The sequence below is a fragment of the Equus caballus genome, chromosome 6 (genome assembly GCF_041296265.1).
Source record: "Equus caballus isolate H_3958 breed thoroughbred chromosome 6, TB-T2T, whole genome shotgun sequence".
Classification (NCBI taxonomy): Eukaryota; Metazoa; Chordata; class Mammalia; order Perissodactyla; family Equidae; genus Equus; species Equus caballus.
Window position 1 is genome coordinate 87,465,501 of NC_091689.1, and position 111,686 is coordinate 87,577,186.

General features: G+C 41.7%; 4 protein-coding genes across 9 annotated transcripts; 3 read left to right on the forward strand and 1 right to left on the reverse strand.

The window, feature by feature from the left end:
* Positions 1-3,756: 3,756 nt before the first annotated feature.
* Positions 3,757-43,912, reverse strand: LOC106783298 (DNA primase small subunit). Of its 6 annotated transcripts, XR_011440139.1 has the most exons (9): positions 43,715-43,912; positions 42,902-43,059; positions 38,461-38,567; positions 38,316-38,389; positions 35,504-35,573; positions 26,620-26,786; positions 15,515-15,564; positions 6,970-7,200; positions 3,757-4,893 (listed from the first exon to the last, which is right to left on the reverse strand). XR_011440139.1 is itself a non-coding variant. In XM_023643818.2 (8 exons), the coding sequence occupies exons 1-8, from the start codon at positions 43,815-43,817 to the stop codon at positions 7,177-7,179; spliced, it is 753 nt and encodes a 250-aa protein (XP_023499586.1). In that variant the 5' UTR covers positions 43,818-43,912; the 3' UTR covers positions 3,757-7,176. The 6 variants fall into 6 exon arrangements, 5 of the variants coding, with proteins under 5 accessions (XP_023499586.1, XP_070127828.1, XP_023499587.1 ...); XM_023643818.2 differs by having other exon boundaries at positions 3,757-7,200; XM_070271727.1 differs by lacking the exons at positions 3,757-4,893; positions 6,970-7,200 and adding an exon at positions 11,115-12,486.
* LOC100146471 (retinol dehydrogenase 7) lies at positions 6,958-13,922 on the forward strand. The gene is made up of 4 exons (XM_023643815.2): positions 6,958-7,270; positions 10,687-10,945; positions 11,970-12,130; positions 13,184-13,922. Exons 1-4 carry the CDS (start codon positions 6,958-6,960, stop codon positions 13,405-13,407), a joined length of 957 nt encoding a protein of 318 aa, XP_023499583.1. The 3' UTR covers positions 13,408-13,922.
* Positions 43,872-77,226, forward strand: LOC100052892 (17-beta-hydroxysteroid dehydrogenase type 6-like). Its single transcript, XM_070271725.1, is given in 5 exon segments — positions 43,872-44,073; positions 68,377-68,709; positions 72,050-72,308; positions 73,667-73,830; positions 76,571-77,226. Coding segments are annotated over 4 exon segments (954 nt in total). The 5' UTR covers positions 43,872-44,073; positions 68,377-68,396; the 3' UTR covers positions 76,789-77,226.
* A 28,967-nt stretch (positions 77,227-106,193) lies between these two features.
* Positions 106,194-107,373, forward strand: LOC100147454 (small ribosomal subunit protein uS3-like). Its single transcript, XM_070270290.1, has one exon. It carries the CDS (start codon positions 106,210-106,212, stop codon positions 106,939-106,941), a length of 732 nt encoding a protein of 243 aa, XP_070126391.1. The 5' UTR covers positions 106,194-106,209; the 3' UTR covers positions 106,942-107,373.
* Positions 107,374-111,686: the final 4,313 nt, after the last annotated feature.

Here is a 111,686-nt window from a genome sequence, read left to right on the forward strand (position 1 = left end):
ATGCTCAACATCAATAGTCATTATGGAAATGTTAATTAAAATTACAATGAGATACCACCACTCACTACTAAAATGGTTAAAATTTAAAAGGCTGACCAAAGCAAGTGCTGATGAGAATATGGAGCAAGTGCAACACTCATACAGTGCTGCTGGAAATGGGAAATGGTCAAACCAGTTTGAAGAACAATTTGGAATTTATTAAAATTTAAACATATACTTATTATATGACTCAGCCATTCCATTCTTAGATATTTACCCAAGAAACATGAAAGCATATGACCACACAAAGACTAGTACATGAATAGTCATAGCAGCCTCATTTGGATTGGTCCCAAACTGCAGACAACCCAAATATCCACCAGCAGTTGAATGAATAAATAAATTGTGGTACATACCCATAAAATGAGATACTGCTCAACTACAAAAAGGACTGAACCATTGTTTGGTACATGCAACAAAATGAATACATTTCAAAATTATGCTCAGTGAAACAAGGCGGAATAAAGTGTACGTTCTGCAATCATTCAATTTATATGAAGTTTTAAAAGTGGTAAACTAATCTCTAGTCATAGAGGGGAGACCAGTAACTGTCTGAAGATGGAACATGGGAGAGAGGAATGGATGCAATGGGCTCAAACAAATTTTGAGAGTGATAGAAACTTTTATTATCTTGGCTGTGGTGATGGTTACATATCATACATAGGTCAAAACTCGTCAAATTGTATTCTTTTTTTTTTTTTTTTGCTGAGGAAGATACTCCTTGAGCTAACATCTGTGCCAGTTTTCCTCTATTTTGTATGTGAGTTGACACTACAGCATGGCTGACAAGTGGTGTAGATCTGTGCTCGGGATCTGAACCTACAAACCTGGGCTGCCAAAGTCGAGTGTGCCAAACTTAACCACTACACCACAGAGCTGGCCCCAAATGATACAATTAATATGTGTAGCTTAATGTGTATTGATTATACTTCAATAAATCTTTTCTAAAAGTAATACCTTCCAGGGGCTGCCCTGGTGGTGCAGTGAGTGGTTAAGTTTGCGCACTCACCTTTGGCGGGCCTGGGTTCGCCAGTTCGGATCCTGGGTGCAGACCTATACACCGCTTATCAAAGCCATGCTGGGGCAGGCGTCCCACATATAAAGTAGAGGAAGATAGACACAGATTTTACCTCAGGGCCAATCTTCCTTAGCAAAAAGAGGATGTGGCAGTGGATGTTAGGTCAGAACTAATCTTCCTCAAAAAAAAAAGAAAGAAATTAAACAAAAATACCTTCCACATTGAAATTCCTAAATTAAAAAAAAAATACTCCTTAGAAATCATTAGTTAACACTTCTGTTACTTCCTGTTCTCAGAATTTATTCACATGGCCGCATCTAATTCCAAGGGAAACTGTTTATTGAAGAGTTTATTTCATTGGTCAAGTCAGAACTATACATTTTTAATGCATTCCCATTTAACGTTATTATTCATGGATTTACATCTGCCATTTTACTTTCGGTTTTCTATGTCTCATCTACTTTCCATTTCTCTATTCCTCCTTACCGCTTTCTTTTGCACTAAGTAAACATATTCTAAGTGTAAGTTTTAAATCCTTTAATAATTTTTACCATATTTTAAAAGATATTTTCTTAGTGGTTGCTTCTGAGCTTACTATAAACATCTTATCAGAATATACTTCAGATTTATACTAACTTTCTTCCAGTGACATATAGAAGCTTTACTCTTATATAGCTCTGTTCCCTCTTCCTCTATTTGGTGCTATTATTGTTATACATCGTACATCTTTACATGCGACAAATCCAACAATGTATTGTTACAGTCTTTCCTTTACACAATTTTTACGTCTATTAAAGAATCTGAAAAAAAAAGAAGAGCAAGTACACATTTATGCAGTTTGTCATATTTGTCTTCTATTTACCATTTCTTGTTCTTTTCTCTTGTTCCTATGGGTGCAAATTGCCATCTGGGGTCATTTCCTTATTCCAGTACAATCGTGTTCTCATTCACCTCCTTTGTGCTGTTATGCAGATATGTTACCTTTCTATACCTTATAGGCTCAACAATACAATTACATATGTATTGTTTTATATAATTACTTATAAAATCAGGAGAAGAAAGAAGAAAAATATGCATTTATACTACCTTTTATAATTACATAATTACCTTTATTCTCTTTATGTTTTCACGTGGATTTGAATTTCCATCCGGGTTTTCTTGCTTTCATCGTCAAGAACTTCCTTTAGGATTGCTTTTATGGTGTGTTTACTAGCAAAGAATTGTCTGTTTTTGTTTACCTGGAAATGCCTTTATTTCACCTTCATTTTTGAAAGATAGCTTTGCTGAATATAACATGGTCGACAGATTTTCTTTCAGCACTTGAAATATCTCATCCCACTGCCTTCTGGTCTCTATCGTTTCTGATGAGGATTCAGCTGTTAATATGAGTGGTGGTCCCTAACTGCACCTGTTGAGTCATTTTCTCTTCCTGCTTTTAAGACTTTCATCCTCCAGCACTTTTGCTATGATATGTCTGGATGTGTACCCTTTTGCACTTATTCTTATTGGAATTTGCTATGCTTCTTTGATGTGTAGATAAACATTTTTCAGCTAATTTGGGAAGTTTTCAGTCATTATTTTTTTGAATGTTTTTCTGCTCTTTTTCTCCTTTCCTTCTGGCACTCCAATTGTGTATGTGTTTGTTGGTGCACTTAAAGATGTAGCACATTTCTCTGAAGCACTATTCACTTTATTTCATTCTATGTTTTCCTCTGTTCTTCAGATTGCATAACGTCTATCAATCTATTCTAAAGTTCACTGATCCTTTCTTGTGCCAGTTCCACTCTACTGTGGAATTCCTGTAATAAACTTTTCATTTTGGTTATTGTGCTTTTCAACTCCAGAGTTTCCATTTGGTTCTTTTTTTTATATATAACTTCTGTCTCTTTATTTATATTCTCTATTTGAGTAGACATGGTCTTCATACCTTCCTTTACTTCTTTGAGCATGGTTTCTTGTAGGTCTCTGAACATATATGTAATGGCTACCTTGAAGTCATTGTGAAATCACATTGAGGGTTGGTCACTAGTCCAAACCCAAGCTGTGCAGGAATTCTTCATGTCCGTAATCAACCTACTCTCAGATTCCTCAACTCTTGTTGACTCCCCTCAATACTTTGTCCCACTCGTCTCCCTTTTTCTTGCAGAGGAAGTATATTCTTTTTCACCAAGAAATTCTCGTCCTGAAGGCTGGCATTCCCTCAGGTTCCTGACTTATGCCTCCTCATTCATTCTAAATAGCTTCTTTTCCAAGATTATGGATTTCTCCCCTTCTGGTCCTCTCAGTGTGTTAGTCTCATCAATGATGTCCTTTCTTCTAAGTCTTTCTGCTAGCCCATTAGCTCCTTCCCACTCCTCCCTGCCACCAACCCCCCCCCCCCCCCAACCCCATCCTCTGCTTACTCTACAAATGCTTTCTCCCTTCCTCCCTTCTTCTTCCATCCCTTCCCATTCCAGGCCTTTAAGCTTCCCCATTGAAGCTTTCCTTTCTATTCCCTCTTCTTTGCGCCCATTCTCTGTCCATTGTTCAATAATATTTCTACTTTGTTGACACAATACATTAACTTGTAATTTCTATAAAGTAATCTGGCAAGATACATCCCAAAGCTAAAAATTACCCATACTTTTGACACGGTAATTTTGTGGTTGTGAGTTTTTGCATCAGTTTGCACAGTAACACAATTTATAATAAGAAACAGAATGGAAACAATGAAGGTTTATTCGACTCATTATCTCCCTTTTTCTTTTATTCTTTTAGTCAACAATTTTTTCAACTCCTATTTAAGAGTTAGGTTCTGGGGATAGAGTTGGAGACAAAATAGACACTGCCCTTGCCCTCACTGAGTTTACAGTCTTCAGGGGAGACACGCATTAAATAGCTAAAGACACAACTAGATATATAATTGCAGACTGTGATAACTACCATGCAGACAAAGGACAAGGGCCACCACAATGATCAACAAAATGTGGGTAGTGGAACACATGGCAGCACAGAAATTCAGTAGGAGCCTCACAAAAGAGAGAAGTGAGATATCTTTATGTGCTGAAAGGAGGAGTTCATTGTGCTTATGCACCCTAAGGATTGAAACCTGTGCCCTGGTGAAACCAGCTCAACACAAGGTTGACATAAGGGAAGCCATATTGTAGAAAAGAAACCATATTGTAACTTTGAATGACCTGATTAACTAACCCAGCTGGAGATGCACTCTCCGGGAGGTATACATGCTCTGTAGATTTTATGGCCCCTCCCAGCTGTGATAAGTTATAAACTTTGTTCTTCTGAGTTCCTTAGGAATGTGATGACCCCCTGGGCACAGAGTCTATGCTGATATCCATCACCAATGACAACTGAAACTTCAGGGTATAGAGCATTGCTCCGGTCTCTGATGCATATCCAGTAAAACAAACGATTACCAGGAACTAAACCAGATGCCTCCCCTACCCGGAGACCAGCTCCCTACATAACTGGCCTGTAGTCTTTGTTCTCAAAGATGATTCTCTTGGATGTTAGTCGGCCATTTTCCCCTTGCTAGCAAGCCGTAATAAAATCCCTTTCTCTCCTACCACCTTGCCCCTTGACTACTGGCGTGTCTTGTGGCAGGCAGATGACTCCCCTTGGGTGGTAACCCTGGTTTGAGCAGAATGGCTGCTCAAGCCCATATGTGTTTGGTTAAATCACGTTCTGCTGTTCTTTGGTCAGTAGAGAGTCTTCATTCAGGTCCAATGGGGATGTAACACACCTCATTTGCTCAAAGTTCACTGATCTGTAACAGTTTTGGCTGGTTGGAACCAGTCAGGGTGAAACAGAATGTCCAGTGTGGATATCCCGTTTATTAGCTGGAAGGATAAATAAAAAGAATGGTGAGAAGGTATTCTGGCAGATCTGCTCAACTTGTATTGGTGGGTCAGAAGAGCAGCTCAGACGTATTGATATTTAAACTGAGAACTGAAAAATGAGTAAGAGTTTAGCCAGATGAAGAATGGGGAAAACAGGGGCCAGGCACAGGGAAATGTATGGGGTCGTGGGTTAGGAAAGAGCTTGGCATGTTCCATACTCTGGAAGTGGTGAGCAATGGAGAAAAGAGCGTGAGTTGAGCCTGGAAAGCTAGGCAGAGACTTGTCCTATAGGCCTTTCAGTCATGTGAGATTGGAGGGTTCGTGTTAAGGACACAGGGAAGCCACACAAGGGGCATCGTGACCTGAGTCATAGCTTTGTGAGGCCACTCTAACTCTTGGGAAAGGACTGGAGGAAGTCACATGGGATTCAGAGAGCACTTGACAGACAATGGCAAGGGTCAGCCAAGAAGTGAGAGAGACTCTAGACAGAGAGATGACTGGAGACGGAAAGAAGTTGCTGGATTCCAGATTTATTTTAGAAACAGAATCAATAGGACACAACTAATCAACATATGGATTACATATAGGGCCTGAGGGAGCAAGAGGGGTTAGGAATGACTCCAAGTTTTCTGGTTTGCATAACTGGGTGGAGAGGTGCTATTTATTAAAATAAGAAAGACTTAGGAAGAAACTAACTTGGGGTAGGAGAATGAATAATGGTTCTCTTTGAAGTTGTTAAACTTGATATATTATTTCTATTTGAGTGTTGTATTTCATACCCCATAGAAGGTTAAAATTTTTTATGAACCTGTGATATTGGGTAGTGATGATGTCAAGAACACAGTGGGGCACATGAATCTGAATTCCAAACGAAAGAGTCTGAATTAAAGTTACCCTAGGAGAGTCTTAGGCCTATGGAAGTTATTCATAGCCTTCATTTTCCCGGTCAGATATAATCTTTCTCTCTTTTGCTCTTGGTACATCTCATGGCTCTTACCTTTCTCTCACTCTCTCTTATGACGTTATATTTAGAGAAGTTGCAGGTTCATAGCAGAATTGCACAGAAAGTACAGAGTTCTCATATACCCTCTGACTCCAAACACCCATAGCCTCCCCTACTATCATCACCCCCACCAGTGTGGTACATTTGTTACAAGTGATGAACCTATGCTGACACATCATTATGATGCAAAAACCATAATTTACATTAGCGTTCACTCTTGGTGTCGTACATTCTATGAGTTTTGAGAAATGTATGACAACATGTATCCACTATTATAGTACCACATGGAATAGTTTCACTGCCCTAAAAATCTTCAATGGTCTGCCTATTCATCATGCTCTCCTCCCAACACCTGGAGACTGCTTCTTACTCTCTCTTTGTAATAGTTTTTGTATATTTCTCTAGGTTCCCCTCTTGATTCTAAAGATGTATATTTAGCTTATTTACCTTAGGATTCCACTGCCTTTATGTAATGGGGATGTTAACATAAATTAATATATATTGAATTCAACATTAAATTTCAGATAAAAATTAAGATTAAATGAACTGCAAATTATGCTTTTTATTCCAGAAAGTTGCTTAAATGTATTTTTTGATAAAAAGAGAGAAAACCAATTCGTAGCCTGGAAATCTTGAATAGTAACACTTTTAATTTTGATGAATTCAGTTTTGAAGAATTAAGATGCATCTATTTCCAAATGCTTAAAGCTGCCAGTACTGGCTATCTCCTTTCTTTACCTAATACACCTAAACTTTTGGCAAACACTCCCTTTTAAAGATACAAGACCAGAACAGGGAGTTCCATATTCATTCCTAAGCCTGTTAGAATCATCCTGCTCCCCTATGTTTCAAATACACTCCTCAAAGGCCTCTGGCCTCTGAAATAACCAACCTACAGAATTACAGTGAAAGCTGGTTAATGATTGCAGATGTCACTATAACTAAATTCAGTAGATCTAAGGTAAAGCAGAGAACAATCAACGAGTAGGCAAACATAAGCTGGATCTGCGTGAGTCTGAAAGAGTTTTCTTCTTTCTTGAAGGGAAGGACAGATCTCTGCCATGTGGCTGTACCTGGCGGCCCTTGTGGGCCTGTGCTACCTCCTGCGCTGGTACCGGGAGAGGCAGGTGGTGAGCAACCTCCGAGACAAGTACGTCTTCATCACAGGCTGTGACTCGGGCTTTGGGAATCAGCTGGCCAGGCAGCTGGACCTGCGAGGCTTGAGGGTGCTGGCCGCGTGTCTGACGGAGAAGGGGGCCAAGCAGTTGAGGGACCAGACGTCAGACAGGCTGGAGACGGTGATCCTGGATGTGACCAAGACAGAGAGCATTGCTGCAGCCACCCAGTGGGTGAAGGAGCGCACAGGGGACAGAGGTATGGCCAGGGCGTCTGTCCGTTTGATAGACTGCTTTGTCCTCAGTGTTGTAGAAGTAACACATAACATGCCAGGTGAAAAGTCTCGGGGATCAAGTCGGGGCTATAAATTGGGGTGCTGTCTTCATTACACGAAGACTCCCAAATACATTAGTATTCATGGAGTAAGTGAACAAATATTTATATTTGGCACTGCCCTGAAAAAATCAGGTTGTGTGGAACTATGTATCTCAGGGGGGAAGGTAGAAGGAAGTGAGGAAATAGGTTTAAAAGGTGCATGTATGTACCTGGAGGGAAGGTAGAATGAAAGATAGGAAGGCAATGAGGGGAAGAGAGAGGTGATGGTGGTGTGGCAACTCTAATTTGCAGGTGTTTTGGGTAATGAGAGTGGGTATGAAATGATGAATGTATGACTCATAAGCTACACTTGTGAATTACAATCTATTTTCCCAGAGACTTTTCTCTGAGTCACTGCCCAGAGTTGCCAGGACCCTGTCACCTGGACCCGTTCACCCTACACGTTGCCCTACATCATCAATTCTAGTCACGGTGTGTGAAAGCACCAGGAAGTGTCAAAGGTCATGGGGAGAGTGCAGCAAGGTATTGGTTAATAAGTCATATCTGAGTGACAAAGTTTGTGCAGAGTTCCCTCCCAGTAAAACGTTGGCAGGGAGTTGAGATTACCTCTGACCTCACTCTCTGTGGGTCACTCACATTCCAGTGCAGTTTTTCTTTTTTAAAGATTTTATTTTTCCTTTTTCTCCCCAAAGCCCCCCAGTACATAGTTGTGTATTCTTTGTTGTGGGTCCTTCTAGTTGTGGCATGTGGGACGCTGCCTCAGCGTGGCTTGATGAGCAGTGCCATGTCCGCACCCGGGATTCGAACCAATGAAACACTGGGCCACCTCCAGCAGAGCCCACAAACTTAACCACTCGGCCACAGGGCCAGCCCCTCCAGTGCAGTTTTAAATGGGAAGGAAGGAAAGGGGCCACAGTCAACGCTGCCAGGCATCACACACTCATGGTACTATCATTCATCAGGTATGGGAGGGTGCAACAGTTAACATGTGAGGCACGATACCATACTGCTTCAGGATATTGCACCAAAGCTTAGGGATTTTAAAACAAATAATATTTGGTCCTGTTGTTCACTGAGCTCTGTAGGTTTTTCAAAGCAAAGACAGGGGCAATGGGGTTGAGGCCTGCCGATCTCATTAATTTCCTAGAAGCATGAGGCATCTCAGCTGCATGCATCGCATTCTTGCAACAGCCACCTCTACTCCTTCCAGCTCTCTCGCTCTCTTCCCCAGATCCCAAATATTCTTGGGCCCACCAGGACCTCCAATCCATTGATCCAACCACCTTTTCACCAACCCTCACCCCTTGATTTTCTCTCTTCCTTCATTACCCACCTACATCCCACGATCTGTTACTATGATCACCCCACTGCAAAGGCCTGAGATTCTCTTGCCTCTCTCTCACCCTTAGTTGTCCTCACTTGGCAAAAATCACCAGCCTGGGTAATACCATCTCTCACTGCCCCATGCCTGCCCTTATGGAGTTGAGCATAGGTGGAAAAAACTGAACTCACAGATGAGTTCAGTTGGTCTCATGACAAATTCATGAACACAAACCTCTAGTGGGCTTTTATGCTGTTGTATATACAGTCATACTCCATTCATTCTCCCAATTTCCAGACAACCATTTCAAACCTTTCCTTTCTCCTTATACCTCCAGCTTTTCTCTGCTATCCTCACTCTGAGCTGATACCAACTTGACTGAGGAAAACTGAAGCAATTAGAAAAGAATTTCCTCAGACTTCTCCAGCTCCCCTACCCACTTACCATCGTCTGCACCAGCACAGCCTGCCTGGCCTTCCTCCCCGTATAAATCCAGTCCATTCATGTGTGCAATAGAGCATATCCTCCTTGGCCTATTCAGAACCTCCCAGCAATTCTACCCTCTTCCTGTTCTCCTAAATCATTGGTTTTTTCTCTCCACTACTATCTTGCCATCCTCTCACCACTACCACCATCACCACCCCCAAACCTTTTTCTTGTTGCCACAAAATTCCTCTATGGATATATCTGTACTCATTGCCTCCAGTCTCTCTTCCCATTTTCTATTAAAGCATTTCTAATCATGCACCCACACCCATCCCAAATTGCTTTTATCAAGATGTCCATTGACCTTCACCGTCTACATCCAAGGGTTGATTCTTAGTCCTCACTCTACCTGACCTAGCAGCATTTGACCACTTTTTCTCCTTCTTGATACACCCTCCTCCCTTGGCTTCCAGGACACCAATCTCTTAGAACTTATTTCCTCTCATCTCAATGCTGATTCAGTTTCCTTTGCTTGTTCTTCCACTTTTCCCAGATCCTTAATGTAGAGTGCCTTCAGGGCTCAATTCTTGGACATGGATGGTGTCCATACTTATATGTCCAACTCATACTTCTCTCCTGAGCTCCAGATTCAAATTTCCAATTGCCTCCTCCACATTTCTACTTGAGTGTCTGGGAGAATCTCAAGTTTAACCTTAGTGAACTGAACTCATGATCATTGCCCATCTCTAAAACTTCCCCATCCTAGTAAATGGTATCTCCATTCTGTTTTTCATTCCAACAAAGTCATTCTTGATGATGCTTTTCCTTTCCCTCACCATATTGAAAACGTCAGAAAATTATACTGTATCTGTAAAATTTGTTCAGAGTTTGACTTCTGACTAGTGCTGTTACTACCAATCTGGCTGTAGCCATCATCATTTCACGCCAGGATCACTGCAATAATCTCCTACCAGCTACCCTGCATCTGCCCTTTTCTACCCTCAGTCAGTTCTCAACAGCGCACAGAGTACATTTCAAAAATAAGACAGATCTTGTCATTACTGTACTCAAGACCCTGCAGAGGTTTCCCATTTCACCTGAAGTAAATGTAAAGCTTTTTAAAATGGCCTAGACTGCACCGGGTGATCTGGCATCCCATTACTTCCCTGACCAGTTCTCTCCCATTCCCTAACTCTTGCCATCTGCCCCAGGTACACTGGGCTTCTTGCTGTTCCTCCAACAGGTCAGGCATCCAGACAAACACCTGGTGATATTTATTGAAGCGTTTTTTCACCCAGAACTATCCGCTCCAGATGTCCCTTTGACTGTCCCATTCTTCTGTAAGTTTTGCTCAGTTCTCAACTTTTCAAATCTTGTCCTGACTACCCGACTCAATACGGTGAATGAACACTCCTCACCTGCCACTCAACCCTGCTCACCTGCTCTTTTGCCATTGAAATCCTTCTGACACACTATGTAATTTGACAGTTTATTAGGTTTATGGTTTATCTCCCTTAAGAGAATGTAATTTGAACACTGAAATGATTCTTAAGTGTGTTTCCCATTTCTAGTTTCTCTTTGTTTCTACTAGGCCTGTGGGGTTTGGTGAACAATGCTGGCATTGGTGTGCCAGCTGCACCGAATGAATGGCTGACCAAAGATGATTTCTTGAAAATATTGAACGTGAACTTGATCGGCCTCATCGAGGTGACCCTGAGCTTGCTTCCCCTGATCAGAAAGACCAGGGGAAGAGTAGTCAATGTTTCTAGCCCAGCTGGGAGACTATCTGTGCTTGGTGGTGGCTACTGCATTTCCAAGTTCGGTGTAGAAGCTTTTTCTGACAGCCTGAGGTAAGGACCAGCCCACTGAGGCAGTCTTGCCTGTGGCTGGAGTGTATTCATGAATGATGGGCCTGGGTTCCGATTATGCTGGTGTGGACCAAAATGAGGGACTTTGAAAACGGAATGTCCAAATCTTACAATCATATTAGACAATCCATCAAGAAAAGTGAAAAATACATTAGGATTTATTCTGTCTTTATTGCCATTTCTATAAAACGTCTACGTGTACCAAACATATTTAATATATTTCTTCACAAATATATATAAATATAAATGAATGTTATACATAATGCATTTTCAATATGTGAATGATAATAGTCTGCTGTTACAGAATTATTTGCCTTATTAATTAAGTGCCACAAGTCACTAAGCCTGACAGATGGTTCCCCCTGAGGAAAGGGTGACTATTGGTGGGCTAGTCTGAAGGCAAAGTGCTGTGCCCAGTGCTCTATCTACCCCTCACAGAAGCCCCGTGAGTTAGATGTGATTCTCTATGGTCAAGCGTGAGGCTGAGCCAGAATCTGAACCCAGTTCCGTGTGTGAAAAACTTCTGTAGTGGGTGTGCAATGAATACATTAAAATGAATAGGAGTATGTACCAGGTGTGCGGAGGCACCAAGGATGGGGTGACTCACCTTTCCTCAGGGCAGAGGCCAAGGAAGGCTTCACAGAGGAAAGGAGTTCTACCTGGGCAGGGGCAGGAAGGGGCTCTGGTGTTCAGAGAGCTGTCGCAGAGGGCAGGGCCTGGAGAGACAGGTGTGGGAGGGGCAGGAAGAGGCAGCACTAGCGCCTTGGCCCTTGGAGCTTTCCAGATCTGGGAAAGAAGCTATCTGTGGGCATTGACCCTGGGACTGTCTCTCGGACATCTTCCCCTGGTATGATGCCTGGGTCTTCTCATTCACATTCTTCCTCGAACTAAATGCCTTCCTTGAACATTTGGCCTTGGGCCTTATTTCTTTAAGAAGGAACAGGATTGACCAGGTCACAGATGGAGGCTGTTTCCTTGGTTCACTCTCTCTTGTCTTGTGTTTCAGAAGAGAGCTTTGTCCCTTTGGTGTTCGTGTTGCTATCATAGTACCCGGGAACTTTAAAACATCCATTTGCCCTGACAATGTACAGGATCTACTCAAGGGGCTCTGGAGCCAAGCGTCCCCAGAGGTGAAGAAGAGCTATGGAGACAAGTACTTCGAAGGCTGTAAGTTCTTCCTGGACCCCCACAGAGCAAGGCTGGCAAAGTCATTAACTTCAAAAACCTTGAGTGCTTGCTATGTGCCGGCTGGATTCCAATCTCTCTTGCTGCGCCTCCTGCCTTGCTCAGGCCATGGCTTTCCTTTGAGCCCCACACCCACTCAATACACATGAGCTCTGTGCCAGGCCCTGTGGAAGAATTAACTCAGCCAATCCTCACCGCCCGAGAGGGAAAGTGCCTTTGTTATTCCTCATTTACAGATAAAGAAACTGAGGCCTGAAATGGCGAGTGATTTCCCAAGATCACTCAGCTAGTCAGTGGAGAAGTGATGAAGTGAACCCTGGCAATGTGGTTCCAGGCAACTGTAGACCGAAAGAAATATAAAGCGAGCTGCAAATGCAAGCCACATACGTCATTTTAATTTTTCAATTTGCCATAAAAAAGGCAACGAACAAGTGAATTTAATCCAGAATAGACTCTATGCAGAACACCATCATTTCAACAAATAATCAACATAAAACATTGTGACTGGGGGCCGCCCAGGTGGCCTAGCGGTTAACTTTGCGAGCTCTGCTTCAGTGGCCTGGGGTGGCCCAGCTGGCATCCCCGGCCCTGCTTATCAAGCCATGTGGTAGCAGGTGTCCCACATATAAAACAGAGGAAGATGAGAATGGATATTAGCTCAGGGCCAATCTTCCTCAAAAAAGAAAAATTGTGATTGAGATATTCCACAGTTTTTCTTCATACTGTCTTTGAAACCCAGTGTGAATTTTTACATTTATTGCACATCTCTATCAGACTGATCACATTTCTTGTGCTCAATTGCCACATGTGGCTCGCGGCTGCAGTACTGGACAGCACAGCTACAGGGCCTGCGCTCCGAGCCTGGCACCCTGCCTCCTCTCACCCTGTGACCACCCAGTATCAGACCCGGAACACAAGGCCATCCTCTTCCTGGCCTGCCCTCTCCCACTCCTCCAATACTGTTTGTACCCGTATTTTCTCCTGCTTTTCATATCAACTTGTTACTACAGTTCTAACGGTTTTTCTCTATAACAGATTGCCAGTATTACAATAAACTCACATCTCTAGGACAGAAGGATCTGAGCCTGGTCACCAACTGCATGGAGCACGCCCTGACCGCCGTCCACCCTCGTATCCACTACTCTGCTGGCTGGGACGCCGTATGCTTCACTCTCCCTCTGTCTTATTTACCAACATCTGTGGCGGACTTTATTCTTAGTCTTTTTGCAAATGCGGTCAGGCCCGCTGATGCTGTGTAGTCTGCGAGTTTGGCCTACACAGCTGATTCTAGATGGGGGGGCAAAAGGTCAGGTTTCCTCCTGGGAGGAGAAAGAACCAGGGGAACACGCAGCTGTCTACTTCAGCTGGTTCCTAGAGGCCCTGTCACATTTTAGTTCACAAATTCCCAGATAACTTCTCTCAAAAACTACTTGGTGAGCACCTCCCACGTTCCAGGCACAGTTCCAGGTGCTGAAGATTCACGCACACCCAAAACAAAGATTCCTGCCTCGTAGTACTCAGATTCTGGCCAGATCATCCCAGTGCAGGATGACTCTGCTGAGAGAATTATTAAAACTCAAAGGGCCATGGGGTCTCTTAACTGCTGTAAAAGATATGTGCAAGGTCATAGCTCCTAACTAGAAAATCATACATGATTGGTGACATTGTATTTCAGATATAAATTCTTTTCTTTCTTTAGCAGTTTTTTTTTTGTACCTTGGCTTTCTGAAAATTAATCATTAAATTATTTTCTCAAATAAAGTAATAAGTTAAATAACTTAGTCCTTTTCTTCTAAACTCTTAATACTGAGACTTAAGTACCCCTGCCCGGATTCTCTGGCAGTGACCATCTCCTGACTCTCCTGTGAAAGCCTTCCCACGTCCTTGCCTTGTTTTTGACCCCTGCTCTGCCACTGACCGACCTCACTCTCCTGCCCCCACCCACTCCTCTCAGTTCTGCCCCTCCCTCCCTAGCTTTGGGGGAGTAAGCTGGGTGTCAGGAGCTTTGGGAGTCAAAAGGGCTGAGGTGAGGCCCCAGCTCTGCTGCCTCCAACTGTGTAGCTCTGGGCAAAGGAACTGCTCCTGCCTCTTCCCTCATCTCTTAAATGAGAAGAATATTGCCCCACAGGTTTGTTTCAAGAGTTCAAATAGAAGATAAACTGACGTGCTCATAAATGGGTCCTTCCTTAGCCCTCTGGAGGATGTTCAGGGGAGTTACGCTTCAAATATTCTAAAACACTCATTTATCCTGGTGTCTCTTGTGGCAATTTCTAATTGGATGATGTTTTGTGCCTGTCACACTAGGTCCACTTCTTAACATATCTAGGTCATACGATAATACTATGAGGTAGGTGTCCTCTTATTATCCCGACTTGATGATGTGAAAACTGAAACTGAGAGAGGCTCAGTTCTCAGAATTCTGAGAATCCCCAGCTCAGAGCAGGGACTGTCTCAGGTCTCCTGACCTCAGATCCCAAGGCTGCCTAAATGGATGAGTAGAGCTCTGGTGCTGTGCCAACCTTTCTGTTCCTACAGTGATAGAACTATGCTTTTCTCATATTGAAAACTTTTGCATTTGATGTCTCATGCAGACTGTCCTTAGGGATTTCAAAGAGAAAATAACGTCTCTACTGGAATTATTGCTATGTTTGGAGACATGGGAGTTTGCTGTTTCAGATAATACACTCATTCTACCGGGATTATCTCACTTCACAAATTAGAGCATCATGATTTCTTGCTATCTTTGATTCCAAAGGCCTGGGCCTCATTAACTAGATGGTTACAGATGAAACTTGTCACTGCTGTTGTGCATTTATTTGCAATAAATATAGTTCTAAAATGGGGCATGCAACAAATCAAGCCATCATAAATAGATGATCACATGTCAGGGTCCTCCTAAGTTGCAGATTTGCTATACACTTGAATATCACTACCATACAAATAGTGAGTGAAAAGAGTGAAATAAGTGAGGTACATGATTTCACAGATAAGTGATTTCATGGCCCTGAAGAGCAGGGCATTGAACTTCAAAGTTCTGATGGCAGAATAAAGACTACCTCATTTCTTCCGACAATTTGGCAGCTGTAAAAAACCCTTTGAATAAATAATTTCACTTGTGGGAATCTAGCTTAAGAAACACAATGACAGCAATGTTTTATTGAGTAACTACTATGTCCTAAGCACTGTGCCAGATGCTGAAGGTACAAAGAAAAGTAAAATACATCTCTGGTTTCAAGATGGCAGCAGACAGACCATGCTGTATTCTTAACCTCTACATTTAATCCTAGAAGAGGAAGAGAGGGAGAAAGACCATATAAGATGTCCAATATGCTTTCTTCAAGAACATGTACGTTAATGTAAACTTACCTGAAAAACATTTAGAAGGATAAACATTAAACTAATGGCAGGAGTAGGCACTAGAAAAAAGAAAACAGACCAAAATTGAAGCTGACTGCCAAAGGAGACTTTAGTATTATCTGTAATGTTCCAATTCTTAAAAAATAAAGATGTAGATGTTATTACAATTTAAATTGTGATAACAAAATAACACTTAGAAAAATCAAGGTGCACTCTCTCTTCCCCTTCCATTTTGAAAATTCAGTCCTAAAGCCATTATGTCAGGTTACATATGGCAGGCATTGGCATTGGGTGGAGGTGGTGTCATGGAGAGTCTAAGTGTGAGCTGGGGGAGGGGACAGTACGTGGAGGTGGGCTGTGTAGTGCAGGTGTCCAAGCCCATGTTGGGTGAGAACTGTGGCCACGCAGGAGGGCTGCCCAGTAAGGCTTGTTGGAGCCCAGCAGAAGTAAATACGTGTTCACACATGGAAGCGAAGTGCTAGACTGATGGGCAATTGACTGCTTACAAGCGGACAGATGGAACAAACAAATATATTAAGAACAGGACCAAGATTTCTCACTTTCAAAGAATGAGTTACAAATGTAGAAAGGTGGAAACTCTAATGAACTTTGTGATTTTGGATTGGAATTGGAGGTATTGTTGTGAACTCATGGTTTTCATATAGAGAGATAAAACATGTACAAATACATATATATGCACACACATACATGCATACACACATGTATACACATATACGTGCATAAATATATTCCCTATGCACTGTTTACCAAAAGGGCCTGGGAAGAGCAACACAACAGCAATAGCAATTAGAACACCTAGCACCCAGATCTTCTAAATACCATTCTTCACTAAAAGGAAGCAGATTAATTGGAGAAATGGTTGATTCCAGGACAAGTGCAAGGAACACACAAGATGAACTTGGAACATCTTGTTGACGCAGAAAGAAAAAGTCCTCAAAGAATACAGAAATATGTCAAAAGGACACAGAAGCTAGATTGCAGGGGTTCCCACCAGACAAATCTATTTTGTGACTATTTGAGCATTAAAAATAAATACTGAAAATAACAGGTAGCGAATTAATCAAAACAGGAAACCATGAGCCATAGTGACATGAAGAATCTGTTTCACTCATCACAAAACTGCACATCCGTGACCACAGTCTTTGGTTTAGGGGTTAGCAGAAGACCCATATCAGGTCAACCAGATCATTACTAGGGACTGACATGTATGTAAAGTTCATTTTCTTCTGGGGTTCTTCAACTGGAGGGTATAAGAATGCACTGCTGGTGGCCATCCTGCCTATCACATGGAAAGAGCCAAGTCCTTTCTGAAGAATAAAGTCAAGGAGAGATAAGCAGAACTGAGAGGTGGAATAAGAAATCTTAAAGACTTTGATCCTCTGGATCCGACTGGGCCAGAAGCTAGTTACCTCCTTGGGTTCCCCTGCCCTGGTTGTATGGGGGATATTTTCTTTTTGCTTTAGTTCAGGCCGGATTTCTATCACTTGTATCCAAGAGTTCTATTACAGAGAGATATACACTTAAAAAGATAATTCCAGTAACATAGGTAAGTGGATAGAGAGAAGCAAGACATGGAACAGAGAGAGGGGTATGTAGTCGAAGCTAGAACTTCAGGGTAGGTTTTCTGAAGAGCCCTAGTGGGGCCCGTCTTGCCCTCTTGAGTCTTTCAGGCAGAGGAGTCTTCAAGATCCCTCAGGGATCTAGAAATCTCTGACAGAACATCATCAATCAGATTACATCTCCAACTTCTGCCTTTTGGAAGACATGGAGACAAGGCAGCTTCCAGCTGTGAAGCCAGAAAGGTGTCTCTGGGAAACTGGCCTCGCTCAGGAAGCAGTCCCGCCCCCAGAGTTTGGCTTCTCTCCCTGGTACGCTTCCTTGAGGCACTCATTATCCCAGGAGATTGAGTACCAACTGGAGGTTAAGCGCCAGATGCTGGAGACAGAGCCCTGGGAAAGACAGATGGGGTCTCCAGTCTCAGGACAGATAGATAATTAAGCCACAAGTTACAACAGCGTGAAACATGTGACAGGGGAAGTAAGGCCACCAATTCTAGCTTGGAAAACAGGAAGCCAGGAGAAAAGGATGGATGACATCCAAGTATTATTTTGTAAGATTTTTAAATGAAAAATGCCCTTCAGATGACTTCTAGTTCCTCTGTGAAGTGGGAACCCAGCACCTTTGCTATGAGGGTTGGGGTGGTAGGTTGAAGAAAGGGATGAAGGTTTGAGACAGTTTTGGATATGATGGGAGAGGAAGTTAACCAAATGAGAGTTGCTGTTTTAAGCTACATGAGGCAGAGGGCTTTGTCTGTTTGGTTCACTGATGTATCTCATGTGCTTAAGAGTGTGTGGGGGGCCAGCCCCGTGGCTGAGTGATTAAGTTAGCGCGCTCTGCTTCAGCGCCCAGGGTTTCACCGCTTCACATCCTGGGTGTGGACATGGCACCATTCATCAGGCCATGCTGAGGTGGCATCCTGCATGCCACAACTAGAAGGACCTACAACTAAAATATGCTACAATGTAACGGGGGGATTTGGGGAGGAAAAATAACCGGGGGCGGGGGGGGCGGGGAGAGAAGATTGGCAACAGTTGTTAGCTCAGGTGTCAATCTTTAAAAAAAAGTGTGTGGCACATGACAGTCACTTAATAAATTAGTTCCAGGTGTTGCTGGGGCTGACCATTAGTTGTAGAACAGGAGGTTATGGCAGCACCAATATACTCAATATATACATCAGTGCCCGAGGAGGGAAAAGAGGACTGAGGAAGGGGTCAGGACTGGGTTTCTTTCAACTGAAACAGATTTATGGATTCAAGGAGCTTGAGAGGTAAACTCCGCCTCTGCCACACCGAAGCCAAATAATATGGGCTCCTAGCACTTACCATGTGCCTGGATCAAAGGAAAAACTCTCTGTATATGTTCAGGCCAAGCTCTCATCCAGCGAGGTTACTAAATCTCTGGTTTGGAAGTGGCTATGGGACTGCCTGGGGAGAGGAAAGTATAGCTGGCAGCCAGCCATTACTGGCACACACCTGTAAGGCTCCTACTTGACTGATGTGCCCCAGCTTCTTGCCCACAGCATAGGATTGAGATGTTTTCCAGTTGCTTCTGCTCTAGGTCTCCTTTGATGCTCTGATAAGTCACTCTCTGAGTGACTCCTTCAGGTACTCACCAAATCCATTTGTGCTTCCTTTCAGAGTCAGCCCCCAAATCCCCCATGGCATAGCTTTCTGAGCCCCGTGACAGGTGATCTTTTCAATCTCTCCCCAGACTTGCTCTAGAACCTTCCCCAGGTCATTTCCTTGTTGGAGATTTCCTGGTTTCTTTTGCTTCAGGAAGTTTCCTGAGTGCCTCAACACAGCTACCCCCGGGTTTTTGCTTCTTTGGTTCTTAACCAAGAAGCCATGAAGGCATGAATCCATTTTTGCTTTTTTTTTTAAGTTCATTTTTCTATTGAGGTCATAATAGTTTGTAACATTGTGAAATTTCAGTTGTACATTATTATTTGTCAGACACCATAGAAGTGTGCCCCTTCACCCCTTGTCCCTACCTCCCATCCCCCTTCCCCCCGTAACCATTAAACTATTCTCTTTGTCCAAAGTTTGTTTATATTCCACAAATCAGTGAAATTATATGGTGTTTGTCTTTGTCTGGCTTATTTCACTTAACATAATACCATCAAGGTCTATCCATGTGGTTCTGAATGGAATGATGTCATTTTTTATGGCTGAGTAGTATTCCATTGTATGTGTATGTATATACATATACACACATGTACACACACACCACGTCTTCTTTATCCAATCATCAGCTGATGGGCACTTGGGTTGCTTACATGTCTTGGCTACTGTGAATAATGCTGCAGTGAACATAGGGGTGCATAAGCCTCTTGGAATTGTTGATTTCAAGTTCTCTGGATAAATACCCAGTAGTGGGATAGCTGGGTGATATGGTATTTCTATTTCTAATTTTCCGAGGAAACTCCATATTGTTTTCCATAGTGGCTGCATCAGTTTGCATTCCCACCAGCAGTGTATGAGGGTTCACTTTTCTCCACAACCTCTCCAACATTTTTAGTGACTACAGGCATTCCAACGGGCATAGAGCTGATATCTAAGTGCACTTTTGATTTGCATTTCCCTGATGATTAGTGATATTGAGCATCTTTTCATGTGCCTATTGGCCATCTGTATATCTTGTTGGGAAAAATGTCTGTTCATATCCTCTGCTCAGTGTTTGATTGGGTTGGTTTTTTGTAGTTCAGTTGTGTGAGTTCTTTATATATTATGGAAATTAACCCTTTGTTAGATATATGATTTGCAAATATTTTTTCCCAGTTGCTGGGATTTTTCTTTTTGATCCTGGTTTGCTTTCCAGCTCTTTAGTTTGATGAGCTCCCACTTGTTTATCTTTTGTTTCCCTTGTCTGAGAAGACATGATACTCAAAAAGATCCTTTTAAGGCTGACATCAAAGTGTACTGCCTATATTTTCTTCCAGAAGTTTCCTGGTTTCATGTTTTACCTTTAATTCTTTGATCCATTTTGAGTTTATTATGGAGAAAGATAGTGGTCTACTTTCATTCTTTCACATGTGGCTGTGCAGTTTTCCCAGCATCGTTTATTGAAGAGGCTTTCTTTTCTCCCTTGCATGTTCCTGGCTCCTTTGTCAAAGATTAGCTGTCCACAGATGTGTGGTTTTATTTCTAGGCTTTCAATTCTCTTCCATTAATCTGTGTGCCTGTTTGTGTACCAGTGCCACAGTTTTGATCACTATAGCTTTGTAATATGTCTTGAAGTCCGGGATTGTGATGGCACCAGCTTTGTTCTTGTTTCTCAGGATTGCTTTGGCTGTTTGGGGTCTTCTATCGCCCCACGTGAATTTAGGATTCTTTCAGTCCCACTCCCTGATGTCTGGGGAGAGGAGAGGGACTAGCTGGAGGTTGAATCAATCAGCAAAGGCCAACGATTTAATCAACCATGACTACGGAATGAAGCCTCCACAAAAATCCGAAAGGAGGGGGTTTGGAGAGATCTCACTCCCAGGCTGGGGAACCAGAATGCTTCCATGAGCCACTATGCTGGGCCCCAAGCTCCACGAGGACAGAAGCTCTTTTGTTCAGGACCAAGCCCTACGAAGCTCTTTATCTGGCTGTTGATTCATATCCTTTAATAACCTTTGTAATAAATTGGTAATCTCGTGAATAAATGAGTTTTCCTGAGTTCTGTGAGCTGTTGTAGCAATTTTATCGAACCTAAGGAGGGGGTCATGGGAACCTCTGATTTACAGCCAATCAGTCAGAAGTACAGGTAATAACCTGGACTTGCTATTAGCATCCTGAGTTGGAGGGGGTCGCTGGAGCCTCCAATCTGTAGCCGGTGGGTCAGAAGCACAGGTACCAACTTGGCCTTGCGATTGACGTCTGAAGAGGAGGGAGGTCTTGTGGGACTGAGCCCTTTACCTGCGGCACCCAACTCTATGTCCAAGTAAGCGTGTCAGAATTGAGTTGAATTCTTGAACACCTCGCTAGTGTCCGAGACTGCTTGTTGCTGTATGTAGGGAAACCTCCACACCCCCACACAGACACGTGCACACATTGGAATTGGGTCCAGGAACACTATTTTGGTGCCTATTGGTGAGCAGGAAATAAAGGTAAGGGGGGGGGTAGGGTTTGGTGGCCAAAGGATTGAGAGGAAATTAGGGGCATCTTGGGGTACATATGGTCCCAAGACAGGGGATGGCTTTGACCTGAGAGGAAGTGATGGTTAGGGGAGTGGGAGGTGGGGTCTGAGGACATGAGGCTACTCCAGATTGAACAGAGGCCAATGGAGTTATAAAATGGGACGGAACAGCACCGACCACACCTGGAGGGATGGGAGTACCTTTTGGACCAGGGACTACTTCAGAGGGAGCTTGAATAGGAGAGGTCTGTGGTTCTGGGGAGGCAATGGGAGCTGGCAGAGATCTCACTGACCCTGACTGAGCCTCAGCAACTGAAGGAGGTGCACTAAGAGGATTAGGTGGATAACTCTTCTGCACTGAGTGGGGAGCCAAGGCCACAAGAGCCAAGGGAGCTGAAGAGGAATGCGCACCTTTCAGAGTTGGAGTAATCATGGGAGAGGCCAGAGCTAAGGCAGCTGGGGAGATGGGAGGCCCCATTAGGTTTGGCAGGAAAGCTGGGGTGTCAGGGAGGGAAGGGGTAGATCCCAAAGGCAGGGCTATCCCAGAGGATGACTGGGGAAAAGGAGCTTCAAAAGGGGTGGAGGCAACAGCAGAGGGAGAAAGGAAGGGGGGAGGCTGGTTAGGGGTTGCCAGAGGGCAGTGTTGGGGGGCCAGGGAGGATGGAGGGGGAAGGGCAGGGTCAGACTGCCCTAAGGCAGCAGTGACACTCAAGGCTGAAGACAGAGAATGCACAGCTAGAGGAGAAAAGCAAAAGGGGATAAAAAATGAAAGGAAAAAAACAAACGTGAGTTATGCAGCCCAACTTGGTACAACATGCCTCACAGGAAACACTGGAATTTTTAATCTGAGAACGAAAGTCACCACACAGGATTAGACAACAGTGACAGGAAACAGCAACCTTCCCCAAACATCCTTCAGGGGTCAAGTAAGAATACATCCTTCTCCTCATCTCCCACATCTCCCGAGTTCTACCGAAATAAGCCAACGATTTTCGGGTGGAGAAAAGAGTGTCAGAGCAGCCTATCAGTCTAAAGGGGGAGCACAGGCCCAGGAGTGGGTTGGGAACAGCATGCTTTCCACCCTTTCCCAGCTGTGCCCTCCCCTCCCTCCTCAAATGAACCTCAAGTCCTTCTCACCGGCCAGAGAATCACCATTAGACAAACAGCTGTTCTATCCTGTTCACCCAAGGAGCATGAACTAATGGAAACAGATACTGCAAACTGGGACAAGGAAGGTAGGGGGTGGTGCTAATGATGGGCAATCAGAGCTGAAGGAGAAAAGAAGAGGTGTCACGTGCTCAGGCTGCCACTAGGGCCAGGAAAAATCCAACTCTTAGAATAAAGTTTTAGGAAGGGGTGTCTGGCACAACTCCATTCTTCCTCAAGTCGAAACTCTTCAGAATTTAATACTAAATAGGAAATACTAAGTCACTTAGCCTCCCTATGCCTCAGTTTACCTATTCACCCCAAACAAAAAACCAACCACAAACGGGCTGGACTCAGTGGTCTCTACAGACCTTCCCAGGCATGTTAGCTCTGCAGCCATCCATCTAAGATGACTGAGACTGCCCGGGAGAGAGCGTAGTCACAGGGCTAGGGACTGTGTCATGAAACTGTAACCCCACTTGTTAAACCAGACTGTGGCTCTATTTTGGAAGCAGGAAATTGGAGTGGAGAGAACACATTGGATCCCCACCCCTTAACCTGGACAAGTATGTCATTCTGCCAAAATAGACCAGTATTTGGCACTAGAGTAAAGCTAAGCAATTACGTTCTGAACAATGGAAAAATATCATGCTTACTACTCAGGAGATAACACAGGATTAGACCAACAAATGCTCAACACCTAGGCATATTAAGAAAACAAAACACAAAACCAAAAAACCATAGCATCCGAAGTTCTTCAGAGTATCCTCCTACAGACGAGACAGGTGGCTCAACCAGTTTTTCCTGGAGAGTTGGCAGCTCAAAGTCTTATGGTTACAGTGCAAATGCTTTCAAACATATTAAGCAGAACTCGAAACTTAGAATGTTTTCCTCTGACTGGACCTCAAGATGTGGTAAGGCCCCAAACCAGTTCCCTGAGCTACTTTTCTCATTCATTCTAGAAATTATTGAATTATAGGAAAAATTTCCAAGTGTTTATCACTGGTACTCCCTTAATATCATGATGAAACCTACTATGCAATGTCAAACTCTTCAGGAATCAGTTTAAAAGCACCATGTAAAGATTGCTTCCAGAGCAAATGGCATTAACTTGGAAGCTTGAAACGAGATTATTCTAAATGCACCTGAATTTCAGTGTCCACATTTGTAAAGTAAGTTTTTCAATGAGAATGTCTAAGGTTTTGTTTAGCACTGAAACCACAGGATCTTTAGAGACCAGTCTTATTTTTCCCTTTGCTTGAAGTCGCTGGCAGTTCGAGGTTTTCGCAGAGCTCATTCTCCAGCTCAGAGGCCCCCTGCTTTTTCTTTTCTAGCAGCTGTATTAATCCCTTCAGCTGCCACAATCAGACAGGTGGGGAGGGTGAACCTTAACGCTTTCAACGATAAACAACTCTATTTTAATTCCAGAAGAAGACAAAAATTGCCCTTAAGTGACAAGCGGAGTTTAAAAAAATTACTAAATTTACCATAAGAAAAATACGTGAGGGTGGAGGGTACAGCCTGAAGATGCCCTTCGTTTCCTTCTGCACAACTGACTCAGCAAGAAGACCATCATCCAAAATCTTCTCATTACCCCTCTCAAGTCTCATAGAGGAGTAGTTTAACCAGAATTCCAAACTTGCCTTAGCCTACGTTCTACATCCATTAATTTCAAAGCCGAGGAGCAGTCAATGGAAGGCTTCACTTCAGTCCTGGGTTCCAGACAAGCTGCTGATGCAGGCACTATTCCAGCACACAGAAACATCTCGGCACCAATCCAGAAAACAGGTTAACCAACCTCGCAGGGCCCTGGGGCCCAGCAGGACACATCTGCCACCAGCGCACAGCTCACTCTGACGTGTGATGTGGGCACAACGCCGAGCACTGCCATCTAAAACCAGGATGCAACCTGCTGGCGGGAACTCCACAAAAGCTCAGGTCTCCTTGGCCGCCAGTGTGTCATCCAGTTCCAACAGGTGAGCATCACCGGGCCCCTTCCCCGCTCACATTCCCACATGAGGTGAGCGTTCCACAGCAGAGCCCCTGGGAGGCAGCTGCCATACCCACAAAGCAGGCCGGGGAGCTGTCAATGTCAAACATACTGTTTTTACCCCACTCCCTAATGAAGTCCCTCCAGCGCAGCAGTTAATAGTACGGACGCTCCTCCCTCGTAAAGCCACAGCCCGATCTTCTTTAAGGAGCGTCAACTCCGAAGGACACAAGTCTCTTCCCATTGCCCCTTCACCCACCAAGTGGTCTTAGGGTCACCTTACGATCTTAACTAAGGGCCAGGGGGCTAGCGGAGCCTACTTGTCTCAGCCTGGGGCTGTGGCAACTCCTGCTCTGTAGCAGGGACGGTTTCTGTGGCTTCACCGGGCATTTCTGGAAGAAGGGAATAAAAGGAGGCCTGAATTCATAAAAAAAGACGAAATTGGCCCATTCACAACAATGTGGATGGACCTCGAGGGTATTATGTTAAGCGAAATAAGTCAGTCAGAGAAAGACGAACTCTATATGACTCCACTCATAGGTGGAAATTAGTATATTGAGAAGGAGATCTGATTGGTGGTTACCAGGGAAAAGGGGGGGTGGGGGGAGGGTACGGAGGGGGAAGTGGTGTACCCACAACATGACTAACAAAAATGTACAACTGAAATCTCACAAGGTTGTAATCTATCATAACATTAATAAAAAAAAAAAAAAATAAAAAAAATAAAAAAAAAAAGGAGGCCTGAATTGACTGGGATCCATTCTGCTGCCCAACCTAGAGCCGGGTATTCTTAAAAACTCTACGGAGACTGTTAAAAAACAAACTCATAAAGGTAATCGGGGACAACCCTCCCCAAAGCCGCGGGAAGGGACGAAAGTCTGACGAGAGCCCCAGGGCTGTCAAGTGAATGCCCTCCTTCCACCTCCTCTTCCCTCCGCAGAGAGGCCTCCACAGGCCCAGGGGCCGGTCTGCCCACAAGGCCGCGCTCGCCCGGTCCTCAGCGCGAGGGCAGCCTCCGCGCCTGGCTCCCGGCCGCTGCCCCGAACCACCTCCCCTCCCGGACCCACGCTGCCGGGGCTGGGGCCTCCAGTGATGGGGGGTCGGTGAGCCGAGGAGTTGAAAGAAAGATTTCTTGGACTCTCAAGATCTGGCAGTAGTGCTCTTTCATTTAGAGAATAGTGTGGAATAGCATGGGGACAGGACCCATGGGCAGGCAGAGCTGCTGCTGGCACGCTGCTGCTGCCGCTTCTGCTGCAAACATGAGTGGAGTGTAAGGCTAATTTTAAGGCATGGGTATATGAGTCATCTCTTTACAAGACAAAGGAAAGAACATGAAAAAAAAGTTAAAATGGTATCAGTGCAGGTGGGGTCTGGTCATTGGGTGATCCCATGACTTTTAGACAAGAATCAAATCGGATAAGGTAAAGGTCAGAAGCCACCACCCTAAATCAGTTACATGAGATTGCCAGACAGCAACCAACTTAAGTTCTTGCCTTCCCCATTAAGAGTTTCTAGGGACAAGGTCATCTCTCTTCTTCCTGGTACGGAAAGGGAGGCACCTTTTACAGATAGAGATTTACCTTACAAATGTAAATGTGTCCCAACAAGGGCAAGTTCCATTCCCCAGAGCCTCCCTCCCTGTCCCTATTATCAAAAGCAATCAGCCCCAAACAGTCCCGATGCCAAAGAGACATATCCTGTGGTGGCCAATTTCAGGTCCCTACAAGGTCATCCCCCCTTCCTTCACAAATGCAAATATCTGTCAAAGAGCAAGCAAATTCCACTCCTCGGAGCCTGCTTCTCATCTGCAGTTTTAAAAGTAACCAGCCTAAAATCCTCATCATCCAGGACCCCGGTCTGCCGCGTTTTGGGACCCAGGGGTCACAGGGAGGACCTGAGTCCCAACACTCGCTTGTCAGGATAAGGACGGTGTGGGGATCCCAAGGCTGGGACCCCTTCACCTCCCGTGGGTTCTCGTCAAGTCATTTCCGACAGCTGATGCACTCCGCTGCCGCCCCTGACACCACAGTGGCTCCCATCTCCCCACCCCCGGACCCCAGGCACGGCCCACAGCCCTCCTGCCTTGCTGTTGTCAGGACACCAACCTCAGACCCCACTTTGCCCAGAGGCCCCAAGGCCACACATCCCAGGGCCAAGTAGGAAGCCGGTGGCCCCGTAAAGCCTCCAACTCTCCTCAGCTCTCAGTCCTCAGGGCGCCTTAGCCCACAAGAAGGGCGGATGGCTGCGGATAGAGAGAAGCGGCGAGGATGGCACTTACTGTGCGGGGAACGTGGAACCAAGATGGCGGCAGAGAGAGAGCGCGAGAGCGTGACCCGCGCCTGTTGCAGAAGGCAGCCTGGCGGAGGGGGCGGAGCCGCGATGCGGTTCCGGGTCAGGAGCCGCCCGCAGCCACTTCCTTTACAGAGCAGGGCGTCCTGCTGTTCCCTGACAGGGAGGTAATGAGGCCTAAATAAGGGTAGGAATTCAGAACGGGATGCGCCGGCCTGGCCGGAACTGTGCCGGGAGCCTCGCATTCCTCAGAAAGCCGCCCCTTGCCATCCCCCTGGTGGAGGCATCTTTGATACCCGAAAGGAAACTGTGATGAGGGGCAACCTCTGCCCACTGGTCAGCCACGTAGCCACAGCGGTATTACTGTGACTTCCTGATTTCCTTTCTCAGATAATGCAGGAAAGTAAGAGGTACTAACGTCAAATACCGGGGGCCAGCCGTGGTGGCCTAGTGGTCAAGGTCGGCGCCCTCTCCTTTGGCAGACTAGGTTCAGTTCCCGGCGTGGACCTACACTGCTCTGTTGGTGGCCATGCTGTGCTGGCGACCTACATCCTAAAAAATAGAAGAAGATTGGCACAGATGTTAGCTTGGAATAGCGTTTGAGGTATTAATGCTATTGAATACTACCTGGTAACTGTTATTAGTATTATTATTAACAGAAATGCATTAAAATTTTCCTACTATAACTGCAGATTTTCAAATATGTCCTTGCAGTTCTATTTTTTTTATAATTGAAATTTATTAAGTTTATACCCCAAAAAAAATCAGTTCCTTAGTTATACTAACCACATTTTAAGTGCTTAAAAGCCCCATGTGGCTAGTGTATTAGACATTGCTGCTTTAAAACGGCCAAACCACATGCACGTATCTACCCTATACTAGTCAGGCTTTCTGATATTAAACTAATATAATATATTGCTACGTGTTAAGTCTCATCCAACATTCTTTTAAAAAATTGTGGCTTCAATGAAAGATAGTTTTGCCAACAGAGCAAAACATTAAAAATAAGAAGTCAGGGCCATGCCTTCTGAAGACAATTAGAAGTTTATCGCCACAGTGCATGAAGAACAGGTATTCTTTGATTTATATTCTAAAAATGTACATCAAATCTTGAATACAGAATCTTAATCATCCATTTAATTACATAATCTATAATTAAGAGCCAATAGGGGAAGAAAATATGATTGAGAACAGGATGAGATTTGGATTTTGGTATTTTGTTATGTCTGCATGGAATTAAGAGTCCTCATAATAGTTCACTGAAAAGAGTAAAGAAACTACTTTAAAAAAATTTTAGTAAATGTTATCTGACTTACTTGGGACTGGAAAAGGAATCTCCATGAGGGTATGAAGGATGAATATCTGAACTGTGGCAGCTATGAAGGTACATTATAACTTTGTCCTACATTTTCATATGTGAATTTTCTTATAATAAATAAACTCATACCAAAAAAAGTTTAGTTTGGGATCAACCATGTAGTACTTTGAACCTTTAATGCAAGATTGTAAACTCCTTGGATGTAGGTTTGTTTCATCATTGTGGAATATATAATAGGCACTCAATATTTAAACAGATATTTACTAACTGCTTATTATATGTTAAGTACTATGCTAAATTCTAAAAACGTCTAAGCCATATTACTTGGTCTCAAGAAGTTTTCAAATGAATTGGAAACACAAGTTCTTATGTAGTAATAGAAAATAATATATAATTAAAGGCCAAAAAGGCATATAGATAATTATGAGTCCAAAGAATTGCCCAATCAGTGTTGAGGTGGCTATTATCTGGGTCTTAGAAAAAAGATATAATCAGATAGAGAGGAGAGTGGAGAACATTCCAGGATTTGGGAAGTAGAAGGGAAGGAATAAATGGTACTAATGTGAAAAAGGGCAATGGCTTAAAATCAGAAAAACTAAAGAGATAATAAGGAACTTATATCACACCTATTCCAACCTCCCATTTCCTCTATAACATCCCTGACTGACCGAAGGTGATTAGCCTATTTATGAATACTTGAAATGACAGGCAGTTCAGTTTATTTTTTTTCCTCTTTTTTTTTTTTGAGGACGATTATCCCTAAGCTAATATCTGCCACCAATCCTCCTCTTTTTGCCAAGGAAAACTGGCCCTGAGCTAACATCCATGCCCATCTTCCTCTACTTTATATGTGGGATGCCTGCCACATCATGGCTCAACAAGTGGTGTGTTGGTCCCCACTCAGGATCTTAACCAGTGAACCCCCGGGCCACCAAAGTGGAACGTGCAAACTTAACTGCTGTGCCACTGGCCGGCCCCTGATAGGAAGTTCAGTTCATTTTTTTTTCTTTATTGAGTTAATGATAGCTTACAATCTTGTGAAATTTCAGTTGTACATTAATGTTTGTCATTTGTGTTGTAGGTGAACCACTTCACCCTTTGTGCCCACCCCCCACCCCACCTTTCCCCTGGTATCCACTAAACTGTTCTTAGTCCACATTTTTAAATTCCTCATATGAGTGGAGTCATACACAGATTATCCTTCTCTAGCTGGCTTATTTCATTTAACATAATTCCCTCAAGGTCCATCCATGTTATCACAAATGGAATGATTTTGTTCCGTTTTGCAGCTGAGTAGTATTCCATTGTATATATGTACCACATCTTCTTTATCCATTCGTCTGTTGCTGGGCACTTAGGTTGCTTCCATGTCTTGGCTATTGTAAATAATGCTGCAATGAACATTGGTGTGCATAGGACTTTTGGGATTGCTGACTTCAAGCTCTTTGAATAAATACCCAGTAGTGGGATGGCTAGATCGTATGGTAGTTCTATTTTTAATTTTTTGAGGAATCTCCATACTGCTTTCCATAGTGGCTGCACCAGTTTGCATTCCCACCAGCAGTGTATGAGGGTTCCTTTTTCTCCACAATCTCTCCAACATTTGTTACTATTAGTTTTAGATATTTTTGTCATTCTAATGGGTGCAAGGTGATATCTTTTCCCTGATGATCAGCGATGATGAGCATCTTTTCATGTGCCTATTGGCCATCCGTATATCTTCTTTGGAGAAATGTCTGTTCATGTCTCCAGCCCATTTTTTGATTGGATTGTTTGATTTTTTGTTGTTGAGTTGTGAGAGTTCTTTACATATCATGGATATTAAGCCTTTGTCAGATATATGACTTGAAAATATTTTTTCCCAGTTAGTGGGTTGTTTTTTTGTTTCAATCCTGTTTTCATTTGCCTTGAAGAAGCTCTTTAGTCTGATGAAGTCCCATTTGTTTATTCTTTCTATTGTTGCCCTTCTCTGAGAAGGCATGGTGTCCGAAAAGATCCTTTTAATACTGATGTCAAAGAGTGTACTGCCTACGTTTTCTTCCAGAAGCCTTATGGTTTCAGGTCTCACCTTTAGGTCTTTGATCCATTTTGAGTTTGTTTTGGTGAATGGTGAAAAAGAATGGTCAATTTTCATTCTTTTACATGTGGCTTTCCAGTTTTCCCAGCACCATTTGTTGAAAAGACTTTCTTTTCTCCATTGTATGCCCTCAGCTCCTTTGTCAAAGATAAGCTGTCCATAGATGTGTGGTTTTATTTCTGGGCTTTCAAATTCTGTTCCATTGATCTGTGCACCTGTTTTTGTACCAGTACCATGCTGTTTTGATTACTGTAACTTTGTAGTATGTTTTGAAGTCAGGGATTGTGATGCCTCCTGTTTTGTTCTTTTTTCTCAGGATTTCTTTAGAAATTCGGGGTCTTTTGTTGCCCCATATGAATTTTAGGATTCTTTGTTCTAATTCTGTAAAGAATGTCATTGGGATTCTGATTGGGATGGCGTTGAATCTGTAGATTGCTTCAGGTAGAACGGACATTTTAAGTATTATTCTTCCAATCCATGTACATGGAATGTCTTTCCATCTCCTTATGTCGTCATTCAATTCTCTCAGAAAGGCCTTGTAATTTTCATTATATAGGTCCTTCACTTCCTTAGTTAAATTTACCCCAAGGTATTTTATTCTTTTTGTTGCGATTGTGAATGGTATTATGTTCTTGAGTTCTTTTTCTGTTAGTTCGTTATTGGAGTATAGAAATGCTACTGATTTATGCAAATTGCTTTTGTACCCTGGAACTTTGCTGTAGTTGTTGATTACTTCTAAGAGTTTTCCAATGGATTCTTTGGGGTTTTCTATATATAAGATCATGTCGTCTGCAAACAGCGAGAGTTTCACTTCTTCCCTCCCTATTTGGATTCCTTTTATTCCTTCTTCTTGCCTGATTGCTCTGGCCAGAACCTCCAGTACTATGTTAAATAAGAGTGGTGATAGAGGGCATCCTTGTCTCGTTCCTGTTTTCGGGGGATGGTGTTCAGTTTTTGCCCATTGAGTATGATGTTGGCTATGGGTTTGTCATATATGGCCTTTATTATGTTGAGGTACTTTCCTTCTATGCCCATTTTGTTCCGAGTTTTTATCATAAATGGCTGTTGGATCTTGTCAAATGCTTTCTCTGCATCTATTGAGATGACCATGTGGTTTTTATTCCTCAGTTTGTTGATGTGGTGTATCACATTGATTGATTTGCGGATGTTGAACCATCCCTGTGTCCCTGGTATGAATCCCACCTTATCATGATGTATGATCCTTTTGATGAATTGCTGAATTCTGGTTGCCAAAATTTTGTTTAGAATTTTTGCATCTATGTTCATCAGTGATATTGGCTTGTAGTTCTCTTTTTTCGTGGTGTCCTTGTCAGGTTTTGGTATCAGCGTGATGTTGGCCTCATAGAATGTGTCAGGAAGTGTTCCATCTTTCCTAATTTTTTGGAATAGCTTGAAAAGGATAGGTATTAAATCCTCTCTGAAAGGTTGGTAGAATTCCCCAGGAAAGCCATCTGGTCCTGGGGTTTTATTCTTTGGGATGTTTTTGATTGCTGTTTCAATCTCTTTCCTTGTGACTGGTCTGTTCAAATTGTCTGCCTCTTCTTGAGTGAGCTTTGGGAGATTGTAGGAGTCCAAGAATTTATGCATTTCCTCTAGGTTATCCATTCTGTTGGCAGAGAGTTTTTCGTAGTATTCTCTTATAATCCGTTGTATTTCTGCAGAGTCTGTTGTTATTTCTCCTCTTTCATTTCTGATTTTGTTTATTTGAGCTTTCTCCCTTTTTTTCTTTGTAAGTCTGGCTAGTGGTTTGTCAATTTTATTTATCTTCTCAAAAAACCAGCTCTTTGTTTCATTGATCCTTTCTACTGCCTTTTTCGTTTCAATAGTATTTATTTCTGCTCTTTTATTATTTCTCTCCTTCTGCTGACTTTGGGCTTTATTTGTTCTTTTTTCTCTAGTTCAGTTAGGTGTACTTTAAGATTGCTTATTTGGGATTTTTCTTGTTTGATAAGATGTGTCTGTATTGTGATGAATTTTCCTCTTAATACAGCTTTTGCTGTATCCCATATGAGTTGGTATGGCATGCTATCATTTTCATTTGTTTCCAGGTATTTTTTGATTTCTTTTTTAATTTCTTCAATGATCCATTGCTTGTTCAGTAGTGTGTTGTTTAGTCTCCACATCTTTCTGCCTTTCTCAGCTTTTTTCTTGTAATTAATTTCTAGCCTTAGAGCATTATGATCAGAGAAGATGCTTGTTATTATTTCAATATTTTTAAATTTGTAGAGGCTTGCCTTGTTTCCCAACATATGGTCTTCCTTGATAATGTTCCATGTGCACTTGAGAAGAATGTGTATTCAGCTCTTTTACAGTGAAGTGATCTATATATGTTATTAAGTCCAATTGTTTTAGTTTTTCATTTAGCTCCACTATTTCCTTGTTGATTTTCTGTCTGGATGATTTGTCAATTGATGTGAGTGGGGTGTTGAGGTCCCCTACTATTCTGTTGTTTTTAACATCTTCCTTTAGGTCTGTTAATAGTTGCTTTATGAATCTTGGTGCTGCTGTGTTGGGTGCATAGATATTTATAAGCGTTATTTCTTCTTGAGGAAGCGTCCCTTTGATCATTATATATTGTCCCTCTGTGTCTCTCTTTACCTGTCTTATTTTGAAATCCACTTTGTCTGATATAAGAATTGCAACACCTTTTTTCCTTGCCATTAGCTTGAAGTATTGTCCTCCACCCCTTCACCCTGAGCCTGTGTTTGTCCTTGGGGCTGAGGTGTGTTTCTTGGAGGCAACAAATTGTTGGATCTCGTTCTTTAATCCATTTTGCCATTCTGTGTCTTTTTATTAGAGAGTTCAGTCCGTTTACATTGAGAGTGATTATTGATGCATGTGGACTTAATGCTGTCAATGTGTCGCTCATTATCTTGTTTTCCTGTGTTTCTTTTCCTGTGTGCTTTAGACTACCGATTTAATACTGCAATTTCTTATGCTGGGTTTCTTAGATTTTTCCTTATTTATGATTTGTGACTCTGTTCTGTATTTTATTTTAGTGTCTACCTTGAAGTTTGTATTTAGAATCTCATGTATAATATAGTCTATTCTCTGGTGGTCTCTTACTTACTTGACCAATACTGATTTAGACCCTTTGCTCTTCCCTTCCTAAATAATTATTTTCATTTCTTATTCCAACTCATGTTATTAATTTGTAGTTAGAGTGATAAGATCATCCTTGCTTTGGTAGTTTCCTTACCTTTACCCTAATGCTATAGTTGAATATTTGCTATCCTGTTCTGGTTCTATCCATCGGTCTCCCTAGTCTGTGGATTGTGACCCCTTCCTCCCTTTTTTCTTTTTTTCAAGTATGAGAGCCTTCTTGAGGATTTCTTGTAATGGAGGGCTTTTAGTTACAAATTCCCTTAACTTTTGTTTGTCTGGAAAAGATTTAATTTCTCCCTCATATCTGAAGGAAATTCTTGCTGGATAGAGTATTCTTGGCTGAAGATTTTTATCTTTTAAAGCGTTGAATATGTCACTCCATTCTCTCCTAGCTTGTAAGGTTTCTGTAGAGAAATCCACTGACAGTCTGATAGGGGCTCCTTTATAGGTTATTCTCTTCTTTTCTCTTACTTCCCTGAGTATTCTTTCCTTATCTTTCCTTCTTGCCAATTTTACTATGTGCCTTGCAGTAGGTCTTTTCAAATTGACAAATCTAGGAGATCTGAAGGCTTCCTCTACACACATTTCTCCATCAATCCCTAGATTTGGGAAGTTCTCTTCAATAATTTCGTTAAGAACACTTTCTGCTCCATTTTCCTTTTCCACATTCTCGGGAATTCCTATGACCCTTATGTTCTTACTCTTCATTGAATCCACTATCTCTTGGAGATTTTCCTCATTTTTTTTTAATTCTTAGTTCTCTTTCTTCCTCTCTCTGGAGCCATTCAGCCTGTCTATCTTCAATTATGTTAATTTGCTCTTCTATGGTGTCTACACAGGCATTCAGGGAATCCGTATTCTGTTTTATCTGGTCCATTGTGTTTTTCATCTCTAGTAATTCTATTTGATTCTTCTTTATGATTTCAATCTCTTTTGTGAAGTAACTCCAGAACTTGGCTTGTTTCTCTTTCTCTCTACCTCATTGAGTTTTTTGATTATAGCTGCTCTGAACTCATTATCACTTAGTTTACCTAATTCCAAGTCCTCAGGACTTAATTCCATGTTTTTATTGTTTTCCTTCTGGTCTGGGGCTTTTATAAAATGCTGGATGGTAGAGGAGTGGTTTTTTCGCATGGTGGTAGAATTCGGTTGCAGTTACAGCCTGTCACCACTAGATGGGGGTCAAGAGCCACGTGTTATGAGCTCTCCGCCTTCGGACTAGATGGCTGTGCCCAGTGACTTTGCTGGGAGGGAGGGGCTGCTATTCTCCGACGCTGATCTGGATTCAGATCGGTTCTGTTCTCTGGTCTCCCGAGGCCCTGGGTTTATGGGGTCCCCATGGACAGAAGCTTTCCCCCCGTCAGCGGGTTTCCACTGAACCAGCGATAGGAGTCCTAGATGATCCCCCAGTCGTGCGGCCCCTCCCCTGCTCCTTCCCGACCTATGCAGCAGCAATTGCAGACTCTAGGGGAGGGAGCGATGTTCTCTCTACCGTTCCAGTGCCTCCGAGGCCGTAAGTAAGGTTTATGATCTCCACCTTCTTGGTATTAATTCCACTGTTTCCTTATTGATTTTTGTGTGGATGACCTATCCATTGATGTGAGTGGGGCGTTGAGGTCCCCTACTATTATTGTGCTATTATTAATATCTCCTTTTAGGTTTGTTAATAGTTGCTTTATGAACTTTGGTGCTCCTGTGTTGGCTGCAGGGATATTTATAAGCATTACTTCTAATTGATGCAGTGTCCCTTTGACCATTATAAACTGCCCCTCTTTGTCTCTCTTTACCTGTCTTATCTTGAAGTCCACTTTATCTGATCTGAGTATTGCAACACCTGCTTTCTTTTGTTTGCCATTAGCTTGGAGTTTCGTGTTCCACCCCTTCATTGTGAGCCTGTGTTTGTCATTGGAGCTGAGATGTGTTTCCTAAAGGCAGCAGATTGTTGGGTCTTGTTCTTTAATGCATCACGCCACTCTGTGTCTTCTTATTGGAGAATTCAATCCATTTACGTTTAGGGTGATTTTGGATGTAGGAGGGCTTAATCCTGCCATTTTATCACTCGTTTTCTGGTTTTCCTGCATTTCCTTTCTTTCTCATCTTGTGTGTTTTGCTCTACCCATTGAATTATGAAGTTTTTTATGATATGTTTCCCTTATTCGTTTTTTGTCTTAAAATCTTTTTCTTGCATAACAGCAGCTGAAAAACTTGTGTTCTGTGGAACTCACTAGCAAATGTTCCCCTAGGGCATCATCAATAGCCTCAGGAGAGCTGGAAGGGATCTAATCCAATCTACTTCACATTCAGAACAACAGTTGCAAACAAGAAAGGAGTCAACAATGATCTGGAACATACCTTATGGTTGGAACAGCAAATGGACCAAACTGATCCACTTTCTGTAAATCAATAAGCACAGAAATGCAACCTGCAAGAACCAAAAGTTATAAACTGATGATTGTGGAATACAAATCATTATAGGCTGTCTCCTAGGAGTTATTTTGGCTAAAATTTTAATCTAAGATTTATCTGTTAAAAACAGTATTTAGAAATATAAATTAGAAATACTTTTACATTATGTGTGCCTTTCATTTCTCTTTAAAAAAAGACCAAAAAATAAGCATGAAAGACTTGAGCTATTACCTAGTTGCTCTTTACTACTTTTAGTAGTATGCAGAGAATATGCAGGCAGAAAACACTTGTAATATCGTAGATCAATATAAGTAGCTCACATAGAAATGGTCTTGAGAAAGGATATTTTCAGGAACAAGGGCTAAAATCTTATCCCAGCTTTCTTTATTTTCAAGAATATCTTGACCCACCAAGGCATAACCTTCAAACTATTTTTTTATTGTTTATAGATTTTCTGTAGGAATAACAATAACAAAGTCCCAACACTATTAGTAACACATACATCATGTAGCTTTTGTTGCCATTTGGGAGGCTAGGCTTATTTTCACTGAATTTCTAGAATGTAACTAAGTAAAATGGGAATAATACCCCTTCACAGTGGTATGAGTGTTAACTGATACATTGTAAGGGGAGAGAACCTAGCATAGTACCTGATTAGAACAGATATTCAAGAAATACTTATTTCTTAAACTCCACAACTTAAAAGGTTAATATCATAAATATGCAACAAGGGTAGAAAGCAACCAAATTAGGACAGCATCATAATGCATTAGTAGAATGAGGGATACAGCCTACATTTTTTACTCTGAATTGCTTGCTTTAACATCTCAAAAATTACATAATGCTTAGCAATTTGCAAATAGACTTCACATCTACTGTCTCATGTCATCTTTGCCACATTACTTTCCTCATCGGTAAGTGGAAATACCATCATGTCTCTCATGAAGCTGTTGTGAAGACCCAGGAGAACATGTGTAAAGAACCTGTCATGAACACAGCAGCCTAAAATAGACACTCAACTAACTCTAGCTATCATTACTGTAAACTGCTAGCCCAGCAGAGAAAACTGATGACAAGGTAATTCTAAAAGCACATAAAGGTAAATCAAACACAACTTAAACAGCATGGAGTCTTTCCCAACAGACCTGACAAAAGGGTGGACATTTTCACTTAGGTGAACTTTCTTTTTAACACCTTGACCACCCTGAGAAATAAACCATCGAAAAAGAACTTCATGTATGTTATGGAACATAAATTCAAATAATTAAAAAATTTCCTTAGTGCATTCTAAAGATACTGATTAAATTCTGTCGAAGTATAGAAGCTCGGATGCTATTTATTTAGTCTCAATACCTGTAACTTTCTGGGTTAACTCTACTTGACATGATTGAACTAGAAAACGAAACTAATCTTCCTTGTGCCACAAAGGGGGATACATTCAAAAATATGAAATATCTTAAAAAATGTAGCTACTATGATTTTAACTGATCTACTGGTAACATCATCTACCCTGGGATGTGGATGCTATAAAAGATAGTTTAATTTTGTTACTAAACACACCAGGCTTGCTAACATCTAGCAAACAAAGAAATGTAAATTATCATTAAGAAGATCTTACCTTTACAAGAGTCAAATACTCAATTATCCCAGAACGTACTGCGGAGGACAATTTTCTAACTGATTCCTCACAGACCCAACAATGAACACCTCTCCTTCCAGAATATACCCAGAGAAGATGCCTAAATCCAAAGTCCTCTCAGGAGGGAAGAAATGATAGGTTTTAAAATAAATCTATAAAATCCTGATTCTTGCTTACTTCCTCAGCTTCACTCTCGAAGATTCACCCTGAGCTAACATCTGTTGCCATTCTTCCTCTTTTTGCTGAGGAAGATTCGCCCTGAGCTAACATCTGTGCCCATCTTCCTCTGTGTTGTATATGGGATGCCACCACACTATGGCTTGATGAGCGGTGCATAGGTGTGCGCCCAGGATCCGAACCTGCGAACCCTGGGCCACCAAAGCGTAGTGTGTGAACTTAACCACCACACCACCAGGCCAGCCCCCAACTCAGCTTCATTTTTTACCTTATTCACCTGTAGCACCTTAACTATACTAACTTATTTGTAGTTTCCTGTACTTATCCAGGTCTCTCTGCCAAGAATTTCTTCGTGTCACAGCATTTCCATTCTCTGACTAACTGCCATTTATTCTTAAATAACCAGTCAAGGGATATTTAAAGAGTTAATAAATTTAAAGTGTTTAGAACAGTGGCTGGCACATAATAAGCCCCCTATGTAAGAGTTAGCTATTATTATGATCATTTCCATCCTTCTCATGATCTCTTCTAGGAAGCCTATTCTGACCTAGGCTCTTCCCATTCCTGTGTGCACCCTTGCTGTTCTCTATCCCCATAGCACTCTGTGCATATTACTTAACACAATGTAATCCTCGATTTTCTTGTGTCTCCTACTTGAGGTAAGAATTGTTATCGTCCATATTTCTCTCATCTAGGACAGTACGTAGCACACAGAGTTGCTCAATAGATGACTGCATTGGGAAAAAGCTCACTGGTTTGATCAACAGCTTTATTAGAGTTTCAACTACAACATTATTCCAGTCTTTCATTTTCGTGTCATATGTTGCAAGGAACCATGTTGGAAATCTATGAGATTTGATTATAAAATGGCATAGACAGACTAATATTCATAGGAAAACAGATTCTTGCCTTTGACCCCACTCAGACACTGCCAATACTTGCCCTTTAATGCTCGGTCGATGATGCATATGGCCATGGTCATGAGGGTCCAGGAGTTAGAACATATGTCTGCAGAACTGGAGCAGAGTCATCATTACTCACTGTCAGTAATACCACCCACCCTACCAGCAAGGCACACGGTGCTCACCTACAACATCTCCTCACATCGTCGTAATCTGTCATGTCAATGTCAAACACCAGTTCTTTTTCCTGGGCCTGGAAAGCTCCCAGCTTCACTGTATTGTGTTGATTGGGCTACAAGTACAAAATATCAATCAGTTTCTATAAGAGCTGCCATCGATGCTCATTTTCTACCCACGTGGAAAAATTGACCATAGAGAAGTGAAGAAACCACATAATTAAAGTTCATTATTTGGATCCTATACATCCACCAGAATTGATGTAAGTTTCATCTACTTGAAACAGGGTTTGATAAATACATATTACCATAAATATTTGTTTTTTTTCCAGTTCTGCTGAGATATAATTGACATATAACATTGTATAATTAAATATTTGTTGATCAATGGAAATCATAATAAAGCTTTTTTAAGTTTCTGATACAGAAAAGTACCTACAAATAACTAATGCCCTATTGCAAGGTGTTTTAAGGACCTTTAATTGTTACGGGACATATAAGTAACGGAAATTTATTTTAAATTTTTCAATAATTCAATAAAAATTTCTCCAATTAATCTGAACTGAGCCCATGTCCTCCTGTGAGGCTATGGACTATACTGTAAAGAAAGCTAACTGAATACAGATGCTTATTTTGCTCCCTCCAAACCTGCACAAAAATGATAGCAAAGGTATTTTTCTAAGAAAGGCCTAAGCCTTTTAAAAAAGAACCAGAGAGGAGATACTACCACCACAGTTTTTATAAGGAGACCCATAAAAGCTGGATCTTAAGCTCTCAGGAAGGAAAGATAAGAAGCAACTCAATTTATACCTCAGAATCCCCAAAAGGCTCAGGAACAAGTGACAACGGGTATCTCTGGAGTGAGTGAGTGTGAGGACTGGTTAAAAATCTATTTATCAAGCAGTTAGTTCCCCACATTCCTCCACTTACTCTGCAGAGCCAGGTGACTGCACTTCCATTTCCCTGGCAAAGACACCTGAATTATTGTGTGGAGAACATAAAACAGAGGGTCTCTGGACTGGGGATTGGGGGGCAACAGGCACAGGGGATTAATTAGACATTTACATGTGGAAGGGTGAGACCCAGCCCTCTCCCCTCACTTCTGTACCTTTCCACTGCCATCCCAGGCAGGAGACGGCAAGATTCATTTCTGAAGAATCTGACCAGCTGTGTCAGACACTGTTACATGCTCTAGGAACAGAACAGTAATCAAAACAAAGATCTCTATGCTAGGGGCTGGCCCCGTGGCCGAGTGGTTAAGTTCGCGCGCTCCGCTGCAGGCGGCCCAGTGTTTCATTGGTTTGAATCCTGGGCGTGGACATGGCGCTGCTCATCAGGCCACGCTGAGGCAGCACCCCACATGCCACAACTACAAGGACCCACAATGAAGAATATACAACTATGTACTGGGGGGCTTTGGGGAGAAAAAGGAAAAAAATAAAATCTTTAAAAAAAAAAAACAAAAAAAAGATCTCTATGCTAGTGGAGTGTTCCTTCTAGCAAAGATCTAGAGAAACTGACATCAGAGCTTCCCCTCAATAAAATGGCCCAGCCAGATCACCCTGTAGTAAAGACATCTCAGTCACGTGTGCAGAGCTTCCAATAGCTTCTAGTACTCTATTCTTAAATATAAGCAACAGGCAAGAGATTACCAGACATAAGAGGAAAACCTCTAATATGAAAGAGAGAGGGGAAAAAACAGAAAAAAAAAAAGCAACTTAGAGAAAGCAGATGGTGCAAGAAAAGAAAACAAACTATCATTGACATCCTCAGATATAAGACATATCAATGAAAAAAGCACAGAGTACTCTAAAAACGTTCTTGGAAATTAAAATATAATAGCTGAAATGAAAACCTCTGAGAAAATTCTCCAGAAAGTACAGCCAAGGGACAAAGGAATAGAAAATAGGAGGGAAAAAAAATAGAATGAGAGGACCAATCCAAGACGCTTAACATCTGATTTTAGGATGTCTAGAGAGACCAGAGAAAATAGGTAGGGAAAAATCATATTGAAAAAAAAAAAAGGAAGAGGGGCTGGCCCCATGGCCGAGTGGTTAAAGTTCTGCATGCTCCACTTTGGCCGCCCAGGTTCACGGTTTGGATCCTGGGCACGGACCTAGTCCACTGATGAGCCATGCTGTGGACGCATCCCACAAACAGAATAGAGGAAGAGTGGCACAGATGTTAGCTTAGGACTAATCTACCTCAGGCAAAAAAAGAGGAAGATGGGTAACGGATGTTAGCTCAGGGTGAATCTTCTTCACCAAAACCAAAACAAAAACAGAAACAAATTCCCAGAATTGAAGGATACAAGTTCATGATCATAAGGACCCATATCTAGCACAACATAGAAAAACAATATGCACCAAGGCACATCATTGTGAAATTTTAAAACATTGGGGACAGAAGGGATAGACAGAAAATCCTAAGAGCTTCCAGTTCCGACACAGCAGAACAAGAATCAGAATGGCATTAGCCTTCTTAACAGCCACACCGGAAACCAGAAGATAATGTAGCAATGTCTTCAAAATTCTGAGAGATTGATTTACAAACTGAACCACCTGTTAAGCACCAAGGTAGAATGAAGACATTTTCCAGACACAGGTGTCAAGCATTGTCTTCCCTTCACCTTTTCTCAGGAAGCTCCTGGAGGATCGGCTCCACCAACACAAGGAATAAACCAAAAAGAGAACATAGGATCTGGGCAACAAGGGATCCAACAAGGAGAAAGGTGAAAGGAAACCACAGTGATTACAAGACCATATTCATCCGTCAGGTCTAGAGAGCAATCAGTCCAGGTTGGAGGTGAGGAGGCTGCAGGAGAAATTTCTTCAGGATGAAACTGGCAAACTGCCTGATGGGTCTGAATACATTGGGAGGTTTAGACAATTTACAGAGTGTGGAGTTGAATTAGTGACCTACTTCTAATTTTTAGTCTAACAAACATATTAGGAGCATGTGGAATGGGAAGCTTGGATGTGTGGGGAGGGTTGGGGTGAGGTAAGGAAAGCTAACTCCTCATCTGCCTGAGTGGAAAGTCAATAGATAATGCTTAAAATGGAAAAATGGAAGAAATATAATCATGTCATTTAGAGACAAGGAGGCAAATGCTTCAAGAATCAGCTAAAAGAAAGTGGTTGCCTCTGGGGAGCAGAAAATAGGAGGAGTAGGAGGAGACCTTATTTTTTAAGGAAGACCTTAAAAAACAAGCTGTACAGATGCCTGTCTTGACCCTATAAAAAAATGAGACTTCTTCCCCTTCAGTGTTAGGGAGGACTACAGTGCCCCTTCTATAGAGACCCCACTTAATCTCCACGTCTAAAGAAGAGGAAACTTCTCCAAAGGACTTTTCCTGCCTGCCTTTTCTTACCTCCTCCCCCTTCCCCTGGGGTTTAGTCAGGAAACCTGGGTTCAGGTCCCAGCTGTATCATTTAGAAGTTATGTGGCCTTCGGCAAATTACTTAAGTCCTCCCTGCCTGTTTTCTCCTTTGTAAGAAGAATAACCAGGATTGATATGAAAACAAGATACACGACATATAAAAAAGCACCATACAAAAGCTATTAGCCCACGGGTCTACTTCCCCCCATGTGTGTATTTGTAAGGAGAGGACGAAGGGCTACTTTGGCATGTTCATTCCTTCAACAAGTATTCATGGTGTACTCTCTCTTCTAGGCGCTTAGAACATATGGGTGGCAGGGGGATGAGGGGAGCAGGTTGCTGTGGGCTTCAGTGAGTGAGGACTTGAAGGAGGCGAGGGAAGGAACCAAGAAGATATCTGGGGGACTGGGTTCTCGGCAGTGGAAAGTGCTTGAGCAAGGGCCAGTGTGGCGGAGGTGGAACGAGTGAGGGAGAGAGGGGCCGTTACTCTGAGTGAAAAGGGGAGCCCCTGGAGAATGGTTTTGAGCAGAGGAATCAGAGCATCTGACTTGTTTTAAAAGGATCACTCTGGCTGCTGTGCTGAGTAGACTCTGGAGTCTACAGGAGCAAACTCTTAGGAAGTTTCCACAGTAATTCAGACGAGGGATGATGACGGTGGTAGCAGTGGTAGGATTTTAGATACTACTATGGTAGCGCTAAAGCGATGTCCTAATGGAACGGATTCAGGAGTGTGAGAGAAAGAGGAATCGAGCGGAACTCCAACGCTGGGAGAGAATGTAATTCTCTCTTAATTCTCTCCCTTAAATCATGCTGACTTCCTCATTTAATCTTTTGCCAGAAACTCAGCTTTTTTTTGTCCTACTGAGAATACAAGCACTTCCAAATGATTTCCAGTCAGTAATGTAGAGTATCACAGAACAAAAAACATAACAATGTACTTGCAAAAACAATTAAATAAAGTGTGGCTCTTCAACTAGAATAAACCCTAAAAAGTTTTCTCTCAAAACCTTAAGGGGACCAATGCATTTTCGGTTAAAAAACAAAACGAGATATATAAAACCGATTTCTCACTCTGTGGGAATACACCGCGCCTATGTCAATCTTGTAAGGATTCATTTTCTGCATCTCCTTTTCCAGATCACTCTGGTTGTTGAAGGATTGGTAGCGAATGTAAATATCATCTTTCAATGTGAAGGAAAATTCACGGTGTTGAAAGTAATTCTTTACCACTGCAAAATAAATGTATATTTTAAAATTAATTTGGCACTTTACTCAGCTCAGAGCACTGTAACATTAACCAATGAGACGGTATTTTTAATGAGCCGCCTGTGGCCAGCACTGTGCTACACGCAAATAAACCCCCCCCAAAACCAAAGACAAGACCCAGTCCCTGACTGCAAGGGGCTTTTCATCCCGCATGTGATAGGGAACAGTAAAAACGAGGAAAAAGATGCAGAAATATTTCAAATACGTCACGCCAGCTCTCCCTCCCCGGCGGACACTCATGAAGCGGGCCGCGCAGAGCTCAGGACCTCTCCTCCTCCGGGAGCCGCCCCTCCGCCCCCGACGCAGATCGCGCTCCCGCCCCACCAACCCGCCCGGCGCCGGCCCCGCGGCAGGTAAACGCGGCGCCGACCGTGAGTCCGGCCGCGCAGTGCCCGGAGCCGCGGCTCCGCTGTTCTCGGCGTGGCCGCGAGCTGGGTGGGCATCATCTCCCCTCTCGGCCCATTTACCCTCCGAGGGGCTGAGGAGGGCTCGACATGACGCCTGAAGGCACCCAGCACAGAGCCTGGCGGCCGTGCTCCACGCTGTCGTTCCCAGGTACCCGTCCGGATCCTCCTCCCCTCCCCTCCGGACCCACTCCCGGCTCCCCGCCTCCATCACCTCCGCCATAGTTGAGCCAGCGATAGTACTGGGCGTAGGGAAAGAGCCTCCGGTAATAAAGCTTAAGCAGCTCGGGCAGCTCGGCGGGGTCAAACGGCTCCATCAACTCAACCCAAGCAGGACGGCCGCAAGAATTGGCGGGAACCACACAGCCCGAGCCTCCGCCACTGAGCAGGCGCGTCGTGGCCGCGTCCCGCGTCTGCAGGGGCCGCTGGGAATTGTAGTTTCCACTCGGAGGTTGGCCAGGGCGCGGGAGGCGCTCCCCCGGGTCTCCGCCCACCGGCTCTGGGGTACTAGGTCTACAGCTCAGGTGGGCAGAAGGAGGCTGCGCCCATTCCAAGAAGGTATTCTGCGGAAAGGTGAGCCCTTAAGCATATTGACTGAGGTTATCAAGGGGAAGCAAACGATGTTCTCTGCTAACTCTGTGACTGTTTTAGAAATAACACACAAAAAATGTAAACCACTATCTTTTAAAGAGGGTTTGGAAATTAGTCTTTCATGAATTGCTAGGTCCAATCTGTGCAAATAAATGAAGACCGACCAAATGAGAAAAGCAAAGGCTATTTATTCGGAGCTTGCTGCATTGCAAGGGAGTCAGCCACTGTCACCTGCGTTTTGGCAGAGACTCAAAAGCAAGCCGAGGAGTGCGAAGGCTTTCTGTGGGGCGGGGGGGAGAGAAGGTTTCAGGAATTCCCGGATTCAAGGCTATTTACATGGGGAAGCTCCAGGTGGGCTAACTAGGAGCCGGGCATCCTATGTAGTTGGTTAGGGGTGCATATTTGGCTTTGTCTGGTTGATTCTAAGTTGGGAGTGGGGAGAAAAATTAGGGAAGCTTTTGGGTATTAATTCAGTTCTGGGCATTTTGGACCTATTGTTACAGGGGTTATTGTTTGTCTTCCTGGACTATCACCAGAGACAGCAGTCTGACTTCTACAATTCTGACTTATAGCAGGCTGGCTTCCTGGGCTGTTTGTTATAGTTAAGGGGGTTGGTTTTGAAACTGAGATTGAAGAAGTTAACATCTTCTTAGAGCAAAAACTTTGAGAGAAGCTTTGCTAATTGCAGCTGTGCATACTCAGCATAGTCAACCGTTGTTTAAAACTAGCCATGTCTTTCTGTCCTTCAGTATATAAGTGAGCTGTTTTTCCCAGGAAGTCAAAGTCCAGACATCAAGATTCAGCCTCACAAGGCCAAACGCAGGCTGAAGATGAAAACTAACCAGAAAAGTCCAGACAGTCAAGGGGAAAGAAATTCAGTCTTCAAGACCGAATGCAGGCTATTGGGAAGGTGCCAATCAGCAAGGCCACATGCTCCCCCTCCACCACCTAAGCCCAGGATAAATCCCCCTCCCTTTTCCCTTCAAGGAGGTGGATCTGAGTTCTAACTCCCATGTCCTTGTGTGGCTGCCTTTCTATAGTAAACCTCTTTCCTCGCCACAAGCGTGGTGTTCCACTTATTGGCCCTGCCGTGTGGCGCGTAAACGAATCTGTGTTTGTGTTCAGTAACAGTTTCCTGGGTAGGCTTCTGCAGATTGTGGGCCAGAGCTCTATTTTTATATTTGATCTGGCGATGGTTTGTTTGTATATTCAGTCTCTCAAATAGAACACCCAGGAATACTAAAATCTGAATTGGAGGGAGCTTGCAGAGTTGTGGAGAGCTTTGCAAATATGAAAGGAGCCTGTGTGCTATTGATATGTGATCTGCCATTCATCTCACTGCAGATGTGGACTGGGGTGGGCCGTCTGGTTATCACATCAGTATCATACGTGTCACTTGAAAACCATCATTTTCATGAATTTTATTTTTACAATAATAGTAGGAGAGCAAGGAGGGAATTGAGTCTCTAGTAAGTTATTTTTAGCCTAATCTTGAATATGATCATGGTCCCTCAGCTCCTGTGGACAAATCAAGCAAAAATGGACCTTGGGCAGATCATACTTATTTGAATATTCCTAGCAATCTGGCTTCCTGCACGAATCTTGGTTGATTTTCCCAATCCCTATGCATCCTGTTTTGGGTAGGGTGGATTTCATGCCTGGGAAGGTCTTCACTCTAATAATAGTAACAGGAGTGCCCTGGAGAGTGCTGTTTTCTGGAAGCACATCCCCCTGAACTTTTTCATGGAGGTTTCTCAGCTTCTGCATTGGTGTCTTTAGGAACTGACTTCTTTGGGCAATTCAGGAGTACCCTGTTTAAGTTTCAGGGCCACTAAGGAGGGCAACACCTTATGTTGCTAAGACATAAGGGGAGAAAGCAAAGGAAATTATATTTACTGAGTTCGTATCATGTGGTTGCTTTATTTAATGTTAGTGTTTTTTTTTTTGAGGAAGATTAGCCCTGAGATAACTGCTGCCAATCCTCCTCTTTTTGCTGAGGAAGACTGGCCCTGAGCTAACATCCATGCCCATCTTCCTCTACTTTATATGTGGGATGCTGACCACAGCATAGCTTGAGGAGCGGTGCCATGTCTGCACCCGGGATCCAAAGTGGTGCACCCTGAGCCGCCAAAACACAACGTGGGAAGTTAACCGCTGTGCCACCGGGCCAACCCCTAATGTTAGTTTCTTATCAGGATAAAGGGAATAATAGTAGCTAACATTTGGGGCTGGCCCGGTGGTGCAGCGATCAAGTGCACACGTTCTGCTTCTCAGTGGCCCGAGGTTCACCAGTTGGGATCCCGGGTGTGGACATGGCACCACATGCCAAAAGCCATGCTGTGGCAATGGCAGGCATCCCACGTATAAAGTAGAGGAAGATGGGCATCGATGTTAGCTCAGGGCCAGTCTTCCTCAGCAAAAAGAGGAGGATCGGCAGTAGTTAACTCAGGGCTAATCTTCCTCAAAAAAAAAAAAAGTAGTAACTAACATTTATATAGTGTTTGCTGTGCTGTCAAGTACCATTTTAAGAACTCAATAATTATTCCTCATAAGAAGTCTTTGTGGTAGGTACTAATATTTTCCCTATTTGACAGATCGGGAAATGTGCAGGGAATTTAAGTAACTAGTCCGATATCACACAGCTAGTACGTGGGAGAGGCAGACAGCCTGGCTCCAGTCTGTGCGTTTAACCCCGATGCTACATGCTATGTCTCTACAAGGGGTTCTGGTGAGGCTTAGACGAGATAGAGTAAGAGGTGCCTGGTGCAGTTCATGGCACTCGTGAGAAAGCTCTTCCGTAAAAGTGCTCTAGGTAGAGGCTTTTATCCCAAGTGCCGCTGGGAGGCAGTATTGCCTTCCAGTTGGTTTCCCCTCATGATTTTGCCCACATAGGTGCAAAACCCCTTTGTCCATCTTTACACTATCTGCCAGCCTCCTTACATTTACTATTTACATGTACTGTCATTCTCTTTGGGTAATCTATCAACCAGCCTAGGTCTCTCTCCCCAAGTTCTTTGCAGGCTTAGACACCTACCTCGTGGACTTCCCTTCCACTTGAACTCCTGTTGTCATTCCGGATGTTTTTAGCATGTAAGAAGATGATATATTCAGCAAAGATATGGTTCATTCAGTCATTCTTTAACTTATTCATTTATTCCACAAATAGTTAGTGACCATTTGTGTTAGGCATTTAGCTAGGCTCTGGGGAGAAAAAATTAATGATGTCATTTGTGTTTTGGAGAAAACTATAGTCTAGTAGGGGCAATAGGCACAAGTGAAAAAGTGTAATAAAATGTTATAGATGCATTTATAAACCAGCTATCTATTGGTGTCGACATTTTCCATAAGACTTGGATAAGATTGGTACAGGGAGACAGGCACAAGTGTAAATGTCATGACGCTTTCAGGAAACTGCCAATAGTTCCTTACTGAGAGAGCTTGATACCGGCTCAACACAAGGCTGCCATAAGGAAAGCCATATTTTAGAAAAGAAATCATACTATAAGTTTGAATGACCTCTGATTAACTAACGCAGATACGCTCTGTAGATTTTATGGAGCCTCCCAGCTGTTATAAGTTGATAACTTTGTTCTTTTGAGTTCCTTAGGAATGTCCTGAACCCCAGGCAGAGAGACTAGGCTCATAACCATCATCAATGACAACTAAAAAATCAATGTATAGGGTGTTGCTCTGGTCTCTGATGCATATCCAGTAAAACAAAAACTGTCAGGAGCTAAGACCAGACGTCTGCTCCCACCTGGAAACCAGATGCCTCCCTGACCCAGACACCAGACCCCTATAATAAGTGGCCTGTACGCTTTGTTCTGAAAGATAGTTCTTTCAGACATTAGTCGATCATCTTTCCCCTTCCTAGCAAGCTGTAATAAAGTCCTTTCTCTCCTACCACCTTGCCTCTTGCCTATTGGCATGTCTTGCAGCGGGCAGATGACCACTGTAGTGCAGTAACAAATTTGGCACTCCAAGTTGGACATTAAATCCTGCTCATGGCCAGTAAACCTCAGACAGGGAACCTGTTGGGTAAGTCCTTAGTGGCTACCTAAGCTCTCTTTGTCTCGGGGAACTGCCTTTCCTGCTTTCCCATACTGGTACAGTGGCCTCCTAATGCTGACTGTGGTAGGAACAGAAACAGCTATGTCTGGCAAGAACCCGGGCTCAATTTGGAATAGGGTAAGTCACCTCGCGGATGCCCGTGAACTCCATTCTCCTCCATCTTGGGTCCTTCCATTTATTACAGGGCCATCTGGGGCCCAATAGGACCATCTGGATGTGCATTTGGAGTGGAAACAGTTGTAGAATTTGTTAACCTAAATCTGAGAAGTAGTTTAATAGTGTCTGGTTTTTCTGTGTCCGTGTCTGTGTTGGTAAATAGTTTAAAATTGGCTGTTTGGGGACTGAGTTTCTTGGTGATGGGAACAAACTCTCTTTAGAAAATTACCTCGTTTCCTGCAGCCACCTTGGGAAAGCCTCCTAAAATGGGGTTAGCCATAAATAGCCGGTAAGATATCCTGGGATACAGTGGCCGTTTTGGGCTCCATTTGAGTTTTGGAACCGAGAAACAAAGAAATCTTTAAAGGATCAAGTGCTCCACCCCTGGGTGCTTTCCTCTGTGTTTTGGGGCACCTGGAGTCATTCCAGGTTGACCCCTGGGTCGGTCCTGTGACTGACAATCTGGGACCCTGTTTTGTCTCCTGTCAAGAACTTGTTGAGCATTTTAGGCTCCTAGTGAGTCAGTTACGGGGACAGGAGACCTGTAATTTCTTCTGTAAACTGTCCTGCTGGGGTTGTGTGCCCTGGCATGGGAACTGTTGTTTCTGTGACCCTTATCTTGATAACCCTTGGGAAGTGGCCATGAGGGTGAGAGCCTGATCACCTTTTCCCTTCTTTATCTATCTTGCTCATCACCTTGTCTGTTGTCACCAAGTTGAGGTTTGGTTTGGGCTGGACCTGAGCAGAACCTGGACCTTCTGTAAAATTGAAAACGTGAAACCCTTTAGCCAGGGGCTTAACTCTCCATCCCAGCATTGGAAGCCCTGGCCCCTGGCCTGCTCCAGGCCTTTGCCTCTTACTTATCTGGCTTGCCTTGTGCTGGCTCAGGGACTAAGTGCCCTGGCTGAGTGGGACTTGACTAAATCTTATAACTATATTGATGCCCAGAGTTGGGCTCTGCACCTTTCCTCGGGCCCAGTCATAGTTGGACACCAGCTTTACCACATGGAGAACACCCCAAGCGTCACCAGAAACTCGCCACTAAGGTGAATTTTAGCTAATTAAAAACACTTTCAATTGGGGGCCGGCCCAGTGGTGTAGTGATTAAGTTTGCATGCTCTGCTTCGGCAGCCTAGGGTTCGTGGTTTTGGATCCTGGGTGCAGACCTACACACTGCTTATCAAGCCATGCTGTGGCAGTGTCCCACATACAAAACAGAGGAAGATTTGCACAGGTGTTAGCTCAGTGACAACCTTCCTCAATCAAAAAGAATAATATTGGCAATAGATGTTAGCTCAGGGCCAGTCTTCCTCACGAAAAACAAACACAGAAAAATCCCCACTTTCAATTGGAGTGGTTATGCCCTAGAAACTGCATCTTGGATAAAACTTGAATAGTTTCTCTCTGCCTTTGTGATGTCATTGGATAGGTAGATCAACCTATAATATTATTTGAGTTACAATGCAATTTCTGAGAAATCAATTGCAATTGTACTTAAGAAAACCCAAATCCTTGCAAGACTGGAAATGCATCTCTAGAGGCAGTTCAGGTTCCACCAGTTTCCTTTATCTCAAACAGCTTGAAAACCCTCTGGAGAATATTTAGTGCATCACTAATTCCTAGGACTGAAGGAAAAAAAAGAAAAATGACCTTAAAAGCACACTTAGCAAAATGCGGCATCATGAATGTCTTCACAAATATTAGTAAAAAATCTTAAAATAAAATTCAGATTCATAACTAGGGAGCTTTGTTTTGCTGTACCTGATTCATGGCAGTAATTTTAAAACAATAGGTGTGGAGACTCTGTGTATGTGTACATGTGTGTTACATATGTGTGATATTTTACCTCCAGATAGTATAATTTCTAAAGAGCTCTGTTTAAGTGGTGTAAGTAAGGGCTTACATCAATTATTTCTAAATGCAACTATTCCAAATGTCTTTGAAGTTAACATGATATAAATTGATCTTTGGTAACTGAAAGCTTATTTAAGATTGTTGGTTTGATTAAAATGGACTTGTCTTCAGAGTTTTCAGCATTGAATATGATGCAGCTATACAGCCTGAGTTTACTAGTCAAATAAGCACATGTTATCCCTGTTACACCCTTGTCAGCAAAATAATAGCTTAGAATGATAACTGCTTTCGTCTGATGTCTCAAAGTCTTTATAGGCAGTCTAAGTAATTATTGGAAACAGTTAACCTAAATAAATGTAAAAAGGGTAAAAGTTTTTGGGGAAACTTTTTAATAATGATTATGTATTATGGATGTACTTAAAACAAGTTAAGATGATGGCTAACTGCCTTAGTGTCACAGTTTTTGTGAGTAATCTGTATATGATTGTTATAAACAAATGGTTTAGATATAAATGAGATAAGAAATTCTAGATAAACTTTTTTGTTTGCTGAGAAAGATTAGCCCTGAGCTAACATCTGTGCCACCCTTCCTCCACTTTATATGTGGGTCACCATCACAGCATGGCTGACAAGTGGTGTAGGTCTGTGCCCAGGATCCAAACCTGTGAACCCAGGCTGCTGATCAGATCACACAAACATAACCACTAAGCCACAGGGACAGCCCCTATAGATAAACTGTTAGCAATAATGACACTTCATGACATGAGTACTTAAAATAGCTTCCAAAATCTCTTTGGTAACTTGAAACATTGAAGTTTTGCTAGGTTAAGCTGAATGATAAAAATTCATTGAGTGTCTAGATCGTCTCCAAATAAGATGAAATATTAGACATTACTTATTAAATCTGGTTTATCTGCTTTTGGCTTCTTATTACAGAGAAACTAAAATATGTTTGGTGTATTAGTAAACATGTCTTGTATTTTATTAAAGATTGTACTATGAAGTAGCATGTTTCTAGAAATTATGAAAAGTGTTTATGAATTTGCCAAGCCACAGAATGCTAATGAAAAAGGCAGTTCATAATTGTTTACTTTTAGTTTTCACTAAGGTCTGTAAGGGTCAAAAATTTTACTTAGTATATGTAATTAAAGCTGCTAAGAATTAATAAGGAAAACATCTTTGTAGTCAAGGAAAGTAAGATGTATGTTTTCAGTAAAGAAGGTATAAAAAATGGAAATATTTTTCTTTCTTTTGTTGAGGAAGATAAATTTGTCCTAAAGTACTAGAAGGGAAGAAAGAAAGCATCAGACAAATTCTGAATGTACAAAGAAAGTTATAGAAGGTTTGTGGAAGAGGAACTCAAGGAAAGAATTTTGTGCATGGTCAAGTTGACTAAGATTAAAATAAATAAATGAATAAGTTTTAATATTGGAGTAAAGTGGTACAAAAATTAGAATTCAGTTATATCTTTCTTAAAAGGATCATTTTCCTGGACTTTTAGTCTGCTCTTGATAAAGAGGTTAAGAAAGGGTTTTCTTGATTTTTGAGTTAATCTACCTAGAAAGACAGAAAATCTATGTTTTGTTAAAATAATTTTCTATGTTCAAAAGACTGAGGTCTCTCTGTTAAGATTTTCTTTTAAAACTGTTTTAACTCTCTGTTTGCCCTTGACTGTTTCTGTTGTCACTTTGATTGAATGGATAACTAAGCATTGTTTCACAGTGAGCATTGTTTCATATTTGACGAAGTGTTTTAAGACCTTTTGGTACTTCTGACAAGATCCCTAAAATTTATATCCGAAGTGAAGTCTTTCTTTTGATTTGAAGGAAAAAAAATTTTCTTTTGGAATTTTCAGAGGACCCCTGGGACTACTCAAAGAAAATTATTCTCTCTCTTTCTATAAAGAAAAAGACACTAAACGAATTACGCTTATTAGGTATGTTAAATTAAATGGGAAGCACTGTCAAATAAGTCTTGGTAAACCTTCTTAGGTGGTATTATGTGGGTAAATGTTATTGATATAGATATTTTAAAAATTATATAACATTCCTAAAATTCTGATCTGTCTTTATTGTCAGCCATACATCAAGTTATTATCTCAAAGTGTTGTATGTCACAGAAATAGCCAAGTTTCTTTGTCAACTGCTCTTTTGAGTCTTTTGTTATTTGTGGATAGTTGCTGTTGTACTCTGGTGCTTTTGCAAATATGTTTCATCTTTGGAGAGATTCATGGAAAGGACTCTGACATTTGCTCTAGAATATAGGTTTCTGATAAACTTTCAGATCACAAAATTGAACTGAGTAAGAAATTACAGAACTCTAACAGAAACTGATGACTTCATGAACCTACTAACAGAACATTAAGATCAAGAATCGATTATACAGGACTGAATGAACTGAGGAGGATGATTATAATTTATATGAGTTTTGTTTGAGATGTTACTGGTTTTTTGATTTTTTTTTTTCCACACTAAGGAAATCTTTTTCTCTTTTCTCTCAAGCTAACTATGACTTATAGCAATTTGGTAAAATTATGCCTTTGTAAGTAAAATAGAAACATTTATCTTTTTTTCTCTACCTGATCTCTCCAGGACTTGGAAACTCTTAGTGAATGAGTATTGGTTTCAGGGCAATATAGTTATTTGCATATGTTCAATAAGAACATGTTCTCCATATAACAGAACACAATTGGCAACATTGGTTATATTACCAAGGCTCTGACTGGAGTGTCATATTTGAGAGAAACATGCAGACTCAGATATGACAAGAGAGCTTTTGAGGAACAAAGATTGGACTTTATGAGATAAAGCTGCTTGGGAATACTAGCTTGGTATCTTGTTTACAGCGTTCCCAGCCACCTTACCAGGTGAGTAAAGAAGGTCACTTCTTTGGCAGATGCCTGAAACCTCAGAATATTTTGGAGGACCTCAAGAAGAGAGAAATCCACTCAAATCTACTGGCATTCCAGGCGAAATCTGGTGACAAGTCCTTGTCTTGTCTTTCCTGGCCTTGAGAGGCCTTTAAAGTCCACTGAGATGCCTTATGAAAAGTTCTACCAAAGCAGATTTAAAGGAGCCTGTAAGATTAATTGCTATTCTTGCTGTACTTATGTAAAAATTGGGACAAGTTTATTGAAACTAGACTTATTTTGCAAACCAATGGGTCTCATTTGGCTATTTTTGCTAAAAATGAGGGTGATTTTAGAGAGAAAAACTATGTTTCAATAGAACTGACAGTACACATTCATGAATATTAGGTTCTAGTTCTGATAATTATCTTTGATGTTTTTGTTTTCTATCCGTAAACTAGACCAGATCCTGAAATATCTGGCTATAAATCTCCAAACTAATGTTTTCAGTTTTTTCCATCATTTACATTTGGAATCATCGAGAACTGAACCTGCCCTTTTCCTGAAACCCTGCAGACTAAATCTGGACAACTTGCCATACACTTAGAAGAGATTCATGTCTGTTGCTGTGTAAGTCATTCAGAAAGATATGTGCACATCTGCACATCTGATGACATCAGAGATATTTCAAACTGCAAAAGATGCTTTGAATCTGACATCTGGAAATCTTTTTGACTGGCTGCCCTCTGGCTCAGAAACTGGTTTATAATTTGCTCTTACCATTAACCTTGTTTTTCTTTTTATTTCTCTAGAAATGCTTCTTATTAAATACCTGGTTATTGCTTACACAATATAGGCCTAACTTTGGGAGCCCACCTGCACCACCATCTTATGAAGAAACTGGTTCACTGAGATGGAACAACCTCTACCCCTCATCAACAGGGTATCCCTCAAGATTTAGGAATGAATGACAGAAGGAGGGAATTGATACTGGCTTTACACAAGGTTGACATAAGGGAAGCCATATTGTAGAAAAGAAACCATAGTGTTAGTTTGAGTGACCTCTGATTAACTAACCCAGACATGCTCTGTAGATTTTATGGCCCCTCCAAGCTGCTATAAGTTGATAACTTTGTTCTTTTGAGTTCCTTAGGAATGTGATGACCCCCAAGCAGAGAGTCTATGCTGATAGCCATCGTCAATAACAATTGAAAGATCAGGCTGTAGGGCACTGCTCCAGTCTCTGTTGCACATCCAGTAAAACAAAAGACTGTCAGGAACTGAGACCAGATGTCTGCTCCCAACTGTAGATAAGATGCCTCCCCAACCCAGAGACTAGCCCCCTAAATAACTAGCCTGTAGTCTTTGTTCTGAAAGATGGTTCTTTCAGACATTAATTGATCATCTTCCCCCTTGCTTGCAAGCTATAATAAAGTCCTTTTTCTCCTACCACCTTGTCTCTTGACTATTGGCGTGTCTTGCAGCAGGCAGATGACCCCGCTTGGGCAGTAACAAGCTCAGACTTCAAGGGAAGACATAATGAGAGATGGGGCTAAGAGGCAAGCCATGGCCAGAGCATTACATGCCAAGCTAAGAAGTATGGAAATAAAAATCATTCATCTTCCATTTTTATTCAGCTTTGGTTAAAATTAAAGTAAAATATTGATCATATCAATATTCTATGAGCAGCCTTGGGAGTAAGTAGTCTTATTGAAACAAGTAAGTTGTAAATTTGAAGTACTCCTGTGCTAGTTATTTTCTTCCTCAATAAGATAAGAACGAGAAGATTAGAAAATATGTTCTGCTGACACAAGAGCAATAAATAAAGAGAGAGTATCTAGGTAGGGTCAAGGTCATGTTTAAGTTTAATTTAAATTGTGTAATTCTGTCTCTTATGATAAAAAACCACTTTAAAGTAATAAAGAGTGCTCTCATATTTGTTTAATGCCAAAGTTTTAATTTAATCTCACAGGACTGTTTCTTTTAACTATAAAGCAAATGATGACCACAAAACAGGTAAAACATGTTATCTGACATTGCATTCTTTAATGTATATAATGGATTTAATATACGAAATTGACGTTTTTACTTAAGCTGTAAATTAACCCACCAGATTTTTGATAAGTAACTTGCCAATACAGATATTGTACACGTTCTCATGTCATAAAACTACATACTTTTTGGATCTAGCTTTCTCCTTGCAGACTGCTTTAAATAAAAGATGGCAGAGTCACATCCAATCACAACATCAAACCTTCTTTCTCCACAGGAATTGGGATTTGTCTGAAGAAATTGGCGAGTCTTGGAAAGCTTTTAAGCAGGGAGAAACATAATCAAAGTTTTTATTTTAGAAATAAACCCTAGAGCCCTGTGGAGGGCAAATAGGAGGGGAGAGAGCAACCAGAGGCAGAGCAATCGCAGGAAACTGTTGCTGGAATCCAGGTGACAAATACTGCTGGCCTCAACTGAGACAGTAAAGTGGAGATGGAGGGGATTGGGTGGCCATAACAGACTGAGGGAGGTAGAATCAATATTGATTGGATGTGGCAGATGAGGAAATGGTCTAAGATGATTTTGCAGGGTTCAGGCTTGGGCAACTGGATGGAAGTGGGTATCTGGCACCTAGTGGGCATCATTGAATTTGTCGAGTATTTGTTGAATACATGTAGAGATAGGAAATAGCATGAAAATAAGGAGAAAGGTTAGATTGCAGTGAATCATCCTTATTTCAGTTTTGAAAAGTTGAGTTTGAGTTACTGCTGTGATACCCCCTTAGCACCCTATGCTTTTCTTTCATAGCCCTCATCACAATGTGTAATTATATCCTTATTTCTGGGAATATTTATCTAATGGCTATTTTTCCTACTGAGACTGTAAGTTCTGAGATTTCAAATATCATGTCTACTTTACTCACCTCTACTATCCCCAGTAACTAGTGTAGGACCTGGCACATAGCAGGGACTCTATGGAATGAATGGATGAACTCAGGGGGAAGATGTCCAGCAGGCAGTTCAATTTGAGAAGCTAGATCTCAGGAGAGGTCTGGACCGAAGGCAGAGGTTTGTCACTTCTTAGCAGTCAGATCAGGGTTGAAGCTGATGATGACTGAGGTTGCCAAACAAGGAGCAAGTGTACAGTGAAAAGAGAAGGGCCAGGATAGAACTCTTAAGCATTTTGACTTTAAAAATTGGGTAGAGGAGGAGAAGCCAGCAAAGGACAATGAGAACGAATAGAAATAGAAGCAGAGGGAGTGCTGGGAGAGAGCTATTTCATAGTCATAGGAGCCAAGGGAGAGAGTTGTGAAAGGGTGCTGAAGCGTTCTGATACCAATTCCAACGTGTGTGTGCATGTGGAGGTGTTTCCCACACATCTAAACCAATACTTCAGACACCAGCTGGATGTCCTACAGTTCAAGTCAGTTCTGACACCATCTACCTGGAGATAGCATCCGATTCCATAGGTTAAGGGTTAGTCCCACAAGACTGCTCCCCACTTCAGATGCCAATGGCAAGCTCAGGTTGTTACCTGTGCTTCTGATCGACTGGCTGTAAATCAGAGGTTCCCACGATCCTCTCCTTCTGTTTGATTAATTTTCTAGACTGGCTCACACAACTCAGGAAACCCATTTACTCACTAGATTACCAACTTATTAAAAAGGATATTAAAGGATATGAATCGCCAGTCAGATGAAAAGGTAAGTAGGGCAAGGTATGTGGGCAGGGTGTGGAGCTTCCATGACCCCTCCAAACTCTTCTCAAATCTCCACATGATCACCAACCCGGAAGCTCTCTGAATCTTCTCCTTTCGGGTTTTTATGGAGGCTTCACTACATAGGCACGATTGATTGAATCATTGACCAGTGGTGACTGAACTCAATATTCCAGTCCCTCCCTCCTCGTCAGAGGTCTGAGGTAGGACTGGAACTGCCGACCCTCTATTCATGATTAGTCCCCTGACAACCAGCCCTCATCCTTCAGTGCTTTCCAGAAGTTAGCTCATTAACATAACTCAGTTGTGGTGGAAAGGGGCATGTTATGAATAACCAGATGTCCATTTCACCTTTATGGCTCTGCAGTGATTTCAGGAAGTGAGGACGAAAGGCCAAATATTCTATCAAAAAATGCTGCCATTGACCTTATTGCTCAGGACATTCTAAGGGTTTTGAGAGCTGTTATCCAGGAACTTGGATGAAGACCAAATATATATGAAAGAAATATTTTGGTCATCTGACTGACCAATATGTATTTCGTATAAATCATAATATTGCATGCTGTTATATGCTACAATATGGATGAATGTTGAAAACATTATGGTGAATGGAAGAAGCAAGTCACAAAAGGCCGCATATGGTGTGATTCCATTTACAGTAAATGTCCAGAATAGGCAAATCCATGGACATGGAAAGGAGATTAGTGGTTGCCAGGGGCTAGGGGGAGGGAAGAATGGTAAGTGACTGCTAAGGATTACAGGGTTTCTTTTTGGGGTGATGAAAGTGATCCAAAACTAGATACTCTGTGAGTATACTAACTGAACCCACTGAAATTGTATACTTTGAAAGGGTGTATTGATGGTATTTGAATTATATCTCAATAAAGCTGCTATTAAAACACACACACACACACACACATACATATATACATTTATATGTATATACATACATAACCCTTGCTGCAGGGCCCAAGACACGAAGCAGCTGCGGCTCATTTGGAAAGGTGTCTGACGGCATTTAGGCTGAGAGCCCCGGTTTGCAGCAGCTGATCACAGGTTGACAGTCCACCAGCGGACTTGGCTAAAATTAGCCTTCCTTCCACCCTCCCCAACTACAGCAGGGGCTTTGCATCCTGGTATTCCAACTGAAATCAGAGAATGGGGGCTGAAGGGCACGGGAAAATCTCTGGCTGGTCAGGGCAGCTCTTTTCTTTCTGCTTTTTATTTTGGCTATAACAGATCTGATTTTCTAGCCGAGCAAGGATGATTCTAGTGAGACCTGCTGGCTTGGCGGGAGGGAGTGGAGCAGCCCGGACTCTTACAGCTAGAGGGAGGTGTTGGGAAAGCAGAGCAGAAGGCGGGGCGGGGCGGGGCAGGGGGGGAGGGCGGGGAGGCGGGGGGGGGGGGGGGGGGGGGGCGGGGAGGCGGGGGGGGGGGTGGGAGGCGGCCTAGGCGAAAGGTAGGGATGCTGTCCAGTGGGGGCACTTGAAGTCCTCTTAAGTGTCCAGGACTGGATTCTTCCTGAGCAGATGGTGTGTGTGTGTGTGTGTGTGTGTGTGTTGGGTCGGGGAGAGGATAAGCTCTGTTTGGAGAGAGGTCTTGATTATGGTTTATCATTTTCTTAGAAAAGACTTTGACTCCTGAAAGAAATTTCATCACCTTTGTTTTCTCTGCTTTTTGATCATCACTCCTTTGGGGTTTGGGAAAGTATTGTTCAGAAGTTGGGAGTGATTTTATACTTACAAACAGGACCCTTGCGTATGCGCTGTAAACTGTGATTCTTGACAGTGGGGAAATCAGCTGTTTCATGCTTAATGCTGGTAGTTGTGGGGTAATTTTGTGAAACTTCGGGTGAGCAAAAGGGGCTTGTTTTAATTAGACCTGAGAATTGTGTTGCTGAAGCTCCGTAGTCTAGTTAGAGTCCTGCCCTAACCCCACCCCAAACTCTCATTGGAGCCAACTGTTTGCATTAGGAGTGGTGAGATTTTTTTTTTTTTAACCCATGTGGCCAGTAAGCAATGGTTTAATAGTCCCATTATTCCTTCCCACTTATTACATTTTTAATCCTGTGGAGAAAAGCGAGGAAGCAAAATTCTGAAGGCAGTTAAAGAAGAAGTCTTTGAAATTTGACGTGTATTCCCAAGCAAGACTTCCTCGGGTAACATTTTTCATTTCTCTTTGTGGAATCTTATATACCGATATGAAATGAAGTGTAATGTACACACTCACACATATATATTTGTATATGTATATATATACATGCCAGTACAAGGCATCAACTGCTGGGGTATTTGCTAATTTTTTCCCGTTTGGAGGAGGGATTGAATCAGTTTTTGGAATGAGGCTGAGAATGAAGAACGTGTTAAGTTTTATTTATTTATTTTTTAATTATTGAGGTCATAATGGTTTATCACATTGTGAAATTTCAGTTGTACATTATTATTTATCAGTTTCTGTGTAGACTGCATTGTGCTCACCACCAATAGTCTAATTTTTATCCATCACTATATATATGAGCCTCTTTAGCCATTTTGCCCACCCTCTTCCCCTCTGGTAATCACTAATCTGTCTTCTTTGTCCATGTGTTGGTTTATCTTCCACATGTGAGTGAAATCATGCAGTGTTTGTCTTTCTCTGTCTGGTTTATTTCTCTTAACATGATATCCTCAAGGTCTGTCCTGTTAAGTTTTATTCTTGGGCAAATGTACCATCTTCAAAAAGAATTTGAGGTAACCTCAAGTAAGAGGCACACATACAAAAGGTTGTGAAAATGCAAATAGAAGTACAAAAAAAATAGAAAATAAAAATGCTGAAAGAGAAGAGAGAAGAAGAAAAAAATGCTGTCTCCAAGGACTAATAGAATTAATATGATTGCACATTAAATTTGATAATTTAAATTATCAAAGAAGAAGTAGACAATTTAAAAATAATAAATAGTATACTATTTACTTAGTAAAGGCAAAATCCTTCCTGGTATTAAATGCATGATAGGATTTATCCTGTTGTGGTCTTGCATGATGTACAGATGCTCAGCGTTCTTGATAATAATTTTATAGCCAATACCCAAGTGATTTTCCTGTTTGTTTGGTTTTCTTAGTCAAAGAGGTGTTTTTATTTTTCTAATTTGAGTCAAAAACACACAGATCATAAGTGGACAGTTCAGTGAAGTTTTACAAGATTAACCCTTCTGTTACAGCCACACAGGTGAAGACACAGAACGTTATGAGCACCGCAGACAAGCCCCTAGTACCTCCCTCAATTGTTGACCCCTTTCCCCTCCCCAAAGGTAACCATAAATCTGATTTGTAACAACGTAGATTATCCCATTGTATGAACATATCTCAACTTACTTATCCATTCTACTGTTGGGGCACATTTGGGTTGTTTCCAGCTTTTGACGATGACAAATAATGCTTCTACGAACACATCTTACAATGCACATATTTTGTTGTTGTTGTTGCTATATACCCGAAAGTGTAATCTATGAGAATAGGGAAGGTGGATCTTTATTTTTGGTAGATAAGGACAAACCATTTTTCAAATTGACTGAATCAATTTACTCTTTCGATAGCAATGCTTGATTATTCCATATCCTTGCCAACACTTGACATTGTCAGCCTTTTTCAGTTAAAACATCATGGTGGGTGTGTAGTGGAATCTAACTGTGATAAATAATTATTGGCTTGGGTAACATGTAGTCTGTATGCCCAATGTGAGAACAAGGAACATCATGGTGGATCAGCCCTTCAATCCATGTGCTGTTAATAGACTCAATCTGAGGATCAGTGACTTGACTGATTGGAGCTTATAGACAAACCCAGGTCTGAAGATTTAAAGGAAGGGAATAAAGGCTCCTCCTTACTTTGCCATGCACTGTATTGCAGAGAGAGGTCCTCTGCTTGAGACTGAAGAAAGTCAAGGTGAACTAGCATGACCCAGTGTAGTGATAAAGAGCTGATAGAAATGGTTAAGGATGTTGCAGTACATGGAGTTACATGTAATATGAAAAAGCGGTGGCTGAATGCATCAGATAGTGCGAATTCCCATGGTGAAATTTCCTTCTGTTAAAGCCTGGAGGAAGAGGCGGGGCTCAGGGACAAAGGCACAGAATGGCAATAATAAAAGAACAATAACCAAAATAATACTAATAATATCTAACAATTGTATAGTGCTTTACACGTGTTAACTCACTTAACTCTGTCAGCAATTCACTGAGGTGTCCTTTTCTGATTTTGAAGATGGGCACACAGGTACCGAGAGGTTAATTTGCTTTTCCAAGGCCATACTATGAGTTAATGGACAAGACTGAATTTGAACCCAAGTAATCTGGCCTCAGAATCCATGCTCATGAGTCTATGCTGTCTATAAAATCAGGATTGCGGGCAGGGGAACTCATAGAGAGGTGTTCTTGGAAAGGAAGAAAAGGAAAAGCAGGCAGGGAATTAGCCAGGTAGTCTCACTGGTATCATAGCAGGTTCAAAAAATAGTGTTCTGACAAATGGAATACATTCTGCACTGTTGCTGAAGAGGCAAATCATGGAAGCCTGAAACACCTCCAAGTTTTGATGTGAGAGTCCCTTGCACACACCAAGCACCATGGCTGGTAGGGAAGCCCAGTTTAGCAGAGGGCCTAACACTGAGGATTGCCTGTATTAGGTTTAAATGGCTACTTTCTTGAAGAACAGATGACACAGTATCATGGCTAGTTTCTATTGGTTTCCAAGTTGTAGAGAAATCAATCAGGGGTCCTAGTTAATATTTATATTTCTAATATCCATGCCTGTGGCTAGAGACCCCAGGTTCTGCCCAGATTCCAAGGCATCCAGAGAGGTCAATTCATGGTGCCCCAAACCCTTCTGCTTCCTTCTTGGGGCCCCGTCACTGATTAAGACCTGGGCTGGTGAGGATGAGATCTGGAGACTGATAACAGAGATGAAGGAGCAAAGGAGGGACTCCCTATCAGTGCTTAGGCAGAGATTAACCCATCTCTACCTCCTCCTGGATCCTGTAGGGGAGAAAGAAATTTTTCCTCTACCCTTATAGGCTCTTCTGGCTGGTCTAAGAATTAAATTGACATGCAACAGAATAACAGGAGAAAGTAAAACTTTAATACCATGTGTATGTTGGAGAAACACAGGGAAACTGAGTAACTCACCAAAATGGCCAAAGCCATCACCTTAAATACCATCTTCAGCTAAAGAGAAAAGAGGATGTTGGGGGTCGTGGTTTGGAACTTCAAAGGGGAGGAAGGCAATTCACATGGAGATGGGGAAGCAAAGGTTTGGTAAATCAATGTTTGCCATGCCTTGCAAAGACCGTGGTACACAGAGAGGACTTGGATCAAATGTGCCTTGTGAGGTTCCTCCCGTCTGCCACACCTACTTCATATTACCCTATGGTTATGTATGCTGATAGCTCCTTCCTAGAACAGGCCTTCTATCTTAAATTCTTTTAGGCAGTTAGGGGGAAGGTCAAAGTTTCTTCCTAAGTCTTTTTTTCTTAAAAATGATCAAGTGAAAGAGACACATTTTGGGGTAGTAAATTCTCCCCATAAGCCACTGGACACCTTCCACTTCCACACACCTTTTTATATCTTTCTTTCCTCTTCCGCCTGTCTTTCCTTCCCCCCACCCCATATTTACATTGCCTCATCCACAAAAATAAATAACCTTCCCTTGGAGAAGAGCTCACTTTACTAAGTGGGGAGAGCAGGAAGGGAATCTCAGGCTGGGGGATGGCCAAATGACCTCTATAGTTCATGTTGATGGTCCCAGGACCAAGTCTCCAGGACAGAATGGGCCAATGACCATAGTGTTGGTAAAGAAAAGGCTCAGGGGAAACACCTACAGAGTTGGGTTTAGACTTGAGCACCTCCCCAGCCCGAGGAGGTGGCTCAGTGAAGACACCTACTAACCAGAGTCCCGCCCTCAGCATCGCCCACCTCCCTGAGGCTTCTCCCAGCTTTCGTTTCCTTCTCCCAACCTCTTTCAGGTTGCTCTAGTTGTTCTGCAAGAGGATTGATGATGCAAGTGCATTTTTTTCTCCGTTTTTTCTTGTTTTTCTGATAACAGCCATTCTAACATGTGTGATGTGATATCTCTTTGTGTTTTTGATCTCATTTCCCTGATGAGAGTCACGTTGAGCTGTTTTTCATGTGTCTTTTGGCCATTTATATGTCTTCTTTGGACAAATGTCTATTCAGGCCCCCTGCCCGTTTTTTAATCAGATTGTTTCTTGTTTTGCTACTGGGTTGTATGAGTTCCTAATATATTTCAGATATTAACTCCTTATCAAATATATGGTTTGAGAATATTTTCTCCTGTATGTTGTCATTTCATTTTGTGGATTTTTTTTTGTTGTGCAGAAGCTTTTTAGTTTGATGTAGTCCCACTTATTTTTGCTTTTGTTGCTTGTGCTTTTGGTGTTTCATCCAAAACATTGTTGCCAATGTCAAGGAGTTTTTCCCTATGTTTTCTTATAGGAGTTTTACAGTTTCAGGTCTTACATTTAAGTCTTTAATCTATTTCGAGTTAATTTTTGTGAGTGGTGAACATAGGATCCAGTTTCCTTCTTTTGCATGTGAATAATACAACACCACGTGTAGGAGAGACTAACCTTTCCCCATTGGGTATTCTTGGCGTTTTTATCGATTGTTAGTTGACTGTCTCTGTGTGGGTTTATTTCTGGACTCTTGATTCTATTCCGTTGGCCTATGTTTCAGTTTTTATGCCAGTACCATATTGCTCTGACTACTATAGCTTTATAGTGTAGTTTGAAATGAGTGATGTTTGACCTTGGGCAATATGCCTAGTTTTTACCTTAAGCACTGCCATAGTATTCTCATTGGAAAATGGGTATAACAATTGCACATAACTCATGAGGTTGTTGTGTGAGGATGTGATGTGTGTGTGCGTTGCTTGGAATGTTGCCCGTCACAAGGTAAGTTCCGTGTTACTGTTCACTACTATTATTACGTGCCAAGCTGAGGAGTTGGCTTTATCCTTTGGATGACAGGAAGCCATGGAGAGATTCCAACAAGGGCGTGGCATGATCTGAAAGCAATCTCCTCCTTCACCCAAGACCAGGTTGGAATCTGAGAATCAGATAAAATTGCTAGAAAAAAGAAAGTGCTGGGTCAGCCTGGTGGCACAGTGGTTAAGTTTGCACGTTCTGCTTTGGTGGCCTGGGGTTCGCCGGTTCAGATTCCGGGTGCGGACACACTTGGCAAGCCATGCTGTCGTAGGTGTCCCACATATAAAGTAGAGGAACATGGACACGGATGTTAGCTCAGGGCCAGTCTTCCTCAGCAAAAAGAGGAAGATTGGCAGTAGATGTTAGCTCAGGGCTAATCTTCCTCAAAAAGGAAGGAAGGTAGGAAAGGAGGGAGGGAGGGAGGAAGGAAGGAAGGAAGAAAGAGCTAAATATTGCCAAGAGGTCTGAGAAGGGGGAGAGATAAAAGGTCTTGGGCATTGGCTGCTAGGTTGCTGGTGAGCTTTGAGAGAGTTTCCAGAGAGTGATGGGATGGAAGGTGGAGTACAAGGGGTTGGGAAAGCATGGATGGTGAGAGAGTAGAGGCCTGTGCGTATGCTGTTTGAATATTTTGGCTATATGGAATGGAAGAGAGGATGGTCATTTAACGGGTGGCAGGGTAGCATGGTCTTTGGGAGGAGGAACGACAAAAGAAGCATCACAGAGGAAAGTATAGAGACACGTAGAGCAGAGGTATCCTTAGTGAACCGGGAACCCCCTGAAATGAGAGGCAAAATGTTGGGTCTGAAGTAGTGTCCAGGCCATTGGTTTGGATGTGAGGAGGATGGAGGTTGAGCTGATCTGGATTTTGGCGGGGAGGCAAGACGTGAGCTCAGCTATGGAAGGAGAGCCAGATGAACATTAGGTTGGGAAGCTGAGAAGGTTAGAAAAGATTTGGAACAGATGTTGTTGGGGAAACATACGGGAGGGTCAAATAGGGACAAACAGAAGGTGTCCTTGCATCGGTGAAAGTCCAGCTGAGATGGGGTATCATTGATTTGTTGTAGAAATAACTAGTTTGTTTCCTGGCCTTTCTCCTGCGCCACTTGGCAGCTGGCAATTAGAGAATGTGGATGGTAAAGGCTTTGGGGTGCCAGTAAAGCACACTTAAAATGACCGGCCATGGGACCCAGGCTGGATAAGGAGATAAATAAGCCATGAGAGGACTGCAATAATAGAGAGAGCCTGAGGAGAGGGGAGGGGCACAGTGGGAGGAAAGAGACAGGGAGAGGCGAGGAAGGAGGGGAAGGGCCCTGAAGATACGACGGGGCTGTGGTTGGGGAGGGCAGTTTCAGCTTTCAAGACCTTTGTGGGAGAGCAGCTTCAACAATGATGAAGACCACGATGGGAGTCAGGCCTGAAGTAAATAGTAGAAGACCTTAACTTACGCATTGCGATGAGGAAGGTGTTTTTTAGGTTCATCTTCAAAACTCCTTAAAGAAAATTAACCAGGCACTGCCATGTGGATGAGAAGGAAAGAGACTGACAGTGTAGTGTAAGAAAGCCAAATCCTCATTTACCATAGCAGGCAGTCAATCGAGAATGTCTACATTTGATAAATCAAGACATAGCAGTGTGAGTATATAAACTTCCTGGGTCAAAGGCAGAAACCAAAGTGATTGCACAGCTTTTGCAGATGAATGGTTGTAAAACTGAGCCGGCCACTTTGGGTTTGATATTTGAAATACTCAAGAAGGCATCTTCAGGTATTAGATTCATGTTCAGGTCTGGCCCATGTTTGGGGTTCTGCCTGGCCTGGCACATCTCTTCTGCACAGGTTGTTTTCTTGCTGCTGCGTATGCGATGGGTGGATAGTAATACCCACAGAGGCTGTGGGGTCTGAGCTTCTCCCTAATGAGGGAAATGCATTTTCATCTTTGATTGGCATCAGGAAATTAGTCTTTTAGTCAGTATACAGGCAGGATGAAGGCCTGACTGTTACTCCAGTGCACCAGAGAATGCCTTTTGGGTAGAACAGAGGCAGCTGAGAGGACACAGGGCTCTCAGATTGGAGAGAGGCAGAAAACTTGGGCGTTGGGAGACAGAATGGGGAGGTGTAGGGAGAGGGGGAAAGGAGAAAAAGAGAGGAGGAGGGAGGGAGCTTTAAATGTTTCTATCCACTATTTTCTAGCCCTTACTGGCTTTTCCTCCGGTTTTACTCCCCTACACCCTTGGTGGTTCTGGACCCATGTACGATGTGGTGGTGGGTCTCCTCACTAACAGGCAATTCTCCCTGACACCACCTGGGTGTCCTGTAATTCAACTCAATTCTGACACTTCCTCCCAGGAGACGGCATCGGATTAACAGGTTAAGGGTTCAGCCCTACAAGACTACCCCATTCCTCCCTGAGTTCAGATGCCAGTTGCAAACCTGGGTTATTGCCTGTGCTTCTGACTGACTGGCTATAGATTGAAGTTTCCAAAGACCCCTTCCTTGGGTTCGATTAATTTGCTAGAGCAGCTCGCAGAACTTAGAGAAACATTTTACTTACTAGATGACTGGTTTATTGTAAAAGGATAAAACTCAGGAACAGTCAGATGGAAGAGATGCACAGGGCAAGGTATGGGGAAAGGGTGCGGAGGTTCTGTGCCCTCTCTGAGCGTGCCCCTCTCCCTGAATCTCTCAGTGTTCACCAACCCGGAAGCTCTCTGAACCCTGTCCTTTTAGGTTTTATGGAGGCTTCATTACATAGGCATGATTGATTTAAGTCAGTGGCCATTTGTGATCGACCTCAATCTGCAGCCCCTGTCCCCTCCCCAGAGGTCTGGGAGTGGGACTGAAAGTTCCAACCAGTTCTGCCCAGTGTGGGACTCCACTGGGCAGTCTTTGCTCGAGGACACTCCACCGGCCTGGCTGAGACTTTCTCAGGCTGTACTGCAGTCTAAGGATCTTTCTCTCAAATCCCCCTTCCTCCTCGTTCTTCTTTCAGAGGTGTCAGGGCTGCATTACCACCTGTTTCTGTACGCTCCCGCTTCATGCTCTATAGCGTTTCCCCCAGTGAGTCTCTTGCATGTCTGATTCTGTCTTGGCATCTGAGGTGACACACAGGGACATGACGGGACCTCCCTTATAGGGCTGTGTTGTGAGAATTCAATAAGTAAATATAGGCAAAATGCTTAGAACAGGGCCTGATAAGCAGCAAGTGCTATACAAGTGTTAGCTGTTATTATTCTTACTTTATTATCCTTTAGATCTCAGCTTACATTTTACTCTCTCTAGGAAACTTCTCAGATCTCCTAAACTGACTTGGAAGCCTCTCCTGAGTGCTCCAACAGCATCCTCCTCTCATTTCCATTATATTGCATCGTTTTCTTGTCAGTCTTCACACTTAGACTGTGAGTTCAGTGAATAACGGAACCTTGTTTTGGTCACTGTTGTTTATCAGTGCCTAACATTGTCTGACTCACAGTCATCTACTCATAGTAGATGATGAGCTGATGTTTGTTGAATGGAAATGGTGATTCAGTGGAGTGGTAACAGATGAGCGTTATTTGGCAAATGAATGAGAACAGGCAAAGAAGGAATTGTAGAGAATTGTGTACCGAGGCATGAAAAGCCTATGCTGTGCGGGGCACGGAAAGGTGCTTGTTATGTCTGAAGAGTGGGTGCAAAAGAGAGAGTGGTAAAAGAGAAGGCTAAGGAAGAAGTCAAGGGCCAGAGCCCCAGAAGGCCTTAACGCCAAGCTAATGCGGGTATCGGAGTGTCGGCTCTATGATGTCCTAGTGGGCCTGCACCCATCTTTGACCTCTACTCGTGCCTTCATGAATCACGTGTTAGTTCACCCAGCACCTGTAGATTGCCAGAAAGTGGTGGATGTTCCCCCAGAACTACGTATAGAAATGTAGGCATCTCTAAACACTCATTTCATCGATGCGTCTGATTAGTCTCTATTTACAAACTGCTTTGGCTACAATATCTCACCCAAACTGTTGGGTCTCCTAGCTGATCTCTGCTTTCATCACAGCCCTGTTTAATCTATCCTCCACTCCCACTGTGAGACAGATCTTTCTAAAGCTAAATCTGGCCATCTTACTCTTCAATTTACTACCTTCTATATCGCACACTCTGGTTGCCCACAGGATAACGTCCAGATCCTTAGTGTGGCCCACAAGACCCTTCATGGTCTGGCCCTTCACTACCTCATGTCTCATCTCTTCCTCTGTGTGCTCTGTACTGCAGCATGCTGAACCGCTTGTGGGTATCAGGAATTTTATACTGCTCACCCCTCCATTCACGTAGCCATGGGTGCTTCCTGGAATGTCCTTTCATCCTTGTCCGCTTTTTGAACACTTACCTATCCTGTAGGAAGTAGTTCCAAAATCACTGCCTATGTGAAGCCGTTTCTAACTTTGCAGGCAGTGGGTCATCCTCCTTTGCAGCCTCGTTAGACTGTGTGTCTACTTCTGTTCTGGCGCCCACCACACTGCATTGCATTTGTTTGGTTACCTCCCTGACTCCCCTCTCCACACTGTGAGAGTCCTTGAGGGGAGGACGATGTGTTAGTTACTACCGAGTCTCCAGCACCTAATGCGATGCCTGGCATGTAGTAAATACTCAATAGATACTGCTTAAGGCAAAAAGGAAGAAATAAAATGAAAGCTGTTCTCTTTCTTTGAAGGGGAAGGTGGTACCCTCACAATGTGGCTGTACCTGGCTGCCCTCGTGGGCCTGTACTACCTCCTGCGCTGGTACCGGGAGAGGCAGGTGGTGAGCAACCTCCGAGACAAGTACGTCTTCATCACGGGCTGTGACTCAGGCTTTGGGAACCAGCTGGCCAGGCAGCTGGACTTGCGAGGCTTGAGGGTGCTGGGGGCATGTCTGACGGAGAAGGGGGCGGAGCAGCTGAGAGACCGGACGTCAGACAGGCTGGAGACGGTGATCCTGGATGTTACCAAGACGGAGAGCATTGCTGCAGCCACCCAGTGGGTGAAGGAGCGTGTGGGGGACAGAGGTATGTTGAAATATTTTCTCCTTTCATTTACTTAGGTGAGAAGATGTTAAAGTTTATGTATTCATATAAATATATAAATAAATATATATATCTGAAAAGCAAGACTTAAAAGGCTGGCCTTGTCATTTGAAAGGCAGTCATGATCCTCTGCAATGTATCATTTCCCTAACGATGTTTACATTGAAAAATGAGCCTATAGATTGGAGCCTATCTCACCTTGCAAATGGAGTATCTACAATCAGAATTCTTTATGTTTGAAGAATTTTCAAGATGTTCTTTAGAAACTGCTGCTTCTTCCCTTGGCTACCATTTAAAATATAGGCGTTCCTTGAAGTCAGCCTTTGGTCTGCTTCTTTTTTAAAAGTTTTTTCACTTTCTATTTTTCTGATTAATAGACTCTATTTCTTAGAGCAGTTACAGGTTTACAGAAAAATTGAACAGAAAGTACAGAGTTCCCATATCCAGCCCCCCTTACAGTTTCTCCTATTATTAATATCTTGCATTGGTGTGGTTCATTTGTTACAATCGATGAACCAACATTGATATGTCCTTACTCACTAAGTCTATAGTTTACGTTAGGGTCCACTTTGTGTTATATGTTCTATGGGTTTTGCCAAATGTGAAATATCCTGTATCCACCATTATAGTATGATGTAGAATAATTTTACTGCCCTAGAAATCCCTGTGCTCCACTATTCATCATCTCCTCCCTCTCCCCACCCCGAAGCCTGGCAGCCACTGATCTTTTTACTGTCTGCATAGCTTTCTCTTTTGCCGAATGTCATATAGTCATTGGAATCATATTGTATATTGCCTTTTAGACTGGCTCATTTCATTTAGCAATAGGCATTTAAGATTCCACTGTGTCTTTCTGTGGCTTGATAGCTCATTTCTTTTTATTGCTGAATAATATTCCATTGTATGTATGTTTAGCTGTTTATCTGTTGAAGGACATCTTGGTTGTTTTCAATTTTTGGCAATTATGGATAAATCTTCTTCTCAGAGTTCCATTTTCTCTGGATATTATTCAAGTCCTCTTTGATCCTCTTCTCCCTTCCTCTTATTTTATGACTTAATAGATTGTGTTAATTGGACCTCCCAAATATCTCTTCACCCCAGGAATTGCAAACTCGCAATAAAACCGTTTTCTTTGAGTTGCAGAATGTTTAGTTTTTTAAAAATTTATTTTAAATTTGAAAATTGATTGAAAAGTTACTTTAAAATATCACTTCCTATCTCAGGATATACCCCAGCCAGAGTCAGGAATTGCGTGTAGTTGTGACCTCTGTGCTGTGCATAGCAGTTTATTTGTGTTGTACTGTTGTGGTTAGTCTTGTTGTTATTATTTTCCATCTGTGAGGGTGTGAGCTCCTTGATGATGTGGGCATTTCCTACTCACTGTTGCATTTCCACTGTCTGACATATTGCCCGGTACAGGTTAAGGGCTCAACCAATGCTGAATGGATCCCTCTCCTCATAGTTTTATTCATTACCTTTGTGCCCTTGATTTCTAAATTCTCTCTTGCTCCTCACACCTCAATTTCCAACTGCTTGCTGGATTCCTCATCTGGAAATCCTGCTGGTGCCTCAAACTCCCCAGATCTAAAGGAGGACTCTAGGTTCCTACCTCCTCGTCACCAAATCTGCTTTTCTTTTGGTCCTTCTCTCACTGTGGTCTCTTACTATCCCTTTAGTTACGAAGACTCGCTGCCTCAGAGCCTTTTCCATCCTTGTGCTTTCAACCTTTCCATATCCCCATATTTTATAGATTCTGGTAAATAGCATATCGCTAGATATAAAAAATAACCCATTTCTTTAGCTAGAACATTTCATTCATCTACATTTATTTAATTATTGATATGTTTAGATTTGTTTCTGCTCCCTTATTTGTGCTTTTTATTTTTCCCATTTTTTCTGCTCCTTTTTCCTCTTTTGAATTGATTATTTTTTTATTCCATCTTTTTCATTACTAAATGGAAAGTAATACATTCTTTTTCTATTTCTCTAGTAGTTACTTTAGACATGTTAACTGCATACTTGATCTATCCAGTGTGAAATTATTATCCTTGCCTTCTCCTGATTAATCCTAGACCCTCAGAACGTTTGCATTCCAATGACTGTCCTGACATATATGCTATTGCTGTTGCGTATTTTGGGTCTATTTTTTGGCCCCATAATATGTGATATTTGTTTAGATTTTCCCCCTATTTACCATTCTTTTTGCTTATCTTTCCTTCTTGAATCTCCCATCTAAAATTACTTTCCTCTTGACTGAATATATTTTTTAGAATTTAGAAGGTGTAGGGGCAAATTCTCTCTCTCTTTTTACATTTCTTAAAATGTCTTTATTTTTCCCTCATTTGTGAAAGATATTTTTGCCACATAAGCATTTGTAAGTTTTCAGTTATTTTCTCTCAGCACAGTGAAGATGTTGTTCCACCGTCTTCTGGCTCCTGTGGCTTCTGTTGATTAGTGAGTTGTCCGCCTAATTCTTTTACCTTTGACAATAATCTGTCTGTTCTTTCTGACTATTTAAGGATATTCTCTTTCTTTGAAATTACTAAGGATTTATTTCAGTGTGTCTAGATGTGGATTTCTTTATTTATACTGCTTGGTATATTTTTGGCTTCTTGAATCTATGATTAGGGTCCTTCATCAATTCTGGGAAATTCTCAGCTATTGGCCTGACATCAAGATTCCCCACAGAGGATCTACAGTTGCTTCTCTCAGGTGCCAGGGGCACTGAGAAGCCGTGGTCACCTTCAACTTAATTCTTGTCTTGAAGAGTTTTGGAGCACCCAGAGAGTGTGAACCTGGGCTGCGAACCCTCCGGACGGATGACTTGTGGGTCTGATTCCTCAGGGATGATTCTGCCGCCTTCATCCAACATCAAAGTTCAAGACGGACAGTTTTACTTTCAGTCCTTTGGAAGGACTTTCTATTTCACCCTTAAACTGACAGCATAGCCATTTAGGATCCCAGTTTAATGAGGAAACTGTCTTTTATTAGATTCCTCACCTTGGGTGGGGCCTGGACTTCACATCTTCTTATTGTGTACGTTTTTGAAGGTACAAGAATTGAAGTTCAAGTTCACGCTGGTTGGCAATGTCCCTCGAATCCAAAGCCTGGTGCTGTTCTATTTACCCTCTCTGGTTTCCTGCCTTCTCTTAGTTTTCAGCCTGACCTTTCTTTACTTTCTTGTTAACTGACAGATGAATTTAAAAAGATTGAAAATTATATTTTATCTAGCATTTGTAGTTGTTTTCAGCAGGAAGATTGATCTAGGGAAACAGTCTGTCATTTTTGTCGCAAACTGAACTGCTTTGACTTTTTGTTTTAGGGCTCTGGGGCCTGGTCAACAACGCAGGCGTTATTCACTCATCTGCCTACAGTGAGTGGCTGAACATGGAGGCCTATGTCAACGTCCTCAAAGTCAACCTCCTTGGTGTCATTGAGGTGACCTTGAGCATGCTTCCCTTGGTCAGGAAAGCCCAGGGGAGGATTGTCAACGTCTCCAGCATTCTGGGAAGAATTGCTTTCTTTGGAGGCGTCTACTGAAGCTCCAAGTATGGAGTAGAAGCCTTTTCGGATGTTCTGAGGTAATCCTCTTAAGTCAAACAAAAGCATCTATTGAGCACGTAAGTGTCTTAGGCCTTGTGCTTTTCTCCTTGACGTCACCTTGGGCTTCGTCTTCTCCAGCAAGACTGCTTGAACGTCTAGATTAGGGAGCACCCCATCACTGTCCCCAGAGCCCTAGAGTACACGTCTCACGTGGTGCACGAGGCCGTCTGACTTCGCTTGCTGAAGGCAGCGCTTAGCACAGTGCCTGGCACTCACTCACCTCCTGATAAGCGGTTTTGGAAATGCTTATTGAACGCACTTGAATATTCTGGAATGACCAATGACTTCTAATTTTAATTCCCACATCATATTCCATTAATGGTCTCTTGTAGTCTTTGAACACACTGTAATTTTTCACAGGCCTATGCTTTTGTGTGTGCAATTCCCACTGCCTGAAAGTCCACTCTTTCTCTTTCTTGGTCAGAAATTTCCTCTTTATTCTTCAAGGCTCAACTGAAGCCTTCCCTGACTCCCTCAGAAGATCTGTCTGCATCCTCCACTCTACTTCTCTAGCCACTTGGGTTCCTCTCCTTTATAATTCCTTTGAGTTGTAAGCAATTATTTGCTTACTTTCAGACTCACACACTGTGAGCCATTTTTGTGTGGGGAAGATTGGCCCTGAGCTAACATCTGTGACAATTTTCTTCCTCTGTTTCACCTGGGATGCCACTGCGGCGTGGCCTGATGAGTGGTGCTAGCTCTGCACCTGGGATCTGAACCTGTGAACCCTGGGCCACTGAAGCGGAACACCCAAACTTAACCACCATGCAACTGGCCCCACCCACTGAGATTGTGCATGTAAAACACTTGCACAGTGCCTCCCATAAAAATGCTAATTTTCTTTATTATTCCTTGCATTTCATATCTCCAGTGTCTAGCACACATTAGGTACTTAATAAAACTGTTAAAAGAGTGGATAAGGGGGCCAACCCTGTGGTCTAGTGGTAAGTTCAGCACACTCCGCTTTAGAGGACTTGGTTCGGTTCCCAAGTGTAGACATACACCACTCGTTGGAGGCCATGCTGTGATAGCAACCCATATACAGAAAATGGGGAATATTGGCACAGATGTTAGCTCAGGGCTAATCTTCCTCAGGAGAAAAAAACAAAGAAGTGGATGTAGAATTGAATCGTTATGGTAGTTTGTGTAATTATGTTCCAACTGTTGGACCTAGGAATGTTTAAAATTTTATGTCTTTCCTCTCCGTTTCTTTATCCTTTAAAAGATTCATTGAAAGTATTTTTATAACCTTTTTTGTTTTGTTGTTTTCCTTCCTGAGAGCATTGAAATTGTGGTGTCTTTCAATTAAAGGAGTTAACTTGAGTGTTTATTTCAGGTGTGAGCTTCAACATTTTGGAGTGAAAATCAGCATGGTTGAACCTGGCTACTTCAGTACTGGAATGACAAACGTGCAGGAGTCCTTGGAGAAACTGAAGCAAACCTGGGAAGAAGTCCCCACGCATATTAAGGAGAGCTATGGACAGAAGCTTTTTGATGCCCGTAAGCTTTAAGCTTTTCTTTTGTTGGAATGATGGGTAACCTTGCGTGAGAAGGAGAAAAGAGGGTTGGTGGACAATGACTGACAGGTCCCCTGAGAACAAAGCTCCTTAAGCAAAGCCTTCCCAGGACAGGAGGGGTTTGGGAAGGTCCCAGTGCCCTCATGGTTGGCGTGGTGATGGCTGTTGGGGCTGAGGAAGAGGCCATATCCACAGCCTAGGGCCAGGGCTGGCCCAGCTCTGTCACCTGTGGGCCCACCCACCTGAGCCTAGGGAAGTATCCCATGGTTAGAGGTGGGGAGCCTCTGGCTCTTAGAGGGGGGTGCCCCTCCGTAGTTTGGCAGGGCTTGTGTGGGAGGTCTGCTCAACTAAAGTGCAGTCTTCAAGACTGTCTACCCTTTTGGTACAAAGGGCCTGGGCACAAATTGCACATCTTATGTGAGAGGAGGGAGGGTGTAGGTGGGGAGAGGTAAGTGGGTGAGGACCAGATTGGCCATTCCCAGAGAGCGGCCCTCACGTGCAGGCCACAGGAGCCTTGTGGTGTGAGATGGCTCGGTTCCAGGCACGAGTGTCGTTCTGACCTGGAGGAGGAGGCAGTTAGCGGTGCAGGCAAGGCAGTCTTCTTAGTAGAAGTAAGTCGTGCGGGCTGGTGTGGGGCTGCACCTTCCTGGGGGAAGGGATGCTTTTTCTTCACACAAAGAAGCCAGCCGGCCAAGGCCAAAGGGAGCGGCTCTCTGTTCCATTTCACACAAAGGCCCTGTGGCGGGTAGCAGCAGCCCTGTCACTGGCTGTGGGTGACACTGCAGTCCAGAGAAAAGGAGAAGGGGAAGGTGCACACAGAAGACCTGCAGCCCTGTCTTCTGGGTGCATCAGGCCTGAGAGGGTCGCCACCAACAGAGGGGAGAGAAATCGATCAAGGAAAGGCTGACAAGAAACTGCCTGAGCCTCTCAGAACTACAGCAAGCCGGGGAACCACAGCTCTCGACGTGCCACAGGGCCGGCCGTGGTTCTCAGCTCCTCCTCGCCCAGAGTTATCAACTGTCTACTAGGGAGTGTTTCTCCCCTTGTGGGCGCATATATTTTGACAATAGAAATCAATAAGAAAATGGAATTTACTAAAAAAAGTAACTATACATAAAAGGAGAGATATATGTATTTCATGATTTAAAAAGCATTGAAATTGTTCATATATTTGTCCATGGATCAGAATAATCTAGATCAGTGCTGTCCAATAGAAATATGAGAGGGGCCAGCCCGGTGGCGCAGCGATTAAGTTTGCACATTCTGCTTTGGTGGCCCGGCATTCGCCACTTCGGATCCGGGGTCCAGACATGGCACCGCTCATCAAACCATGCTGTGGCAGGCATCCCACATATAAAGTAGAGGAAGATGGGCACGGATGTTAGCTCAGGGCCAGTCTTCCTCAGCAAAAAGAGGAGTATTGACCGACGTTAGCTCAGGGCTGATCTTCCTCAAAAAAAAAAAAGAAAAGGAAAGAAATATGAGAGCCACACACATAATCTTAAATTGTCTAGAAGCCACTTTAAAAAAGGGTAAAGAAGATTTGATTGGTGGTTACCAGGGGAAAGGGGGGTGGGGAGAGGGCACAAAGAGTGAAGTGGTGTACCTACAACATGACTAACAACAATGTACACCTGAAATTTCACAAGATTGTAAACTAATAATCTTAATAAAAAGTTAAAAAAAAAGGGAAAAGAAACAGGTGACATTAATTTTAATTATATATTTTATTTAATCCAATATATCCAAAATACTATCATTTTGACATTTATTATCAATTTAAAAAATTATTAAAAAGATATTTTGATTTTTTCCTATTAATCTTTGAAATTGGTGTGTATTTTACACTTATAGCACATCTTGACTTGGACACTAAATTTTCCTAGGAAATACTTCATCTGTATTTAGATCAGTAAAAGCTATTTATGCCAGCAGCATTATTCATAATAGCCCAAAAGTGGGAACAACGCTAATGTCCATCAGCTGATGAATGGGCAAACAAAATGGGATACAGCCATACAGTGGAATATTATTCGACAAGAAAAAGGAATGATGTACTGATACATGCTACAACATGGATGAAACTTCAGAACAGTTTGCTCAGTGAAAGAAGCCAGTCACAAAAGACCACGATGTATTATTCCATCTATAGGAAATGTCCAGAAAAGGCAATCCGTAGAGATAGCAGGAAGAGTAATGGTTGCCTCGGGGTGCCTTGGAGTGGATGGGTGGGCAGGAAATGGAATGACTGCTAACGGGTGTGGGATTTTCAGAATAATGATAATATTCTAAACTTAGATTGTGGCAAATGGTTGCACAACTCTGAATATGCTAAAAATCACTGATTTGTTCACTTCAAATGGCTGAATTTTATGGCATATGATTAGATCTTACTAGAGATGTTAAAAAATTTCCAGTTGAAAAAGTAGATTCACATACTTATGTTGTTCCAAACATAGTTAAAAATTTTCCAGTAACAGAGTTGAGTTTTAAAATTAAAAACAATTAAAAATTTGAAAATTCAGTTTTCAGTCACACTAGCTATATGTTAAGTGCTCAACAGCTAAATGTGACTAGCAGCTGTCATACTGGGAAGCACAGGTCTGATTGGCTAATCCTTGCAGAAATTAAATGTAGTTAGAGTTCCGTGATTGTGTGCAACAGGATCTTAAAATAACAATATAAAGAATAAGATTGCTGACTGTTTCTCTTTTTGTATACAGATTACAATCAAATCAAACAAGGGCTGTTGGGTGCCAGCACGAACCTGAACCTGGTCACTGACTGCATGGAGCACGCTCTGACGTCTGTGCACCCCCGCACTCGGTACTCAAGCGGCTGGGATGCTCAGTTTTTCTTCATCCCTCTATCTTACTTACCTACATCTCTGGCAGACTACATCCTGACTAGGTCTTGGCCCAAACCAGCTCAGGCAGTCTGAAGAAAACTGGTCTGCTGGCTCCTGAAACAAAGAAGACAAACATCTGATATTGATTGTTAGCATCTCAATAATCCTTATTTAGAACTGCACATTTTGTAATAACAAGCTTTCTTGCCTAAACTTATTTATCTGGTGTCATCAGGGAGCCAAGATGTTTATAGTCCAGATAGCCAAAGCTTATTCCTTTAGAGATGACTCTTTCCTATTTTAATCTTCTTTTGATGATGGTATTTCCAAAATGCATCATGCTTCCTTACCTTATTAAACAGAACAGACTGAAAACAATTTAACTTGTTTTGATGTTATTTCTTTATGTAAATGAATAGCTCTTCTGTGCTGTGATAAATTATTGCTCAGGGCCTGTTGAGAAATATCCTCACTTGAAATGGATCTGTACTGATACTTTTAATAAATATTTTTTTTGTTTTCTCCTCTCTATTTGCTGGCTATGTTTGAAAATGTTTCTTCTTTATTTAAAAATAAATGATTTTTAAATCAAAATAATATGCATATACATGGTTAAAAAATCAGTGAATATGGCCCAGCCCTGTGGCCAATTGGTTAAAGTTCCAGACACTCTGCTTCAGCGGCTCAGGTTTGCAGGTTTGGATCCTGGGCATGGACACACTCCACTCATCAGCCATGCTGTGGTGGTATCCCACATACCAAAAAATAGAGGAAGATTAGCACAGATGTTAGCTCAGGCCTAATCTTCCTCAAGCGAGGAAAAAAAAGAGAAAGACTGGCAATGGATGTTAGCTCAGGGTGAATCTTCCTCAGGGAAAAAAACAAAATTCAGGGGCTGGCCCCATGGCCAAGTGGTTAAGTTCATGTGCTCTGCTTTGGCAGCCTAGGGCTTCACCGGTTTGAATCCTGGCCACGGACATGGCACTGCTCATCAGGCCACACTGAGGTGGCGTCCCACATAGCAGAACCAGAAGGACCTACAACTAGAATATACAACTACGTACTGGGGGGCTTTGTGGAGAAGAAGAACAAAGATTGGCAACAGATGTTAGCTCAGGTGCCAATATTTAAAAAAAAAAATTCAATTAATTTTCACAAGCTTAAAACTGAAAAAAAAAAAAAACAGTTCCCCACCCTTCATTGCTGCTCCTCAGAGTCACATGCTTTCAACTTTTAGCTGTTTCTTCTGGTATTTACTTCTCTATTTCTAAATAATATACTTTTAGTTCTTGACATTAACTTTAGATGTTCTTGATTTACTTCCTAATAGAGTAAATGAGAATTTAGCTTTTTTACACCACTTTCCTGACCATTTCCTTTATCCTCATATTTATAATATAATTTTATCACAATTTCAGTTAAATTAATTGTGCTTGCATTGTTAAGTATGTGAATATTGTTTACTGGGATTTGTTTTTGTTTTTGTTTTGGTGAGGAAGATTAGCCCTGAGCTAACATCTGTGCCAATCTTCCTCTATCTTTTGGTATGTGGGATGCCTCCACAGCATGGCTGATGAGTGGAGTAGGTCTGCTCCCAGGATCCAAACCTGCAAACCTGGCTGCTGAAGCAGAGCACGCAGAACTTTAACCATTCGGCCATGGGGCCAGCCCACTTGTTTACTCTTTATTCAAGCATTTTTCCTTAACTTAGGAACTTAGAAATCAAGTTTTTTTTTCCCTTAGAGTTAATTATTGCCTTGCTTTTTCGCTTGCATTGTTTTTTATTTACTTTAATTTTTTTCACTTCTCTCAGGGTCAGAATGTGATCAGTAGTATTTTCTAGATAGTTAAATAGATTTTAGAATTACCCATTCTATTTCAATGACTCCGACACAGGGTCATGCTTTGATTTACTTATCATGTCTGTGTACTCTCATTGTAGCTGTAAGAGTTTCTTCACTTAAAAAAATCTTTTATGATTCTAGTATTTTTGGAGTGTATAGGCCAGTTATTTTGTAAAGTGTCCCCCAATTTGGATTGTATAATCTGTCCCCATGATCAGATTCGGGTTATGTATTTTGGCAGAAATGCCACAGAAGTGATACTGTGTCCGTCTCAGTGCATCACATCAGTAGGCATAGAGTCAATTTATCTCATTATTGGTGATGTTAAATTTGAACCTTTGGTTAAAGCAGAGTCAGCCAAGTGTCTCCACTATAAAGTTAATGTTTTTGCGCCTGGGATCCGAACCAGCGAACCTGGGCCACCAAAGCAGAGCCTGCAAACTTGACTGCTACGCCACTGTGCTGGCCCCCAAACCTGGATTATTTTGAAGAAAACCTCAGACATCATATAGGAACTGTAATTTTCAAACTGTTAGCATTTTCAATAGCCGCAACTAAATATCAGTTACCTAGGAATAAATCTAGCAAAAGAGGTACAGTACCTTCACAAAGAAAATTATAAAATTTTATTGCGAGACGTTAAAAAAGGCCTAAGTGTAAAAACATATACTATTCATGAATAGGGAGTCTCAATATCAGAAAAAGACATATCGATATTCCCCCAAATAACTTTTAAATTCAGTGTAATTCCAACCCAATCAAAATCTCAGCAGCATTTTATTCAAATTTAGAAGTTTTCAAATTTAATTGGAAGAGCAAAGGGGCACGCAGAGCCAAAAGAATTCTGAAGAACAAGGGGAGGGAAACGTGGCTCCCTAAGTGGAAACACTTGCTATAAAACTGTGCTGATGTAAACCAATAGATGCAAACCAAAGATAGACAAACAGATGTGAAGAAAGAGTGGAGAGCTGAGACGTGGAAACTTCATATGTAGAGGTATCATAACAAGGTAGAGGGGAAATGATCCAATAACAGTGATAGGACAACTGTTTTTTCTTTCTTTTTTTTTCTTTTGGTGAGACAGGTTGGCCCTGAGCTAGCATCTGTTCCAATCTTCCTTCATTTTGTGTGTGGGCCCTGCCACAGCATGGCTTAATGAGTGGTGTGTAGGTCTGTGCCTGGGATCCAAACCCGTGAACCCTGGGATGCTGAAGCAGAATGGGTGAACTTAATCACTATGCCACTGGGCTTGGCCCTGTGTTTTCTTATGGAAATTAGTAAAACTAGATACCTATCCCATCCCACACACAAAAAGGAACTCCAGAGAAACAAATACTTAAATGTGAAAAGCAAAACTTTAAAACTGTCAAAATAAAACATTGAGAACATATTTATGTCTTTAGGATAGGGAAGACTCTTTAAAGAAGATACACACAAAAACAGGATCATAAAGGGAGAGTATTAAGTCTGACTACAGTAAAATTAAGGACTTCTCTGCATCAAATACACCCTACGTAGGTCGAAAGACAAGCCACCAACAGGGAGATATATTTGTGTCACAGACAACCACAATTTTCTTTTTAAATTTTTAAATTTTTTAATTCAGTTTTATTGAGAAATAATTGGCACACATCACTGTATAAGTTGAAGGCATACAACATGATGGTTTGACTTGCGTATATTATGAAATGATTACCACAATAGATTTAGTTAATGTCTAGCATCTCATGTAGATATAATAAAATGAAAAGAAAAAAAATTCTTGGGGCCAGCCCGGTAGCCTAGTGGTTAAGTTCAGTGCGCTCCCTTCAGTGGCCTGGGTTCACTTCCTGGACATGGACCTACACCACTCCTTGGTGGCCACGTTGTGGTGGTGACTTATATACAAAATAGAGGAAGATTGGCACAGATGTTAGCTCAGGGCAATTATCCTCATGAAAAAAATCTGATGATGGTAACTCTTAGGGTCTACTTTCTTAACAACTTTCCCAAATATCCTACAGCTGTGTTACTAAAGTCCTTATTGTGTATATTACATCCCTAGTACTTATTGATATTATAACTGGAGGTTTGTACCTTTTGACTATCTTCCTCTAACTCCTCCTCCCCTAACCTGCACCTCCTCCATCTGGCAACCACAAATCTGATCTCTTTTTCTATGAGTTTTCTGGTTATTTTTTTTAGATTCCACATAAGCGAAATCATACGGTATTTGTCTTTCTGTGTCTGACTTACTTCCCTTAGCATAACGCCCTTCAGGTCCAACCATGTTGTCACAAATGACAGGATTTCCTTGTTTTTTATGGCTGAATAATATTCCTTTGTACATCTATACCATAACTTCTGTATCCATTCATCCATCGGTGGACACTTAGGTTGTTTTTTCCATGTCTTGGCAATTCAACATAATGCTGCTATGAACATGGGGGTCCAGATATCTTCTCGAGTTAGTGTTTTTGTTTCCTTTGGATATATTCCCAGAAGTAGAATTGCTGGATCATGTGGTAGTTCTCTTTTTAATATTTTGAGGAACCTCCATAATGTTTTTCTATAATGGCTGTACCAATTTAAAATCCCACCAATGGTGCATAAGGGTTCTCTTCTTTCCACATCCTTGCCAGCAGTTGTTATCTCTTGTCTTTTTGATGATGGCCATTCTAACAGGTGTGAGGTGATATCTCATTATGGTTTTAATTTGCATTTCTATAATGACTAGTGATATTGAGCATCTTTTCACGTACCTGTTGGCCATTCATATATCTTCTTTGGAAAAATGTGTATTCAGGTCTTTTGCCCATTTTTTAATTATATTATTTAGTTTTTTGCTATTGAGTTATATGAATTATTTACATATTTTAGATATTAACCCCTTATCACATATATAATTTGCAAATATTTTTTCCCATTCTATAGGTTGTCTTTTCACTTTGTTGGTTGTTTCTTTTGCTGTGCAGAAGCTTTTTCGTTTCATGTGGTCCCACTTGTTTATTTTTCATTTTGTTATTTGTGCTTTAGAAGTGATTTCCAAAAAATCATTACCAAGACCCATGTCAAGGAGCTGTTTTCCTATGTTTTCTTCTAGGAGTTTCATGGCTTCAGGTCTTACATTTAAGTCTTTAATCCATCTTGACTTAATTTTTGTAGGTGATATTAAGATAAGGGTCAAGTTTCATTCTTTTACATACGAATATCCAGTTTTCTCAGCACCCTTTATTGAAGAGAATGTCTTTTCTCCATTGAGTATTCTTGGCTCCCTTGTAAACATTAGTTGATGATATATGCTTAGGTTTATTTCTGGGCTTTTGATTCTGTTCCATTGGTCTATTTGTCTGTTTTTATGCCAATACCATACTGTTTTAATTACTATCACTTTATAGCACGGCTTGAAATCAGGAAGTGGGGTGCCTCCTGCTTTGTTCTTCTTTCTCAGTATGTCTTTGGCTATTTGGGGTCTTTTTTGGTCCCATGTAAATCACAAAGTTTTATTACTAAGGAATAGAAAGAACTCAAAATTTATACGGAAAAGAAACAATGATAGAAAAATGGACAGAGGAAAAGAAAATCTGAATGGCCAATAAACATACAAAATATGCTCCTTTTCACCAGTAATCAGAGAAATGCAAAGTAAAACCACAGTGAGATAGAATTTCACATCCGTAGTTTGCCCAAAATTAAAAAGTCAGCCAATACCAAGACTGAAGCTGTAGATCAATGGGAGATCCTACACTTCTGGTGCAAGAGTAAATTTGTACATCCACTTTGGTGAGCAATGTGGGAAATATCTGATAAAGTTGAAATGCATTTGCCTTATGACCAAACAATTCCACTCCCAGATACAGATCATGAATATAGTACATGTACACAAGAAGACCTTTTAAAGACTCTTCATTGCTCTATTGTTTGAATCATGATAAAGTGGAAAGAACTCATCTGTCCATTCACAGAAGAATAGATAAATTGTAGTATGTTCATACAATGGTAGCATGATCACTCTATCATTCTATCTATCTGTCTATCTATCTATCTATCTATCTATCTAATCTATCTATCATCTATCTGTCTATCCATCAATCCATCCATCCGTCTATCTGATTGTTAATATGAATGAAGTTAAACTACATGTATCAACGTGGTTTGATTTTAAGAACATAATGAGTGCAAAAAATAAGTTGCAGAAGATATGAATAGTGGTAGAATATCTTTTGTTTGAAGTGTTAAAACTTGCAGAAAGTGCTATATATTGTTTATGGATATATATGTATATAGTGAAAGTACTGAAGTGTTTATGAGAACGATAAACACCAAATTCCTGATGGTAATTACCTTTGGGGTCTGAGGAAGGGTATATTGGAGATGTCAACTGAAGCAATGTTGCATTTCTTAAGCTGTATGTAGATACATAGGTGTAGGTGTTAATTAATATTCTCTATACTATTTTGTAGGACTCAAATATTTAATAACAAAGATAAAATTGAAAAAAGTCATAGTCTGTGCAATCTCAAACTGTAGGAACTATCTCTTCAAGCAACTATTACGTAAGATGTGCAACTATTACGTAAGATGTACAACTATTACAAAAAGCATTTATTGAATATAAAAGGTAAACCACGATTTTTTTTCAATAGGAAGTAGTAATTGGAATCTGCTTCTCTATATTCTCATTTTAGTGGATATTTTTGGAAATTTTATTGTGGCCAAACACTGTTTTAAAAAATTTGCTCAAGTAGATCATTAACAGGAAAACTTGTTTATCGTATCAACTGATGTACGTAAAGTGTAGAATGGTTGGAGGGCAAGAGCGTTACAAAATAGCTTAGTCCTCGGGAAGGAAAATCATAAAAATTGTGCCAATAAAATTTTAATCTCTAGGACCTTGCACCTAGTAGCCATTAAATAAATATTTGCTGAATGAAGCGAATGTAGGAAATATAAAATTATGTCAAGTGTAAAGGCTGTTTTTCTGTTGCTTTAGGAGGGAGGTTTTCTTGAAAAGTCAGCAATCGTAAGAACAAGAATCAGAACAGAAACTGCCGATGAACTCTAAAAGAATGAGAGCTCTCTATGCATATGTAGGATTTTCCCCACAGACCACACTATTTTGTAATGCTGGAGGCCTCTAGACATTCATTTCGATCTGCTGGACAGGATAAACAAAACATTGGTCTTCCTGTTAACGAATTACTTCAGCAAAATCTCTAAATCATCAATTTTTTCTCTACATGGAAAGTTGTGTCTAAGATACATTACTGAGTCAAAAACAGAGAGTAGCATATATAGTATGAAACTTCTGTAAAAATAAATCTATATATGTAGATATACATACATGCATGTGCATGTGGTGTGTGTGCGCATGTGCGTGTGTGTGAAATAATTCCAGTTGTCAGTATTTGTCTCAGAGGTGGGACAGGGGGTTGGACCTACACTTTCTGCGTTGTTTGTTTTTGTAACATTTGACTTTTCTTTAACTTATATTGTGTTTATGATGGGGGGTATTTATATTATTGGCAAGCCAAAAACTAGTCTGCTAATCAGTGTGGTTGGGGTTCTTGTCTTAGGGAGTAGGGAGTACTTGGGGGGCTTTCTCTTTGGGGTAGATGATAGGGTGGGAGTAGGGGAAAGCACTACCCAAAGCCTCTGTAATAATTTAAAGGATAAGTTGATGCTCTTAACTCCTGTCTAGCTTTTTATTGCAAGAGGAGCAAGTAGGCAGCTCTTGACATTGTCATACTTTCACCTCCAGCTGTAGGGAGCCAAGCCCTGGAATGGTTTTCAGTGTTTTTCTTGACCAGGACCCTGCACCGTAGGGCCAGTAGCAACTACAACCCTCTCAACTAGCGTAGCAAGTCTACAAGGAAGCCTGAAGTCCTGCCTTAGGGCACTTTCATCCACTGCCTGCAGGAGTGTAAATGGATTCAGCCCTTTTGGGGCCAGTTTGATAACCCATCTTCAGAAGTTGTAATGTTATGAATATACTTACATCCAACAATTTAATTAAGACATCATTCTATGGAAATAAAGTGTGGGCCAAGCAAAGACTTAACTGTAAGGAACGTTCATGGCTGCACTTAAAAAAATATAATAAAGAACAAATGAGAAATAATTTGAATTTCCAAACATAGAAGAAATGGTATGAGAAAAACTAAGCAGCCATGTCACAGAAGAACATTTAATACATATATTCACAAAATATTCAATAATATTTAAATATTTCACAGATTTAAGAATAGTTTTATATTTATATAGTATAAATATAAACATTAACAAATAAAATTATCAAAACTTTAGTTTAATAGAATAATCTAATAAATATATTCACAGTATACTTCAAAAGTGAAAGGCTACAAGATAGTCTGAATAGCATGATCTAATTTTGATTTTAAAAAAGGATACACAAGTGCACACATACACTCACACACATACAGAAAAGTCTGGAAAGATACACATTAAATTGTTAACAAGGGTTATCTTTAGTGGGATTATGGGCAGTTCTTCCTTCATCTTTTGCGTGTCTGCCTCCCTTCCTTCATTCCTTCCTTCCTTGTTTTTCTGTCTGCATATTGGATTCTCTAAATTTTCTACAATGAGGATTGTAATAAGCAAAAAAGAACCAATAATAATAGTTTTGAAAAGTCTCAGTCGGGTTGCACAACAATGTGAATGTGCTTAATGACTCTTTACTGTACACTTTAAAATGATTAAAATGGTAAATTTTATGTTAGGTATGTTTCCTCACAATAAAATGTAACGTCTCAGTCTGGGTATCACTTCTGAGAAGCCCTTCCTGGCTCTTCTCTTCCCCTAAGTCTGATGACTTGCTTTTCCTCGGGTCGGAGCACAGAGCATCGGATGTCTGGCTGTCCCAGCACTTATCACACTGGAATGAATGTGCTGAGTGACTTAGCTATTGCTCCAGTAGCCTGCAAAATTTTGAAGACTTCAGTTTCCCCTGGAGCCAGCCAGCACTTGGCACATTTCACTTTGTTGAGTGAATAAATAAAAATAAAAAATAAAAGAACACTGCTGGTTCAGTTATCAACACTGTGACTATTCCTGAGCTGCTTACTGTTTTCCAAGCACAGACTTCTCTCCCACGGTAGATTATAACATCTGGAGAGCAGGATGTCCCCAGGGTACCTGACCCTGGGTCTAACCAGACACAAACACAATAAATATTTATGGAATGAGTGGATATAAATAATTTTCCAGCACCAACATGTCAGATTAAAAAGAGCAAATCTGAAGCCTGGCTCCATGGCCTGGTGGTTAAGTTTGGCATGCTCTGCTTTGCTGGCCCAGGTTCTCAGGTCTGGATCCTGGGCGTGGATCTACTCCACTCAGCAGCCATGCTACGGTGGCATCCCACATGCAAAGTAGAGGAAGATTGGCACAGATGTTAGCTTAGGGCTAATCTTCCTTAGGGGGAAAAAAGAGCAAATCTTAACATGGCAAACATATTAAATCACTGACTTTCAAGGTAAAATTGCTTATTTCTTTAAGTTTAAGGATAGATTGCTTATTTTAAACTTTTGTCGGGGAAAGGTGGGCGCCAGTGCAGAGAGGTGGACGCACACATCTCAAATAGAAAGTTCAATGGGATGTTTTGAAGATGGGAAAATGTTAAAGATATGTTAATTGGAAAAAGGAAGCACATGTAAAATGATATATGATCTAAAATATAGGGGGCCCAAATAATTTATTGTTGAAACCGGGACACTTTTGGGAATGAAAGGCAGTGCTGAAATACTTAAAATTATGTAATTTTTGAAATACTTATTAATAGGCAAATTAATTTTTAATTTATTAGAATGCATATAATAAATAGTTCTACTGAAATTTATTTCCAAAAATAAAATTCTTTCTAAAAACAATAACATATCTCTGTGAGTATTAAAACATAAAGTTCTCTTTATATTGATTATTTAAACATTAGCCTAAACCAAATTCTTTCTTTTTCTCTTTTTTTTGTGAGGAAGATTGGCCCTGAGCTAACATCTGTTGCCAATCTTCCTGTTTCTGCTTAAGGAAGATTGTTGTTGAGCTAGCATTGGTGGCAATCTTCCTCTATTTTATCTTGGATGCTTCCACAACACGGCTGGACGAGCAGTGCTAGATTTGTGCCTGGCATCCAAAGCTGTGAAACCCTGGGCTGCCAAAGCAGAGTGCATGAACTTCATCACTATGCCCTTGGGCTGGCACTGGAATTCTTATTTGTGATGCTTATTCATGCGTGTCCTTGAGTCAGTATATCAGCTGTATCTGTCTCTACTGAGTCACTGAAAGTTTTTTAGAGTGTATTTTTCCGATATGATCTTATTTTAACTTTCCATAAAATTGCATGTAATTGATTAATAACTTAGAAATTGTCAACAAATGTCAATTGACTGTTTTCTGTAGTCCTAAACATTTTTTTTTTTTGCTGAGGAAGATTCACCCTGAGCTAACATCTGTAGCCAATCTTCCTCTTTTTGCTAGAGGAAGATTCACGCTGAGGTAACGTCCATGCCAATCTTCCTCTACTCTGCATGTGGGTCGCTACCACAGCATGGCCAGCAATGAGCAGTGTAGGTCTGTGCTGGACAAACAAAGCAGACTGGGCCGAACTCAACCACCAGGCCATGGGGCTGGCCCCCACAACATTTTTAATTGAGAAAATACTTTCTCTACAGGTGCTGAGTACCTCGTAACTTCAGAGGAAAGTCTGTTAAAGGGAATCTATTTTCAATTTTTTTTTGTGCTGAAAAGCATACGTATTTCAGCCCAAACATTTTCACAAAAACTTTTTTTGGCTATGTTAAAAAAATATTTTTGACAAAAAAACTGACCACCATGGTTTCACCAAATCTAGATGCTGCAGAATCATAGACCTAAATTTTACTCCATTCCATTGCAGAATGTGTTTATCTATTAAAAATAGGAGTTCCATAAAAGATTCTTCCCCTAAATTCATTTAGCCCAAAATGTAATTATGGAATATAGAATTTCAAAATTAAACCTTATACACTATTTGAGTTCTCACTGGTAATTTGCTCTGTTCCTCTCTTGCCTTTGTAGGGATGAATTTAAATGTCTTGCTGTTTACAGTGTTTGTTTTCAATAATTGCAGTTTGCTAAAAGCTTCAACAATGATGTTCCATTTGTTGAATATTGAATAAAGATTTCCAGCAGATTTTTTTTTGAGGAAGATTAGCCCTGAGCTAACGTCTGCTGCCAATCCTTCTCTGTTTTTTGTTTTGTTTTTTTTTTTTTTTTTTGCTGAGGAAGACTGGCCCTGAGCTAATATCTGTGCCCATCTTCCTCTACTTTATATGTGGGACGCCTGCCACAGCATGGCTTGCCAAGCAGTGCCATGTCCGCACCCGGGATCTGAACCTGTAACCCTGGGCCGCCGAAGCAGAACGTGCAAACTTAACTGCTTTGCCACTGGGCCGGCCTCAATTTCCAGCTGATTTTGAACAAAATGCAATAAAAAATTACAAGACATTTACAAAAAGCTAAGAATGTAGGGCACAGGTTGTACAAGGTAATTCTTCAAAGGCTCACACATTTCTAAAATCTAATTAATGACAGGCAGGAAACACAAGAAGCGTGTCCTGTTGTGTTGAAGTATTTTTTAAACCACTATATTGACATGTAATTCACATGCCATCAAATTCACTCATTAATAGCATACGGTTTTGTGGTATAGTCACAGAGCTGTGCAATCATCACCATTGTCTAATTTCAGAACATTCTCATCACCCTAAAAAGACACCTTGTACCCATTCAAAGTTTTTATTTATTTTCTTTACTTTTTAACATTATTTTTAGTATGAAATACAGTGTACATACCAAGAAGTGCATAAACATATATGTAGAATTTAATAAATAATTATGAAGTGAATATCCTTGTAATGCGCACTTTGGTCAACATATGGAACATTGCCACCCCAATGTACACCTTCCTCATTTGACGGTCTAGAGTCTAACCACTATCCAGACTTTTGTTAAAATCATTTCCTTGATTTTCTGTTTAGTTTAACTACCTATGATTTTCTTTCCTTTTTTAAAACGGAGCTATAATTGACATATAACGTTACGTTAGTTTCAGATGTACAACATGATGATTCGATATTTGTATATATTGTGAAATGATCACCACAATAAGTCTTGTTAACATCCGTCACCATACATAGTTAGAAAATTTCTTTTTCTTGTGATGAGAACTTTTAAGATCTACTCTCCCAGCAACTTCCAAATATACAACACAGTATTAGTAACTATAGTCACCATGCTGTATATGACATCCCCAGGACGTATTTACTTTATAACTGGAAGTTTATACCTATTGATGACCTTCATCCGTTTTGCACCTCCGACCCCTGCCTCTAGCAACCACCAATCTGTTCTCTGTATCCATGAGCTCGTTCTTTTTAAAAAAGATTCTCTATATAAATGAGATCATACGGAACTGCCTATAATTGTATTCCTTAAATATATGGTCTTGTTTTACCTATTTTGATTCTTATATATCTTGCTTCTTTTGATCAGCGTTATGCTGACAAGATTTGCCTGTAGCGTTGTCCATGGAAGTTGTTTGTCCATTTTCATTACTGTCTCTTCAAACACATGTAGAATTTTCTGGTAACCATTTAGTTACTGATTCGTGGCATATTATATTTTGGTTAGAGAATTTTATCAGCAGAGGACTTTGATATTTGTTGAGACTTGCTTCGTGGCCAGTATGTGGTAAATTTTTATACAAAGTATTTATTTTTTAACATCAGTTTTTCCACAACAATTTTGTAGCTCATTTACTCTGAATATAAATTAAAATATGTGTAAATTTTGACAGCTACAACTTCTAATCTGATTGGTAGAGGATCACAGATAACAGCTTGTTTGGAAGCAATCGTTAATGATGTGTGCACCACCACCAAGGCCAAGTATATTTCTCCTCCACAGAGTTTTAATTTAGTGAAAACATTGTTCTCTTCATGACAGTGAGCCCTACCAACTTGTGTGTTTGTAATTATTACTGCCAAACTATATAACTTTGTCTTCAATGTTGAACCTTTAAACTGAATTTACAGTTACATTTACAATGTCACGTGTTTTTCATCTTTGACAGAATTAACTTCCAAAATTTTCCTTTCATTTTAATAATTGGATAAAAAAAGAATTATTGGAATTAATTCATTTTCTACTTGAATTACATGATAATACTGACACATAATGGCATTAGTTAGCTGTTTGTGAAGTTCTGCAAATGGAGTCAACACATCAATAGCTCTGGCTTCATTTATCATACGCGCAGAAGAAAACGTGGAGACAAAACTGTCATTTGGTCAAAGTGAAAACTGATTATTCACAGAGTGATATGTAAATGTATCACGTGCAATTGCAGGTGTTAAGTCGTTGTCTTTGGGTACAGCCCTCCTACAATAATGACTAACTTCTGAAGTAGATACAGATGCTTCTTCAGCCTTCCTGGGGTTGGTTGGTGGTATTATATAGCCCCCATGTGTCAACAAATATTTGCAAGTTACATTAACCTTATAAAGAAACAGAAATTCGTTACTTAATTTTAAACTACATATATTAATAACATTTAAATATATAAATAAACACTTTTTAAGCTCATTGCTGCCAAATGTTTATTGCAAAATAAAAAAAGCATGATCAAACAATAAAATAAATAAATAGTTGTAAATTTGCACCATACAAAATCACCGTGAGCAAGAGCAATCAGACTCCACCAGGACCACTTAGTCGTTTCCTGTACATATTTCATGTACATGTAACCCATCATCTCTCACCGCCCCCACAGACTTTCAGCTCAGGACGTGGTGCATCTCACAGGCCAGAGGATAGACCACACAGTACAACTGGCTGGTTCATTGCCCAAGTGACCAGTAGGGGCAGCAGTATGGAATATTTTCCCCCTGATCATCTGAGACCAGGAGTTAGTTGTCCTTATCTGCTCCTGTCCAAGCACACTTTGCATTATATCATTGAACACCCTGCAAAGAGTTGGGACAAAGCCAGATGAATTAATGCTGTTTTGCTGGTAGATTTAACTCTCTGGTAAAGGGAGAATCTCTTCAGTGCTACTAGACCAGCATGGCAGAAGGTCTGAGTAGAGGGTGCAAGTCTTCCAGACCCACCCTTGTTTATTTTAATAATTATTAATGAAACTCCATGAAAAAAGGAAAAATCCAGGACAAATGTTAAACCAGATGCAACACGGGGACAGCAGGCATAAGCTAGGATCGCCCCAGGCAAACCAGGATGTATATTCACCTAACAACTGTTTTAGTTAGGGTTGTCTAGATGTAAGCAACAGAAACCAGCTCTGGTTAATTAAAACAAAAAGACAATTTACGGAAGGATTTTTGGGGTTGGATATAAGATTGATGGCTAAAGAGCCAGGCTTGGAGCAACATTCTCAGTACCAAGAACTCCTTGTCAGGTTTGTCAGAGCCCCACTCTGAAATAAATGTGTCCCAACCATCCTTTGCATTTGTACTGTTCTGTACTGCTCAAAGTGGAGAGAGAGGGAGAGAGAGAGAGAGAGAGAGAGACAGAGCAGTTGGTCTAGCTGTGGTCCTGTGCCCACTGTGCTAGAGGAGGGCGAGGTGCTGGGATGTACACACCCACCGAGCCTGCAGACTATGAGAGAGGTCATTCCCCAAAAGGAAATCAAGGTGCTATATTAAAGGAGGAAGAAATAGAAGCTGGGCAGTCAAAAGCCAAATGCCCACCATCCCCACTATGTTACTTCACCTGCCTTCTGCTCTTCTTCTCCATCAATCTGGGTGTCTTTAGTGCTCACAAAGATGATTTACTATCCTGGTTTCACATTTTCTTGATTTCCCTGACTTTAGTGGCTTTTTCTGTTTCAGGCAGCCACAGGTCATAACCTCAGTCTGGACTTTTAACACTCAGAGCAGTTCCTTCCCTGAAGTCTTAAGCTCCAGTATCTGCTTTCTCATCACACAGTCCACTCTTTCCAGATCTCTCACTTCTGTTCTCCCAAATTCCTGTTCTTTGGTCTCATGCAGATTGTAGGTCCCTTGACCCTTTCCTCCGTTTCCTCCAGCCTATCAACCTGCTCCTACCTTCACTTTCTTCCCAGGAGAGAACAGGCACAGGATCCATTGTTTCAGTCAATCTCTTGCTACTATAATATTGAGCTTGCAATCAATACTGAGCTTATTAGCAGCACCTTCTATGTTCCCAGCTAGCTATCTCCCATTTCCCTGGGAGTTAAATGTTCACCAATGTTTTCAATCCTCCGACCCCACAATCTACTTGTCACATGAGAGAAAACTGAGGGCACCAAATGAGGAATCCCCTCATTTCTTGTGTTCCCCACCGACCAACATAAGTTCCTCCCCTGTAGTTTTATGGACTAAATGTCCCTCCTCTTACGTAAGGCCAATTCCTTCTCCTGGGTTCTCAAGCTCTTCCTGCATCTTAGTCTAACAATTATTCCTTCCCTACCTGTGTCCTGTCCACTGGCTCTTCCTCCAAGCCTAGATACACACCTCCATCTGCCATCTGGAAAAGACTTCCTTTGTACCCTAGTATCTCTTTCTAGATACTGCCCTGTCTTGCTCTTCACTTTGAATCCAAATTCTTCAAAGAGTAGTTTACACTCTCCTTTCTTCACCCTCATGGTCCCCTCAATCTAGTACAACTTGGCTCTTTTCTTTGCCAGAACCACATCAGCTCTAGTTAACCTCCAAATTAAAAATTAATGGATGCTGATCAGCTTTGACCATCATTCATCTTGCTATTGTATTTGCCTCTTGACGAATCCCTCTTTCTTGACATGTCTCCTTTGATCACAGTTTCCTGTCTCCTTTGAGGAGGGCTCCTTCTTCTGGGTCTCTCCAGGCTCCCCCCACCTCATGTGAGCCCCGTTCTCTATAAAGAACCCAATGTGTAAACTTATTTCTTGAGTTAGAAACTGAAGTTCTATTTCTATGCAATTTAGTTTCATGAGGAAGAGTGATGCATTTTGTTAGAGAAGTGCTTCAGTCCTGCTGGTCTGAGGACACACCTTACTTCTCATGTATTGTATTCACTTCTCATTAGCCATAGGAGCCGAAATGAGAATATAGCACGTACAACAAAGTTTTCCTAAAGTTTAATAGCCTTACTTTTAAGAGCTGTTTCTAGATGGCTTGTATCATGCTGAGAGCCCAAGTTATAAAAGTTTAAAAGGCACAGGGAGCTGGGGTGCAAGAAGTACAGGATGTGATGATTCTGAAAGCACGAGTTGCAGAAGTAAAGCTGGGTGCATCCTCGTCCATCATTATTCAGTGTCTGGGTGTACACTCATAATAGTGCTTTGTTTATCTCTTTCAGTGGGTTTCAAGGGGACTACAGGGAATGTCAAAAGAGATTGTTCCTTGAACATAATAGTTGCTTAAGAGATACTCAATGAGTAAGAAAGCAAAAACAGGCACTTCAGAACTTCGCAGACATGAAGAGTCGGTCACGGAGATGTGCTGTGGGTTTTTGGCGTGGGTAGAAGTGGTAACAAGGTGGTGATTTATGTGGAACACGCAGAGGACAGCAGCAAGTGCATAGAAGATAGTGCCATGAAAAACTTCTGCTGTGAATACGTAACAAAGGTACCCAGAGTTGGGGTCTCTTTAGCCCAGACCCAGGAAATCTCATGTCCCTAAACTTTTAATCATTTCTGTTGCTTTTATTTTTCAAACTGGAATCCATTGAACCCAACTGAGCTTCTCTGAGCCAGGCACTGGGGCCACAGAGGCAAGGAGGCAGGATCCCTGCTTTTGGAGAGCGTGTTGTTCAGACCACAGCAAGCAACTACCACCCTATGTGGCATGACAGTGGCTGGTACAGGGACAGTGGAGCTCAGAGAAGGGAGCCAGTACTTGGAGGGGTGGGAGGCAAGGACAGAATTTAGGGGAAGGTTTCTCAGAGAATGTAGTGGATGAGTTAGGCCATAAAAGTGAAGCAGAAATTTGCTGTCAAGGAAATTGTGTGTGCACATGTGTGAGTTTTAAAGGGAAAGGTGTTATGAGCAGTAACTAATGAGACATGAATTGAGTGGTGAAGCAAATATGAAGTGGTCGAGGGTCGTTTTCAAGGATTTGAAATCAGGCACAAGTTATGCTGAGTCCCTCACTCTCCCCTGGGGCCGGAGGTTCTTCAGGTTGGTCTTTATCTGGGGTGATTGAGAGAAAATCAGTGAGAACCAAGTCTCCGCATGGAAAGGAGACTAAGGAAGAGAAGTTTCTGCTCTTATCTGAAAGAATAGAAAACGATGAAAAATAGTTGATGGAGAGAAGCGAAGAGGCCAAAGTCCACGTCATCCTCTTTCAAGTTAGCCAGTACTTGGTGAGACCCCTGTCCCTTGTGCCACCTCCTCCAGCCTCTGGCGGGCCCTGCCAGACCGTTCCTACCTTCTTCTAAGTTCTCGCAGTCCTTATTCCTGGCTTCACTCCTGAGACACTTTGCACTGTACACCTTCTCGCGTGCACTTGCTGTGTTGCCCGCAAGGGCTAGGCTCTGTTTGCATTTCTCCGTGTCTCTCCCAGAGCTCCCAAAGGCACTGGGAAGGCAGCCTGGGCACTGATGGTCACTGGCCCCTGAATGGGCCTTCCACCTCAGCTTACTCTACCCTATCCTTCTTTCCAGAATCCTTTTTCATGACAGCCTCAATTCTCTTGCTCAAAAACTTCAGACATCCATCATCTATGATAGGCTGAAAAGTAGCCATTAAAAATCAAGTTGTAGAAGGATGATGTGTAATGAATGGGGAAACGTTCATGACATATGGTTAGGAAAAATGTAGATTATGTTCAGTATGATCTGCTTTTTGTTAAAACACACAGGCCAAATGGGCCAGCCCTGCTGGCCTAGTGTTTAGGTTTGGCGGCCCAGGTTTGGTTCCCCAGGTGTGGACCTACACCACTTGTCTCTTAGTGTTCATGCTGTGGCAGCGGTTCACATTAAAGGAAAAAAAGAGGAAGGTTGGCAACAGATGTTAGCTCAGCCTGAGCCTTCCTCAGCAGAAACAAAAAGAAAAAAGAAATAAACTAACAGGCCAAATGACTGAAAACTTATAAATCAAGATGCTAACAATGATGATACTTCAAATGATCTTTATTTTTATTTTTCTGTATTTTCCAATTATCTAAAATAAATATATCTCACTTTTGTATAAAAAAAATCCCACAATAAATTTTTTAAAAGGTGAAAACGTCCATCACTAGAAGAATGGAGAAATAAATTGTAGTATAGTCATATAATGGAAAACTATTTAGCAGTGAAAATGGATGAACTACGCTATCTAACATCGACAGGGATTGATGTGAGAAATCAGTTAAGTGACAAAAGCAAGTTTAGAAGACTGTAGGATTCGGGCCGGCGCTGTGGCCAAGTGGTTAAGTTTGCGTGCTCCGCTGTGGCGGCCCAGGGTTCAGATCCTGGGCACGGACATGGCACCTCTCGTCAGGCCACGTTGAAGCAGTGTCCCACATCCCGCAGCTAGAAGGACCTGCAACTAAGATACACAGCTATGTACTGCGGGGTTTGGGGAGATAAAGCAGAAAAAAAAATTAAAAAAAAAAAAGAAGACTGTAGGATGAAAAGATTTTTATAAAGTTCGAAAGCAAGGAAAACTAAACAATAAATTCTTCAGGGATATATAAATATACGCACATATATATGTATATATACAATAAATCTATAAAGCATAGCTGGGAAAAAGACAGAGCTCAGGAGGGTAGTCACCCCTGGGGGAGGCGAGAGCTTGTGATGGGAAGGACTCACCAGGAACATCAACACACGTCAATAGTCTAGAGCTCAGGTTGGTGGAGGGCTCATGGCTGTTCAGTGATTTTGCTTCAAAACTTCCCCATACACACTACACATCTTCTTTTGTGTACACAGATAATTATAGCTAAAAAGTGGGAGAACACATTGCTGGAGGGATTTTGACTGGCTGCTTCTGCCTGTCTGAGCCTTTCCTCCGCTACCACGTGGCACCAACTACGGTCGGGAGAGGTGAGGGTTAAGAGGGCCGAAGCCAAGCTACAGAGCACGGGACAGGATCCAGGTGAGGTGCGGAGAGTCAAGCTGCCAAGCCAAAGTCAGGAACAGGGCCTGAGAGCCTTAAGGGAATCTCAGGGATTCTGGAACCTTCGGGAACTGAGGAGCTGAGTCCTGGCCATGAAGGGAGGCACTGCAGCTTTTTGGGGACAGGCTGCAGCAGGTGTGTTTCCCTTCTCTAAGCCTGCTCACTGGAGATCCTGACACCTTTACCCAGCAGCTTCCCTCACATGGCTCCCACTCCTCAGTACAACCCTCTTTCCAGAGAGACTCATCTCCTCGCTTCCCCTGTAAATGCCAGCTCAACCTTATGCCCGACCTTTGCACGTGCTATTCTGTCTGGAACATCTTTGCTTCCCTTTTCTCTCATGGGTCCCTCTGACTCTTCTGACCTAGACTCCTTCTTTCTTACTTTGTTTCCTGTGGTACTCGGAGTCTACGCCACACACTATGGCATTGTTCAAGGCTTGAAGCTCACTTAAAGATGAATGAAAACGCAAGCACCTAGTGTTTAACACCTAGAACATACTCAAAAAGAGTTACTTTTATTAATTAACCCAGATATAAATCGTCTCCTGTGCTCTAGCTCTGGTAGCCATGTCTGTTTTGGGCCCACATAAACCAAAAACCAGAACTCAGAATCTCTCCAGTTTTCCCCCAAAGAATTCACTTACAAAAGAGTAATGGTGGGCAGCACAGCTTTTACTGAGGATTTTGTGGGGGAGAAGCCAGAAGGTGTTTACATGCCTCAAAGCAAGAAATTTAAAATCCATAGTTGACCAGTTTGAGCCCCCAAACCTCTGCTCTGCTACCTTTATCACGGGACATTCTCCCCTGATGCCCTTCCACCTGCACCCAGCCTCTTGACTTCTTCCTGTTGCTCTGGGATTTTCCCTGGGAACATCACGCAGGTTGATTTAGCTCAATCCCACTTCCTGTCCTAGGTGTGCAAAACCATGTCCTTCCTGGTGCTCAGCAAACAAAGGATCCTTCACTTGTCCAGATATGGTCTCCTCATGGGGTCCATATGTCCTGTTTGTCCAGTTTACTCCTATTGCTTCAGCCTAATTATTCATAACCTCATTCACACTCTCAAAAATAACCTGGTTTGGAGGATAAATTACATATTTCAAGCTGTGGGTAACTTTTCTCCCTTAAGTAGCTAGTTGTTTGGGGTCCACTTCATTTCTTGAAGGAGACCGACGGGCTCTTTCAGGTTAGGGACCCAATCTTATATGTTCGTATCATTTGCCTTGGTAGCTGCTCAGTAGGTACCTCTAAAATTGGGCAACATGAATCTAAGTGTCTGAGCAGGCCTGTGCCAGCGTGAGTGTGGGCAGGAAGGGACCTTCCCTAAAGAGATGTTCATGCTGGAGAACGCTGGTGGGAGATGAGGTTGAATGGAAAAGGTGGAGCCTGTAAAGGGCAGGAACTGCATGAAGATCACATGAGGTTTTGTGTGTGTGTGGGTGTGTTTGTGCACGCATGTGTACATAGGTAGAGTTCCTTGTACAGTGGCACATAGTAGGTAGTCAATGAATATTAGTTTCATCCTCTCATATTTCTACCACAATAGATTTTTTTCACTTTTACTAAGGTATGATTGACATATGAAAGTATAAGATATTTAAAGTGTACACTTGTGGTGATTTGATATATCTCACCAGCTAGCTTTTTAAGGTGACCTTACATTTGCCTAATCTTGGGAAATTTCCAAATGCTGGTAGAAACATTGTCTGATTTTAAGTCTCAACATCCCAGTGAGATGTGTATCATTATTATCCCTGTTCTACAAAGGCGACAGTAGAGGCTAAGGTAAAATAACTTTGTTTCCAATAGTCAATAGCTAGATTCCTCAAAAAAGAACTAAAAACTTTGTGAACAGCATTCATGGAAAGGAAAACAAAAGAAAGAGAAGAAGCCAACTGACAAGAAATCGGTCACCCTACAGATCCATCTGGTTGGTTTTTCTACATTTCCTTCTAGTTCTTTTCACTATGCAGACATAATTTTAACATTTTCATTATAGTGTCAAAACAATGCTCTTTTTCCCCTTAATATTCTGTCATTCTACATAATCTCTGTGCATTTTAATGATTAGTATTATAATTCATAATTCATGTAACTTCTAGCAATTGGACATTTAAGTGGTTTAAAAAGCTATTTGCAGTTGTAAAGAATGCTGCAGTGAGCGTCGCTGGGACTCTAGGTCTGTTGTCTTTCTTATTATTTTCTTGGGAGGAGGTCAGGGAGCATATGCATTTTCATGCCTCCACAACAGGCACTTTGAAGACAGAAAAATTTCTTTAAATTATAGCAAAGATGCCTAAGATTTCTGTAGATCCATTTCTTCTCTGTCCCACAGTACATAATTCTGTGCTCTCTTATCTAATGGCATCTTGATGTTTTTGTCTACCAACAGGTGTGGACATTCATACGACATAACTATTAAGTATTTGCTTGTCATATTTGTTGGAGCTTCTATGTCCCAGAAAGGAGATATAATTGTGGCCAAGATAGTTATGATCTTTAATGTGAAATTAGTGGGGCTAAGAAGGGGTAAGACTGGAGAAAGGGGAGTCAGAGTGTTTCGGAACCTAAAGAGGAGGTGATGACTTTGATGGCCTGGGGTAAGAAGACTATAGTAGGAAAAATAATACTATCTTGCATTTGTATAGTATTTTTGAGTTTATAGAAAACGTTAATAAAACCCATGATCTCATTTTGAAATGGAGAGAAAGGATGGATCCCAGAGGCTCTGCAAAGAAAGAGTGAGTGGGACTTGGTAACTGATTACACAAAGTGGTGAGGAAGGATTCCAGTGATCCAAGGTAGATTGAGTTCAATTATCTTGAGCAATCAGATGTTCATTGTAAACTTTTATTTCTTCTCCCCAAAGCCCCCCCACCCCCAGTACATAGTTGTATATTCTAGTTGTAGGTCCTTCAGTTCTGCTATGTGGGACACCGCCTCAGATGGCTTGATGAGCGGTGCTAGGTCTGCGCCCTGGATCTGAACTGGTGAAACCCTGGGCTGCCGAAGTGGAGGGTGGGAACTTAACCACTTGGCCATGGCAATGGCCCTTACTGTATACCTTGTTGATGGAAAGTTGTTTCTTTTTACCAATGTCATGATCCTCACCTTAGACATGAATTCTGCACTTTTGTAAATTGATTAGTGTATATACATGACAACCAGTTTCTTTGCTTCTCTATCTTAAGTGATTAAATAGTTTGGGGCTAGGCTGGAATGTCAAGTATCTGACAAAATTCAATAAATCCAGCCAGGAAAACATCTAGCACAATTTATATAACACTCACATAACATTGAAGCCTTTTCACAAACATGATGTATTGACAAATGTATTGAAATAAGTGGTCTTGTCACTGTTAGTCATGGGTCACATTGCTCTGAGCAGAGATGCCACAAGCCATCATTTGAATTAGAGACTTATTTAACATCAAGATATTTATCTTGAGTGGGCTGGTTAATGTTTAGAATTAATGTTTTCACAAAATGTCAGATTAATGTATTTAAGGAACAAAAAAGGGATGTGTTTGAAGAAGAAATATTCCAAAGCACCAATATGATTAAGAATAACATAACCACAGGCCGTGGTTATCCATCCACTAATTTTTCTGACCTCGTCCTGGCCGAGGCCGAGTTCCCTTTAGGGAGACTCTCATGCTTGGGCTCTTTCTCCCTCTCCCCTCTTGGTGAGGCCAAACTCCCATCTTGGATGTTCAGGCGTTTCTGCCTAGGGCTTCTCAAGAGCAAGTCCATTCTCTCTTTAATCCACGTGGTTTTGCATCCGTGTGATAGATGATCTATTTTGTCTGTTAAATCTCACATTCTATTTGAGGCTTTGGGACCTAAACTGAAAGGGTCTGAGAAAGAAAATGTCCCCTGGGGAGGTGACTGTCCTGTAGGACAGAACTATTTGCAAACACTCTACCGACTTGCCTGCTCCAAAGTGCAGGCTGCTCTTCCAGGTTAGCCTTGGGTGTGCTTCCATCTGCCTTCCTTTTGGAGCTCAGAGGTCTTGCAGGGCCAACCAGTTCTGCCACCCCTGACCTTCAGTGGAGCCTTGTCTCAGCTCACACCAATTTCCAGAAACTGAACGGCATAAGTTTTCATTAAATACAAAAAAGGATGAGTCAAAGAAGCTTGGGCTGGTTAAACGTTAGGATGACTGGGTAGTTGATAAATTCAAGATAGAAGGATGACTACTTGGGGTGCACTTTTAAGAGAATTGTGATGATGTTTGTTTGACAAAATCAAAACTTGATGGAAACTCAGGGAACATTCTAACGTAGATAATAAAAGCAAAGCCATAATCTTTTTCTTGTTTAAATGAGATGGAAGAGGCTAAGGTGGATGAAAGTGAACCGGGGGAACATGGAGATCTCTATTTGGAACATGGGAAAATGTTCTTGGCAATTAGAAACAACAACATTGATCATCACTATTTTAACTACATCTTGTAAGTTGACTACTTTTTAGGAAAATAGAATTTTGTCTAGACTATTGGATAATCCAAGGAAAAATAAATGTCCCCACATAAAGACTTTGGATGATCAACTTACATTTATGCTTTTGATCAAATGCTATTTGGGTAATATACTGCTGGCGTGGTTTAAGGTATTTGCCTTTTGTTATAGCGTCAATTACAAGATTGGTTTATTATTAAGTAAATGAATCAAAACCTTCCCTGAAAATCTGAGGGAGAAATGTTGAGGAAGGAGTTCATGCCATCTCTGGATAACTGGCTGCACAATAACTCTTCTTTTGCAGAGGAAGGCATGTGTTTCTGATGATCACAGCAGCTGTCAACATGACCCCACCATCAGAGGATATATTAAATCCTTGACCCTTTGTTTTGGCAGCAAAATATATAATCAAAAAGTCGGGAGGGCACAAAAGATTTTAATTTTTACATAGTTAGATGTGTCTATTTTTTTCTTTTGTTGCCTGTGCTTTTCGTGTTATATCTAAGAAATCATTGCCAAATCTAATGTCATGAAACTTGTTTCCTGTATTTTCTTCTAAGAGTTTCAAAGTTTTAGCTTTTTAGGTCTTTGATTCATTTTGAGTTAATTTTTGTATATGGTATAAGGTAAAGGTCTAACTTCATTCTTTTACACGTGGATATTCAGTTTTCCAAAGATCATTTGTTGAAAAGACTGTCCTTTCTCCATTGGCCTTGGAGAATGGTCTCGGCACCTTCATCAAAAATCGTTTGGCCATACATGTGAGGGTTTGTTTCTGGGCTCTCTCTTCTGTTCCATTCATCTATATGTCTGTCTTTCTGCCAGTACCACACTGCTTTGATTACCACAGTTTTGTAGAGTAGGGGAGGAAGAAATTTTCTCTCCCTTCTAGGTTCTTCTGCCTAGTCTAAGAATTACATTGACATGAGACAGAATAACTGGACAAATTCCAATAAAGTTTAATAACATGTATACATGGGAGATACCCAGGAAAACTGAGTAAATCACCAAAATGGCTGAAGTCACCACCTTAAATGGGATCTTCAGCTAAAGACAAAAAAGGATGTTGGGGGTTGTAGTTTGGGACTTCAAAGGGGAGGAAGGCAATTCACACTGAGATAGGGAAGCAAATGTTTGGTAAACAAATGTTTCCCATGCCTTGCAGAGACAGAAAGCCATGGGGAGGACTTTGATCAAAAGGGCCTTGCTAGGTTCCTCCCAGTGTATCACACCTAGTTCATATTACACTATAGTTATCTATGGTGATAGCTACTTCATGGAATAGGCCTTCTGTCTTAAATTCTTTCAGGGAGTTAGGGGAAGGTCAAAGTTTCTTCCTGGGACTTTTGTTCTTAAAAATAATCAAGCCAAAGGGACACATTTTGGGGTAGCAAATTCTGCTTCCCTACAGTAGTAAGTTTTGAAATCAGGAAATGTGAGATCTCTAACTTTGTTCTTCTTTGTTAAGATTGTTTTGGCTATTCAGGGTTCCTTGAAATTGAATTTTAGGATGGATTTTTTATTTCTTTAATAAGCATCATTGGGATTTTAACAGGGATTGCATTGCCTCTGTAGATTGTTTTTGGGTACCAATAACATCTTGCAATAATAAGTCTTTCAATCCATGAAGCCAGGATGTCTTTCCATTTATTTGTATCTTCTTTAATTTCTTTCAGTAAAGTTTTGTAGCTTTTAGTGTACAAGTGTTTTGCTTCTTTGGTTAAGTTTATTCCTAAGTATTTTATTCTTTTTGATGTTATTGTAAATAGAATTCTTTTCTTAATTTCCTGTTGGGATTATTTATTGTTAGTGTATAGAAACGCAACTGATATTTCTGTGTTGATTTTGTATCCTACAACTTTGATGAATTTGTTTATTAGTTTTGACACTTTTTCTACGTGGACTCTTCAGGGTTTTCTATGTATAAAATCATGTCCTCTGTGAACAGGGATAATCTTACATTCTTCCTTTCCAGTTTGGATGCCTTTTCTTTTTTCTTTGCGATTAATTGCTCTGGCTAGAATTTCCAATATAATGTTGAATAGAAATGGTGAAAGCGGGCATCCGTGTCTTGTTCTTGATTTTAGAGAAAAATCTTTCAGTCTTTCACCATTGAGTGTGATGTTCAGTGTGGGTTTTTCATATATGGTCTTTATTATGTTGAGGTATTTTCCTTCTATTTCTATTTTGTTGAGTGGAGAATAGTTTTGTTTGTTTGTTTTTTTGGGGTTTCTTGGTGAGGAGGATTGGCCCTGAGCTAACATCCCTACCAGCCTTCCTCTATTTTGTATGTGGGAAGCTGCCAAAGCATGGCTTTATGTTCTGTGTGTAGGTCTGTGCCCAGGATCCAAACCTGCGAACCCCAGGCTGCCAAAGCGGAGCATGCAAACCTAACCACTATGCAACCAGGCTGGCCCTAAGAGAATAGTTTTGTTTTTAAGCTCACTTTTTCCCTGAGTATTTACTGTGTCAGGCACTATACTTTACATGGATCACTTAATTTGATGCTTCCAAGGGTCTTTGGGGTAGGAACTATTATTGTCCCTATTTTACTAATAAAGAAACTGAGGCTCAGGGAAGTGTTATAATTTGTCCGAAGTCACATAGCTACTAAGTGAAAAGGTTGATTAGAATTTGAATCTGGAGCCTGTGCTCCTGACTGTGCTCTGTTTATGATGGTGCTTAAAGTTGCCCTCTCTGACATGCTTCCAACACAAGTCTGGGAGCTTGTGAATCCTAATGTGTGAGCTTGGAGGCTGGTAGCGCTTAGGGGAAGAAGACCACTACACTGCAGGAAGGCCTGGGTATCATAGGGAGAGTGGCACTTTACGTGGCTGGAACCCACTCTTCCCACGACAGCTCAGAGCTCCCTACTTACCAGCACCTAATCCAAGAGTAGAGAAAGAAGTTCACTTTAAAGCCAACAACATGGATGCATATGATTTAGCTTCCTCACTAGCTTCTTGGAAAGGATAAGTTTTTTGCGAGAGCCAACAAGAAGACTCTTTTAAAACATAACTATTTGTGGAACATCTTTACTTTTTAACTCAAGAAAAGGAACGAATTAACAGCTCTTCCATAGGGATCAGATTTGAGAAATGAACTTGCTAAGACCTTAGTAAGCTGTTATGTAAAGAAAATGTTGGGAGAGATGTATTAGCCCATGAATATGAAAACAAGTAAGAAAAAACCACAAATGAAATAGTAAATGTATCCTGTGGAGCAACGGAGGAAAGGAGGTTCATCTGTGTTCCAGGTTTGATGGCCAGGTGGCGGCTGCTGGAGGAAGGTGAGGAGAGGGAGCAGCAGGAAGGGTTATGAGCACAGGCTCCACAGCAACTGCCTGGATTCCTTTCCTGCCTTTGCAAAGGACAGAGCTCTCTTATGAAACACAAGCCAAGAGAGTAGGAACCCAGGGAAATCTAGGAATGCCTGTGAGCAATCCTGCCCTGCCCTCCCACAGATGCCCACGGCAAAGTGCTTTGGTGAGAATATGAAAGAGTAAACCCCAGGCAGCTGGGGAAGAGGTCCAGGGTACAACTCAAAGGCACAAGATAAAAATGAGTTTCCTTACCAGTTCTGAAGATGCCTCAGGCAGTGGGAGGGCTTAGTGCTGCTGCTTTCCAGCCAGATCTCACATTTCTCTCATGGACCCACCCTCTGCGACAGCCATGCTGAGTGCCACTTGGATCCCTGGACTCACGAGCTCTTTTAAACCCTTTTTCCACGTCTTTGCACAGGGTGTTCCCTCTGTCCAGAACACCTTTCTCTCCTTACCTACTTCTTAGTTTACAGCTCTGTTCCTCTGTGAGTCTTTCCTTGACCTGTTGCCCCAAGGGAGATTAACAGTCTTCCTCATTGATTCTCTAAGGACCTGCTATATACACATATTGCTGAATTTCTTCAATAAGCATTTGTTGTACACCCCAATGACAAGCCTTGGGCCAGTTTGTAGGGAAAATCATGGACCCACCCTGAGAGAGATGGTTTAGGTGACCATTAAGTCAGAGGTCACACGGTATGGTTACCTTCTGAGCCACAGCTTTTGTTTTCTGAGCTCAGGGCCCAGTTGTATTCAGATAGTGAGGGCTCGCTGCATTGTAATTAACGAATGACCTGCCTGCCTCCTCTGCAGGACATGAACTCCTCAAGCATGTAGATGTGATTCACTTTCCAAATATTCAGCTAAACACAGTATGCACATGATGGAGCAGCATTGAGCCCTACTGGGAGATGGGGGAGAAGGCAAGAGCCCATCAGTCGAAACTAAGGAGAGAGCAGGGAGGAGGGAGGAAAACTGGGCAAAGTGTGGTGTCCTGGATCCAGGGAAACAAAGTATATTAAGGAGGGAGTGATCAGCTATGTCAAATGCTATGTCAAGTAAGGTGAGGACTGAGAATGAACTTATTCGATTTATGGATGTTTATTGGTGGCCTTGACAGGAGCACTTACAGGGGAGTGGTGGGGCAAAGCCTGACTATAATGGCTTTGAGAAAGAATGGGAAAAGAGTAACCAGAGACAGCAGGTATACACCACTCTTTGGAGGAGCGATCAACACAGGGGAGCAAAGAAATGGGGTGGTACCTGGAGGGGGAGTTAGAGTCAAGAGAAGTGTTCTTTTCTTTCTTGCTTGCCTTTTTTTTTTTTTTTTTTTTGGTAGTTGGGAGAAACAACTGTTTGTGTGCTGGCTTGAGTCAGAGAGAAGGAACTGAGAGTGGTAGAGGGGGCACCTGCTACACAGGTAGAAGGATTGGCTCTGGACACACAGAGAGTCCATGGTTGGGGACAGGTGAGAAGTCTAGATATGTGCTTGAAGATGCTGATGGGTAGGTAATGTGGTGCCAGGAGTGGTAGAAGTTCTTTTCAGAATGTTTCAATTTTCTTAAGTCAAGTAGGAAGCAAGATCATTAACTCAAAGTGGGGTGGGGGAGATATTAGTGGTTTGAGAAGAGAGGAGAAGGTGTGAAATAGCTGCCCAAGAGCGTGGGAGAGAATGGACTAGGGAAGTAGGGCGTGATTGCTGGGCAGCAGTCAGGGCCCAGCAGAAGTTTGCCAATTTCAACACACATCAGCTTGGTTGTTCTTCAGCCACGTTCTGCCACGTTGAGCAGACACAGAGCTGAGCTGGATTCAACCAGAGCTGTGGTTTGGCTGAGTGAGGACACTTTTCCCGGATGGAGGCAAGTGTGTTGATTAGAAACAAGGAAGTGATGAAGATGACTGCCCATGGAATTTGAACTGGATAAAGATTAGAGTGAATACGTTAAGGTGAGGGACAGTGAAGAGGCAGTAGAACCAATTTTAGTGTAGATCCTGGTGGGATGTAAGGATGCTTACTGCAGGGAGTGAGCTGGCAAGACAGGAAGAGACGGTCAAGGTCTAGGATTCATGGACTGGAGATCGCAGAGGCTTCTATGGCCGATGAGGAAATGGTTCTGCCAAGTGAGGCAGATCTTGTGGGATCTTGCTGAGGTCTGCAAACTGTGGGAATTGACTGCTAGCATGACCCTGTTCCTCATGCGTGCCCCCCGACTCCGCCAAAGCTTTATCAATTCAGAGTAAATTTGCTCTGGACCAAAAGAGAAAAACTGTTAGTTGAAATTTAAACAACTGTAATGCTGGTAGATTATTTTCTTTAAAAATAGACATCGGGGGTGATGTTTCTGGTCCTGTATGTGCCTTGGATCTTAATTCTTCTCTCTCTAAGAGATGATGGTCTGGGACTGGCCCGCGGCTCAGTGCTCAAATTTGCGCACTCCTGCTTTGGCAGTCTGGGTTCACTGTTTTATATCCTGAGCCCAGACCTACGTACTGCTCATCAAGCCATGCTGTGGTGACATGCCATATACAGGAACTAGAATGACCTACAGCTAGGATATACAACTGTGTACTGGGACTTTGGGGAGAAGAAGAAGAAAAACAAAGAGGAAGATGGGCAACAGATGTTAGCTCAGGGCCAATCTTAAAAAAAAAAGAGAGATGATGGTCTTATGTGCTACCTACATCCATGGATGTACAATTCTTAGCTGTGTAACCTTACCTCCTCCTTTTTTTTAATCTCAAAAACCCCTGGACTACTTTCCTTTCGGCGGCGCACGGCGGCAAGATGGCGGTGCAAATTTCCAAGAAGAGGCAGTTTGTAGCTCACGGCATCTTCAAAGCTGAACTGAACGAGTTCCTCACTCGGGAGCTGGCTGAAGATGGCTACTCTGGAGTTGAGGTCCGGGTTACACCCACCAGGACGGAAATCATCATCTTGGCCACCAGGACGCAGAATGTTCTTGGTGAGAAGGGCCGGCGGATCCGGGAATTGACCGCTGTGGTTCAGAAGAGATTTGGCTTCCCTGAGGGCAGTGTAGAGCTGTATGCTGAAAAGGTGGCCAAGAGGGGTCTGTGTGCCATTGCCCAGGCAGAGTCTCTGCGCTACAAACTCCTGGGAGGCCTTGCTGTGCGGAGGGCCTGCTATGGTGTGCTGCGGTTCACCATGGAGAGTGGGGCCAAAGGCTGCGAGGTCGTGGTGTCTGGGAAACTCCGAGGACAGAGGGCTAAATCCATGAAGTTTGTGGACGGCCTGATGATCCACAGTGGGGACCCTGTCAACTACTATGTGGACACTGCTGTGTGCCATGTACTGCTTAGACAGGGTGTGCTGGGCATCAAAGTGAAGATCATGCTGCCTTGGGACCCAAGTGGTAAGATTGGCCCTAAGAAGCCGCTGCCTGACCACGTGAGCATCGTGGAACCCAAAGATGAGATACTGCCCACCACCCCCATCTCAGAACAGAAGGGTGGGAAGCCAGAGCCGCCTGCCATGCCCCAGCCAGTACCCATGGCATAACAGGGTCTCCTTGGCAGCTGGATCTGGAGTCTGGATGTTGCTCTATAAAGACCTTTAATGAAATGTTTTAAAAAGATACATGGCCTGACCAGACTGTACGTCCAGTGTTCAGACTGAGGGTCTTGTCGCCACATGGGAGCATTACTTCATTGATTCTTAGGGCTGCCTGGCTCACGATGTCTGTGCTTTCCCAGAAATCCTCCATTTCAGCTGAACTTGTGAGGCAAGGGCCAAGACAGGAGGACCCAAGCAGAGTTCACCAGGGAAGTATCCTGTTGGGGGGAGTAAATCTGGTGATGGAGAAGGCGGATTGCTAACAGAAGGCACCTTGATTAGCTCACCTGTGCTTCAGGGTTACAGGTGTGGAAGAGGTATTATATACTTAAAATGATTTTCTGTATTGCACATAGAAAATAAATACAATAGCTGTTATATTTTGGGTCACAAAAAAAAAAAAAAAAACCCTGGACTATAGGCAAATGAGACTGATACTGTTAGCAAGATAAGTCAGCTTCCTCCTGTAGTTTTGTAATTAAACCCCTTGTGAACTCTGATACCATGATTACTTTCTATTAACCAACGTCTTGGCACTACAACAACTGGATGCAGCACATCCTGTGCTTTCAGAGGCCCCTCTTTGAACATCACTGGCGTAGGCAGAGGGCATAGGTCACTGTCTAGGAAACAAGGTCTTGGATATTATTAAGTGACAGCTGGGCAGTGACTCTGGGAACGCTTTTGGGGTAAATGGGTTGTGATTTACAGATATGTAGAAGACAAAGAGGAAGGTAAAGAGAAGGAAGAAGAAATAATCACACAAACCTTTCTGGCCTTTCTAGATCCCCTTCCACATGAGGCAGACCTCCCCTTATTGCCTATAAATAAACTCTTTAATTTTCTTCATATCATTTATCAGAAATGGAAGTTGTACACTTGTTTGTGTGATTATTTCTTTTGTAAATAAAAAATTTTGAAATAGTTTCCAGCCCCCAGAAAAAATGCAAGGACAGTACAAAGAACTCTTGTATCCCCTTCATCTAGATTCACCATTTCTTAACATTTTATTGTATTTACTTTATCATTCTGTCTCTGTCTTCCTCTCTCTGCCCATTTGAGGGTAAGTTGAGGGTAATGATGCCCCATTACCGTTAAATGTTTTGGTCTACGTTTCCTGAGACAAGAAATCCTCCCACGTAGCTATGGTAAAACCGCCTAAACCAGGAAATTAGTATCGATACAATATCATCATCTAGTTTCCCATTCAATGTTGTCAATCATTCTAATAAGGCTATATATGTGTGTGTAATTATATAAATATATAAATATATCTGTATCTGCCTATATCTATCTCCAGGATCACATGTTGCATTTTATTGTCATTTCTTGTTGATCTCTTTCAATCTGTACTAGTTTCTCAGTCTTTTATCTTTCATGGTTTTGACAGTTATGAAAAGTATAAGCCTTTTATTTTGTAGACTGTCACTCAATTTGTATTTGTCTCATGTTTCCTTGACTAGGCTCAGCTTAGGCATTTTTGGCAGAAATGCCACAGAAGTAAGGCTGTCTTCTTAGTGTGTCATATCAGGAGGCACACAATAGCAATTTATCCTATGATTGGTGATATTAACTTTCATCACTTGGTATTTTGCCTGTCAGTTTTCTCAATTGTAAAGTTTATTTTTTTCCCTTTGTAATTAATAAGTATTTTGTGGGAGATACTTTGAGATTATGTAAATACGTTAATTCTCATGAAATTTTCACCCACTGGTTTTACCATTCATTCACAATTCTGTTACCAGGCAAAGGGCACAATTGGCTGGCTCCAAGACAAAAGCCAATCTGTCAAGAGGCAAGATGGTGGTAGAGAAAAGACTTTTATTAAGCCATGAGCTAGCTGATGAGAAGACGGTGGACTAGCATCGTGAAGAACCATCTTAAAGGGGTGCAGAAACTTGAAGCAGTTATATAGGGCTAGTGGGCTGTAGAGGAGGGGGTCAGGGATGTTGACCCCCAGGTGTTGTAGAAAGGGAGTCGCCACACCAGACCTTTCAGCTGTCATTAATGATGGATACCAGTATAGAATCTCTGTCTTGGGCTTGCTACATTCCTAAGGAATTCAAAAGAACAAAAGTGTTGTCTTATTGCAGCTGGGAGGTACATACGCAAACAGCATGTTTATTTCCCGGAGGGTGCATGTCCAGCTGGGTTAGTTTATCAGGGTTCATTCAAATTTACAATATGGCTTCTTTTCTATAATATGGCTTCCCTTATGTCAACCTTGTGTCAAGCCAGTATCAATTCTTGCTTAAATTAATTATTTCTATGATGGTTGCAAAATAGTGATTTTCTAATTCCATCATGTTTTCTACATTTATTAGCTGGCATTCTGCAGTAAAGAAGAGCTTTCTCTTCTTATTTATTTATTTATATCAGTATGGACTCATGGATTCTTGTTTTATTCAGTGGGTTATAATTTGTTAACATCATTGTTTATTTTGATGCTCAAATAGTCTAGGTTTAGCCATTGAGAGCCCCGTCAAGCTGCCTTCTGTGCTTTTTCACGTCTTCATCATTCTTTGAGCATTTCCTTACTTCCTGGCAAAGCAAGATATTTAGGTTCATCATGTGCTATCTCTGCCTCAGCTCTGGATTTTACCATTTCTCCAAGGAGCCTAGGCTTCTTTTGGTGGCATTTATACCAGTACCTCCAATTCCAGTCCAACACTACAGGGTTCGTTGTAGCCTTCCCCCTTTCCTTATTTATAAATTTGTTCTTCAACATCGAGAAACATAGCTCTCATCATCTTCATTGTGTGTATTTATGTAAATACATAGCTTTCTCCCATACCTAACCAATCTCCTGACATGCCAGTCACTTCCTTAGCCTTTCAGCTCCCATCCCACTGCTTCTGACCATGCTGGCTGCCTCGTTCATTGCAAGTTGCCATCTCCTCAGCCCTAATTCCACTGACAGCCACCTTCTTGATCTTGAATGTGCCAGTTGCTGCTACCTCCTCAGCTCTGAACATGCAGTCCCTCCAGTGGAAGAGGAAGGGCTGATTACTTTAAAGTTTTCCTCCGTAAGTGACTGGGAGCTCCTTAGTGCAGGGACCATATCTATTTTCTTATCACTGTATTCTTTACACCTAGTATAAAGTCTGACATATATCAGCTCAATATATAATTGTTGCACAAATCAGTGAATGAAGGGGATGTTTGAATGGGCTTTTGTTAATTCCTTATTGCTTGCCATTTGAATTGCTTCTTATGATTTCCTTAAGGTACTTTTCCAAATTCACAAAAATTGCTGATTCAAAGGGTATGGATAGGCTTTTTGGTTTGTTTGTTTGTTTTTTTTAGCTTTGATGTATATTTTCCAGAAATATCAAGCCAGTATTATATCAACAATGTATAAATATTCCTAGAAAATGGGAAGAGGATGACCCTTTCTGAAAGATGGAAAGAAAAAGAGAAAGATTACTGGACAAAAACCTGAAATCAATTTATATCTAAAGACCTGAGATGGGGAGTGAGGATGGAGAAAGATAGAAATGAAAGACTAGAAGGGAAAGAGTGGGTGGTTGATCAAAGATGAGGATAAAGATTTACCAAAAATATCAGCGAGACAGGAGATAGTTGATGGAGCAAGGTGATTGAGAACACTGAAAGGAAATGGGATCCATAGCCTGAGATAGAAAAAAAGAGGTTTTTTTCTTTGTGCTATGGGCAAGATGTTAAGGATTAATCGAGATGTAGATAAATTGGCAGGAGGGGAATGGGGCAGGGCACTAAGGGAGATTGACCTAAGGTCTCTGATTTCTCAGTTAAGTAAAGGCAAGGTCATTTCCTGAGAGAGAAGGAAATATGAGTGGATAAATGAAATTGAGAGAGTTGAGGAAAAAACAGTGGTTGGGGAATAAGAGAAGAAGTTGATTAGTGATCATGTAGTGGCACCAACCCTCATAAAAATTGTGGAATTCGTTTACTGTAGTACCCAGCAGTAAGGATGTAAGAGCAGAGAAGCAGGCATTGCTTACCTGTTTTGTGGGTTTGCTTAAGTTTTCCTCTATGCGTGACTGTGAGCTCCTTAGGGCAGGGATCATATCTATTTTCTTATCACTGTATTCTCCACACCTAGTATAAAGTCTGACATGTATCAGCTTGACAAATACTTGCTGCATAAATCAATGAATGAAGGTGATGTTTGCATGGGCTTTTGTAATTCCTCATTGCTGGTAGAGTAAAAGGGCCTGAGGCCAGAGGAAGAGCACACTACATCATATTGTTGAGTTTAGGCTAATGCTGGGGAGGGAAGAAAGTGAAGGGGCAGGTTGATAGATTGGGAGATAATGAAGGGCTCAAAAAACTTATCTTTACAGATTAGTGGTTACCAGAGGGGAAGGGGTTAGGGGGGTGGGTGACAGGGATAAAGGGGCGCATATGTATGGTGAAGGATGAAAATAGACTACTGGGGGTGAGCACGATGAAGTGTATCCAGGAATTGATAAACAATAATGTACATCTGAAATTACAGAATGTTATAAAAGGTTATAATCCTAATAAAATTACTTGGGAAAAAAATCTTTAATTTAGAAAATACATGAAAAGCTCATATATATCAATAAGAAAATAATTGAACCCTCAAAAATCATGAACAAGAAATAACAAACAAATGAACGAATGTTCTACCTTACCAGTGAGCAAAGAAATGTGAACCTAAATACTGAAATATCATATTTCATCTT

Excerpts from the sequence above, each read along its gene's own strand:
- LOC106783298 (XM_070271726.1), bottom strand. The coding sequence starts at position 43,817 with ATGGAGCCGTTTGACCCCGCCGAGCTGCCCGAGCTGCTTAAGCTTTAT. Across the intron at positions 26,787-35,503 it reads TTTGCTGTTCCAACCATAAG|GGAACAGCAGGACGCCCTGC; the intron begins GTATGTTCCAGA and ends CCTCCCTGTCAG. Across the intron at positions 15,565-26,619 it reads GGTTCCACGTTCCCCGCACA|TGCCTACTCCTGCCATTAGT; the intron begins GTAAGTGCCATC and ends TCTTTTTTCTAG.
- LOC100147454 (XM_070270290.1), top strand. The coding sequence starts at position 106,210 with ATGGCGGTGCAAATTTCCAAGAAGAGGCAGTTTGTAGCTCACGGCATC.
- LOC100146471 (XM_023643815.2), top strand. The coding sequence starts at position 6,958 with ATGTGGCTGTACCTGGCGGCCCTTGTGGGCCTGTGCTACCTCCTGCGC. Across the intron at positions 7,271-10,686 it reads GGAGCGCACAGGGGACAGAG|GCCTGTGGGGTTTGGTGAAC; the intron begins GTATGGCCAGGG and ends TGTTTCTACTAG. Across the intron at positions 10,946-11,969 it reads GCTTTTTCTGACAGCCTGAG|AAGAGAGCTTTGTCCCTTTG; the intron begins GTAAGGACCAGC and ends CTTGTGTTTCAG.